General features: G+C 32.8%; 10 protein-coding genes and 3 long non-coding RNA genes across 24 annotated transcripts; 7 read left to right on the top strand and 6 right to left on the bottom strand.

Moving 5' to 3' along the window:
• Nucleotides 1-9,541: 9,541 nt before the first annotated feature.
• On the bottom strand, nucleotides 9,542-11,840 carry LOC121225717 (L-type lectin-domain containing receptor kinase IX.1). The gene has a single exon (XM_041110137.1). The coding sequence runs from the start codon at nucleotides 11,682-11,684 to the stop codon at nucleotides 9,639-9,641; it is 2,046 nt and encodes a 681-aa protein (XP_040966071.1). The 5' UTR covers nucleotides 11,685-11,840; the 3' UTR covers nucleotides 9,542-9,638.
• Nucleotides 11,841-23,890: 12,050 nt separating this feature from the next.
• Nucleotides 23,891-26,282, bottom strand: LOC107919433 (L-type lectin-domain containing receptor kinase IX.1). The gene has a single exon (XM_016848896.2). The coding sequence runs from the start codon at nucleotides 25,890-25,892 to the stop codon at nucleotides 24,075-24,077; it is 1,818 nt and encodes a 605-aa protein (XP_016704385.2). The 5' UTR covers nucleotides 25,893-26,282; the 3' UTR covers nucleotides 23,891-24,074.
• A 4,721-nt stretch (nucleotides 26,283-31,003) lies between these two features.
• Nucleotides 31,004-35,430, bottom strand: LOC107918577 (uncharacterized). Of its 3 annotated transcripts, XR_005923584.1 has the most exons (6): nucleotides 35,081-35,331; nucleotides 34,221-34,367; nucleotides 33,989-34,131; nucleotides 32,585-33,348; nucleotides 32,029-32,116; nucleotides 31,004-31,224 (listed from the first exon to the last, which is right to left on the bottom strand). It is a non-coding gene; the product is annotated as an uncharacterized lncRNA (long non-coding RNA). The 3 variants fall into 3 exon arrangements; XR_005923582.1 differs by having other exon boundaries at nucleotides 32,585-34,131; nucleotides 35,081-35,325; XR_005923583.1 differs by lacking the exon at nucleotides 34,221-34,367 and having other exon boundaries at nucleotides 32,585-34,131; nucleotides 35,081-35,430.
• Nucleotides 35,431-47,554: 12,124 nt separating this feature from the next.
• LOC121224927 (pathogenesis-related protein 1-like) lies at nucleotides 47,555-48,235 on the bottom strand. Its single transcript, XM_041108573.1, has one exon. The coding sequence runs from the start codon at nucleotides 48,233-48,235 to the stop codon at nucleotides 47,555-47,557; it is 681 nt and encodes a 226-aa protein (XP_040964507.1).
• A 21-nt stretch (nucleotides 48,236-48,256) lies between these two features.
• On the bottom strand, nucleotides 48,257-48,889 carry LOC121224926 (pathogenesis-related protein 1-like). Its single transcript, XM_041108572.1, has 2 exons — nucleotides 48,729-48,889; nucleotides 48,257-48,641 (listed from the first exon to the last, which is right to left on the bottom strand). The coding sequence occupies exons 1-2, from the start codon at nucleotides 48,887-48,889 to the stop codon at nucleotides 48,257-48,259; spliced, it is 546 nt and encodes a 181-aa protein (XP_040964506.1).
• A 6,295-nt stretch (nucleotides 48,890-55,184) lies between these two features.
• Nucleotides 55,185-64,742, top strand: LOC107918838 (MADS-box transcription factor 23). 6 transcript variants are annotated; one of them, XM_016848421.2, is made up of 9 exons: nucleotides 55,189-55,329; nucleotides 55,476-55,972; nucleotides 60,348-60,429; nucleotides 60,896-60,957; nucleotides 61,366-61,465; nucleotides 61,560-61,601; nucleotides 62,815-62,898; nucleotides 63,074-63,254; nucleotides 63,333-64,742. In XM_016848421.2, exons 2-8 carry the CDS (start codon nucleotides 55,650-55,652, stop codon nucleotides 63,245-63,247), a joined length of 867 nt encoding a protein of 288 aa, XP_016703910.2. In that variant the 5' UTR covers nucleotides 55,189-55,329; nucleotides 55,476-55,649; the 3' UTR covers nucleotides 63,248-63,254; nucleotides 63,333-64,742. The 6 variants fall into 6 exon arrangements, with proteins under 6 accessions (XP_040966069.1, XP_016703910.2, XP_040966070.1 ...); XM_016848420.2 differs by having other exon boundaries at nucleotides 55,190-55,329; nucleotides 63,074-64,742; XM_016848423.2 differs by having other exon boundaries at nucleotides 55,191-55,329; nucleotides 55,703-55,972; nucleotides 63,074-64,742.
• Nucleotides 64,743-70,980: 6,238 nt separating this feature from the next.
• LOC107918321 (uncharacterized) lies at nucleotides 70,981-77,507 on the top strand. Of its 3 annotated transcripts, none has more exons than XM_041110133.1 (9): nucleotides 70,981-71,289; nucleotides 71,374-71,481; nucleotides 71,581-71,713; nucleotides 72,137-72,316; nucleotides 72,566-72,700; nucleotides 73,742-73,824; nucleotides 73,936-74,035; nucleotides 74,140-74,228; nucleotides 77,054-77,507. In XM_041110133.1, the coding sequence occupies exons 1-8, from the start codon at nucleotides 71,036-71,038 to the stop codon at nucleotides 74,215-74,217; spliced, it is 1,071 nt and encodes a 356-aa protein (XP_040966067.1). In that variant the 5' UTR covers nucleotides 70,981-71,035; the 3' UTR covers nucleotides 74,218-74,228; nucleotides 77,054-77,507. The 3 variants fall into 3 exon arrangements, 2 of the variants coding, with proteins under 2 accessions (XP_040966067.1, XP_040966066.1); XM_041110132.1 differs by having other exon boundaries at nucleotides 70,982-71,289; nucleotides 71,581-71,734; XR_005923580.1 differs by lacking the exon at nucleotides 77,054-77,507 and having other exon boundaries at nucleotides 71,581-71,734; nucleotides 72,566-72,717; nucleotides 74,140-74,274.
• Nucleotides 77,508-88,380: 10,873 nt separating this feature from the next.
• LOC107919528 (uncharacterized) lies at nucleotides 88,381-88,786 on the top strand. Its single transcript, XR_001690377.2, has 2 exons — nucleotides 88,381-88,423; nucleotides 88,541-88,786. It is a non-coding gene; the product is annotated as an uncharacterized lncRNA (long non-coding RNA).
• Nucleotides 88,787-91,067: 2,281 nt separating this feature from the next.
• LOC107918979 (uncharacterized) lies at nucleotides 91,068-100,574 on the bottom strand. 3 transcript variants are annotated; one of them, XR_005923579.1, is made up of 7 exons: nucleotides 100,440-100,574; nucleotides 100,209-100,353; nucleotides 97,769-99,561; nucleotides 97,383-97,433; nucleotides 96,358-96,441; nucleotides 91,756-92,753; nucleotides 91,068-91,680 (listed from the first exon to the last, which is right to left on the bottom strand). It is a non-coding gene; the product is annotated as an uncharacterized lncRNA (long non-coding RNA). The 3 variants fall into 3 exon arrangements; XR_005923578.1 differs by having other exon boundaries at nucleotides 100,435-100,560; XR_005923577.1 differs by having other exon boundaries at nucleotides 99,543-99,561; nucleotides 100,435-100,560.
• Nucleotides 100,575-107,861: 7,287 nt separating this feature from the next.
• Nucleotides 107,862-109,331, top strand: LOC121224925 (centrosomal protein of 135 kDa-like). The gene is made up of 3 exons (XM_041108571.1): nucleotides 107,862-108,546; nucleotides 108,742-109,125; nucleotides 109,207-109,331. The coding sequence occupies exons 1-3, from the start codon at nucleotides 107,862-107,864 to the stop codon at nucleotides 109,329-109,331; spliced, it is 1,194 nt and encodes a 397-aa protein (XP_040964505.1).
• Nucleotides 109,332-109,814: 483 nt separating this feature from the next.
• Nucleotides 109,815-111,938, top strand: LOC107952470 (uncharacterized). Its single transcript, XM_041108570.1, has 3 exons — nucleotides 109,815-110,519; nucleotides 110,571-110,687; nucleotides 110,829-111,938. The coding sequence occupies exons 1-3, from the start codon at nucleotides 109,815-109,817 to the stop codon at nucleotides 111,936-111,938; spliced, it is 1,932 nt and encodes a 643-aa protein (XP_040964504.1).
• A 9,771-nt stretch (nucleotides 111,939-121,709) lies between these two features.
• LOC121225714 (MADS-box transcription factor 23) lies at nucleotides 121,710-128,622 on the top strand. Its single transcript, XM_041110131.1, has 7 exons — nucleotides 121,710-121,964; nucleotides 123,675-123,756; nucleotides 124,268-124,329; nucleotides 127,025-127,124; nucleotides 127,227-127,268; nucleotides 127,644-127,727; nucleotides 128,007-128,622. Exons 1-7 carry the CDS (start codon nucleotides 121,783-121,785, stop codon nucleotides 128,172-128,174), a joined length of 720 nt encoding a protein of 239 aa, XP_040966065.1. The 5' UTR covers nucleotides 121,710-121,782; the 3' UTR covers nucleotides 128,175-128,622.
• A 12,607-nt stretch (nucleotides 128,623-141,229) lies between these two features.
• LOC107919058 (uncharacterized) lies at nucleotides 141,230-143,965 on the top strand. The gene is made up of 4 exons (XM_016848587.2): nucleotides 141,230-142,393; nucleotides 142,667-142,746; nucleotides 142,816-143,080; nucleotides 143,232-143,965. Exons 1-4 carry the CDS (start codon nucleotides 141,637-141,639, stop codon nucleotides 143,489-143,491), a joined length of 1,362 nt encoding a protein of 453 aa, XP_016704076.1. The 5' UTR covers nucleotides 141,230-141,636; the 3' UTR covers nucleotides 143,492-143,965.
• Nucleotides 143,966-144,179: the final 214 nt, after the last annotated feature.

Below are 144,179 nucleotides of genomic sequence, written 5' to 3'. Positions count from 1 at the left end.
ATCCCTAGAGGCGTTCTAAACAACTAGACTGTGGAGGTGATTCTTGTGTTTTTTAGGACCAGTTCAGAGTAATATTCAGAACACTCTTATTGCTCTAAGCCTGGGAGCAATAGAAAATCTTTTTTTGTGAAAAAGGCACATATCAACTATTTTTTATTTCAACGAAATGCATCTTTGTGTCTTGTTTTGGCAAACATTCTTTTGTTCCTTCCATTTCATTCATACTTATACCACACAAATAATTCCCCTTTGATTCATTGGTTCTTTGAGTCTTCTTCGTCCTTATAACAGGTCTCCAGATATCAATGATATGAGCGACACTGTTATTGACTCAGAACTTCCTTTTGAGCAAGATATGTGTCTAGAGGAACCTCGGGACTTTGAAGGCGACCGAGACTATAGCTTATCTCTTGATTTGTTAATGATGGGAGAATAAAATGAGAAACAGATCCTACCTTCAAAGAATCAATGGAAGCCATGGACTTTCCCTATGAGGGGCATGGATGTCATTGGGCCGACCTCGCCAAAAGCTTCTAGCGATCATCGATTCATCTTTGTGGTCGTCGATTACTTTACCAAGTGGGTAGAGGTTGTTTCATATGCCAATATCACAAAGTTAACAGTTAGTAAATTCTTGAAAAAAAAATCATATGTCGGCATGGAATGCCAAAAAGGGATTATATCTGACAATGCACTAAATTTGAACAACGGCACGATATCAGAAGTTTGCAGTCTGTTCAAGACTAACACCATGTCGCCCAAAAATGAACGGTACAGTGGAGAAAAAAAACAAAAACAAGAACAAAACAAAAAAATAATAACAAAACAAGAAAATAAAAAATAAAAAAAACCCTCTACCGAGGCAACTCATTTCTCATTGGTATATGGAATAGAGGCAGTTTTACCCATCGAAGTTGATATTCCTTCCCTTCGAGTCTTTTCAGAGCTGAAGTTGGATGAAGTAGAATGGATCCAAGCCCGATATGATCAGTTAAATTTGATTGAAGAGAAAAGGTTGAAAGCTATCCGTCTTGGTCAAATGTACCAAAAGTGAATGATGTGAGCTCACCAAAAAAGGTTCGCCCCAGAGAATTCCATGAGGGGGACCTGATATCGAAGAAGATCCTTCCCATACAAAAGGACTTTAGAAGAAAGTGGATGCAAAACTGAGAAGTACCTTATGTGGAAGGCCTTATCTGGAGAAGCGGTGATTTTGACCGAAAGGGATAATAAGTACTTGTCTAATCCTATGAGTTTAGATTCAATCAAAGAATGTTTCATGAAAAGAAAAGAAAAAGAAAAAAAAGAAGAAAAATAAAAAGAAAAAGGAAAGACCAAGGCGAAAACCTGCAAAGGGCGCCTTTAGACCAAAGGGTTTTGAATTGAAAGCCCAGGAAAAGGGAAATTCAAATTTTGATCAAAGGTGGGGCATGTGGTAGCCTTACTATGCCTGAATTAGCAAAACAGAAGGATGCTACATCTTGGGGCATCAACAAAGTCTTCTAGGACTTTTAAGACATATATCAAGTTCAAAAGGTTCCTCAAGAAGTTTGCGTAGAGAAGCTCATGCTACGATGTTTGCGGCACCTATTCCATTTTATTCATTTTTTTGTATTTTGACAAAATACACCATCTTGATTAATTTATTCTCATTTTGTATTCTAGAAAAATTCGCTATCTTGATTAATTCATTCATTTTGAACTTTGCTCTCAACAAAACTTCATCTTGTCCATTGTGATAATCTTTTTCAAGCATTTTTCATTGAAATAACAATTAATGGACTGACAATATTCAAGCAGAAAGAGTTTTGAATATTACTCTGAAAGCTTCTAAATAGCGCGAGGACCTGAAACATAACCATTATTTAGAACTAACCAAACTTAAGGGTTGGAAGCATTTGAGAAAGAATAGTCTAAATTGCGACTATTTCTTTGGTTTTTCTGTTAAAATACCAGCTAGACAAGAAGGCATAGTAACACGTCAGTGATAGAACCTTGATGAACAACGAGTAATGACAACCTAAGCATTAAAAGAGGATCATTCTCGAAAAATGACATTCTGCATTCATGCAAATATCATTCATACACATCTGGTTATGAGCATTTGATTCATTCTGATTATAACATCCTAATTACTAGGCATAAATAGGTCCATGAAATGGATTCTACAGGTCATGTTCCCCAGAGAACAGGTCATGTTCCCCAGAGAACAGGTCATGTTCCTCAGGGAACAGATCAGCGAAACCACATATCCTATACCCTTGAAGTTGCAGTGGGATGGATTAAAGTCGTTATGGTAGATCTTATATTCCTATATTGGCAGCGAAATAGATCAAAGACACCAACCTCGCCTTTCTGAGTTTGCAGCAGAGCAAGTTGAAGATAACAGATCTTGTCTTCTTGCATTGGCAGCAAAGTAGATCGAAGACACCAGCCTCGCCTCCCTGAGTTTACAGCGGAGCAGGTTGAAGATAACAGATTTTTTCTTCCTATATTGGCAGCAAAATAGATCGAAGACACCAGCCTTATCTCCCTGGGCAGTAGTGGAGTAGGTTAAAGATTGCAGATCTTGTTTTCCTGTACTGGCAGTGAAGCAGATCGAAAACACCAACCTTATCTTCCTGAGCAGCAGTGGAGTAGGTTGAAAATTGCAGATTTTGTCTTCCTATACTGGCAGTGAAGCAGATCGAAAACACCAACCTTATCTTCCAGAGAAGTAATGGAGTAGGTTGAAGATTGCAAATCTTGTCTTCCTGTATTGGCAGTGAAGCAGATCGAAATAACAAGCCTTATCTCCCTGAGCAGCAGTGAAGTAGGTTAAAGATTGCAGGTCTTATCTTCCTGCACTGGTAGTGAAACAGATCGAAAACACAAGCCTTATCTTTCTGAGCAGCAGCGGAGTAAGTTGAAAATTACAGATATTGTCTTCCTGTACTGACAGTGAAGCAAATCGAAAACACAAACCTTATCTCTCTGAAGTTGCAGAAAAGTAGGTTGAAGATACAAGTCTTATCTCCCTAAAGTTGCAGTGGAGCAGACTGAAGCTATTGATCCTGTATTCCTAAGCAGTAGTGGAACAGATCAAAGACAGCAAACATTATTTCCATAACGTTGCAGTAGAACAAATTAAAGCAACAACAGCAAATCTTTTTCCCTGGCGTTGTAGTGAAACAGAGAGGATACCAATCTTATCTCCCTAAAGTTGCAGTGGAGCAGATTGAAGCAATTAATCCTATCTCCCTAAAGTTGCAGTGGAGAGGATTAAAACGATGAATCCTATACCTCTGAAGTTGCAGTAGGTCGGATTAAACCTACCGTAACAAGTCTTATCTCCCTAAAGTTGCTGTGGAGCAGACTGAAGATAACAAACCTTATCTCCTTGAAGTTGCAGTGGAGTAGGTTGAAGTAACAAACATTATCTCCCTGAAGTTACAGTGGAGCGTATTGAAGCTACTAATCTTATCTCCCTAAAGTTTCAGTAGAGCGAATTAAAACGATGAATCTTATACCTCTGAAGTTGCAATAGGTCAGATTAAATCTACCATAACGAGTTTTATCTCCCTAAAGTTGTAGCAAAGCAAACTGTATAATAGCGAATCTTATCATATCAAACCTTATCTCCCTAAAGTTGCAGTGGAGCAAGTTGAAGCAACAAGTCTTATCTCTCTGACGTTATAGTGGAGCAGACTAAAACTACGAATCTCATCTCCCTGAAGTTGCAGCAGAGTGGATTGAAGACATAGATCTTATCTCTCTGAAGTTACAGTGACGTGGATCGAAGCAACAAGACGCAGAGGACTGGAATGAAGCTATCAAAAGAAGTCAAGACGCGGCGAGACTGGGCAAAATTGGTCTTTCTTAAAAGTCTTTACTCCATTCCCGTTACACGACAATGAGCAAAGAGGGGCAGCTGTACAAGCCCATTTTTTCCCGGGGCCCAATATGACCCAAACAAAACCAAACACCAAAATAAAAATAAAACCAAAATATCTCAAAAGTCCATCACCAGCCTAAAACCACAAGCAGCCCAAATACAATTAAACCCTAGCCTAAAAAACCCACAAAACTTAACAAGATTTTAGCCAAAAGAAACTCTAGGTGCGCCACACCTAGGTCCACCCCCAGCCACGCTGCCGCATCCGAACCAGGCTCCCTCAGTCGCCTATCGCCGACCATTTATGCGTCTGACACCTGCAAGAGGAAATGAACACGCAACATCCAACGCCAACAAGCAAAAACAAATGCAAAAAGACAAAAGGAAATAATAACAAATAGCCTTAGTTCAGCTATAAAAGTCGAAAATGAAACCATTGTATTTTTCTTCTGGAGATTGAATACAAAAAAAAAAACAAAAGAAAAGACTTTGAGTTTAAGGTGATATTTTGTTTTTCATGTTTTAGATCTAGGGTATTTTTTTATTTTTAATCTACAAAAATAAAAAGAAAAAAGAAGAAAACCTCACCTGGAATCGCCCCGCAAGCCCCGTTGCCGAAAATCCTTTTTTCTTGTAGTCGAAATCGGACCGAGAGGGGGCGTGGGAGGTCTTTTACCTTCAGCCTTTGGGCCTAGAAGGCTTGGCCTTCAAACGACTTTTAAAATAGTGTTTAAAATGGGTTTTGTGTGGCTTCGACCGCCGCTCACGGTGGAGCCACAGTGGCGCTGCAGCAGTGGCCACGGCCAGACCTTAGACCGGAGGGGGGGAAGAAAAGTTGATAGGGTTTTTCTTTGTTTTTTTAGAAGGAAGTCTGAAAATGAATGTTTTAAAAAAATTTTGGCTTTTAAAGTAGTTTGAAACGGCGCCGTTTTGGGCCAATGCTCCAGGCGCCAAAATAGCGTCATTTTGGCCCTGACCCACGACCCGATCCAACAGCCCACAGGATCCGCGTGTTTTCGCGGTGATTAAGTTATTTGCACGCGGGGTCCTTCCCCTTTTGCGCTGAGATACAATCGGCCCTTTTGTTTCTTTCATTTTGGTCTGATGATTTAATTCGGATTTCATTTTAATCCACGTTTAAACGTCGCGTTTTGTGGTTGGGGAATCTTGCTCGATCAGTCCCTCGTTCCTGGCGCGCGTTCCATTTCAGCCCCGAGTTGCTTCTTTTTATTTTATTTACAGTTTTAAACCCACGAATTTTATTCAAATTTCAATTTAATTCTTAGCCTCCAATTCCAACCTTTTACAAATATTACTTCATTTAAATTTTTATATTTATGATTCCCTTTTTATATTTTATTTATTTCATTTCATTTTTATTATTCATATTAAAATGTTTGATATTAGCTACTTTAAGTTGTTTCATATATTACCTATTTAAATTGCTTTCTATGTTATTTTATTAAATGTTTTACATGTATTATTTATTTTAGATTTTATATCATTTTCTTTAAACTGTTTTGTGCAATGTTCGTTTTAAATTGTTTGAAATTGTTTATTGCAAACTATTATATGTTTTAGTTATGTTAAATTATACATTGTTAATTTTGAATATTTCGCATTATTCATTTTAAATCTTTATTATTTACTCTAATTTGTTGTTACGTTATTTTAGTTCATTCGTTTTGATTATTAGTTAACATTGAAGTAATGTACATCGTGCGATTATTGCTATCATGCGAGTTATGAATTGTTTACTCGTATTCTCATATTGTCGTCATTCATCAATGTAACCCTTTATTCACACATTGTTTTAAACGTTACATTAATTTTTACTCAAACGTGCAAAAAAGAAAATTTTAACATAAGGTAATATTTTTGCGTTTCGGTGATTCGAGATATTGTACCCTACTTTACGAGGTTTTGGTTTTCTCGCTAAAACCAAATAGCAAAATATCCTTTTAAAATTTCAAAAGATAAATGAAGTCCTGATAAGGCAATATTTATGCACTTTGGTGATTCGAGAAATCGTACCCTAACTTACGGGGTCTCGATTTTCTCGTTAAACTCAAATGGCAAAATATCCTCTTTAAACTTCCAAATATAAAATTTCAATAAAAATTAAAGGTAAGCTTATTCTCTATGGTTCCAAAAATCGTGTCCTAACTTACAGGATGTGATGTTTCGTTACTTTGAGACGAGTGGGTCTTTAACTCTCCTTTCGATTTATTCAAGCATTTTTTAATAAAATTAATAAAAATGGATCGTATTTTAAATTTCCTTTCGAATTTTCAAATTTCGACATTAAGACATTAAGTAATCAATTAGGTATCAATTTTGGGCGTTACGAGGGTGCTAATCTTCCTCGTACTTAACCGACTCCCGAACCTGTTTTTCTGAATTTCGTGGACCAAAATCTTTGTTTTAATATAATCAAATCGTTTATTAAAAACAATCACTTTTCAAGGTGATCCGATCACACCTCATCAAAAAGGATTGGTGACGACTCCCATTTTAGTTTTCATTTTCAAAATTCAAGTCAATCCCGTTTTATCAAAAATTGGTTTCGACACATACTAACACTTCCATTGCAATTAATATCTCTATATCATATATTTAGTTAACATGTATTTCATGATTAAGAATTCAATATAACTCATTGACTTATTACCTATCCTTTAAACCATAGAGTTTATATATGTTTATTATATATATTCATTCCGTATATATCATCTAAATATTATGTAATTCATAAACTTTAACGTAAGATAAATAATAATATCTAAGGTACTAATTACCTTTTAGATGTTCTACAACACAAAATTATACTTCCGTACGTGAACTTAAATCTCACCTCCATCAAGCTTAAAATTTCATTTCTCATTATTTCACCATTTACCATATACAAAAATACAAACCAAAAATTAGCATATAACTTTCTAAGCTTTATCAAAGCAATTAAATTCAATTAATAAGCTAGGAGAGGTGGAAATCACCATCAATTATCTTTTTGAAGCTTTCTCCCTCTAGCTTCAATTTTTCTTAATTAAAAATGGAGTTTTTGATGGTGAAAAACTAGTATTAAGGTTGTTTTCTAAGAGATTTTAGCAAAATCTCAAAGTTTGATTGTTGGGTCTTTAGAGAATTTGAAGGGGAAAGAAAAGAAAATTGAAACCAGGCGATAGTGGAAAGAAGGCTAAAGAATCCTTTCTTCCTCTTTAAAATAAAACTCGAGTGTAAAAGCTCATTCTACCAATTTCAAGCCCAAAGTTTAAAAATTGAACCCATTCTTCTTAATTCATGACACAATGGTCCAAATAAATTTCCATATATCAATTGTTTCATCAATATAATTTTTCCATCATAAATGCATTTTTATGGTAAAATTATCATTTTGCTCCTTTTTACTATTTAGCATAATTTCTTCTCAATAGTAGACACTTATCCAAACCAAATATCATGATTCATATGTAACCTCTCTAACTAATCCATGAATAGTGAAAATTATACTTTTACCCATTTCTCGATAAAAATGAAAATTTTACAATTTAGTCTTTATACTTTACAATATTTCTAATTTAGTACCAAAAGTGATTTTCATCTCGTGACTAAATAATCCAACTTATACTTATGCCAATTCATCACTAATAATTCTTTTTTCTCATTTTGGTCAAATTTTCACTTTACTCCTTAAATTTTTCAAAATTCATGATTTGATCCTTTCCTCATGTTTTCACTTCTAAAATTTTTTCATAAATTCTCATATTTAAAATCACTTTATTTTCATAAAAATTCTTTTAATTGGCTCATTTTTTAATTTTCTCAAAAATTTAACATATTCACTAATAGTGCCACATGTCTAATTAGAAAATTTTGAGATAGTACATATCTACTTGATTTTAGTGAGAATTCAAGGTGGGTTGAAGAAATTTGAGGTTGATCGCCAATATACCCTTGGAGCTAGAAAAATGAAGAAATTAGTCCAAAAGTGATTTTCGTTGTACTAGTTCATATTCCAAGTCATTCTCATGTTAAATAATCAAAATTACCTCATATTTCTCAATTTGGTGGAATTACATTTTAGTTCTCTAACTTTTTAAAATTTAAGATTTGGTTCTTTATCCACATTTACACATTGACAATTTCTATATTGATTTTCATTTCCAATATAAATTTAATTCCTTATGAATTCTCTTTATCTTACTCATTTCCATATTTCTTTAAAAATTCACTAGACACGATCACGGAACAATATCAAATGTAGGAAATTTTGGGGCGTTACATGTTTCTCAACCAATAATTGGTTTGTTTCCTACTTCACAACCTGTTAGAGCTACTAGGATTGCAACCTCTAGCAACTCTGGAATCGCGGAGAAAGGAAATGAGGTGTTAGGGTCTATCTTTAGCTCTCATTATCTGTACATGAAGTTTTTCAGCTAGCGAGATAAACTTACCACGGATGATTTTCCATTGAACCCCGAGGAGACCATGTCTCGCTTGATCGCCAGTATACCCGTGGAGCTAAAGGATGTCCGTGCTCCATATCTGCCCATAAATCTAATGGGTTCGTAGCCAACTGTTTGAGAGAAAGTGTGCTAACCTTTATGAAGCTGGCTAAGATCTGGTTGCATTGTCAGACAAAGGCTAAAGACTTGCTGCATGAAAGTAATGCGTTTAAGGCTTGTGGAGGAGTTGAAGCATATTTTGATTCCATGAACACCTCCAGCGAAGCACAGGAGAAATTTAGAGAGCAATTTCACGATAAAGTAATTCTTCCTCCTGCTACTCTGCAAGTTGAATTAGGAGAAGTATCGATGCTGAGGATGAAGGATTTTCATCCAACTAGGGTGTAATTGAGCTAAGCAGAGCCTGAATACTGTCAAGCTCTAACTCGATCGAATATCTATTTTTAAGTTCCAGCTTCACTCGAGATATAATTGAGTTACTTAAGTTTGAGCTTAATTAAGCTCATTTACCACTTTTTGTATTAAAATAGTTAACTAATGGAGTTAATTGTCCGTCAATTGTTTGAACTAACTAGAAACATTATAAAAATAAAGAACCAAGTTACATTAAACTTGAGTCTAATGACTAAATTTTAAATTTAAGTATACTAGAAGGACCAAAACTCCGAGAAAAAGCTATGTTCAAATGTTCTGGTCCCTGCTCTCAATGGATAATTTTTAAATTTCCTTTTAAAATCATAATTATCTCGGAATTATAAATATAATTAAATTGTGTCATATTTGGATGAAAAATAAAATTATGTAACAACTATATTTATAAAAAATTAATATAAAAAATAAATGAGGTTCTAGTTGAAATGGAAAAATAGAGATGTTAAAAGCTATGTGTGTATTTTCTATTTTTATATAAAAGATATAAAGAGATAAAAATATCTTTAAAATTATATGGTACGTTTTGTAAAATAATGATATTTTAATCGTTATTCAATTGAGTTGGTGTTTAATAAATTATAATTAAATAAACTATCAAATTAAGAATGCAATAAACGATAAATACACTAAATTTATATTCGGTGAGACTTAAATTAATAATATCAACGAAATCTTTTATCATTATATTAACAACTTAGTATAACGAAATTGATAATATAAGGGGGGGAAAAAACATTCCAAGAAACTCTTTTTGGGTTTTTTTAGTACATGGATGAAATTTGAGGCATTTATATTGAAAATGTTGCGAAAATGAGTGTCGACCAGCAGAGTTAATGGAGTTATTCATGTCCCATATATATACATATTTAACGTGGGATTGTAATAGTTAAACATGAAAAACACGGCTCACTTGGTCTAACTTCAGAAGTATTTGGTGCATGATATGTCGGTATGGGCCTCGAACTTGGAAGTTCCGGCAACGGTGCCTCAAAGTTAAGAACCTGAATAGCTTGCCTTATTGACGGTCTTGAACTCGGGTCAGGATGAACACACCGCAATCCGACGATCAACAAGAATTCGATCTGTTTATAGTCGAACTCCATGCATAGTTTCTGGTCCACAACATCAAGCAGCCTTTGGTTTCCATATGAATCCCACACCCAGGCCACCAACGATGCCTTGGACTCTTCATATTCAGGCTCTATTGATCGTCTACCACACGCGATTTCCAGTGCCACAATGCCAAAGCTATAGACATCTGATTCCTTACTAACTTTTCCCGAAGAAATGCACTCCGGTGCCATATAACCGATGGTTCCAGCTAATCGAGTAGTTTGCGAACCTTTTGCATGATCAACTAGCCTAGCTAACCCGAAATCCCCGAGTTTAGCATTGAAATTTGAATCCAACATGATGTTGCTGGCTTTGATATCCCTATGTAGCACGCAATGATCGCCTTCTTCGTGTAGATACAATAGAGCCGACGCCAAGTCCTGCACGATTTTGCATCTCACTTCCCAGTTCAGTAAGCTTTTGCCTTTGAAAAGATGGGAATCTAGGCTACCATTAGCCATGAACTCGTAAACGAGTAGGAGCTCGCGTTTTTCGTGACACCAGCCAATAAGCTTGACCAGATTTTTGTGTCTCAATCGGCTAATGATCTTCACTTCGGATGCATATTCCTTGATTCCTTGTTTAGAGGCCTTTGAAATCCTTTTAACAGCAACATGGGTATCCAAGTCCCTCAAGTACCCTCTATAAACTGCACCAAAACCTCCCTCTCCTAGCTTTTCACCTTTGAACATATTTGTCACTTTTGCTAATTCTTCCAGGGAAAATTTCCTCGGCGCCGCTCCATGTCGAAAGTCACTGTTGTGAAAGAACATATCCGATACGTGATCGTGATCGTCTACATTGGTGTCGTCCTCTCGTCTTAATCTCCTTAAAAAGAACCCCAAGAACACACCTAGGCCAAAAATCAAAGCACAAGCTCCAACAATTAACCCCACCACTAACAAACCTAGGCCAAGAATCAAACCAGAAGCTCCAACAATTAACCCCACCACTAATCCTCTAATGTTTTTCCTCCTTTTCGGGTGTTCTGAAGGAAAGGAATGTGGTGCAGGAGCAGCGCTTGGAGAGATTGCTCCGATGATTACATGATTGTCATGGTCTCCATTGGCGTTGTCCTTGTTTCTTTTTCTCCTTGAGCAGAAGCAACATCCCAAACATAGGACAACAATCAAAGCACAAGCTCCGACAATTAACCCCACCACTAGTCCCATCAGGTCATTCGGATCAAAGGAATCTGGTTCAGCAGCAGGGTTTGGCGAGATCGCTCCGATGAGTGACAAATTCTCTGGATGCTTAGCTGGAGGGTCATAGTTACAAACAATAAAAGTTCCCCCGTTATTACATCTCACTTTTGCACATCCGAGACGAATTGAATATTTCCAAATCACTTGAGTATAATAGGCACAGTCATAGCCTGGACTACAGCTATTTGATTCAAAGTCATAGTAGTGCTTCTCATCAATCCACATTTTTACAGCATCGGATCCAGAAAGATCATTCTTGCTCCATGCAAGATTCTCACCGTAAGGCCCTCTAGACTCCACAAGCTCACACTGCGATATCCTCTGTTTGGCATGGTCTGCTGCGTACCTTGCCACCACATCGTCCCAAGTGAGGGGGCGAACACCGACTGCTGCACGAGCTGCGTTGTGTACATTCAAGTAGTCTTGAGGTGATGAACCATCTGCTGTGGAACTAGGGCTCGGTGCAGCTGCCACCGTGACGTTGGATCGGTTCGAACCTGGTTGATTGGCTCCCAGGGAACCATGTGTTTCCATACAGCCCAACAGAGCCAAGACGAACAAACAAATTGTTACCGAATTCTTGCATAATTTCATTTGCAAAAGAGGGATCAATTAAGCTCATCAAATTATCTATCACAAAAGTAAAGTTACAGTAAGACCCAGCAAAAAGTCCACAACACAGCTCAGCCTAACCAGTGGCTTATATTACGAGCAATACCATGGGGCATTCGTTACCTCATCTTTCACGATACCCAACAAAATCGCTAATTACAGCATGATATAATTAATTTTATCATTATATAATTGGTTCAATAATTTATACAAAAGATGTATAAAAAAAACACAAATTATATGAAAGAAATTATAAAAAATCAGCAATTCAATTATTTATACGCAGTAAATTAGTAGATGCTAGAATCAAATCAGATTAGTCGATTAAATCAAGTTGACTAGTGGCAAAAAATTGGATATAGATCAAATCAATAGTGATAAAAAAACCAAAAATTGAGATAAAAAATCAACGGTTGAATCAATTTATAAAATTTATACTAATTTTTAATTGTTTATTTTATTATTATTGAATTGACAATCGAACTAATTAAATTAAGCACGGATCGTCTAATCGATTCCACCACTAATTTTAAAGCTTTATAATTAAGTAAAAGCTAATAGTATATGTTTATTTATGTTTTAAGTTTTAATCCTTTACTTTTTCAGATTGTAAAATTAAAGTATAATCATTAACATAATTAAGATTATTTTATTCATTTGAATTCTATTATGTCCCTTTTTAGTTATATTTTTTTTTAAATGACACACCAATAAATTTAACAACCTTAAGAATTAAAATTAAATTTTGAAATATGAAAAACAAATAGAATAAATTTTAAAATATAAAAATATAAAAAATACACAAAGTTATAACATCTTTTTAACCTAATTTTTTGGGTCTAGAAATTCTGAAATTTCCAAGAAAGGAGGAGGAAGAGTGGAGGAGAGCAAGTCAAGCATCGCGGTCTTTACGCAACTAAGTAATAAATAATGTATGGCCTCTCTTTTGTTTGTTTTTTGAAGAAATGAAATTGGTGGACTAATCGGGCTAAGTTTGAAACACGTCTGATCTGACCCGTAATTGTATTCTACATGCGGAAGTTTCTTGGAAAAAAAGGCTAAATTTTATAAATATGTTGGAAAAAAAATTTATTTGGAAAATATATTGTTTTTTTAAATTTATCGATTTACGCTATTTTTAGAAAAAAAACATATCCTACTTTTCATTAAAAATATATAACTTAGTTTTTTTGTCTAGTGGTTAAATCTTAGTACTTTTATCTTTAAGTCTCAAGTTCAATTCTTCTCTTACTCACATTTATATTTTTTATTTCATGTTGTTTTATGTTTTTAATTAATATTTTTAACACATTAGTTCTTTTAGTTAGATAACTGTGATTTCATTCACAAGTCCTAAGTTTGATTCCATTTATAAGTATTTTAATATGTATTTTTTATTTCATGTTGTTTCAAGCTTTTTTTATTTTTAATTAATGTTTACAATTAATAAATATATTGTTTTCTTTTTTATTTTTAATTAATAACTCTTTTATTTATAAAATCAAATAATTATTGCAAATATCATTATTTTTAGTAAATATAATTTTATATGTCAAATATTTATTTTTTCTACCTATATTATGGGGTATGGTGAATTATAATATTATAAAATCAAATAAATATTACACATATTGTAACACCCCGAACCCGAGACCGTCACCGGAGTCGAACACGAGGTGTTAGCAGACTTTAACCACTTATAAAAAAAAATTTCTCAGACACTACCAATCTGCGTACTAGTTGCTTTAAAAATCATATCTTGAGTTTCACAACTTGAAAATCAGTTTCGTAATTTTTCCCTGAAACTTGACTCATATGCCCATCTACATAATTTTTTTCTAGAATTTTTGGTCAGGCCAATTAGTACAGTTTATTAGTCAAAGTCTCCCATGTTACAGGGATCGACTACACTGACCTTTGCGCATTACGACTTGGATATCTCCCTGCACAAGGCTTCAATACTGATGCCGTTTGTTTCTATAGAAACTAGACTCAGAGAGGAATCCATACATATATGGCATGACTCCTAATTATCTCTGGTTAATTTATAATGAATTTCCAAAGTCGGAACAGGGAATCCAGAAACCGTTCTGGCCCTTTCTCACGAGAACCTGAATATCTCTTAACATACTGTCCATATGATCATTTCGTTACTTTCCTATGAAAATAGATTCATCAAGGTTCGTTTACATAATTTATTCACTATTTAATTCCAATCCTACTATTTTTAGTGATTTTCCAAATCTACATCACTGCTTCTGCCAGCATCTGCCTTTAAGGTAGACTTTACCCATTTCATAGTTTCCATGATTCAACTAGCCCTTTTAGCATAAATAGCACAAATCATGATAGCGATTAACCATTCCATACCAAATGATTATAACATTATGCTCAAACATATATAAGCCATTTTCGCATGGCTATATACATTAACCAAAATATTCTTCCGCCACTAGTCTATTTTATACATGCCATAAGACAATCCGAAACATAGCAGTACCAAACAGTGGATAGTGATAGTGTGACTAGTTGCTGACGATCCCCGAGCCTGTAGCTTCGCAATGAGATCTATAAAACAGAGGAAACAGAGTAAACGGAGTAAGCATTACAATGCTTAGTAAGTTTTAAGCAGTGTCAACAGATAACAATCAAATTATAACATAGTTGTTCGTATTTTTATTTCACTATTCCTTCGGGCATACCATCCCTTTACCGAATCTGCACATCTCATCATATACAATAGGCAGATAAACTTTCACATAAAAGTGAGCTCATGTGACATAGATATATCGTATGATTTCACATCACCTCTCACACTGATCCGATGTCACATAATCATAGGAATAGTCTCATAGATTGCTTTCGTATGCATCACATAACTACCTTATGATTTAGTGCAAATCAAGCTCACATATAAACTTGAAGTACATACCTGTTTAACCTTTCGCATTGAATATATTTATAAGCAATTCTTATTATGAAGTCTTACCCGGACATAATCTCCACACGAAGTTATCGGGTCTTACTCGGACAAAATCCCCACACGTAGTCATCGGGTCTTTAGAGCTCGGATATAGTACAAGCACGAAGCTTAAGGACATTAATCAGTGATAATATTCTCGCATAAAGCCTGCGGGGTTTTAACCCGGATATAGTACTGACACAAATGCCTTTCGGGACTTCTCACATTTATGCACTTTCACATCCATTACGTTGGCCACTCGGCCCTGTCACATATATACACTTTCACATTCATCACATCGGCCATTAGGCCTTATCACATATATACACTTTCACATTCATCGCATCGGCCATTAGGCCGTATCACATATATACACTTTCACATTCATCACATCGGCTATTAGGCCTTATCACACATATACACTTTCACATTCATCACGTCGGCTATTAGGCCTTATCACACATATACACTTTCACATTCATCACGTCGGCTATTAGGCCTTATCACACATATACACTTTCACATTCATCACATCGGCTATTAGGCCTTATCACACATATACACTTTCACATTCATCACATCGGCCATTAGGCCTTATTACATATATACATACACTTTCACATTCATCACATCGGCCATTAGGTCTTATCACATATATACATACACTTTCACATTCATCACATCGGCCATTAGGCCTTATCACATATACATACACTTTCACATTCATCACATCGGCCATTAGGCCTTATTACATACATACACTCTCTTGGCTGAATCTACATCTATCATTTTCCAATATCACAATTTAGAATTCACGTATGGGTTTAATCGATAGCTCATGAGCAACTAGAACAAGTTTATCAAGGTTTACAACACAATCTCAAATTCAGCACAAGCTGTTTTTCCTGAGCAATAGTCACTAAATCATTTATAACTGGAGCTACAAAACTCCAAATCACTTTCCGTTAATTTTTCCTGAATATAAACTCGTATATCTTCCATCCATAAAATTTCCAGAATTTTAGGTTTCGTCAATCAATACCATATTTTTCTTAAAGTTTCCCCTGTTCCACTGTTTGACTAATCTGACCACTCTTCACTACGAATCAAATTTCTCATTTTACAGAATTAAAAATGTGTTGTATTTGATTTTATTTGAAACTAGACTCATTAAGGAGTCTAAGCATATAAATTTTATCTTATAACCATTTTTGTACTATTTATAATGATTTTCTAAAAACAGAACAGGGGATTTCGGAGTCATTCTGACACCATCTCACACAACTTTAAATATCTCATTATCGGAAATTCCTTTGCTTACACGGTTTCTTTTATAAGAAACTAGACTCATTAAGCTTTAATTTCATGTCTCATTCAGCCTCTAATTCAAGTCCATAAATTTATGGTGATTTTCTAAAGTCACGTTACTGCTGCTGCCCGAAGCAGACTATTTCAAATTACCTTTAAATTCCCAAGCTCAAACACTTAAGAACTTACCATTTGAGCTTAGAACATATCATGGCCACATCATATCTTATTAAATCAGCTCATCATGTCCTATTATAATTGAATTTACTCAACGTTTAAACACTTAAAACTTACCTCGGAAGTTGCCGAACGATTACGACGGCTCTTCAATCACTTTTTTCCTTTCCCTTATCCAACTTTGATCCTCTAGGCTCTTGAGCTAAATCAAACAAATTTACTTCTCAATCAAACACATATATATGGCAACCATATACATTTCAAAAACCAATTCGTTCGTATCATTTGTCCATATATTAGCTTTTAGCATATTTGGTCATTAGAGTGACCTATTTAACTTTCAAGCATTCATTTCTAATTTTAATTAAACAATGCCGAATGCCATTAGCTACTAATGCCACACACACACATGTGCATAAAATTCACCCATACATAACCTCTAGCTCATTTGGTCATTCATCTCTCCAACCTATCAAAGTTTCATGTCAAACTTCCCTGGCCGAATACACATATAAGCACATAATGCACATTTAGAATTTTTTTATTTACTTCATGATACATTCGGCCTTGGCAACAATTTCATTAGAAATCCTTATTAGCCACTTCATCAATCAATTATATCATCTACTTAATATTTCATAACTTATCATGCTAGCTGAATATTATTTATTCAAGTTCATCATCTTCATATTCGGCATTAGCATCAAATATAATAGCCCATTTCCTCCCACTTTGAATTTATGCATCCATTTAATCATAGTTTGTTTAAGCACTCATACAACAAGATTCATCCAATTTAACAAGAAACAAAAACTTTATTCCTCCATAGCTACAATGGCCGAAAGATCTAGACATCTCAATACCGAAATTTCTAACATGGGTTGCCTAAAGAATTTGGTAGGGAGTTCAAATTTATCTAGCATTTCAAGTAATTTAACACATCCATATAGCTAACATGCTAGTAGTATCAAGGCATCAACTAAAATTTTGAAGCCTCTTAGCCGAATCCTAACTCTCCAACAACTCTAATTTCATCCATGAGATAAATAGAAGTAGGCTAACCCTCCAAAGGATGTGTAAACCTCCAAAAGCAACATTGAACATACCTTAATCTCAAGAACCACCTTGGCCGAACTTCCCCTCTTCTTCTTCCTTCCATTCGGCCATGTTGAACAACAAAGGAAGAATTTTGTTTTTCCTCCCCTTTCTCTAGTCACGACAATGGGGAGTAAGGGGGAGACAACTTTGGTTTCTCCTCCCACTCCCCTCATATTTTATTATTCTTCCCACACATATTAGCATAAAATGTCTGTTGCGCGGAAGCATGTGAAAGAGTAAAATTATTGTACTGAAAAATCACACTAAGTTCAATTCCCAGGAAAGAGAGGTAGATCACGAAGATCACTTAAATACCAAGTCTTTCCTAGCCAGAATATCCCTCTATCGTAATTTAATAGCACAATAAATCACTACAATCACATTCATAAAATATGCAAAACAAATAATAAAGAACACTAGAATTTTAACGAGGTTCAGCAAATTTTGCCTACGTCCTCGGGCACTACCAAATATATTTCACTCCAAAAATTACAAGTGAAATTTACAAATAGAGAGAGAGAATAATGCCTTAAGTAGAGAATGGCAATTATGGGATGAAGAAAGTAAGAAATGGTTAGGCCTATTTATAGTTGAGGTTCAAGGATCAACTTGCAATGTCCCTATACAATTAGGGACCAAAATTGCAATTATCCCATGCCAACTTTTAACCTAACTTGCCAACCAATTTTACTTTCTACTTTCGGTGCCCACCCTTTTTGACTTTTCAAACAATGGATGGGTTCCAATAATCTCCACCTTGAAGATTTGATTAGGATAATCTTATCTACACACAATTCTTTCTGCCTTTGACAACAATACTTGATAGTGCCTTCTTCAACTGTTAAACTTGCAGGATATTAATCAAGTTCAAACAATGTTCGAACTTGGTTGATGTTACCACCTTGGTCATCATATCTGCGGGATTATCTGCAGTCTTGATCTTCTGAAGACAAATTTTCCCCTCTTCAATAATTTCTCGCACAAAATGGAATCGTACGTCGATATGTTTTGTACGTGCATGATAGACTTGATTCTTTGCTAAATGAATAGCACTTTGACTATCACAATACACGTTAATATGCTCCTGAACCAACCCCAAGGTTTTAGCCATACCTTGTAACCAAATAGCCTCCTTTACAGCCTCTGTTACAGCCATGTACTCGGCTTCTGTGGTTGACAATGCAACTGTAGACTGTAGTGTAGACTTCCAACTTATTGGTCCTCCAGCAAGTGTAAACACATAACCGGTGGTTGATCTTCGCTTGTCCAAATCACCGGCATAGTCAGAATCAACGTACCCAATAACACCTTTACCAAGTGTATTATCCTGCTTGAACAGTAATCCAACATCCACGGTCTTCTGAATATACCGTAGAATCCATTTCACAGCTTGCCAATGTCCTTTTCCAGGATTATGCATATACCTGCTCACTATACTAACTGCCTGTGAAATGTCGGGTCTTGTACACACCATTGCATACATCAAGCTACCCACTGCATTAGAATACGGAACTTGCAACATGTATTCTCGTTCCGTATTCGTCAAAGGAGATAGTTGTGCAGAAAGCTTGAAATGAGAAGCCAACGGGGTACTTACAGGTTTTGTTTGCTCGTTCATGCCAAACTGCTGTAGTACATTCTTTAAATACTGCTTCTGAGACAAGCTAACTCTATCATGAGCTCTATCTCTCCAAATTTCCATGCCGAGAATCTTTTTAGCTTCTCCTAGATCTTTCATCTCAAACTCGAGATTGAGTTGAGTCTTCAATCTTTCAATCTCAACTTTGCTCTTAGATGCTATTAGCATATCATCAACATATAAGAGCAAGTATATGAAAGTTCCTTCTTGTAGCTTCTGAAAATACACGCAATGATCAAATTTACTTCTTGTGTACCTTTGCCCTTTCATGAACTGATCAAATCGCTTGTACCACTGCCTCGGAGATTGCTTCAATCCATAAAGCGACTTTGTCAGTTTGCAAACCCAATTTTCTTTTCCAGCAACCTTGAATCCATCTGGCTGAGTCATATAGATTTCTTCTTCCAAATCACCGTGTAAAAACGCGGTCTTCACATCAAGCTGAACTAGTTCAAGATCATATTGCGCAACCAAGGCTAGCAAAATCCGAATAGACGAATGCTTCACAACTGGAGAAAACACTTCATTGTAGTCTATTCCTTCTTTCTGAACGTAACCCTTTGCTACTAATCTAGCCTTGTATCGAATTTCATTTTTATCAGGAAATCCTTCCTTCTTTGCATATACCCATTTGCATCCAATTGCCTTCTTTCCCTTGGGTAGTGTCACCAACTCCCAGGTCTTATTTTTATGAAGAGACTGCATTTCTTCATTCATTGCTTGCTTCCACTTTACACCATCAGGGTTACTTATTACTTCTGTGTAAGTAGAAGGAACATCATCATCTGTAATTGGAAGTGCATAGGCCACTATATCATCAAAGCGAGCAGGCTTACGAATCTCTCTTCTTGGCCTTCTATATGCAATTAAATCTTGTTGCTGTAGAGGTTCTTGGGTAGGAACCTCTTCATCATTTGTCCCTTCAATATTAGCTGGATCATCGTTAACCTTTTCAAGCTCCACCTGCTGCAAAGTACTACTTGTTTTGTCATCCTTTTGTGAATCCTTGTACTTCAACATGGTTGATTCATCAAAAGTCACATCTCTACTGAAAATAATCTTCCTTGTATCAGGACACCAGAGACGATATCCTTTTACTCCATCAGTTATACCCAAGAATAATGCTTTCTTTGCTCTTGGGTCTAACTTAGATTCTTTTACATGATAATATGTAGTGGAACCAAATACATGCAAAGAATCATAATCAGTAGCAGATTTACCAGTCCACATCTCCATAGGAGTTTTTCCATTTATTGCAGCTGATGGCAAACAGTTAATTAGATGGCACGCATATGTAACTGCCTCAGCCCAAAATTCTTTGCCCAATCCAGCATTGGACAACATACATCGAACTTTCTCCAGTATAGTTCGATTCATTCGTTCTGCCACCCCATTTTGCTGTGGTGTATCCCGAACAGTAAAGTGTTGCACAATGCCCTCATCTTGGCATACTTGTAGAAATGGATCGTTTTTGTACTCAGTACCATTATCTGATCGAAGTCGTTTGACTTTTCGACCAGTCTGAGTCTCCACCATCTTCTTCCATTTCAGAAATACATCCAAAACTTCACTTTTTCTTTTCATTAGATACACCCATACTTTTCTTGAATAATCATCAACAAAAGTAACAAAATAGTGCATACCTCCCAAAGAAGCTACTTTGGTAGGTCCTCACACATCACTGTGAACGTAGTCCAGAATTCCTTTCGTATTGTGAATTGCTGGACCAAATTTTACCCTCTTCTGCTTGCCCAGAACACAATGTTCACAGAATTCTATTTTGCAAGAATTTGCACCTTTCAATAAGCCTTGCTTCACCAATGTCTGCAAAGCTTTTTCACCAGCATGTCCCAATCGCATATGCCATAATCTGGTAGCCTCTGAATCTACATCTTTTGTAGAAACTGTTGATGTTGATCCAATAACTGTACTTCCATTTAAAAAATACAAGTTATTTCTTCTTGTGCCTTTCATCACCGTCAGTTGCCCAGCTACTACTTTTAGTAATCCATCTCTCAAAGTGATTGTGAGCCCTTTAGATTCTAGGGCACCTAATGAGATGAGATTTTTCTTCAGGCTAGGTACGTAGCGAACATCTGTCAAGACTTGGATTGAGCCATCATGATTCTTCAATTGGACTGTACCCGCTCCCATTGTCTTACAAGCACTATCATTGCCCATAAGAACAATTCCACATTCTAGCTCTTTAAGACTAGAAAACCAGTCCTTATTAGGACACATATGGTAAGTACATCCTGAATCCAAAATCCACTCATCCATTTGACATGCCATTGCCATGCCAACCAAGCTAAAGTCTGACTCCTCATCATGCTCCGCTACACATGCATTAGAAATAGCCTTGCCCTTTTGTAACTTAGGACAATTCTTTTTCCAATGCCCTTTTTCACGGCAAAAGGCACATTCATCTTTGGCGGGTCTCCCTTTGGACTTTCCCCTTCTACCAGATTTGCTGCTGTGTGAACGACCTCTTACTGTTAAGACTTTTGCGGTTGTATCTCTGTGATCTCTTTTATCTTTCTTTCGAGTCTCAGATCTATACAACGCACTACAGACTGCATCAAATGTGATCGTGTCCTTCCCATGAAGCAATGTGGTGGTAAGATGATCATATTCATCAAGAAGGGAATTCAACAATAATGCCTTGTCTTCATCTTCAAATTTCTCATCCAAATTTAGCAAGTCTGCTAAAATTTTATTGAATGAGTTCACATGGTCATTCATCGACATACCGGGTGCATACGTGAATCGATAAAGTTTCTTTTTCATATAAAGCCTATTTTCAAGACTTTTCGTTAGAAACTTTTCTTCCAGTGTATCCCATAACTTCTTCGCTGATGTCTCCCTCATGACAGAGTACTTCTGCTCTTTGGCCAAACATAGGCGGATTGTACCACACGCCTGTCTATTGATCTTGGCCCACTCCTTGTCATCCATCTTGTCAGGTTTTTCTTCAAGGGCTATATCTAGCTCTTGCTGACATAAGACATCCAGGATCTCACATTGCCACATACCAAAATTATTGGTACCGTCAAATTTCTCTACTTCAAATTTTGCATTTGTCATAGTAGTCCTTGCTGATGACGATGCTGCTGCCATTTTTCTCCTCAATCCCAACTACTGTATACGTGAACAGTACCGTATACGTGAATAGTGCCGTATACGTGAATAGTACCGTATACGTGAATAGTGCCGTATACGTGAATAGTACTGTAAACGGTCGTATTCCTCAAGTACGAACCTGGCTCTAGTACCAATTGTTGCGCGTAAGCGTGTGAAAGAGTAAAATTATTGTACTGAAAAATCACACTAAGTTCAATTCCCAGGAAAGAGAGGTAGATCACGAAGATCACTTAAATACCAAGTTTTTCCTAGCCAGAATATCCCTCTATCGTAATTTAATAGCACAATAAATCACTACAATCACATTCATAAAATATGCAAAACAAATAATAAAGAACACCAAAATTTTAACGAGGTTCAGCAAATTTTGCCTACGTCCTCGGGCACTACCAAATATATTTCACTCCAAAAATTACAAGTGAAATTTACAAATAGAGAGAGAGAATAATGCCTTAAGTAGAGAATGGCAATTATGGGATGAAGAAAGTAAGAAATGGTTAGGCCTATTTATAGTTGAGGTTCAAGGATCAACTTGCAATGTCCCTATACAATTAGGGACCAAAATTGCAATTATCCCATGCCAACTTTTAACCCAACTTGCCAACCAATTTTACTTTCTACTTTCGGTGCCCACCCTTTTTGACTTTTCAAACAATGGGTGGGTTCCAATAATGTCTTTAATATGTTTTTTTTTAATACTTATTTCCTATTATAAAACCATGTAGTCATTATAATATTAATACAAAATGCATGTGCTTTGTATCCCATACCCTCATGGCCGGCCACTTCCTCTAAAGTGGGGAATTTGACATGCAAACCCATCATTTCACAACATGCATTATTAGGCCACTTTACATTTGCCTAGCACATTTCCAAATTTTCTCACATAAATCCTATTTGATAAAATTCATTTACCATTTACAAAATTCAAACATGAAATTTTCACACATGCATATGTACATATAATGAGCATCAACTATGACGGTTAATTATCTTTATGACTCGGTTTAGTGGTCCCGAAACCACTTTCCGACTAGGGTCACACATATAAAAATTAAATTTACTAAAAATAATGATATTTGCAATAATTATTTGATTTTATAAATAAAAGGGTTATTAATTAAAAAGATTAATTAAAACTAAAAAAACTTGAAAAAAATATATTTATTAATTATAAACGTTAATTAAAAAAAGCTTGAAACAACATAAAACAAAAAATACATATTAAAATGCTTATAAGAGGAATTGAACTTAGGACTAAAGGATGAAATCACAATTATCTAACCATCTAACCAAAACAACTAATATGTTTAAAATATTAATCAAAAACATAAAAAGCTTAAATCAACATTAAATAAAAAATTATATAAGAGATATTAAAATTTTATAGAATTTATTAAATTATTAAATTTTATGAAATAAGTAGTAATTATTATATTTTTATAATTTTAATAATTTATATAACGTTTTTATATTTTGATATATTATAATTCTAAAACTTTTATAATATTTTAATAATATTTAAAAAAATTTCAACACATACATTGTTTTACATCAACTTCAATTCATCTTTTATCAATTTAACTTCACATGACCTCTCTTTAACTAAAATTATTACTCATCACTCGCCTTAAAACATCAAACACTAAACTTATTATCTCTATAGTCCATACTCGACGCTCCTTATAAATTTGATTACAGTCACACTTCAAGCTCCTCATTTCTAGAACATCAACCTTGCCAATTCACCCAATGTATCTTTTAAGATTAAAAGTGTTTGTTTAATGACATAATATTTGACATATTATTAACAAAATGTTTTTTTACAATAAAAATTCAAATTCAAATTATTTTCAGAGGAGGTAAACAAACGACTTTGAGATTTATTACTGATGAAATATTTTAACTCGAGACACTGCCACGTGTTTTTTTACCAAGAAGGAAATATTTTCCTTTAATTAGTATGATAGATAAGGTTTGTGGCATATTTCCATTGAAATATTGCGAGAATAAATTGATCCAGAAAAAATGATTGAAAATATTATATTTAACGAGGGACAGTAATAGTTAAAGATGAAAAACATGGCTCACTTGCTTTAACTCCAGAAGCAATTGGTGCATGATACGTGGGAATGGGCCTGGAACCTGGAAGTTCTGGCAACGGTGCCTCGAAGTTGAGAACTTGAATTGCTTGTCTTATCGACGGTCTCGAACTTGGGTCAGGATGGACACACCACAATCCGACAATCAACAAGCATTCGATTTGTTTATCGTCGAACACCATGCATAGTTTCTGGTCCGCAACATCAAGCAGCCTTTGGTTTCCATATGAATCCCACACCCAAGCTACCAATGATGCCTTGGACTCTTCATATTCAGGCTCTATCGATCGTCTACCGCATGCGATTTCAAGTGCCACGATCCCAAAGCTATAAACGTCCGATTCCTTACTAACTTTTCCTGAAGAAACACACTCCGGTGCCATATAACCCATGGTTCCGGCTAATCGAGTAGTTTGTGAACCTTTTGCATGATCAACTAGCCTAGCTAACCCGAAATCTCCAAGTTTAGCATTGAAATTTGAATTCAACATGATGTTGCTTGTTTTGATATCCCTGTGTAGCACGCAATGATCGCCTTCTTCGTGTAGATACAATAGAGCCGACGCCAAGTCCTGCACGATTTTGTATCTCACTTCCCAGTTCAGTAGGCTTTTGCCTTTGAAAAGATGAGAATCTAGACTGCCGTTAGCCATGAACTCGTAAACGAGTAGGAGCTCGCGTTTTTCGTGGCACCAGCCGATAAGCTTGACCAGATTCTTGTGTCTCAATCGGCTAATGATCTTCACTTCGGATGCATATTCCTTGATTCCTTGTTTAGAGGCCTTTGAAATCCTTTTAACAGCAACATAGGTATCCAAGTCCCTTAAGTGCCCTCTATAAACTGCACCAAAACCTCCCTCTCCTAGTTTTTCACCTTTGAAATTATTCGTCACTTTAGCTAATTCTACTAGGGAAAATTTCCTTGGTGCTATTCCATATCGAAACTCGCCGCCGCTGAAGAACGCATCAGATATGTGATCGTGATTGTCTATGTTGACGTCGTCCTTGTGTCTTTTTGTCCTTGAAAAGAACCAGAGGAATAAACCTAGGCCAAAAATCAAAGCACAAGCTCCAACAATTAACCCCACCACTAATCCTCCCATGTCTTTCCTCTTTGGGTGTTCCGAAGGAAAGAAATATGGTGCAGGAGCAGCGCTTGGCGAGATTGCTCTGCTGATTGATTGATTCACATCGATTGGAAGCTTACCGACAATGTTACTTGGAGGGTCATAGTTACAAATAACAAAAGTTCCACCGTTATTGCATCTCGCTTTTGCACATCCAAGACTAACTGAATTGCGCCAAATCACTTGAGCATAATGCCTACATATGCGGTTTGAATCACATACACCGGATTTCAAATTATAATTTATATTCTCATTAATCCACAATCTCACAGCATCGGATCCAGAAAGATCACCGCTACTCCATGCAAAATTCTCACCATAATGCCCTCCCGAATGCACGAGCTCACAGTCTGATATCCTCTTCTCGGCATAGTCTGCTGCATACCTAGCCACCACAGTGTTCCAAGTGATGGGGCGAACACCAACTGCTGCACGAGCTGCGTTGTGTACATTCAAGAAGTCTTGAGGTGACGAACCATTCTCCGCAGAAGCAGGGTTTGGCGCAGCTGCCACCGTGACATTGGATTGGCCAGTCGAACCTGGTTGAGTGGCTCCAATGGAACCATGTGTTCCCATACGGCTGAACAGAGCCAAGACGACCAAACTAAAGGCTACTGAAATCTTGCATAACTCCATAAGATATCCAAAAGAGGCCCTTTGCTGCCTGCTCAATTAGCTCATCAATTATCGATCACAAATGTCAAGTTACAGGTGGGCCTAACCGGCAACTGCACGATATGTGGCTTAAATTATGGGCAATACAGCGGGGCTGATCATCCCAACTTTCACGTCACCCAACAAAGCGAGACTCTATTGAGAGAGCTAGTCAACAGTTAGGGACAAAAATGAAAGACTGACTAGTGATTATAAGGTCAAAAGATATATAACCTTAAAAGATTGATGGAATAGAACTTGCATGGGAGCTTGGCTATCATAAAAAACAGGTGGAATGCGACGATGTTGTTGTCGTGAAACAATGGGACGTTCGAATGATCTATGTATACCGCGAGGCCAACATGGCAGCAAATTAGATTGGATGGCCAAACTTTCTGTTGAAGCACATCCTGAGCTTACCAAATATCAAATTCCACCTAAAGAGATGTTCACCAGCTGTTGCTTTGTGATCGTTTAGGGGCAGCTCGTACATGAGTCTGTCCAGCTTAGCTATTTATGTCCTAGAGTATAATGGACATGTGCCACTTAAATTACATACACTGGATTTCAAATTATAATAGTCCTTTTTTTTTTAATCCACATTCTCACAGCATCATATTCAAAAAGTTGAAAATCAAATTTTATTTTTATTAAATAATTGAATTTAAATGAGTGAATTTCAGTATTTTTTTTTTCAATCAAGCTTTAAAAGTGTAATTTAAACTTAAATTGCTAATGAGGCTTTTTGGTAGTGTTAGCAAATATAATTTTAACTTAAATTACTAAAATTTATTATTAATTGAAAATTTCAAGTCGTATTTCTGAAATCCAAAATAACATGTATTTAATAAGGTATCGATTTTTAAATCTTATGATGGTGCTATAATCTTCCATGTACACAAATCCAATAATTATCTTTTTTTTAATAATTTTTGTTAAAAGATAATTTTATAGGTATTCGATCACTCTTAATAAGACTTCAATCTTTAAAAATAATATTTTTCCCATAACTGTGCAAATAGCATCCAGCTAATTTCTCGGTAAAAAAAGGTTTCAACAACGAGAAAGGATTGTATGAAATTGTGATCTCACGTCATCCTTATCCTTTTTCCAATAGGAGAATAACAAATCAGATTTTTCCTCCCGATTTTCAGATTTTTCCTCTAAAAAAATTTAAATTGAACTAAAAATACTAAAATTTAGGAGGAATAAATATGATTTGTCATTCTCCTATTAGAAATGATAAAGATGACATGAAATCACAGTTTCATACAATTCATTCTCTTCAACAACATACACGATTAGTTTATGTAATTTTGTATTCAACCATTAATAATGATTACATTTTTTTATAAAAATTAATTACTATTATCTAATTCAAATAACAAATAAATTTATATTAAAAATATTTTTTGAAAGCATTTTTGAATAAGTATTAAAGAAAATCTAATACTTAGCATTACAATATATATTTACTAAAGACATCCTAAGGATTATAATTTTATTCAGAATGATTAAAATATAGGAATATATCAACTTTTTCAAAAACAAATAAACCTTAAACTTTTTTTGTCAATTTATTTTAAAATATCTCATCAATCGGTAAAAAGACTTCTCTAATCTCTTATAATTTTGAAATTAAGAAAATTAGTCTTTTTCAAAAAATTTGAAGCAATTTAATTTCTATCAATTTCGAAAGTGGGCAACTAAGGATAATTAATAACGAAGTTAGTGTCTTCTATCAACTGTGCATAATTTTAATTGGTATAATAACAAATTTAGCATTCAATGTTTACATATTTTGTCATTTTTCCCTTAATTCTAAAAAATTCAACAAATTGAACCTCAACATTCACACACATGTTTCAAGGTCAACTTGTTAAATTAGGATAAAATTGACAAAATGTGTAAATTTGAAGGCTAAATTTATTACTATACTTTAACTTTTTTAGAAAAATCAGTTTACTCAATTTCAAAATTAAAAGAGACAATCTTTTTCCGCATCCACCTTTAAATTATATATATAGATATAACTTAATTTACACTTATTTGTTATATAAAAATAAAAAAATAATTTGTACTTATCAGCTTTATGTATGTGTGTATATATATGCGCGAAAATTTGTACTTATCAGCTATATATGGGACAGTGGTTCAAAATTAAAAAGGAAAAAGTCATATATGCCAAATTTTGCTATCAGTCCCTGTATAGGTAAAATATGAGTTTAGTCTTTATATTTTAATTTGCTCCACTTTAATCTCATTGCTTTTCCAAATCAATCAATTTTAGCACTTGTACTTTTTAATTTTGATATTTTAATCTTGAACCAAACAATACCAGTTAAATCCGTTAGATTAAATTCTGCTATTGGTCTTGTAAGTTTTGTAGATCTAGTCTTGATCCTTCAATTTGATCAGTTTTAATCCTTATGCTTTTCGAATGTTGATATTTCAATATTAACTCGAACAACAACAATTAAGTGATATAATGTGACTTTTTGTGAATATTATGTAAAAATAACAAGCTAACATGATAATACACGTGTGATAATATGTTTGTCTCATAAGATTATTTTAAAATTTTAACTTAACAAATTTCACAACTATCACTCAATTAAAACTGGAGTTTCGAAAATTGTAATTTACATATAGTATAGTGACTACTAGCAATTTGACAAATATATGCATGGGAATGGGAGCAAGAAGTTCTTTTTCTCTCCTTCGTCGGATAAACATTTTTTTATTAAATTTCATGTCCAACTTATAACAATGAACATTAATTAGGAATTTATGATCGTTGATATCACGATTTGTTTGTCTATTTAGAATTTAATTTCTATATTTTTATTTTTAGGAATTTAAATTTTTTTATTTTTCAAATTTAAAAATTTAAGAATATTTGTTAACATTGTTATTTTTTTTTGTTAAATTTGTTGTGCTGCATTTTGAATTTAAAAAAAAAAAAGAACTCACTTGGTCTACATGTAACAAAGAAATAACATTATAATAGACCTGAAATTAGTAAAAAAATTAACGGTGCTAATAATTCTTAAAAATTCACCTTTATCATTTTTATTAGAACAAATGTTTTTTTTTTTATAAACTTTCAAATTGGGCTTTATTTAATATATAAAACGAATTACATAACAAAAGGTCCAAAAGAAAAGAAAAAACAGAAAAACAATGAAATTGGCCGAAAGACTTAAAGTGGCCCAAGGAAAAAATAGCCTAGACTTAAATTCAGAGTAATCTAGAAAAAATAATAATAACACCGAAAAATTGCCCAATCAGAAATCACTGATTACCGTCCTATCTATAAGCCATCATTTATTTTTTTCTTTTTGACGGTTTCAGTTCTCAGGAAAGCTATTCTTTCAAAACTGTTCATCTACTTACTTAGGCCCAATTTTTCAAATGTTTTTAAGAATGTTTTTGAAAAATACGGTAGAAAAGTGATTTTAAAAAGTATTTTTAAAAATTTTGATTGTTTGGTATTGCTGTCAAAAATATTTTTGAAAAATAAAATGTCCATTTTAGACATAATATTATAAAGTAACAAATATGTATTTAAATAATATTCAAATTAGTTAATATTATGATATTTTAACAAAAATATAAAAAATAATTTATTATAACTTATTGTTAATATTTTAATAATATTAATTTTAAATATTTCTAAGTAATTAATATTAATTATTTATTAAATTTAATTAGAATATATAAACTATATTTAAATATAATAATTAAATATTTGTAATTAGATATTGACACAATTGTATTATTATAAAAATTATTTTTTATTTTTAATTAATGCTTTTAACACATTTGTATTATTTTATTTTAAAATGTATTTAAATATATAACTCATATTAGATATTAACATAACATAGAAAACATAAACCTAACAAATTAAAATATTACATATATTTGGATTAAAGTTTTAAAAAGGGATAATATTTATATACCAAATATAAATTCACAATAGACATGTACTAAGCATATACATAGAGCTGCTCTAATCTTGTTCTCAATTATATTATTTCTTTATAATTAATTTAACTTGTTCAAAACTATTAAAAACATATATTATATAAATATGTGGTTTCCAACTAGGAAGCTCTCAAATTTTTAACTGCAATTTCATTGAGCAAATTGAATAAAAATTGCATCCAGAATGGCAACAATGTCATCAATCTCCAAAGTCTAGTTTGCAACTAAATACTTCATATATGTCCGATAAATTTTTCTTATAGAAAGAAAACACTTCAAACCATCTTAAATTAGTAATATGGGAAAAAGACTATTAGATGGACAAATGTTAGACACAGGAAGACTCAAATGAAGTCAATTTCATAATATAAGTGTAACACTCTTACCCGAAACCGTTGCCGAAGTTGAGCATGAGGCATTACTTGACTTAACTTAAAAGTTCGGGGCATAAAAATTTACTTTAAAAAGTTATTTCACTGTTCATAATAAGGCTGTCCATCTGCACAGCAGTTACTAAATTAATTATAACTCGAGCTATGAAACTCAAAATTTAGATCCGTAAATTTTCCCTGAAACTATACTCATATATATTTTTACTATAAATTTTTCATAATTTTTGGTTTAGCAAATTAGTACATTTTAATAGTTAAAGTCTCCCATGTTTCACTGATAGACTGTTCTGATCTCTCGTTACTAAAATTCAATTATCTCATTGTATAGACTTCATATAGTGCTCTCACTTGTTTCTACAGAAAAAAGACTCAATAATAAATCTATACATATAAATTACAACTCATAACTATTTTTTTACAATTTTTAATGACTTTCCAAATTCAGAACAGGGGATTCTGAAAACCACTTGGACCTTGTCTAACTAAAATGCAAATATCTCAGGATATATAATTCCTTTGTCTACACCATTATTTTTCTATGAAAATAGACTTAATAAGCTTTAATTTTATATCTCATCCACCCTCTAATTAATTTTCTACTATCCTTGGTGATTTTTTAAATTCACATCACTACTGCTGTCTCAAAACTGATTTACTACCAATTTTTACTTTTTCATGATTTCTATGCATAATTTATCACCTAGACATTTATAACAACAAACACCTTCATACTTAGCCATTTTAATAACTATTCGTCATCAAATATTTACATATCATCTTTTGGTCATATCTTAAGAATATACAATCGAAATGACCAAGTCCCTATACATGCCATAGCACAAAACATTTTTCGTCTTAAAATACTGAGTTGTGGTGGTTGATAGTGTGAACGCTCTCCGACGTCTTTAAGATCCCGACTATGCTTGATAATACTATATAAAAGAAAAAGAAATAAAAGAAGTAAGCATAAAGCTTAGTAAGTTTACAAGTAAATAAACGACATCATTTAACTTAAATAAGGATATGCAAGTATCATGTTCTTAAGTTTTCTCTTTACTTACTCTCATTTACTTGTTTACTTACTTACCTACTTAGATAGCTTAAGATTTCAACTTACTCTTCTCTTGCTGAAATATTGGTTCTCACTGATAACATAATATATATTCTTAACTCTTATAACTTACCTGAAGTTGCTAATTATGCTTTTACTCAAACTTCCATAGAAAATAATCTGTTTTCTAGCCCGTTGAGCCGCATTGGAATAATAAGGATACTTGGGTCTCATATCTGATAATAACATGCCAAAGCCATGTCCCAGACATGGTCTTACATGGGATGTTTCCTGTACTGCCAATGCCATATCCCAGATATGGTCTTACATGGGAGTTCTCATATCGGTGCCTATGCCATGTCCCAGACATGGTCTTACAGAGGACCTCTCATCTCGGTGCCAATGCCATGTCCCAGACATAGTCTTACATGGGACCTCTCATGATCTCAATGATGCCAATGTCATGTCTCATACATGGTCTTACATGGGATCTCTTTACCCAAATGTCATGACATTTGTATCCAATACATTCCTAATGTTTCAACGGGGCTTGTATCACTAATTCTCTGTCATCTCATACTTGAGTCAACATTAAATATTTTCATGAAATAAATACATAATTGCTGAAAAATAACAACATTAATAATAATTATTGAAATATTTCATTTATTTACCGTAAACTTACCTTGGTACAAAAATGTGATCAAATCTAACACTTTAGTCCTCAACTTTTTTCTTTCCCCGATCTAGCTCCAAATTTCATTCTTCTCGATCTATAATAGAAAATTTAGCTTATTTAATACTCACATTCATCAAAACAATCCTTGACTCAATTTTGGCAAAATTACAGTTTTGCCCCTAAACTTTTACATATTTACACTTTTGCCCCAAAGCTCGGAAATTAAACTTCATCTCTTATTCTTATGTTTTATAACATGCTGAAAATTTTTCCCTTCTATGACAACATCAAATTCTTACTCTAACACTTACTTATGAACATTAGGTATTTTTGCCGATTATGTCAATATACTCGTTTTCACTTCAAATCGACTAGAAAAAGTTGTTTAACATAATTTATAGCTTCATATTCTACCATAAAACATCAAAATAAAAATATTTAACCTATGGGTATTTTTCCAAATATGAACCCTAGGTTAAATTATTGCTAAAATAAGCTAAATTAAGCTACCGGGATTCCAAAAACGTAAAGAACATTAAAAACGAGGGTTGGAATCACTTACTATGAGCTTGAGAAAGTGAATAAACCCTAGCTATGGCTTCCTTCAAGTTTCACCTGAATAGTCCTGGAAAATTGCTAGTCAAAGATGTAACAACCTAATTTTCAGTGGTGTCAGAAACGGTGATTCGAGATCACTAAATCTGACAAGTGAGTCTTAAAATTTAATAACTTAATAATTATGGGTCAAGTGTGAATTTAGAAGAATTTTTGAATTAGTGAATTTTGTGATTTATTGAATTTTGTGATTTAAAAATAATTTAATAGGTAAATTGGGTCTAAAACGAGGTATCGAGACCTCGAGCTCATAAGCCGAACCATAAATATTTTTATAAATATTTATGGAGTGTCATTGAGTTAGTATAAAAGTTTCGTTAGAAAATTTTAACGTTTGGATAGTCAATTAATTGAAAAGGACTAAATTGGAAATAGTGCAAAATTTGTTATATTGTGATTAAGGAATAATATGTTTAAATTGTTATTTAAGTGGATATTAGATAAGGGATAATAATATTAAATTGTGATGTGAATGTTAAATAATCTTATAATGTTTGAGATTTCTGACTGTTTGATCCGATATGTCTGGTAATGCTCCATAACCCTGTTCCGATGACGGTTTGGAGTTAGGGGGTGTTACAAAAGACTAATCCACTAACCCAATACAACTTCCAATGAAAAATGGTAGAGAAATCCACGAGGGATGGCTAATTCCCACAACTAGCTGAATAGTAGGTAGAAGCAAACAGGAAGCAACTTTAAGATGGGAACCTTTCATGAAATAAACAACACGATCATTTCAGTTGGCTAACCAACGAAATAGCAAACTACCAGGCATACACATTATATGTTATTAATGTAGTCTGTGCATACATTGGATATTACTAAGTTGGCAAGGATACAACTCAATACTGCATGAAACACAAAGCATTTATTCGTAGAGAAAACTTGTTTGTTCTGTTACCACATGAAAACCCTTGACTAGATTGACAAGAACTCTAAATTGAATATAAGGCAAAATAATGCTTTAGAAGTTCTAGTAGCTAACTTATAAGCTTTAAGTAGGTTACAAAGATCAATAATTTCACCTCCAATCCACAAGGCCCCAAAGATCATAAGAGAAATATTCCATTGGTAAAACATGTGCTATCATTGACACAAAATGAGAAGAGAATAATAAGGCTTCACTACTGCTTTAGAATAGGGACAATTAGGGGAAGAGTGTTGAACTTAATTTAATTCATTTAACAAAGTGAATAAAATCAGTTATAGTTCACATCCTCTGCATGCAATGAGTTAATCCTAAAACATGCATATAGGATTGCTAAATGGATCCTGTTTTGGGTGGGGAGAGTATATAGTGCAACAATATCACTACATAAAAAAAATAGAAAAATAAGGAAATACTTACAAATCTAATTGTTCAACAACTGTTAAGACCGCCATGGAACAAGACCGAATCTGTTCCCATGTATATCAAGCAATTCAACTACTAGCAGTAGAAGTTATGTAACCAAAAAATAGATCACAGAGGGAGATCTCCAAGACTAGATTCTGCAAAAGCATAGCCAATGGGACAAACTGTCAAAATATGCAGAGACTGAAGGAACAGAAGAATTAGAGAAAACAAAATATATCCTCACATCATAAAACCAATTAGCTTGAACCACCAAGCATCTCCTACACTCTATTTATAGCCTCCAACAGCCCATATAACAAGATATGCAACTTGTGAAAGAAAAACAAGTAGGGAAAAGATGATGACAGGTCATAGTAACAAATATTTCCTCCTGAAATGAAATCAAACAATTAATTTTAAGGAGAAAGAATTTCTGTAAAATAAGTCAATTAATTTTTGTAAAATTTCTGTAAAAATCAAACAATCAAAAAACAACTAAAAACTAAAGATGAATAATTAAATAGAAGAATAAGAAGAAGAAAAGAAACTCATCGACGGAAGAGGAACAAAAAACCAGAGGAAAGAACTTTGAAAGAGAAAATATGAAAAAAATGGGTATAGCCAAAGAACCAAAGGAAAGAACGTTTTCTAGGGAGAATACAAGTTAAAAATAGAAATTATCAGCCAAAAGCACTTTTGGCTGAAGAACAGTTAAAATTTTCAACTTCTCCATCTGCCAAGAAGCTCTTTTTTTAAGCTGAAAATTATTCTAAAATGGTGTTTGTTATTCATTGCTTTTAAAGAAAAAAGACTATTTCTTGCAAAAGTCCATCTCAGATGGACTGGAGAACGGAGCCTTAAGGATTTCCTTTCTTTTTTTCTCTTCTCCAACCATTTCCAATCCGGTTCCCACACCCAATCAGTTTCCTTGTAGTTTTCGGCGTACCCAGAGATGCTCTTTACCAGGTACACCTCCTCCTTCTTTTTCAAAGATCCTGTTGCTAGTATATGTGCTAAAGCATTTACTGATCTCGGTGTATATTTGAACACGATATTTCTAGATCTAGCTGTTCTCTATTGAATATTGTGTATATACACTCCTACCTGTGATCGATCTTGACTTTATGCTTTACATTTCTTGATTATTGCTAATGAGTTGCCTTCGATAATGATCTCCGACCACTGCATTTTGATTCCTATTTAGACTGCTTTTCGACACACAAGCGCTTCAGCAGTGAAGGCGGAGGCCACCTCTTGATGGATTTCTGAGCAAGATAAGAGGACGGTCCCTTCATCGTTTCTGGCCACAATACCTAAAGTCAATTGGTAATTATGCCCATCGTATGCACCGTCAAAATTAATTTTGACGAACTCACTAGGTGGGTAACTCTATTTTCTAAACTCCTTTGAAATTACATGATTTCTTTTTTCAATACCTTTTAGTTCGGTAATATAATTATTAACAAAACTCGTTATTTCCTGCCAGTGCTACTTTTCTTTTCATGCACTCTAGCATTTTTTTCTCCCCAAATGGCCCATAACGCACAACAAAAAAGTCGACAGTGAAAAAGGGGATACTGATAAAAAACCATGTAAGCCACTGTAAAAAATCCATATTAGTATCCATTAAAATATTTGGGATTGATAATGCTGTCCAGACTTCAACTGAAATATGGCATTCGCGGAATAAATGATCGATTGTTTCAGCTCCTCCTCCACATCAGGGGCAAATTGTATTATTAACTAGCTTCATGTGATGCATATTGACCCGTATAGGCAAGTAGTTCCATGATATTCTCCAGATTGTAATTTTGATTTTAGTAGAGAGATTTTAGAGCCAAAGTTTTTTGTAAAAATTCTAATAGTCGGTTTGTAAAGCATAAGCTCTAGGACTTTCACCAGTATTTTGTAATAGTTTATAGGCACTATGGACCGAGAACTCGCCCAAAGATTCACCACTCCAAACAAGAAAATCATCATGGGGTTCTTGTGCCAATGGGATACAAATGATCTTTTCAGCATCTCCTTCCGAAAAGGTATTGACAATCAACTCCCGTTTCCATATTCTTTCATTACTATCTATTCACTCAGCAACTTTAGAATCTCACATATTATGAACAAACGAAGATATTCTGAGGTTTTCTACATCTGGAATCTAAGCATCATTATTAATTGAAACATCCATACCCGTACCCAACCTCCAACAAAGTCGTTTCGCCAAAATAGCCTTCGTCGCCCAGATATTTCTCCATATATAAGAACTTGTATTTCCCAACCGTGAATTTAAAAAATCATCATTCGAAAAATACTTTGCTTTGAGCACTCACACAACAAGAGAGTTCTAGTTATTTATAATTCTCCACCCTTGCTTCGCTAGTAGGGAAATATTAAACTAAGTCATACTTCTGAAACCCATTCCCCCCTTCTCTTCTGAACAACACATATGCTTGCACTAGCACCAATGTATTCCTTTTTTCCCATACCTTTTTGCCACCATAACTTAGCGAAAATGTTTTCTAATTCCCCACATAAATATTTCGGTAAAAGAAAGCATGACATAGCATAAGTTGGTATTGCCTGAAGCACAAATTTTATGAAGACCTCCTTGCCCCCTTGTGATAGTAGTTTTTTACTTCATCCTTCAATTCGCAAGTAAATCATATCCTTGAGATTTTGAAAGGATTCTTTCTTACGTCTACCGACCACATTAGGAAGTCCTAAATATTTTTCCAGATTTATTGAGCTTCTCACACCTAATAAAGTCGAGATTTCTTCTTTTTCCCCCTCTATTGTGTTTGAGCTATAGAAGATCGTTGATTTGTTAAAATTCACGCATTGGCCTGAGCATCATTCGTATTCCTTCAAAATTTCTTTCAATATCAACGCTCCTCTATTTGCTGCTTCACCCAACAAAATACAATCATCTGCGAAAAGTAAGTGTGATATCTCTGATCCCCTTCTGCTAGCTTTTACTCCTTTTAACAAGCCCTCTCTTATTGCCAGTCTCATCAAAGATGAAAATCCCTCACTGCATATCAAAAAAAGGAAAGGGCTGAGTGGGTTACCTTGTCAGAGCCCTTTAGTAGGTTTGAAAATGTTTCCTCTTCTCCTATTAATGTTTACTGCATAAGAAAATGTGGAGATACATTTCATAATTAGTGCCACCCATTCCCTTGCAAAGCCCATTCAGAGCATTACTTCCTTTAGAAAACCTTATTCAACTCTATCGTAAGCTTTGCTCATATCTAACTTCACTGCCATATATCTTTTTTTTTGGTACGCTTTTAGTGAAAAGTGTGCAAAATTTCATAGGCTAATAGCACATTGGCAAAGATTAATCTTCCAAGGATGGAAGCACTTTGGACACTATCAATACATCTCCCAATGATTTCTTGAAGGCGATTTGCTATTGTTTTCGCCACAATTTTGTAAATAACCGTGCATAAACTAATAGGTCTAAAATTAAAAAGACTTGTGGGGTTCAGGATTTTTGGAATAAGCACAATATCCATCAGATTTAAAGAGTCAAAATCCTTACCATCTTCAAAATTCTCAAACAGAAAGTTTCAACATCTTTACCTACAATGTGCTAGAATCTCTAAAAAAATAATACCAAAAAATCATTAGAGCCTAGTGCTTTAGTAGGCCTTATTCCTTTCAAAGCCAAATGAACCTCTTCTGCCGTATATTCTGATATTAATGTCAATGCCCATTAGTAGGTGGGATAAATTCCCAATTCTATTAGTTGAAAATAACTTCTGAAAAAATATAGTAGCAACCTCATTAATCTCTGATTTGTCAGAGATTTCCCCTCCTTCGTCTGATTCCATCCTAGTTATTGTGTTTATTCGTCTACGAACTAGGGCATACTTATGAAAAAATGCAGAATTCTTATCCCTTAATTGAAGCCAATTGGCCCGTGCCCTTTGTTCCCAATACCTTTCATCTTTATCAATCTCCATATTAAGTTGAATTTTGGCATCAATTAGCTTTGCCATCATATCTTCATCCCTCTCCATCGCCATTAGCTTTTCTAGTTCTTTTGTGAGCTTTCTCTTTAAACCGTCTCGACCTTTCTTAATTGTGCTTGCCCATCTTTTCAATCTGATCTGTAACCTTTCAAGTTTTTTAGTAAGCGAACTAGTTGATGACTACCAAGATTCCTTAATTTCTTGTTCAATAGACTTCTCCATGGTCCACCATGCCTCAAATTTAAAACTTGGGGTCCCCTTACAAATTTATTTCATTATTTGTATTAAGAAAGAGAGGACAGTGATTCGATATCGAATGTGTCAAGTGCTGAATATTACCCTTTGGAAAAAGATGCATCCATTTTTCATTCGCAACGCCCCTATCAAGTCTCTCATTGATGTTTATTTTCGGTAGATTCCTTCTCTCCCATGTAAACCATTCCACCGTATACCCTACATCCACTAATTGGAATTCCTCTAAAACCTCACGAAAGGCCTCAATTCTTCTCTCTTCCCTCGGTATACCTCCGCTCTTTTCAAAGGAATACATGATTTCATTAAAATCACCACTTACTAACCAATGATGATTTTGTTCTTGACCTAGTTTCCTTAACAAATTCCACGAGACATTATTGTTGCTTACATAAGGTGAACCATAAAACCCCGTAAATCTCTATTCTTCATTTAAATTGTCCTCCTTAATCATCACATCAATATGGCTTTTTGAGAAACTTCTTAACCTAACCATAATTTCCCATTTCCATGCCAAACATAGCCCACCTCGGGAGCCTTTTGCTCCGACATCAATTCCATTCACAAAAGCACATCTCCTTTTGACCATTTCCATACGCTTCTCATCAATTTTTGTCTCCATAATGAAGACAATTTGGGGGTTGTGTTGCTTCAGCAAATACTAAAACCTCCGTACTGCCTATGGACTCCCTAATCCACAAACATTCCAACTTATAGTTTTCATTGCATCCGGTCGGGTTGCCTTTTGGCAGTTATCGATCTATATTGGTTGGAAACACAAATTTGTTCTGAGTTTTCTATCGACAAAACTGAGACAGCTTCGACATATATATCTTCTCTTTCATGTTTCATTCTTTTTGCTCCGTCTTCACGAGACTTTTCTATACTGCATTCTTCGGTTTTTATTTCTAAAGATTTCCTCTTCCTCATTATGCTATCTTCACTATTTTAACTTATCAAGATCGTTGGACCAATTCTTTTCCAACTTTTCTTCTTGACTGGATTGGACTTATCTTCCAACATTGATGCGGTCGTTGAAAGCACCAAAATATCATATCCCTAATAAATAATAAAAAAGAATAGTAAAAAGGAAGTACGGTCAAATCCTCAGGGACTAGATTTGCACAATATCTTGTTTCGTGCCCAAGAAAACCTGCGTTCCTCAAAAAATAAGAAAATAACAAAATTAAAGGTTTGGATCTAGAAACGAAAAATAAAATAAAAACAGAATTAAGAATATTGAATCGAAAATTTGAGAAATTAAAAATAGAGTTGAGAGAAAGGAAATTCTTATGGGAGATTCCAGCCTCCAATTGTCTCGTTCCGCCTTAGGTTCAATCCTCGGCTTTTAGATGATCCTTCCCAAACTGAATAAGCCAGTTATAGTGGAAGAGGACACCTACAACCACCAGTTCCAAGGATTTAGACTTACGATTTGGTGAAACCTGACTCTAGCCAACAATCGTTTCTGTGGGATCATCTTATGCTAGATCAACGTTTCTGTGGGATCATCTTATGGCGAATCCCGCGCCATTTTATCTGTTTGGCTTGCCAACCTCTGACGCAGTAAGCTAACGAACCAACTGTGCAACCTTCCCAAAATATACAAAGCGACTGCCTTTGCATACGTTGAAAAGCTTACTTCTTAAGGGACATGGACGGAAGTGTCAGCCTCGTAGTACGGAGAAACGATGAATACTCGTTGAGAAGGCTAAGTACGGATTCTAAGCCTCATGAACCCTTTTGGGGATTTTCGACAACCTTTGGCTTATGGGTTTAGTGGCTCATGGTTGTGGTAGAAAAGAAACTAAATAAAATAAAAATAGAGATTTTATTGAAAGGAAATATGAGAAGAACAAAAGCCTAGACTTTTGGGGAGAGAGTGTTTACAGAAAAGATGCATCCTCTTTTGAGTCACTTCACCCCCTATTTATAGTGCTAGGGGAGATAGTCTAATCCTACTTAAATTCCCGAAAGATAAATACATTTAATTAAAGATAAATAAAGATAAATAAAATAAAATCCTAAAATTAAATAATCCTTAATAATTATATTAATATTAATTATCCTAATATAATTAAAATAGAGTCTAATAGAATAAAACTTCTTTTTTTTTTTTGCATTTCAACCCTTGTGTCCTCCATGCTTGCACTTTTGACACCAACTTTTCCTTATGTCGCACATTGGCCCATTTTATCTCTAAATTCACACTTTTGGCCCTTAATTTTGCTTTTGCCCCAAATTTAGTCCCTATGAGATAAAAGATCATAAATAGCTCAAATTAGCAGGATCATACTCAGAATAAATACATAATTAATACATAAAAAACGTTATTCTAGAGTGTTATCAAATTCCTCCTACTTAGCCCATGCTTGCCCTCAAGTATGGTTCTTATCTACTGTGAAAGTTAGATTCTGCCATAAAAGAAATACCACTCCAAAATTTTATAAAAATCAATCAAAAATGCATATGAAAAATAAAGAAAACCCTAAGCTTGCTTTAAGTAAAACAGAAAAAGTTTTCCAATTAATACACACAAAAATTAGAATCGACTTTAATTATTTAATGAAAATTAGGTAAATTACCAAACCTACCAAGACACCTTATTTGTTTCCTCCTTTAGTCCCCAAATTATTTTTTTATGCTTTAGAAATATACTGAACCTTTTGACGCGAAGAGAGATAACAGCCAAGCACCCTACCCCGGTTATTCAGCCCAACATGTTCTTAAAAATTAATTCCGGTTAGCGGAGTTTTACCTAACACGTCACACAACCTTTTGACGCGAAATAGGATGACAACCCAAGCACCTACCCCGGTTACTCAGTCAGTCACGTTTTTAAACTGCACTCATAACCACGGAAATATTAAACGATATTTTAATAATAACTTTTTTATGAGGACTTCAGAGAAAAAATAATCAAGTGTCAAAAATAAGTTTTAGTAATTACCTTAATAGTCATCAACATATTTTAGCATGTAAACATATTAAGTGTCCACTTTGTATTAAACTTGATCAATTTTACGAAAAGCAAGATAAAGTTAACTCTATGAATCACAATTATTTTTAGTCTAATAAGAACAAAACAGTGGAGATGGCATCAATTATGGAAAATCTGTAATTTCCTTAGAAAACAAGAATCATACTTGTTGGTCAAACAGTGGGCAATTCTTGGTAAAAATCTTGGGCATTAAAAGAAACAGGAGATCCTAAAAAAATAAATATGGACAAAATGGAGCCTCAAGCAGTAACACCAGCCAAAAATAATCACAGCAACAGCAACAATAACCAAAATTACAGTAGAAAATGATAGTAATAACGAAGAGTACCTCCCCCTACTGAAAGCACATTGTACTCAATGTGGACGAAAAGAAATAAATAGGTACAAAAGTTTAGAAAAATTCCCCGTGTTAGTACTGTCGATCGCATATGATGGCAATGAGCTCGGTCAGTTGCTGGCCAAAGGTTTCAAGTCGGGCCTCAATGCGCTCTAAGCGTTGCTCAACGGTTTTCTTCGTATTTTCGCTCTACTTTATCTAAGCAAAAGAAGAAAAATTTATTAATATCCAAATAAGTAAAATAAAATAAATAAAGTAAAGAAAAAAATAAATAATAAAAATAAAAATTGGGTTACCTCCCAACAAGTGCTTGTTTAACGTCGTTAGCTCGATGCCGTTATTGGTTCTATGGTGGTTCCAAATGGATTTTCTCAACCGTGTGGGCTTGAAAATTCTCATAAAACGGCTTCAACCACTGGCCATTGACTATGAACCGCTTTCCAAATTCTTCACTCTCTATTTCAACCGCTCCATGTGTGAACACTTTAGTAACAATAAAAGGTCCTTACCATCGTGATCGAAGCTTACCTGGGAATAACTTTAACACCGAGTTATAAAGTAAAACTTTTTGTCCTACCAAAAAATGCTTCTAAGCTAGTCTCTTATCGTGAAACAATTTTGTCTTGTCTTTATAAATGTGAGCATTCTCGTAGGCATCATTGCGAATTTCTTCTAACTCTTCGATGTCTAATTTCCTTGCCTGTCCTGCGGGTTCTAGCTCCAGCTCTGATGCCTATATAACAGAAGGTAACAGTTTAGTATTTGGAGATAATAACTCATTAACAAATTCAAATTCATCAAGTTCAGAATTATCTCCATAAATTGACTCAAAATTCTCTTCCACCAAAGAGTCAATTATGTCGATACGATTTATGCTCAAGATTTTGCTTGGATGGCTAATGGCATCGTAGACATTAAACTTTACGATCTCCCCATCAAACTCTATCGTGAGAGTTCCACTTCGAATGTTGATTTTAGTACTAGCTGTACTAAGGAACAGTCGACCCAACAAGAGATCTGAAGATCCAGGAGTGCTATCCTCCTCCATTTTGATCACATAAAAACATGTAGGGAAAATAAACTCGTCAACTTTTACCAGAACATCCTCAAGGACTCCTTCTGGATGCATAACAGACCTGTCCGCTAATTGAATGATAACACCTGTTTTTGTCAAAAAACCCGCGTTAAGTGATTCATAAATAGAATATGGAATTACATTTATAGAAGCCTCTAAATCACACATAGCCTTCTTAATTCTCAAATGGCCTATTTTGCATGGTATTGCAAACATGCCCCTATCCTTGCATTTTGCCGGCATTTTTTACTGTAACACTGCAGATACATTCTCATCAACATTCACCCTTTCATTACCTATTAATTTTTGTTTGTTGGTGCAAAGCTCTTTAAGAAATTTAGCATACTACGGTATTTTCTTGATGGCGTCCAATAGCAGAATGTTGATCTCGACATTCCTAAATGTTTTGAGGATTTCTTTATCCTCTTTACCTCGTCGACACTGGTTGAATCGTTCTGGAAATGGAGGTTAAATTTTAGGCAATGGAGGCTTCGGTTGGACTTGTTCGTCTTTATTAGATTTTTCCTAGGCAATTTCTTGGCCAAGATTCCTGTCAGGAATTGGTTATTGTACATTTCCGCTTCGTAACGTCAGTGCATTTGCATTTTATCTAAGGTTTGGTTCTGTTTGTGATGGCAGCTTCCCTTGAGAGGTCAATTTCTCGATCGATGTGGTCAACTCTCTGATGGACGCCTCAATTTTCTGTTGGAAATCCTTCATCTCTTTTTGGAAATTAAGAGTTTGCTGTTGAAAATTAAGAACATTAGCTGCTAACTTATTGACCATGGTTTCTAGAAAATTACCTAAACCTTGCGGCTGTTGCGAAAACCGATTTTGGTATGGTTGGTTATTTCATGGATTGGCCCCATAACTTAAGTTAGGATGGTCCCTCCACCTTAGGTCGTGGGTATTAGCATAGGGTTCGTACTGCCTTTGTGGCGGCCCAGGGAAATTTCCCACAGCATTTAGATGGGTTGTGGTATCATCATAAAAACTGGGACATGCATCAGTTGCATGATTAGGTGTAGCACATATTCCACATAACCGAGCTGTCTTCGCTTTTTCTGCAATAAGAGAATTTATCATATTAGTAAGTCTATCAACTTTATCCTCTAAGGTTGAATTACTTAGCTAGTGAACCTTTCTAGGGGGTTCAGTATTGGCTCGGAACTGTTGAGAATTTGCAGCCATCATGGAGATCAAGTCTCTCGCTTGTTGGGGAGTCATGTTGACCAATGCTCCTCTACTAACAGCGTCTACAATATTCATCTCCATGGGCTTCAAACCTTTGTAAAAGTATTGGAGGAGAGATTGCTCCGTTATACCATGTTGTGGGCAGCTTGCACACAACTTCTTAAACCACTCCCAATAATCGTAAAGGGACTCAGCTTCTTTTTGCCTTATTCCAACGATCTCTCTTCTTAGCTCAGCTGCTCGAGACGCTGGAAAAAACCTGTTCAGAAACAAACAAAATAGATCAGCCCAAGTTGTAATAGATCCAAGGGGTAAATAAAATAACCATTCCTTAGCAGAATCTGCTAGGGAGAAAGGGAAAGCACTCAATTTAATCTGATCCTCAGTTACCCCCTGAGGTTTCATGCTAAGATAAACCATATAAAATTCCTTCAGATGCTTGTGGGGATTTTCATTTTGTAACCCACGAAAAGCTGGCAGTAACTGGATTAAATCTGACTTCAACTCAAAGTCAGTATTCATAGTAAGATACACGATGCACAATGGCAGTTGTTCTGTCGGAGCATCGGCCAATTGCCGAATCGTTTGAGCCATTGGTTGGTGTGCTAGATTTGGGTTTTTGTTAACCCTAGCATTAAGCACTTCTTCTGGTGAATCGACTTCTACTTTTTCGCTTTCAAGTGTTCGAGTAAGGTTTTTGTTAACCCTAGACTTAGCTTCATCGTCGACTTCGATTTTTGGCGGTGGGTTACTTTGAGTTCCAACCACCACTGACTATTTTTTTCGTAACTTTGTCTCCTTGCGATTGGCTCTAGCAGTCTTCTCAATTTTTGAACCAAATGTAAGAGTACCTAGAGCAGATCTGGTCATAAGAAAAAAAATAAGATTAGTACTTTGCCAGTCCCCGGCAACGGCGCGAAAATTTGATGTGGTCGTTGAAAGCACAAAAAATATCCTATCCCTAATAAATACTGAAAAAGAATAGTAAAAGGGAAGGAGGGTCAAATCCTCAGGGACTGGACTTGCAAAATATCTTGTTCCGTGAAATCCCAGGCAGAATCTTACCCAAGAAAACTTGCGTTCTTGAAAAAAATAAAATAAAAAAATAACAGAATTAAATGTTTGGATCTAAAAACAAAAAATAAAATAAAAACAGATTTAAGAATATTGAAATAAAAAATTAAAGAAATTAAAAATAGAGTTGAGAGAAAGGAAATTCTTATGGGAGATTCCAACCTCTAGTTGTCTCGTTCCGCCTTGGGTTCAATCCTCGGCTTTTAGATGATCCTTCCCAAACTGAATAAGCCAGTTATAGTGGAAGAGGACTCCTACGACTACCAGCTCCAAGGATTTAGACTTACAATTTGGTGGAACCTGACTCTAGCCAACAATCGCTTCTGTAGGATCGTCTTATACTAGATCAACGCTTCTCAATGGCGAATCCCATACCATTTTGTCTCTTGGGCTCGCCAACCTCTGACGCAGTAAGCTAACAAACCGACCTTGCAACCTTCCCAAAACATACAAAGTGGCCGCCTTTGCATACGATAAATACTCGTTGAGAAGGATAAGTACAGATTCTAAGCCTCATGAACCCTTTTGGGGATTTTTGACAACCTTTGGCTAGATGGGTTTAGTAGCTCATGGTTGTGGTAGAAAAAAATAAAATAAAAATAGAGATTTTATTGAAAGGAAATATGAGAAGAACAAAAGCCTTGACTTTTGGGGAGAGAGTGTTTACAGAAAAGATGGATCCTCTTTTGAGTCACTTCACCCCCTATTTATAGTACTAGGGGAGATAGTCTAATCCTACTTAAATTCCCAAAAGATAAATAAAATAAAACCCTAAAATTAAGTAATTCTTAATAATTATCTTAATATTAATTATCCTAATATAATTAAAATAGAGTCTGATAGAATAAAATCTCTATTTTTTTGCACTTCAACCCTTGTGTCCTCCATGCTTACACTTTTGGCACCGACTTTTCCTTGTGTCACACATTGGCCCATTTTATCTCTAAATTCACACTTTTGGCCCTTAATTTTACTTTTGCCTCAAATTTAGTCCCTATGAGCTAAAAGATCATAAATAGTTCAAATTAGTAGGATCATACTCAGAATAAATACATAATTAATACATAAAAATACGTTATTCTAGAGTGTTATCAAACATACTATTTCTTTCATTCAACCTTTTAGTTTTCTTCACTGCAGACCTTTTTTCCTGCATTTTCTCTGCCTTCTCTATTCCTGTTGGTTGTAATTTATCCTGCAAGCTTCAGACCATAGCATTCCCATCCTCTTGTTGTTTATTCATCTCAGGAAACCTCTCTGTGACACCTATGTAAGAGCATTGAGGCATCATCTTCTTTGAGAGGGCACTAAATTTCAAACTCTTCTTCCCAATTAAGTTTAGTTCAGCTTTTAATACTAAAGAATATGGTGGATCGTCTCTAATTTTATTTTTTTCTGCAGGTATTAGTTCAAGACAGTCTTTGAAACCACGGCCCATTCTTCCACATCCAAAGCAAAAAATCAGTAACTTCTCATATTAAAAGGAGATCCACGATTTTCGTTGAGTATCGATTGAGACGAAAATACCTCTACGAAGGGGTTTCTGCACATCCAATTGAATTCTAAGACAACAAAAATCTCCATTGATTTCAAATCTAATTACTCCTCCAAAAGTAACCCCAATGGCGTGCAATAGATCTTTTGTCGAATTTTGGTAAGCATGGTCCAATCTTGATCCAAAACGGGGAAGAATTAAGCCGGAACTGACTTCTTTCCATCAATTTAACCAACCGATCAAAAAGTACAAGATTTTATCGAAACAGCCATAGTTGCCCCTCCATAACTATCTCTAGATTTTGCCCTGCCAATTGAATCTCGAATTTTTTCCTTGTCTTCCAGATGCTTTTCATCTGTGCCCTAAAGCTATCCAGATTGTAGGATTTTTCTATCCATATCGTATAGAGCAGAGTTGATTTCTCGTTTGGTTCCACCACCTAACTTTTAACCGATAATTGGATGAGTTCTTCTGCCAAAAGGGATATCTCATCGCCTCCAAACCTATCGTCACCACCACTTTCCTCCATTTCAAGCCGCAATAGTTACTGTTTTTGCTAGGATACTAAGCAAAGCACTCATTGCCATACATTTAGAACAAAATTTTTAGATTGACTAATGAGATTATAAAAGTTAAGGTACCAAATTATATCAAAATTAAAATATATAAATTAAATTTCAAAATTAAACAAAATATAGAGATCAAATTGAAATTTAATCATTCTTATAATCTAAAATAAAAGAGGATTATAATTAAAATTTACCCATTATGCCTTCATGTATATATATATAAAAAATAGACAGGTATCCCTGTGTAGCACACAATGATCGCCTTCTTCGTGTAGATATAATAGAGCCGACGCCAATTCCTGTACAATTTTGTATCTCACTTCCCAGTTCAGTAAGCTTTTGCCTTTGAAAAGATGAGAATCTAGATTGCCGTTAGCCATGAACTCGTAAATGAGTAGGAGCTCGAGTTTTTCGTGGCACTAGCTGATAAGCTTGACTAGATTCTCGTGTCTCAATCGGTTAATGATCTTTACTTCAAATGCATATTCCTTGATTCATTTTTTGAAGGCATTTGAAATCCTTTTAACAGCAACATATGTATCCAAGCCCCTTAAGTACCCTCTATAAACTGCACCAAAACCCCATCTCTCATAGTTTTTCACATTTAAAATTATTTCACTTTAGCTAATTCTACTAGGAAAAATTTCCTTGGTGCCATTCCGTATCGAAACTCACCGCCGCTAAAGAACACATCAGATATGTAATGGTGATTGTCTATGTTGATGTCGTCCTTGTGTCTTTTTGTTCTTGAAAAGAACCAGAAGAATAAACCTAAGCCAGAAATTAAACCACAAGCTCCAACAATTAACCCCGCCACTAATCCTCCCATGTTCCTCTTTGGGTGTTCCGAAGGAAAGAAGTATGGTGCAGAAGCAGCGCTTGGTGAGATTACTTTGCTGATTGATTGATTCACATCGATTGGAAGCTTACCGACAATTTTACCTAGAGGGTCATAGTTATAAACAATAAAAGTTCCCCCGTTATTGCATCTCACTTTTGCACATCTGAGATGAACTGAATTGTGCCAAATCACTTGAGTATAATGGCTACATATGTGGCTCGAATTACATGCACCGGATTTCAAATTATAATTTCTCTTTTCATTAATCCACATTATCACAGCATCAGATCCAGAAAGGTCATCCTTGCTCCCCGCAAGATTCTCACCGTAAGGTTCTTTTGAAGGCATAAGCTCACAATCCGATATCCTCTTATTGGCATAGTTTACTGCAAATATTGCCACCACGTTGTCCCAAGTGATGGGCCGAACACCAACTGCAGCACGAGCCATGTTGTGTACATTCAAGTAGTCTTAAGGTAACAAACCTTCTGTAGCAGAACTAGGGTTTGGCACAGTTGCTACCATGATGTTGGATTGGTTCTTACCTATAGGATCGTTACTTGGAGGGTCATAGTTACAAATAACAAAAGTTCCACCGTTATTGGACCCAATCACTTTTGCACATCCAAGACGACTTGAGTTGCGCCCAATCACTTGAGTATATTGCCTACATACGTGGCTTGAATCACATACACCAGATTTAAAATTATAATAGTCTTTCTCATCAATCCACAATCTCATAGCATCGGGTCCAGAAAGATCAGTGCTACTCCATGCAAGATTCTCACCATAAGGCCCTCCTGAATGCACGAGGTCACAATCTGATATCCTCTTTTCGGCATAGTCTGCCGCGTACCTAACCACCACATTGTTCCAAATGATCGGGCAAACACCAACCACCGCACGAGCTACGTTGTGTACATTCTAGAAGTCTTGAGGTGACGAACCATTCTTCATTGAAGCAGGGTTTGGCGCAGCTGCCACCGTGACATTGGATTGGGTTGAACTTGGTTGAGTGGCTCCTATGGAACCGTGTGTTCTCATACGGCTGAACAGAGCCAAGACGACCAAACTAAAGGCTATTGAAATCTTGCATAACTCCATATGATATCTAAAAGAGGCCCTTTACTGCCTGCCTAATTAGCTCATCAATTATCGATCACGAATGTCAAGTTATAGGTGGGCCTAATCGGCAACTGCACGATATGTGGCTTAAATTATGTGCAATACAGCGAGGCTGATTACCCCAACTTTCATGTCATCCAACAAAGCGAGACTCTATTGAGAGAGCTAGTCAACAGTTAGGGACAAAAATGAAAGACTGTCTAGTGATTATAAGGTCAAAAGATATATACCATTAAAAGATTGATGGAATAGAACTTGCATGGGAGCTTGGCTATCATAAAATACAGGTGGAATGCGACGATATTGTTGTTGTGAAACAATGGGACGTTTGAATGATCTATGTATACGGCGAGGCCAACATGACAGCAAATCAGATTGGATGGCCAAACTTTCTATTGAAGCACGTACTGAGCTTACCCAATATCAAATTCCACTCCAAGAGATGTTCACCAGCTATTACTTTGTGATCGTTTAGGTGCAACTCGTACATGAGTCTATCCAACTTAGCTATATATGTCCTAGAGTATAATGGACATATGTCACTTAAATTACATACATTGGAATTCAAATTATAATAGTCCCTTTTATTAATCCACATTCTCACAGCATCATATTCAAAAAGTTGAAAATCAAATTATATTTTTATTAGATAATTGAATTAAAATGAGTGAATTTCAAAAAAAAAATTTCAATCAAGCTTTAAAAGTGTAATTTAAACTTAAATTTGCTAATGAGGCTTTTTGATAGTGTTAGCAAATATAATTTGAACTTAAATTACTAAAATTCATAATTAAATGAAAATTTGAAGTCGTATTTCTAAAATCCGAAATAACATGTATTTAAGAAGGTATCGATTTTTAAATCTTACGATGGTGCTATAATCTTCCATGTACGCAAATCCAATAATTATCTTTTTTTAATTACTTTTTTAAAAGATAATTTTAAAGGTATTCGATCACACTCTTAATAAGACTTTAATCTTTAAAAATAGTATTTTTCCCATAACTTTGCAAATATCATCCAGCTAATTTCTCGGTAAAAAAAGGTTTCAACAACGAGAAAGGATTGTATGAAACTGTGATTCTACGTCATCCTTATCCCTTTCCAATAGGAGAAAGGCAAATCAAACTTTTCCTCTTGATTTTTAGCATTTTTAGTTGAATTTGAATTTTTTTCATAGGAAATTGCTGAAAATCAGGAGAAAAAATCTTATTTGTCATCCTCTTACATGGAATCACAGTTTCATATAATCCCTTCTTTTCAACAACATACACGGTAAGTTTATGTAATTTTGTATTTAACCATTCATAATTATTACCATTTTTTATGAAAATTAATTACTATTATTTAATTCAAATAAAAAATAAATTTATGTTAAAAAGATATTTTGAAAGCATTTTTGAGGAAGTATTATTGAATGTCTAATACTTAGCATTACAATATTTACGAAAGACATCCGGAGGATGACAATTTTATACAGAATTATTCAAATGCAGGAATATATCAACTTTTCAAAAAAAAATTATTTTTCAGAATTCATTTTTTATAAAATATTTTACACTAAACAAATAGACCTTAAATTTTTTTTTCTGTCAAATTTTTTCGAATATCTCATCAATTGGTAAAAAGATAAAAAGACCTCTCTAATCTCTCTCGATTTTGAAATTAAGAAAATTAGTCTCTCCCAAAAAAATTCGAAGCAATTTAAGTTCTATCAATTTTTAAAGTGAGCAACTAAGGATAATTAATCACGAAGTTAGTGTCTTCTATCAACTGTGCATAATTTTGATTTGTATAATAATAAATTTAGCATTTAATGTTTACATATTTTGTCATTTTTTCTTTAATTCTAAAAAATTCAACAAATTCTGCCTCAACATTTACACAAATGTTGTAAGGTAAACTTGTTAAATTAATACCAAATTGACAGAATGTGTAAACTTTGAAGGCTAAATTTGTTATTACACCAATAAAAATCATGTACAATTGACAGAAGATAATAACATCATGATTAGTTATCCTTAGTTGCTCACTTTTAAAATTGATAAAGATTAAATTACTTTGATTTTTTTAGAGAAACCAGTTTACTCAATTTCGAAATTAAAGAGACAGGAAAATCTTTTTCTGCATCAACCTTTAAACTTAAATTATATATATAGATATAACTTAAATAGAATACTTAAACCTTGGACGGATAATATATATACTAAATTACAAAAAAAAAAGTCACTTTAAAAAAAATTATGGAAATAGGCCCATTTTTTGAAAATTTACAGGAATGAGCCAATTTAAAGAAGCAATCTCACATTGTCTATGAATAAACTGTAAACTTATTCATAAATCTATATATATACATATCACATATTCTACATTACTTAAGAAAATAAGAGAAATGAGGCTTTAGGTTTATATAAAGATTTTGTTTTGTAAGTTTTATTTCCACATTAATTGGTGGCACAAAAAAAAATTTGGTGCTTCCATTTTTAGTGTTGATGTGGCAAAAATGCTTTCTGACTGAAAACGTTTTAACAAAATTGGCTCATTTCTGTAAATTTTTAAAAGATTGACTTATTTTCGTAATTTTTTTTATAAAATGGTTTTTTTTAAATTTAGTCATATATATATATATGAATTGGCACTTATCTCTTCTTAAAAAAAACTTTATTTATTCTTATCTGTTATATAAAAAATAATAATTTGTACTTATCAGTTATCAGCTCCATGTATGTGTGTGTGTATATGCGCGAAAAATTGTACTTATCAGCTATATATAGGACAGTCGTTCAAAATTAAAAAAGAAAAAGTCATATATGCCAAATTTTGCTATCAGTCCCTGTACTATAGGTAAAATATGAGTTTAGTCTTTATACTCTAATTTGCTCCATTTTAATCTCATTGTTTTTCCAAATCAAACAATTTTAGCACTTATACTTTTTAATTTTGATATTTCAATCTTGAACCAAATAATACCAATTAAATCCGTTAGATTAAATTCTGCTATTGGTCTTGTAAGTTTTGTAGATTTAGTCTTGATCCTCCAATTTTATCAATTTTAATCCTTATGTTTTTGAATTTTTATATTTTAATATTAACTCGAACAACATCAATTAAGTAATATAATGTGGTTTTTTTGTGAATATTATGTAAAAGTAGCAAGCTAACATAGTGATACACGTGTGATAAAATGTTTGATTATTTTAAAATTTTAACTTAAAAAATTTCATAATTATCACTTAATTAAAACTGAAGTTTAAAAAATTGAAAATACAGGGAATAAAAAATGAATAAATTAAAGTATAACAACTAAATTTGTAATTTACATATAGTATAATGATTACTAGCAAATTTGACATATATATGTATGGGAATGGGAGCAAGAAGCTCTTTTTCTCTCTTTTGTCGGATAAACATTTTTATAGATAATTGTAGTTTATTCGTACATTTTTTACACTTTTTTTATTAAATCCCAAAACTATACTTCAACTATGATTTAATATGCAATTGTATATATGAACTTTGATTTTTTGTAATTTTATACATGAAATTTTGATTTGATCCAAATCTTGTAAATTATTAACACAATTATTGATATAACATCATTTTATGTTTATATATTGCATATAATAATTATATTAATCCAATATAAAAATAAATTGATGTATTTATTTCTTAAAATGTGTATGATTAAATCAAAATTAAAGTTTCAAGTATACATTTGAACTACAATTAGAGTTTCACATGTATAATTGCACTAAATTAAAATTCATATATACAATTGCACATTAAATCAAAGTTCATGTATAATTTTGAGATTTATCCCTTAAATTTCATGTCGAATTTAAAACAGTCAACATTAATTAGGAATTTATGTTAGACGCTACTTACTATATAATATCACTAATATGGTTTCCAATCACGTTTCGCATTGAGTTATTTATTTATTGACTAAAGGTGAGTTTGGATGGGCGGTGCGTTTACTTGCGGTTAGTGTAAAAACAGCGGTGGCGGTGAGATTAGACACTGTAGCGATACTGTAGCGTGAGACAAAAAGTAAACTAAACGTACCGCACAGCACCCACTCGCCCATCCAAACCCACCCTAAATTATAGTCTAAATAATTTATAATTTATAATTTGCTCAAAGTTCTTGTTCTCTTCGTGTATTTAGAATTTAATCTCTATACTTTTATTTTTAGGAATCTAGTTCCTCTACTTTTTGAATTTAAAAATTTAGGTCCATTTATTAATACTGTTAAAATTCTTTTGTTAATTTTGCTGGTGTGAAATTTTGAAATAAAAAAAAACTCACTTGATATCCGTATAACAAAAAAATATAATTTTGTAACAGATCTGAATTTAATAAAGAATTTTAATGGTGCTAATAATTCTTAAAAAATCGCATTTATCATTTTAATTAGAATAAAATATAAAAGTTGAGGTACCAAATCATATCAAAATTAAAGTATATAAATTAAATTTCAAAATTAAACAAAATATAGAGATCAAATTGAAATTTAATCATTCTTATAATCTAAAAAAATAGAGGATTAGAATTAAAATTTACCCATTATGTCCTCATGTACAAAAAAAAAAAAGAAAGAAAGAAAGAAAAAAGAAAACCAACAATAGACAGGTATTCCTGTGAAAAGACTCAGGCTTTCCTTTATATATAATAGTATAGATTTACCATCGCACTTATTAGACAAGATATAAAACATTAAAACGAATATATAAGAGTATTTGATACAACTCTTTTAACTTTACACGTAAGTGTTTTTTTCTCTATATTTTACTTTTTAAAGTAAAATTTAAAAACTTAATTTGTAGAGTTAAAAAATTAGATGTGATCGTGTGTCTTATGATAATTTTATTTAAAAATCTATAAAATAAATCTATATATAATTTTGTCAATTCTAATTTAAACTCGAAAATCTAACTTGATCAAATTAAACTTAAATTTAACTTAATGATTTGATCATAAAAAATTAATAATTTAATGAATTTGATATTAACTTGAATTGATCGAATTTGAATTTATGATTTGATCATAAAAAATTAATAATTTAATGAATTTGATATTAACTTGAATTGATCGAATTTGAATTAATTTAAGCCTAAAATAATATAAACTCGAAATATTCTTAATAAATAAGAACACATAGATTTTATGTGAAAACTCTTTCGGGAAGAAATCATGGGCAGAGGAAAAGAAATTCACTAATATTGAAAAACGAATAATATAAGAGAAGTTTCGACTATATCTATTTAAGTGTTGAAAAACCCTATTCTAATCAAAATCAAATAGAAGAAGTATAGTTCTATGCGAACTCGCATTGTGCAGTATGGTTCGTACTCTAGTCTAGTTTTGTGTTTAATAGGGATTTATTATTTTTTCAACAAGTGATGGGATTTAGGTCACACAATCTCTAACAAAAATAACTTCAACTTGGGGTACTCGAAAGTAAATTAACCTAAAATTTGTAAAAATTATATTGACTTCATGTGAAACTAGACCTGTCCATGGGCCGGGCCCGAAAAAAAATTCGACCCGACTCTTAGGCCAGGGCCCAGCCTGGCCCGAAATATGGACCTGAAATTTTTCCCAGGCCCAGCCCGGGAAAAAATAATAAGCCCGAGCCCGGCCCGGCCCAGCTCGGTTTTTAATAAACACAAAAAATATATATTTTAAAAATAAAAAAATAAAAATATTTTTAAAGTATTTTAAAATTAAAAAATTAAAAAATATATATTTATTATATTCGGGACTGGACGGGCCGGGCCGAGCTCGGGCCAAAAAACTTGAGCCCGACCTATTTTTTAAACGGGCCTCATTTTTTTTCCAAGCTCATATTTTGAGCCTATATTTTTACTCGAACCCTCCCATATTTCGGAAGGGCCGTCGGGCCAGGCCGGGCCGCCCGGCCATGGACAGGTCTATGTGAAACCAACTCCACCCGTCCAATTTGTTAATTGTACTAATGCATATAGATATAAAATATGTTAAATACAAGTACGGATATGATAAAAAAAATTTAATTAACAAAATTGTTTTCACTCTCAAAGTCAGTCCGAGGATTCTTCTATCTAACTCTCTCGAATACCAATTTCATTCTACTCGCTTTGTTTAGCCGACTCTTGTCCAGTTCTGTACCAACTTTGTTACGTTGACGGACGCAGAAGTCTGTTCAACAAAGCGAGTAGTGAATTATTTAACAACTCTAGGGAATAGGGGCACAGTGACCTATAATGTGGAAAACCGCTAAGCGGATTTCGGCTCCATGTTTTTGGGTTAGAAAACCACTTCTGGGTTTCCATTTAGAGTATAAATCAAGATTTTCCCCTTTCACTTGCAAAGGAAAAAGAAGATTTGAGTCTCTGTATATCATCCACCTTTCATCCATCATTATTAGCTTCAAACAAGTAAGCTTTTTTATCTTCTTTTTTTTTTAATTCCTACTGCAAATCATATATGTTACCTGTTTACGCATCTTTGGTGATGGATGGAGTGAGAGATGCTAAATTCCAGAAACATAAAACAAGGTTAAATTTTTGAATATGGTTGCTAGAAGGGTGACGATACAGCTTGTTGCTTACTTAAAAGCATCGGAAAGGAGTATAAGCTCCGACATCTCGAATTCACGTCTGTCTTGCAACAACTTGAGAACCTCCAAACAATCTCTCAGCTCGATCCATGCGTAAACAACCTCTAAACAGGATGGCACCCATTCTTACTACTTAATATGTGTATATATTTTATGACTTTGCTGAGAATTTCTTTTCTTGATCGATGCAGGCAAAGAGAAGCAAAAAGGGGGAAAACCCTAATTTTCTTTTCTTTTTTTTATTTTTTATTTAAAGGGGAGAAAATTAAGGGGGTTATAATGGGAAGAGGGAAAATAGAGATAAAAAAGATAGAGAAATCATCAAGCAGGCAAGTGACCTTCTCAAAGAGAAGAAATGGATTATTGAAGAAAGCTAAAGAGTTAGCCATCCTTTGCGATGCTGAAGTTGGGTTGATTATCTTCTCCAGCAGTTCCAAGCTTCATCATTTTGCCAGCTCTAGGTCAGTTCTCTTTTTTTTTTTTCAGTCTTTTGTTAATTTTAATGAATTATTTTGGTATCATTTTTCTGAGATATGGGCAGTGGCGAACAGGGGTGAGCAAAACTTAATTCGACTTAAAAAAATTTAAATTTCGAGTTAAACGAATTGAGTTATTTGAATTAATCGAGTTATTCGAGTCACCTCGATTTTTTTTTAGAATTTCGAATAACTCTCCCCCATTTACTTTCCCCAAAAAATTTTACTCCCAACCCCTAAAACTTTTTATTTTCCTCTAAACTTTTACTTCTCACATTTTACCTCCAAATTAAAAATTAAAATCATCCAAAAAAATCCCTAAACCTAAATAGTAATAATTTTATTTATATCTACTATTTATATTATTAAATTAAATTTCACATTTTTTTACTATTTATATTTTTTTAATCATATTGAATCTTTATATTTTTTTGTTAAAATTGATTTATTGATGATGCTATAAAATATTCGTGTTAAAATTTTATATTGGTATCAATTTCACAATATTTTATCTTTAAGATAACTTTTATTAAAAAACCATATTTTTACATTTAATATATTTTTTAATTTCAAAATATATAGTGACAAGAATTAGAAGATAATTGAGGCAATTAAGCAAGCAAATAAGTTAACTCGTATATAAAAGATTAATAAATAAATTATGAGGGGATGAAAGTTAATAACAAAATTGATTACGGTAGGTGATAGTGATTATAAAGACCCAAAATCATTTTTTAATTTAACTCGAACAAATATATTTGATTCGATTCAAATTCCATCTCACTTGACTCGATTCGAGAAAATTTCAAATTGAGTTAGGATGATAAAATACGATTCATCAACTCGATTAACTCGAAATTTTTTCATTTGATTCGATCGAACGCTCACCCCTAGTGGTGAATCCCGGAGAATGTCTTAGTAATGATAAAATTGTACTTTTTTTGTCTCCCTAAAAATGATAAAAATTTGATTTAATCATTTAAAAATTATAAAGATATAAGCTATTAAAATGATAAAAGCGCATTTTTACTATCATAAAAATATACAATTTAATTTCGACCCCTCAAAAAAATTATCTAGGTTCGCCTCTGGATATGAGGGTTGTTTATAATTACATATATAGAGAATGGTTTAGTTACTTTCATTCACTTGTCATGTGTGTAAAAAATTAACAATTTAACTATTACAATTTATATCAATATAATCAAACTTGTCATGTATGTGAAAGTATTTAATCAATCTGATATCTTAATAGAAACATTAAATATAACAGTTGAATTATCAAATTATTTATCCTATAAAAAGTTATAAAATTAATTTAAGACATTGAATTTATATATAGTATAAGTAAATAATGTTAATAATAGTGAGGATGACTCCGTACATTATTAATAAGGGAATAACTTATATTAGGGAATAACTAAGGTGTTAATAATATAGTACGAAGTTAACATTAATTAATATTTTTTTTGTTGAATAACAGTATAAGATTTTAAAAATCCTTAAAATGAAATAAGAATATATTTATTTATTAAGGTAAACTTTATTAATTAATAAATTAATAAATTATTTTTCAATTATTATCATTATAAATAATTAATAAATTTTATTCAAACATAATATTTTATTATTCTGAGCAGATATAATTTATTTTGGCTTAAGTAAGAAAATAAACAAATTATTTAAAGGTATGAATTTAATTTATCATGATAAATGCTTCAAATAGTGACCTAATTGCATAATCAACAAAATGTGAGGGACCGAATCTTGAATTAGCCCATGATGCAAATACACCGATGGACATTTCTTTTATATTTAGTTATATATATATAATGGGAAGCGATCCGCTTATATCGTGTAAAAACTAAAGTAGTTTTATACACTTCTATAACTTTAATGATCCAACAGTTGAATTTATCAATATAATTGTATTTACATCAAATTTAACATGCATGAGTTATATTAATAGAGCATGAAATATAATGGTTAAGTCGTTAAATATTAATCATATAAATAATTATAAAAGTATGTAAAACTACTTTAAAAAATGAATTCCAACTATATATATAATCATGCACTACCAGATCAATATAGCAACAATCATAAATAAATAAATCAAAACTTTAAACTCAAATTTTTTCTATGAAATTAATAAATAAGCAATTTTCTATAAAAATATTCACTTAAATTTATTTTTCTATGAAAATGTAATATATAAAATATAAGATGAGCATCAACGAAAAAAATTTAATTAAATAGCTAGATTTTATCTAGGAATATTTATATGATTTTTTAAAAAATTAGATTATTATTAGTTATATGAATAATTGAGATAAAAGCTTAAATACTCATTATAATATGTATTATGAATTATAAAAAGTTTTCATGTGAATTTAGATGGGCGGTGCATTTATCTGTGGTTAGTGTAAAAACAACGGTGGCGGTAAAATTAGATATTGTAGCGATATTGTAGTATAAGACAAAAAGTAAGCTAAATGCACCGCACCGCCCCGCCCATCCAAACTCACCCTTAATTAGGTTGTAGGTATTTTCTCCAAATTTTCAGATGTATATATAAATGATTTAAATAATATTTGAATTCAAATGTTATAATTATTATTGACAATCAATTTTTTGAAATTAGATCAATGGTTAAATCGATCACATCATCGATTCTTGATTCAATCGATCTGTCCAGTTCAAATTAAATAGAATATTAAAATTTTTATAAAAAATTTAAAAATTAGTGATAATTATGTTGCACTCTGAATAAGTTTGTCAAGTAACATATTTCAATTAATATGAAGTTGCATAATAAATCATTTTACATAAGTAAAATGAAAATAAATTAAGAGTACATAAATAGTTAAGAAATAGATACATATCTAATTCCACATATTTCATTAGGTTTGAGAGCCTATGACAAAAGGAGTAATTTTTTAGCAATCATTACCAGATATGTCATTCCACACATCTCATTCACAATTAGCTATGAAAAAAATTTCTCATTCCTGCATTTTTTGTTTTGGAGTTTTTAGCTCTACAGCTCTTGCAAACTTCCATTCACCAAACACTACAATTAGAGGGTTTGACTACCCAATTTTTCATTTGTGCCCAAATTAGCTAAAAAGGCTCAAAACTTTATTTACCAAACACCCCCTAAAAAATATTATCTATTTATGAAGTAATATTATTAGATGCACCATTTATGAATAACAACATAATCATTATTAGGGAAAACAGAAAATAGAAGAAGATTTATAAATAAATACTAAAATTTTTATTTAAACATAATTAAATATTAATTATAATTATTGCATTTTTTATTTTAGGTTTAGAGTTTATGATTTATAAATTAAGCTTTACTTTCGAGTTTACATTTAAATCAAGTTGTGTACTAAAAAAATAAGGTTATTAATATTTATTTATAAGTTTTCGATTATCTTTTTTTTCCATCAATAATGACATGTCGTGTTGTTGTTCACTGACGACACACAAGATTAATATACTAATGGTGCATCGAATATTCACCGTTTATGTTACCTTTTTTAACACTTTTTCATAAGACACGTATTTATCAACCAAGCTATTGGTGTAATGATAAAAGATTTCATAAACACAAAATCGAGGGTTCCAACTAGATGCTAGATGTGTCCATGGGTCAGGACGGACCCAACCAAAATTTTAGGCTCGTTTGTCTGACTCGGCCCAAAAAATAGGTCTAAATTTTGTTGAAGCTCGGCCCGGATAAAAATGCTAACACTCGAGCCCGGTCCGCCCATATTAATTTTTTTATATAAATTTTTTTAAAAAATATAATACATAAAAAATAATAAAACATTAAAATAAATGTTTCCCAACAAATTGAAAATAAATTTAAAAAATATATGTATACTTGAATAATACTAAAAAAGATGCAACTTAACAAGAAAATGCTTCTAAAATAAGGACAAAATTAACAATAAAGCAAGAGTTATACAATATCCAAATAATAACAACAAAATAGTAACAACATAATTGTGAAATAATAGTAAAATTGTGAAAAAAATAGAAACAAAATAATTAAAAGAGAAGCAAAAAAAAAGAGAGAGTAAAAACAGTAATTTTTTTTGCATATTTGGACCAGGCTAAGGCCAAAAAAGCTTTACCCAAGGCCTGACTCATTTTTTAAAAGGGTCTTATTTTTGTTGCCCAAACGCATTTTTCGAACCTATATATTTACCCAAAACCCTCTCACTTTTTGGACAAGTCTTCAGATCAGACTAAATAGTCCAACCCATAGACAGTTCTAGTTCCAACCTCGAAATCCCTTCTTTTTGCCTGATATAAAAAAATAGTCATTAATGCATGTTTTATATAGCATGAAATCTGTCATAGAACGTTACAACAAGTATAGAGAGGAATATCATCATCAACTACTTGATCCTGCTTCTGAATTGAAGGTAATTATTTCTCAACCATTTGCTTTTATTTCATAAATTTTGCTGCATTTTTTGCTACTTTTTCCCTTTCGGTTGGTTTTCCATAGTTACAAAACACCTAAATTATCTTAAATGCTAGATTAAGCTTTCAAATGAGGTTTAGATATTAATTAAATTTGATTTGATGATAAAATGTTAAAGGATGAGAGATAATCTTTCTTTCGGAAGACAATAATTAAGATTGTTGAGAACTAATTGATTATTAGACGAATGGTATTTTGAAAATTTCTTTCAAAAGAGTTAATCCTCAACAAATTTGAACATATAACTTAAAATAAAGTATTTTAATCAGAAAAACATGAATCCAAATCGAATCTAAAAAATTAAAATTCGAATTAATCTGATCTAAAACCAATTTACAATAAAATACTCCACATTCAAGAATATAATTTTTTTTATGTAATATCTGATTTTGTGGTTGATATAGTTTTGGGAAAAGGAGGTAGCAAGCTTGAGGCAACAACTAAATGACTTGCAAGAATACCACAGGTACCCAATCTCCCATTATTCATACATAAAAATCAAAATATTTAAAGTTGTGTTTGAATGAAAAATTTGTGTAATTTTGAGACGGGATTTTAATAACTTAATTTTATTTTTTAAATTTCATTTAGAATTTTATTCAATTTAATATACATAATTCCATCATAAGATAAAAAAAAGCTTAAACTTCAAAAAAACATTTTATTTAAATATATATTTTGGAATTTCGAACAATTTTGCCAACTGAGCCACGGTCTCATTGACATTTAAAAGAACTTAAAATGCAATGTAAAAGATAACTAGTCAACTTAATCTACCATAATAATCAACTTGATCCAACGGACTTAACCTATTCGACAAACTTGACCGATTTAGAATATCTTACACGACATTTTCCACTGTGATGAATTGCAGGCAGCTGATGGGGGAAGAACTATCTGGTTTAAGCATCAAAGATCTACGGAATCTAGAAAACCAACTTGAAATGAGCTTGAAAAGTGTTCGCATGAGAAAGGTAAAATTAACTTTAAAACCTTGGGGAAATTTGCATTTACAACATTCAAGGATTCAACAATGCAATTTTCTCTCTGTTATTGTTTTGTTTTTAGGACCAAATTCTTACAAATCAAATCAAAGAGCTAAGTGTTAAGGTTAGAAAAAATTTTGCTGCACTTTCATGTTTTTTCGCTGATTTTCATCTATAGAGATTTTCTCTGGTTTGATTTTGGTTTTAGTCCATTTACTGAAATCACTCTAATTTGGGGTAATTTGATCACTTTATTTTTAATGATGTTATTAATAGATTCAAATTGAAAACACCATTAATTGTTGTTATTAAAGTCAGGTTTATGTTTGTTCCAAATTGAAAACGAATTAATATCGAGTTATTTTATTGACTGAATTGCATACACAACTCATTCTAGTTAATTTTATTCTTTTTACTATACTAAATTTTAGGGTTTGCTCTTTTTACTTTAAATTAACATAACGTTGTCGGCAATGCAAAGTAGATAATTCCATATTGGTTGAAGAAAATCTTATAAGAGGGTTTAAATATAACTTTGCCTCTTACCTTTATTGAGTAATTGGGAGCTAAGACCTAACACACATGCCTTGCTACTTGGTTTGTGTTCGTGTTTTTGAATAATTTTTGTTTCTTTTATCATTTTTTTTTGTTTTCAGAATATTTTTTCGGTTGAGGAAAATCCTTTGTTATTTTTGAAAATTGACACTGCTATTTTACTATTTTTTCCTTCCAAAAAACAATAGAAATACAGGCCATTCTTCTCATCTTTCACAACAATAAAAACAACAATCTCTTTCCTGCCTTTCTTAGCTCGCATATTTTCTGTTCCGAAAACTTTTCCGGTCAAATTTCCAACCAAGTTTTTAACTTTAATTTCTAGTCTACTGTTCTGAATATTTTTGAGAAGAGCAATATCATTTGTGTTCTACCTTCTTTATTCGGGTATACAAATATTTAAACACTGTGTTAACCTTGGGGAGCGACGTCCACTACACACGTTTATACCGATCAAGGCAAATTTACTTCTAAGGCAATAGTTATTTCACGGCACAGTGATTATTTTATTTACATACATTCAATTTATTTATACTATTAGTGCTAACTATTTTATTTTGCAGTATTATATTTTTAACATAAATGTCAAAATTGAAAATGATGTTTAATTGCTTGTTCAGGTAATTTGGAAATTTAATTAATCATGTTCAACCAATAATCAAAATATAATGGAATACTTAAGAAAAAAAGGATTCCATCTCTTTATCCGTTACTATCAATAATATTATAAGTAAAACACTAAATTTATAATTAAACATATTTTCTTGTTTATTGAATTTCAGGGACACCACATTCATAAAGAGAATCTAGAACTACAGAAGAAGCTAGACCTTATTTGCCAAGAAAATACTGAACTTCAAAGGAAGGTATTCGCTAAATATTTGAAGCAGTGGTTAGAGCTCGCGTTAGATACTTAAATATCATCCCTTGTTCTCCCAGCCCAATACTATATTGATAAAAGAAAATTCTTGTAACTGCTGGCAAATGAATAATTTTCCTACTGATAATACTAAGCAACACAAATTTTTGGGGGTGACACAGGTTGATGGAAATGGAACAGTAGAAGCAAATGAAGGCAGCAAAAGCTCATCCCACAGTTATGGTTTCAACAATGGATATGATGAGTTGCAGGCACCTGTTGTCGATCTCCGGTTAAGCCTGCCTCAACAACTTCCCGACGCTGATACATCGTATAGAAACCTAAGACTGTTTTGAAAACCAGGTAAAATTTTATAGAATGTCCCTGTACTATTCATTTTTAGCATATCTAATCCCTCTACTATAATTTGATTGTTTTTAGTCCCTCTACAATTTGGAAAGCGTATTTTCAATCTTGAGGTCAAATCTTTTGTGAACTCCGTCAGATAATTTAATATGGCTTTAAAAATATATATATATATATGTGATAGATGTAACATATACACTTTTGGCATTTTTGTACATTTGGACAAATGCCATGTGATCATATATTTTACGTCATGATTTGGCTCCTGAATTATACCTTGGTATTTATATTTTTTTTTGGTCTCATTTTGGTATATGAACTATTATTTTTGTCTTATTTTACCCAAAAAAATTTATCCGGGTACAATATAAGAACGTGACACTTTTTTATGTTGGAAGTAAACTGGAACGAAACTGATAGTTCATATACTAAAACGAGACAAAAAAAAGTTTAAGTACCAAAATAAGAATATGAGTTCAAGGGTTAAATCGTGACTTAAGCAAGAAATATATGTTATATCAAATTATTTGACATAATTAACGAAAACAAAATAGAGAGACCAGAATTGATCGAATTATAGGAGAGAGATTAAGTCCGCATAGCAAAGGGACTTCATATAGAATTTGACCATAAATAACTAGAGCATATAGAAAACAAGAAAGCAAAGCATTTCAACATCCAACCCTAAGGATAAACTTTGGGTGGACATATCATCAATGCTCCAATGACGACTTGCCCATGCATGGCTAAAATTAAGCTTCATTGGGTGAGCTTTTTCATATTCCAGATACTATATAAAGTATGTTCCAAGTTATAAATTACTGTAAAAATAAGAGGGAAACAAGTCTAATAGGATATAAATTTAGGTAATAAAGAGAATATAACTGATGTTGCTTAGCTCTACCTAAATTGACTAGCTGCAAATAGCAGTTGCATGCTTTATTTTTTGTTATCCAATTTACACTTCCGTGGGTGATTGAAAAAAGGGCAAATAGAAAAGGTAAATGAATGAACATTTGTGTCGATACCAAATATGAATGGAGGAGAAGAAAAGTGGTTCGCACGGTGGTGCTGAGAGGCGAGAGAGGTGGTTTTGGAGTTGTGAGGTTAATTTGGCAAAATTTCGATATGTGAAGGGATCTCTTCGTGGTGAGTATGATAATGATGAGGTATATGTATCCTAGATATGTCCCCTTGATATAGGTCTCAAGTTACGAAAAGCAACTAGCTAAGTTAGGGAAGCTACTCCTTGCTATCTCTTTAGGCGAAGTAGCTCCTTTGGACGAGTTAGTTTCCCGGCCCCTAACAAATTGTGTTAACTATATTGGTGAAAATTTCAACAATTGCTCGAAATCATATAGTTCTCACTGATAAATGACACGATGCATGAGGATGAGAGGAGGTGTGTAATAGAGATATTTATGTATTGGAGTTGAGTTTGTGCATGCTATTAATATTATATTTAATTGTTTAAGTATGGTCTAATTCGGAATATGAACTTTAAATTTTGCTCAAGTTTATCCATTTTTGTAAACGGCTAATCTAAGTCTATTTAAGCCCACTCATTTTTTTAAAATATAATTATTTTTAATTAATATTTAATAATATTATATATATCTTCTCCTACAATTATATATATTTTTATTAAATATAAACATACACAACTTAACATGTCTTTTTATATTTACATTATAATTAGTTTATTTAATTCTTCATATAATATAATTATATAATATATAAATAAATATATATCACAAACTTGAAAACGGATCATGTAACACCTTACACTCCAAGAATGCGCACAAGTGTTATATATAATCGCACACAAACATCAAATACAAATCTCCCGGGTGCTAAAAGCAAATTTGCTTATACAAAAATTTTAAGAGCTCTTTTATTTTGTGGAATGTCAATTATACCTTAATATTTTTTCCAAATCGTTTAATGAAGCTCTTAAATAATATCGAGAAAAAATCAAAAATTCAAGTTGTCCCTTCTACATGGGTTGATGTGAAATGAATAAATGGAGAAGGAAGCGATAAAATCAAGTTTTTAAAAATTGAAACAAAGAAGAAATGTTCACAAATTATACTTAACAAGTCAAAAATAGATGAGATTGAACCATGAAACTGAAGAAAAGTTTGAAGGGAGTTTGAGAGAGAAATGGAGAGAATTTTGTTTGAGCAATTTTGCTTCTTTAATGAATGGGGAATTGGACTAATCGGTCCTTCCAATTGAAATTGGTAATGGTCTATTTGCTGTAGTACCCTTCGTCAAAATACCCATTTAACCCCTCACACGTTTCTAAATCACATCAAAACTCTTTAAGACATTTGAACATCAAATTTTAGTTCTCTTACAAAATAGTTCATACATAAATTTCTAATGTCTAAATTCTGACTAATTTTATGCTATTAAATAATGAAAATTAAATTATAACTAATTTTTTTAATTAAATCTAATATTAGTTAAGTGATAATTAAGATACTTAGAATTCTAATTAAGTGATAACTCTATTTTAATTTAATAAACAATTCTCATTAATAAACTCTAATTTAATAATTTGATGAGAATAGTTTATTAAATTAAAATAGAGTTATTAAGTAATTTGATTAAAAAATTAATAGAAATACCATGCATGCCTTATTGAAAAACCAGAAGTAATAATAAAACTGATCACCCATAAATGTAACCCAAATAGAAAAAATAAATTATAATTATAAACTAGTCTCATCAAATTTAGTAAATTTTTTAAATAAACTATTCTCATCAAATTACCAAAATAATACATAAAATGCGAATTAGTTTATACTTTTTTAAATAGCTTTACTTTAGGTAAAATATATTTACTTTAATAATAAAATAAAGGGCTTTTATGAGTAAAAATCACAGATTAAGAGCTTATTTAACTACAAAAATAGGTTGAGGGCTTGTTTATTAAATAAAAAAGTGAGTTGAAGAGGAATAAAAAGAAAATAATAAATAATGAGCGCTTAGAAGGCAATTAGCTACATTTCAATTTTAGTGCGTCCCACGCACATAGCGACAGCAAATCACTTTCAAAATCTAAAATGATAAATTTTCTTGTCAGGTTCTTAAAACTGCAGATAGTTACATTTTAGTCTCGTCAATCTCTTTGGCACCTTTGGTGCCGCCACATGTTTTTTTTTGCAGGTTTTTATTTTTTTTAATATATTTGGTAAATAAAAAAATTATAATATTTTGGTAAATAAAAAAAAGTTATAATATTTTGATTATTTTTTATTTTTTATAATAATTTAGTAAAAAAACCCGTAAAAACTCCATATCTGCAAAATTGTTTCCTTCATCTTTTATAAGAAAAGAAAAAAAGGTGAAATATTTTTCAAAGATAAAAAGAAGAAAGGTTGATAAAAATATAGAATAGTACAGGGCGCCGGAGGCTTTTAAAACTTTTAAATTAAAAGTTGTTTCTTTTTTCTTTCATCAAAAAATTAAAAATAGTTTCGGTTCACTAAGAGACGAGGAGTAGACCTGTCCATGGGACGGGCGGCCCGGCCCAACCCGACAGCCCGCCCGAAATATGGGAGGGTTTGGATAAAAATATAGGCCCGAAATATGGGCTTGGGCAAAAATTTAGGCCCGTTTAAAAAATGGGCCTAGCCTCGGGCAAGATTTTTTTGGCCCGGACCAGCCCGAAAAATATTAAATATATATTTTTTATTTTTAAAATATAATAGTTTTTTATTTTAAGTTTATTTACTTTCATTTCCTTGACTAGTGTTACAAAATAATAATAATAAAACATCAAGTTTGTTTTACTAATCAAATATTAGATTTTGTTAGAACAATTAATACAATTAATAATTTGATAAATTTACTAATCAAATGTTAGATTTTATTACAACAATTAATACAATTAACAATTAATAATTTGATAATTTTACTAACAATTAATTTTAATAACAATTAGTTTTAATTTTATTAAAAAAATAATTTTAATTTTAATTAAAAACGGGCCGGGTCGGGCCGAGATTGGGCCCCATATTTTTTCTCCGGCCCGGGCCTGGGCAAAATCTTAGGCCCATATTTCAGGCCGGGCCTAGTAAATGGGCTGAATTTTTTTGTGGGCCCGGCCCATGGATAGGTCTAACGAGGAGTCAATTAATTTGAAGTTGCCTTAGGAATAAACGATGAATATGGTTTTTAAGTTTTGCTAGGTTTAATTAAAAATTTTCAAATATTTTAGAAAATTTAATTAAATTTTTTGAAAAATTGAGGTTTAATGAAAAAATTCAAAAAGTATAATTAAAAATTTTAAATATTGAAAAAATTAATGACAACTTTTAAAAATTATAAAGGATTTAATTAAAATTTTCAAAAAATTTAAAGGATTTAGATAAAATTTTGAAAATATTGAAAGCTTAATGACAATTTCGAAAAAATTTGAAAACCTTAATAACAATTTTGAATTTTTGAAGGGGCCAAGACCCCCTCTTAGTTTTCGCCCTTGAAAGGTAGCCATATGTACACCTCTCTTTAGCTTTTTGTACTTTCAAACTTTTTACATTAAGATTTTGGATTTTTCTTTCAAAGATATTAAGGATAAGTTTGGATAGATAGTTAGATGCAGTGCATTACCTTGCATTTAATTTACCTTTTTGTCTTATATTATAATATTTAATCTTATCGTTACCGTTGTTACAGGCCATTTTGCCCGAGGCCCAATTAAACACAAAATAAAAGTCCAAATTACAGTCCATAAAGTCCAAAACAACAAGCTCAGAACCACTAGCCCAATAACCCAATAGCCTACCCTCAGCCCAAAACCCAAAACAAAAAAAACCTAGCAGAAAACAGAGGAGCCCTAGGCGCCGCTCCTAGGGTCTTCTGACCTTTGGTCTTCTGCTCACCTGCTCTACCAGCAACCATCGCCAACTGCCACCGTCACCTCCATCCACGTGCGTTGATCCCTGTAAACAAATCAAGGCAAGCAAGACAGGCATAGGCATAGACTAGGAATTTCATGTAAATCGGCTATAAAAGCCGAAACTAAGATACATGTAAGGGGTTCTGATTTTTTTTAAGAAAAAGATCGAAGAAATAAAAAAAATCAGTTGAAAGGTGATATTTTTAGTCTTTTTTCCTCTTCGATTCCATTCGGTTTTGCTTTTCTTTTCTTTTACGGTTAATATAAGTCTAAAGGTTAATAAACGAAACTTACCTGATTCGTCGCGGTTGTAGCGTCGCCGGAGTCCGAGTCGTTGAGAACGGACGAGGAAGGCGTTTCATTTTTGAGATTCCCTCTCTCGGCCTTAGGGCTTTAAGGACTTGATTTTGAAAGGTTTTCGAAATGGGGTTTTAAAAGACTGACTTTTCGACTTCCGACCGCCGCTCACGGCGGCGCCGGCGCCGATAATCGGCGACCGGCACGGTGGTCCACAACTGACCCCTTGGCCGGAGGAGGGCAGAAGAATAGAGAGATTCTCTGTTTTTTTTTAAGAAAGAAGAAAATTGATTTTTTTTAAGATTTTTAGGCTTATATAGCCTTCTGGTACGGCGTCGTTTTGGCTAGCAGCAATAGTCAAAAAACGGCGTCGTTTTGGCATGGATCAGGTCGACCCAACCCGACCCGAGGAAGGTCCGCGTGTTTCCATACCTGAGGGTCTATTTGCAACTTTGGTCCTTCTGTATTTATTTGATTTTAAATTAATTCCTTTTGTTCAATATTATTGCCTTTTTAATTCGGCCCTGAACTTTCGCCTGTCTTTCGATTTTGTCCCCAACCCTTTGGCGCACTGAGCAATATACACGTGTCCTTATAAGGGTTTTATTACTCTATTGGTCCCTGATATTTGCGCGCATTTCCATTTTGGTCTTTCTTGTTTGTTTTATTGTAGTTTTACCCTGTAATTTCATTTTGCTCTCGATTTCATCCTATATTTTGTTTATTGGTTAATTTAATTTTTTTTAAGACTCTTATTATTAAACTAACTATTATTATTATATTTGTTATCTTTTATTACTATTTTTATTATATACACTTTTTTAATTTATACACTTGTACCCATTTATATATATGTTTTATACTTTATAATTTATATATATACATATAGGTCCGTATGTATTTCTCTTACGAATACATATATACTAATATATCTTCTTTTATCCTTTTTATACACGCATACATACATATATGTATATACCTATACAAGCTTTTATATTTAATAGCTTTAAATCATACTTATACATATATATGTTTTCATATTTTTTATAATTATACATATATAGAAATGTTTTCCTTATATGCGCATGAATATTTTATATATATTTTATAATTTGGATCAATCTTTTTGTTATTATTTGTTAATTTCAATGTTCATTTATTTATTTATTCATATGTTTATTCTTTAAAATGTTTTAGTTTTTTTTATTTACTTGTATATCGATGATTGATTATTTATTTATTTATTTCATTCTTTACGCATATCATTTTGTGCTCAATATCATATTTATAATTCTATTATGCATATAAATGCCATATTTCAAAAAAAGGGGAAAACATTTTCGATTGAGGCAATATTTAGCGTTTGGAAATTCGAGAAAACGTGCCCTAAGGTACTGGGTGTCGATTTTTCTCGTTCAACCAAATGGCTAAATATCATTTTAAAAATTTCAAAATAAGGCAATATTTTGTGTTTGGAAATTCGAGAAAACATGCCCTAAGGTACTGGGTATAGATTTTTCTCATTCAACCAAATAGCTAAATATCCTTTCAAAAATTTCAAAATAAGGCAATGTTTTGCGTTTGGAAATTCGAGGAACGTGCCCTAAGGTACTGGGTTTCGATTTCTCGTTTAACCAAATTGCCAAATATCCTATTGAATTTAAACCCATGCCATTCGAGTTTTTTTTAAGGATCGTATTTTAAATTTCTTTAAAGTTTTCAATTTTCGACATTAAGACATTAAGTAATCAACTAAGGTACCAATTTTGGGCGTATCGAGGGTGCTAATCCTGCCTCGTGCGTAACCGACTCCCGAACCCGTTTTCTAGATTTCGTGGACCGAAACCGTTGTTTTAATAAAATCAAATCATTTATTAAAAACAACCTTTTTCGAGGTGATCCAATCACACCTCATAAAAAAGATTGGTGGCGACTCCCATTTCATTTTTAAAAACCCAAGTCGACCCCGTTTTCCATCCAAAAAATGGTGTCAACAACCGTTATTTTTACGCTAATCATAGATAAACGCACATCCATTCAAATTCACACTAATTTTAAGTATTAAAAAATATTTTAAAATAAGGTATTGATACTTTTTAGCTCACCCTTACTTTTCTAGAATCCACCTCAACCAAACCTTATCAGTCATCTCAAGGAAGCACCTATCCATTCCCCCATACGTAAAACTCGAAATTTTATCATTTAAAAGATAAAATTATGATTATTAAAAAAAATATTTTCTACCAATTTGTCATTTAGAAAATATTCTAACCTAATCTCATAATTTGGATTTTTATTTTTCTTTTTTCATCAGCCAACTAATGAAATTATTTAATAATGCTACTGATCTGTACTAAAACATAATATTAATAATAGTAGAAAGAGTGAATCATGCCATATTAAAATATAAGGGCTAAATCCTTAAGTTGACTATATTACAGGGACACAATAAAAATTTGACCAATAATATTTTTACTCCAAAATGAGAATTGGGGACCCTAGCCCCTAAGATTAAAACATATTAAAATTTAGAGCCCACGAAAATCTGTAAAGTTCAGTTCCCTCACCAAACATGGCTCGCTGGATTGGCGGAAAATGTAGGCCGATTTCACTGCGAACTCCGTATCCATGGCGGCCTCGGACCTTCCGATCAAACGCCGCGCTAGAAGCCATAGCCACAGCAGCCGAAGAGAAAGTCCGAACCGTGGCGCTATACAATTATCCCTCATTTTCCGGCGCGATCTCCGCTCTCTTCGCTCACCTCTACCACTCCCGCCTTAATCTCCCTTGCCTCATCTTGCCTTCCTCCTCCGTTGAACCGCTCAGGTTCTTTAACCAAAAAAAATTTCAAACTCCAAGGTCTAAATTATTCAAATTTCAGTTTACTTATCGTTTCTTTCATTTTCACAGGGTCGAAGATTTTTGTGTTGAAGGAGAGGGACTAGACACGTGTTATCTCCTCGACTTCATCGGTCCCAAGGGATTTGCATCAAAGCTTTCACAGCAAGCAATGTGCGAGTAAGTGGAATTCGGAAAATTTTTTTATTTACTTTCGTAATCGTTTCGTTTTAGAAACTGCCAAGTTGGATGACACTACGATTATTTGAAAATTTGTAGGGTGATAGCATTTGATCATCGGAAACCGGCACTTACACAAATTGACTGTTGTGGAGATCCGAGAGTTACATTCAATGTTAATCTTGCGAAGAGTAGCTCTGCTGCTGTATATGAGTATTTTTCTAATAAGCTTGTCAGTATGATGTTTCCTGATGTAAGTGTGTGTGTGTGTGTGTGTGTATTGTCAATCCCTGTATTTTGGTAAAGGTTTAGTCTATGTACTTTTAAAAATTAAATCATCTTGACACCGATAGTATTCTGTCAAAGTTTCCGTATGTTCATCATGATTTGCTTTTGAAGTTGGTATGATTACCTAGGTGTATTGATGGAAAATACTAACGGTGTCAATGATTGGACTAGGATTTCTAAACCAAAGTAGTAAGAGGATTTAATTTTTTAAATATAGAGACTAAATCTCGAGGCTTGGACTAGAGGCATATTTTGACCTTTGTTTGCTATGCTTTACTAGAGTGATTTGATTTTGTGCATTTATGTGTGTGTATATGTATAACCAAGAGATTAAATGATTTTTCTTTGTTTTCCTAATTTGAATTAGGTGGGGGATGCAAATTTGTTGAACTCAGAAGACCAAGTTCGCCTGGAAAAAGTTCTGAAGTATATTGAAGATGCAGATCTTCGTAGATGGAGCTTACCAGAAATTAAAGCTTTTACAATTGGACTCAGTGAATGGCGCTCCAAGTTGAATTGCATCACTAATCCATACATGTATGAGCAGGTTAATTGTTCAGAAATTGATCCTTTTCCTTTGAGATTTCTTGGGCTATGGTTCATGAGATGAATTCAAACCTTGAAGTTATCTTACTATGCTTTTCTAGATGAAGAAATGGTGTTAAAATCTTCTAAAATTTCCCTAATTGTTTACCCTGTAGCTTACAATTTCTTAGTTGCTAAAACATGGACTCACATGTTGCATCATCTTCATGGTTTTTCTTTTTAATGCTGAAGGCCTTTGTTTCTGTCGCAGTTACTTGGGATCTGTTCTAGTGATTTGATTGCCAAGGGAAATCTGGATATTTCCTCTCGCCAAATAGCTGCAAACAAGTTTCTGGATAAGACATTTAAAGTTCTCTTGGGCCGAGGATTGTATGGGGAGTGCCTGGTAATGACATATCAAAGGTTTCAGATAAATCATCCCCGAAATAGATATCCTTTCTTTGTCATGAGTGGTTCACTTTTGAGATTAGGATCCCATTCATTACTTTCTGAATTTCGGATATGATCATATGAATCACATGGAGTCCTTTTATCCATTTGACTTATATGTTGCGTCTCTCTTCCCCAAATCTTTTGTCAGGAGTAGTTTACCTTTTAGATTTAGGATCCCAATGATCACTCTGAGTTACAGATATGATCATACAAATTGCATGGAGTTTGTTTTTTTCCTTTTGGTTTATTGTGGTGTCTCTCTTCCCTAAATCTTTGTCTTGAGTGGTTTATCTTTTAGATTTAGGATCCACCCAATGATCACTCTTTGAGTTACAGATATGACAGACGAACTCATGGAGTCTGCTTTTTTCCATTTGGCTTATATGGTGTCTCTTTTCCCTAAATCTTTGTCTTGAGTGGTTTATCTTTTAGATTTAGGATCCATTCATTGCTTTCTGAATTATGGATACAATCATATGAATGGCATGGAGTCCATTTTATCCATTTGACTTATATGTTGTGTCTCTCTTCCCCAAATCTTTTGTCACGAGTGGTTTACCTTTTAGATTTAGGATCCCAATGGTCACTCTCTGAGTTACAGATATGATCATATGAATCGCGAGGAGTCCGCTTTTTTCCATTTGGCTTATATGGTGTCTCTCTTCCCTAAATCTTTGTCTCGAGTGGTTTATCTTTTAGATTTAGGATCCATTCATTACTTTCTGAATTATGGATACAATCACACAAATAGCATAGAGTCCATTTTATCCATTTGACTTAAATCTCTCTTCCCCAAATCTTTGTCACGAGTGGTTTACCTTTTAGATTTAGGATACCATTGATTGCTTTCTGAGTTATGGATACAATCTTACAAATCGCATGGAGTTTGTTTTTATCCATTTGATATCCTTTGGCCTTACTCTTTGTCCCTTCCATTTTCTCTTTTCATTTTCGTAATGTTCTTCAATTAAGTTGTCTTTTACTCTGGTTTTAGGGAGTCAGAGCCGATGGAAACTCTGATTTAAGCGATGAAATCGGCAAGCAACTAAGTCTAAAAAGTGCCAAAGCCGGGCTGAGGTAAACACATTTGTATGAGATCTTTAAATGTGGTATCATTCTCTTTTCCAAGCAAGATGTGATCATTGTAATTGGCTATTTGTCTTACAATGTATGCATTTCTGATGTTAGGCCCATAGGAGCTGTTATATGCTATAACAGCAGAAGGAAAAATCTTAAGATGTGCCTAAGAAGCACGGATACTGCAACCGATACATCTGAAGTTGCAAAGGTTGGCATCATAAATTAATGCATTCATAACTTCATATTTTATTGTAGAATGAAATATTTTGTGATAAACCTTGAAAATGATTCTTTCCCTTTGTGAACTTGAAGGCATACGGTGGTGGCGGCTGTCCGAGTTCCAGCTCTTTTATAATAAGAATGGATGAGTATAACCAGTGGCGATCCTGAAACGTTTGAAGGTATTAAGTATTTCACTCAGGCTCTAACTTGACAATTACACAATTACTAAAATTCACTAGGTAAATCAGCGCCTATTGGGTCGAGTGATAAAGAATTCGATACCTCTTAAGATAGGTTTCGGGTTTGTGTCTTATAGATGGAGAAAACAGAAAACAGTGCTGTGAGAGATTTATCTCTCATTTAAGGGTCTAATTCAGCTCGACTTTGGACTTAGCCGAGCTTGAAGTGGTTACCGAATACCGAATGGTCATGGACCAAAAAATTCAATAGGTAAACCATATGATCTATGGCTTGTTCAGCATTGTTTTTGTCTCTTTAAAAGTGCTTTTTGGCGGTTAAAATATTGCTAAAGTACTTTTTGAACCACAAACAAAAGCAGATTTAAAGTGCTTTTGTGGTTGCAAAATCACTTCTGAGTGTATGATTACTTATGATTACTTTAATATTCATTAAGTAATCACATATTTGCATAGTATGTATAAAATTATATTTTAGATTTTATTTTAAATATAAAACATTATTCACTTGTAATATATTCACAAATTTTAAAATCATTAAAATAAAAGTATTTGTAGGATGTAATAAATTTTTTTTTGAATAAAATTTAAAAATTAGTTTTATATAAATTTCCAAAGCTAATTTTCATATTTATGTATTTTTTTAATATTATTTATTTTCTTTGTAAACATTACAAATAAGAATAACCTAATAATACCATATTTTAACATGATATGCTTTTTATACATGTTATACATTATATATTCTTACAAAATTTCTTTACAGTAATATTAAATAGCATTTCTAAAACACTTTCTTACTGGACTACTTTTTCGAATAGAATTTTTTTTCCAATTACAACGCGATGCTAAAGTAAATAATTAATATAGTTGACATGAACAATTTAATTTTTTTTCATGAATTGTGATTAGTTAAAAAAATAATTTTTGGTGAAAAATTATTTTACCTTTTATTATTATTATTATTATTTTTATGTTTTTTAGTTTAAAAAGCTTTGATGAACATCCCATTATCTTATTTTCTTAAAAAAATATTATGCCATTTATCCTCAATAGATTTTTTTAATTTACAAATAAATTAGTAAAATAAAAAAAAATACATAGATACATTTTAAGAAATTAAAAATAATAATTTTAATCTCACAAAACACTCCCGTAACTTGCATTTATCTTATAAATAAGTATAAAATGAGTATTTAGAGTTTTATGTTTGAAGAAATTCATGAGGGGATTTATATTTTAAAGTTATTTATATATTATTAACATATGATATATATTATGAAAGAGTGAAATAATAATCTTTTTTATTAGTTCGGAAATAAATCGAAATATTACTAACCTTTGCAAATAAGTAACTCACCATGGTGGTGAAATGGAATAAAATGGTGATTTTAATACTGTACTAAGATTTTGCAACCAATATAGTATTGCAATATTAAAATTTTCGGTATTACGATTTTGCAAATGAATGTTAATTCTAATAAAATTATCATAATAATTTCAATATAGTACTAAGATTTTGTAATTGCAATTGCAAATGAATGGGGATTTCAATACAATATTAAAATTTTGTAGCCAATGCAACTGTTATGGTAATTTCAGTACAGTATTAAGATTTTGCAATACAGTGCAAACTAAGATTTTGGTGAGGTGGTGATTCCAATACAATATTAAGATTTTACAACCAATTAAGTATTAAATTTTTGCAAATGAATGGTGATTTCATTACAATACCAAGATTTTGCAACCAATATAGTTACAATAGTGATTTTAATACAATATTAACCATAATGATTCTAATACAATATTAAGATTTTGTAAACGAATGATAATTCTAATATAGTGTAAATTAATATTTTGTAAATTAATGGTGATTCTAATACAATGTACTTAGCCACTAAAATGTTAAGATTGTAGTGACTCACTATGGTGATGATTTCAATACAATAAATTTTATAAATGAATGGTGATTTCAATATAATACACTCAACCAACTAAAAGTTGTAACCTTTCTGAAATAACACTTACGTTATGTTTGGCTTGCCTGCATAGTTAAACCATTCTAGGTATATTTAGTTTTCAACATTATTTCAAACATTTAGTTGATTGAATGTGATTCCGCAGAATTTCCTAACATGGGACTAAACAACAAAGTCCTGTAATAACTAATCAGTACACTAATATCTAAATGGTTATTTTGCAAATGCTCGAAATGAGGGAAATTTTCTTTTACCATATTACCCATGAAAAAATAAATCATCTAAAACCCAAAATTTAAAGGAAAAAACTCAATCAAAACTCCCCAACAGATGAGTCAACTTAAAAACACATAATGTTAGAGTTGTGTGACCAAAATTCTAAGAGTTTGCTTGCAAGTCAAGTTAAACAAAATATATTTTTTTTCTAGAATATTTAGTATTTATTAGTATAATGTATTTAACATTTATTAGCATAGTTTATTTGACCTACTAATTTAGCTTATAAATAGGTTCTTTTGCAATATTAGAAAATACACCCATTAGAGATTATAACTCATAACACATTTAGAGGATTTTGTATTTATGTTTTGAGGGTTTTTTGTTTTCGGGGTTTAGTTTTTATCTCTATATTTTGTACTCTTCGTTCTTTTGTCATTATAGTAAAATTATTTTTGCCCATGATTTTTTATCCTCTTTGAAGGGTTTTTTCACGTAATTTGTGTGTTCAATTTTTCAATTTATTTCGCTATTTTTTGTTACTTGTTGCTTAATCGGGTCGATCTTAACACATAAAAATAGAGAAAAATGAAAGATTCTCTATCTCCTTAGGTCTTAGGTGAGGTTTCATATTCCAAATGAAGAGAAGAGAGAGACTAGGAGAGGATGAATGTTGGTGTTCTTTATTCATGGCCAGCAATGGATAGTGATGAAGGCAACAGATGAAGCCTGGCTTTGGATTTTTTTATTTTCTGAGCTTTTGCACATGGGTGAGATAGAAAGAGGAGTGAATGGGTGAGACTAAGCAAGAGAAGAGAAGAATCATTATCAATTCATGACCAGCAATGGACAAAGATGAAGGCAAGTCGACGGATGAAGGCTGATTTTGGGTTTTTTATTTTCTAGGTTTTTGCACATGGGTAAGATTGAAGAAGAATGAATAGAATAAGAGAAGAGAAATTATTATGAATCTGAGAATGAAAAGAAATGTTTTAGTACCCTAAAAGTAAATTAGTATAGATAATATTTTTATAAAAATAAAAATAAAATTATATTAAAAATGTTATTAAATTAAATTTTATTTTTATTTTTATTAAATCATATTTAATAGTAATCCTATTAAAATTTAATAACAATAATGACTTACTTAACAAAATTCTGTTAAGGGTGCTCTTGTCATTTTAGCTTTTTTGATATGTTATTACAATCTCTATTCCATTCAACCAAACAGAGAATACTATTACAGTTTTATTCCATTTCACTCAATCAAACAATTGGATTACTTATTATAACTCTATTCCATTACAACTCTATTTCATTACAGTCCTATTTCATTCTATTGAACCAAACATAATGTTAGTGTTATGATCTTTTTGAGGTTATGACATGTTTTAAACGACACTTAGTCACCTTTTCATGGTGATTACCTTTTTGAAACAAAACTTAGTGTTTGATCTTTCTAAAACGACACTTAATCACATTTCCATGGTGTTTATGTGTTTTAGAATCAAGTACAAAATATATACAATACTTACAATCTTTCTTCTCTTTTTTTTTTCTCTTTTAAGTGATTTTTGGTCTTATTCAATTTTAAATGTGCAATTATTAAATTCAAAATTTGATTGCAAAAATAACCATAAAAAAATTTGATTTCTGACATTATTTAATTCAAATGTACAATTGTTCCATTCTATAGTATAAGAAGAATTGCTTCGTTCAAGAAAAATACATTATATTATATCTTGGGAATAATATTTCTTTATCGCAATTAGACCTGTCCAAAGGCTAGTAGCCCGCTTGGCCATAGTGGCTTGGATAAGGATTTCGCATTTTGGGTCGACCCGACCTGAATTCAATTTAAATAATAAAAAAATATTTTTAAAATTTAAATTTAATTATAAAAATATATAAAATATCAATTAAAAATATAATTTCTAATAATTTATTATTTTTAATTTATTATTTGCATTACATTACATCATATGTATTAAACAACATTAAATGATTCTAATTAATTAAAATCATTACTCAGTTAACCTGGAAACCAACCAACCAACCAAACACCGTTACGGCACTCGAACAAAGACCAAAGATATGGATCAGAGATTGGAAAAGCTCGAACAGTACCAAAAGGAGATGCAAGACTAGGCCGGTGCTTCAAACTTCCAGGTTGGGTCGGGCTCTAACCCCGGAAACCACCCTGCTAACTCTGCCATTCCTGACTTTGATGAAGTGGCTGAAAAAGAAAAAAAATAAAGGAAGAGTTACCAAAGCAGTTAGAAGAAAGGTGCAAATGGCTTGAAGAGAAGTTCAAGGCGATGGAGTTCACTGAAAACAATCGTGGGATCGACGCTAAAGAACTGAGTTTAGTCTTAGATTTGGTACTCCCTCATAAGTTTAAGATGCCAGAATTCGAGAAGTATAATGGGACCAGTTGCCCTGAAGCCCACATTACCATGTTTTGTAGGCGAATGACTTGGTATGTCAATAATGGTCAACTATTAATACATTGCTTCCAAGATGGCCTCACAGGGGCAGCATCTAAATGGTATAATCAATTAAGCCGTACCAAGATTAGTTCTTGGAGGGATTTGACAAAGGCTTTTATGAGGCAGTATAGTCATGTATCAGAAATGATTCCTGATAGAATCACCCTACAAAACATGGAAAAGAAATCGAATGAAAGCTTTAGGCAGTACACACAGAGGTGGAGGGAGGTTGCCGTCCAAGTTCAGCCACCGCTCTTGGAAAGGGAAATGACAATGCTCTTTATAAATACATTGAAAGCCCCGTTCATCACACATATGTTAGGAAGTGCTACAAAAAGCTTTTCTGACATAGTTATGAATGGTGAAATGATCGAAAATGCTATAAAGAGCGGGAAAATCGATACAGAGGAGAGTAAAAAGAGGTCAGTCTCAAGGAGAAGAGAAAATGAGGTGAACAACACGGGTTACTCTAAATCAGTTACTGTGAGTCAGCCAAGAAAGGTGGTTGGTAATCGACAAAATTCATCAAGGCAAGATTCTGGCATAAATACTGAGAAGTTCCAGTTTACACCAATCCCAATATCGTATAAGGAATTGTATCGAAATTTGTTTGATGCACATGTAGTTTCTCCTTTTCATGTGAAGCCTCTACAACCCCCGTATCCCAAATGGTATGATGCGAACGCACAATGTGACTACCATGTGGGAATTACGGGACACTCAATAGAGAATTGCATTGCCTTCAAGAAACTAATTGAAAGACTCATCAACATGGGTGTTGTCAAGTTTGGTGACTCATCTAGTGCAGAAAATCCGCTTCCCAATCATGATTGATAATGGAGTGAATGCAATGTATGAAGAAGTTGTGAGAAATTTTCGCATCGATGCCATATATGAAGACACAATTTAAAGGGTCCTTGTTAGATATTCGTCTTAAAGGTGTTCTAAATAATTGGACTGCAGAAGAAACCCCTATAGCATTTAGAGTTTGTTAGAGTAATGTTCAGAACACACTTATTGTTTTTAGCCTAGAAGCAATAAGAACTTCTTTGTGAAATAGGCTCATGTCTGAACATTATTATTTTAATAAAATACATTATTGCAATCATCTTTGAGCAAATGTTCTTTCATTCTTTACATTCCTTTGGATTTTTTCTGCTAAACCATTCTTTCATTCATTCATAATCATATTATCTATAAATTCATACATTCTTTGTGTATTATTTAAACACCTACAATTGGTCCCTGGATATCAATGACATGAGTGACGCTGCTACAGACTCAAAATTCCTTTTGAGTGAGACATGTGTTTAGAGGGATCTCACAACTTTGAAGATGACATGGATTGTAGCTTATCTCCAGACTTGTTGAGGATGGTAGAATAAGAGGATAGACAGATCCTACCTCACAAAGAATCATTAAAAGTTGTGAGCTTGGTGAAGATTGGAATTGATATGACCTCAAAGACAAAGCAAGGCATTGTTGAGTTACTTCAAGAATTCAAAGATGTCTGCGCATGGTCATACCAGGATATGCTCAGGTTAAGCACTGTCATTGCAATCTGAACAACAACACGATATCAGAAATTTGCAGTATGTTCAAGATTAATATCATGAATGATGCAGTGAAAACTCTACCGGAGCAGTGTCTCTCTCTTTAGTTCATCACGATTTTTTCTATTGAAGTTGAAATTCTTTCTCTCCGGGTATTGGCTGAGCAAGTTGGATGAAGCAGAACAGATCCAATCGCAATGTGATCAATTGAACTTGATAGAAGGAAGAAGACTAAAAGCTATTCATCACGGTCAGATGTACCAGAAATGAATGATGCCTATAACAAAAGGTTCATCCTAGAGAATTCCACGAGGGTGACCAAATGTTGAAGATCCTCACTCTACAAAAAATATTTTGGAGGGAAACGGATGCCAAATTGGGAGAAACCTTATGATTATAGAAAAGGTTTTTTTTTCCAAAGGAGCTTTGATTTTGAGCGAGATGGATGATAAACCTGCAAAGTCCTGTAAACTCAGATTCAGTCAGGAAATACTCCGCTTAAAGAAGGAGATGACCAAGGTAAAAACCTGCAAATGGCAGTTTGAGTCCCAAAAAAAAGAAAAAAAAAGTGATGTGAAAAAATGAAAAGATGAAAATGAAAAATGAAAAATGAAAAAGTAAAAATGGAGAGGCTAAGGTGAAAACTCGCAAATGGCGCCTTAAACCAAAGGGGATTTGAGTTGAAAACCCGAAAAAGGCGGCTCAAATATTGATCAGAATGGGGCATGAGGTAATTAGAGTAGCTCAAATACTGATCAGAATGGGATATCCAGTGGTCTTGCTATACTTGACTCAACTGGAAAGGGTAGGTGACATCTTGGGGCATCAGCAAAATACTATAGATCTCTTAAACACATGTTAAACTCATAATGATCTTCAGAAAGTTTGTACAGAGAAGTTCAAGCTGTGATATCTGGGGCACCTAATCGTTATACCATTTTTGTTATCCTTGGAACACTTTATTCATTTCTAAGATACGCGTTCCTAAATCAATTTCTTTGTTATCCATCTTTATTTTCTTTGATAATTTATTCATTTCGAGCTATGCTCAGAACCAACTCTATTTTTGTTATGATCTCTTGCAAGCATGTTGCATTAGAATAATGATTAATAGATTAATAAAACTTTCACAATGGAAGTTTTGCATATTACTCTAGAAGTTTCTAAATAATATAGGAACCTCAAATAGGACTATGGCTTAGAATGCACCAGGTTAAAGGTTAGAAATCTAATAAGGAAAAGTCTAAATTAAGACTATCCTTTTGAATTTTATTGTCAAAACATCGATTAAACAAAATGGCAAGATGTCGTGTTGGTGACAAAGCTTAAATGAATAAGCAAGCAATGATCACCGAATAATAAGAAGAAGTTGTTCTTGGAGAGGAAAATTCTTCATTTTTGCATGAGCATTTGGTAGGACACCCTGGGAATGGTGTAAGAGACCAAAGAGTTTCACATCCTGTATCTTTGAATTGTGATAGTAGAGGATTGAGAAAAGGCCAAATCTTTTTTCTCGTGGGTTACAACGGGAGAAAGATGGTACAAATTTTGCATCCCAGTGGATCAAACTTGGAGGTTTACAGTAGGGGGCAATCTGGTCAAGTGCTTCTTTGGAGACGCCAGCCGAGCAAAAGGTGCTATAACACATTAGTGATGAAACCTTAATAAACTTGGAGTAATAATAACTCAAGCGTTAAAATATCATTTTCATGACATTCTACATTCATTCAAATGTCATTCATACATGTCTAGTTAGGAGCATTTGATTCATTATGATCATGACATCCTAATCACTAGGCATAATTAGGTTCATAAAGTGAATTATACAGGTCATGTTCCCTAGAGAACAGATCGGTGAAATTATAAAGCCTATCTCCCTGAGTAACAGTGGAGCAGGTTGAAAAGCAACAGATCTTGTCTTCATGTATTGACATGAAGTAGATCGAAGATAGCAGATCTTGTCTTCCCATATTGGTGGTGAAGTAGATCGAAGATAATGGATCTTGTCTTCATGTATTGACATGAAGTAGATCAGAGATAGTGGATCTTGTCTTTATGTATTGACATGAAGTAGATCGAAGATAGCATATCTTGTTTTCCCATACTGGTGGTGAAGTAGATCGAAGATAATAGATCTTGTCTTCATCTATTGACATGAAGTAGATCAGAGATAATGGATCTTGTCTTCATGTATTGACATGAAGTAGATCAGAGATAGTGGATCTTGTCTTCATGTGTTGACATGAAGTAAATCAGAGATAGTGGATCTTGTCTTTATGTATTGACATGAAGTAGATCAGAGATAGTGGATCTTGTCTTCATGTATTGACATGAAGTAGATCGAAGATAATGGATCTTGTTTTCATGTATTGACATGAAGTATATCAGAGATAGCAGATCTTGTCTTCCTGTATTAGCAGTGAAATAGATCGAAGATACAAGCCTTATCTCCCTGATGTAGCAATGGAGCAGACAGAAAGCAATCAATCTTATCTCCTTGAAGTTGCAATGGATTGGATTAAAACCGCAGATCTCATTTCTCTAAAGTTGCAGTAGAGCAGATCGCGTCAAGATTTAGCTTTTGGTTGTAGCAGAACAAGTTGAAGTTATAAGTCTTATCTCTCTGGAGTTGCAGTGGAGCAGATTAAAGATAGCAAATTTTGTTCTTTTGAGAAACTACAACGTATGAATCCTATCTCCCCAACATTCCAGTAGAGTAGATAGAAGCACTAATTCCTGTACATCTGAAGATGCAGCAGGAAGGAACGAGACTACTTGAAGAAGAGAAGCATTGAAGAAGTTGAGGCTCAGTAAGACCGGGCACAATTGGGCCTTATAGTCTTTGCTCTGTTCCCGTTATACGACAATGAACAAAGAGGGGCAGATGTACAAGCCCAAATTGCCCGGCCCACTTAAAACAGGCCCAATTAACATCCCAATACCAACTTAAGCCTAATTACCCAAACAATTAGCCCAAACCCCCAAAATAGAAACCCTAGCAGCAGCCTCCGCCTCCAGCAGCCTCTCCAAGCGCCGCACGTCTCGGGGCCGACCCCTCTCCACGCACGCCGTACTCCCAAACACCTACAAACATGGACTCAAAGAGTCCAAAAGAGAAGAAAACAGCAAAGAAATAGCAAATTATTTTCGATTTCTTTTTGGTTTTCGGGCTATAAAAAGCCATTTGTAATCTGTAAAAATGGGGGGAGATTTTTTTTTATGAAAAGAGAGACCGAAAGAAATACAAACACAAATAGGAAATTTTTTTTTGAATTACAAAGGTTTTCTTTTTTTTCTCTCTCTCTGTTTTACTTCATTGTGGATTATCAATCTTTTATTTTTCATTTATACATATATATATTTGATTCTTTTTATATAGTTTCTCTTTTTTTTTTGCTTAATATATAAAGAAAAGAGAAAAGGGATCTTACCTCTTTCGTCGAAGACGCCGGATTGTTGCCATCTCTGTCACAATTGGAACGTTGGTGCAAGCGAACGGCGACGCAAAAGGGGTAAAGAAAAACCCTAGCAGAGGATTCTTGTTTTTTATTTTTTTATTTTTTTCCTTCTTACTGCTGCAAAATAGGATTGGTAAAACAAATTTTTTGTGTTAAATCATGTTTTAAACGCACCATTTGGGGAGAGGGATTATTTCCATTTTGGCCCCCATGTAATGCGCGTGTGGCAGATTAGTCCTTCGTTTTATTTTAATTTCATTTATTGATTATTTTGTGTTTTTTTTTGCAATTCGATTTTTTAATTTTTTTTTACTTTTATCATTATTATTATATTATTTATTATCACTTATTATTTCTATATTTATACGCATATATAGTATATATACATTTTTTAAAAAACTTTTATAAATACATACATATATTTTTGTACATACAAACATATTTTTTATAATATAGATATGCTTTTATATTTTAGTTTCTTTTCTACTTTTGTAAATATGAATTCACGCATATTTCCATATATATTTTATATATTATTCTTCACATTTTTTTTACAAATGTATATTTATACATATATAAATATACATGTACATTCTAGAATATTCATATATTTCCTATATATTATAATTTAAAATATACATTCATTTTTATAGTATATATATTTACTTTTTTTTCCTGAAACATTTTTCATTATTCTACATATATTCCGTTACTTGTATACATATTGTACATATATAAATATTTTAATATACATATACGTATTTTCATGATTTACCAATACATACACTTATACATTTTTTATTTTCACGATTTTCAAATACATATACATGCATTTTTTATTAGTTTTTTTTATTGGAATATTTTTCATTCCTTCTTTTTATATGTATACTTGTATATGTGTTAAATATATGCACACACATATTTTCAAATTTACTTGTATGTTGTGCTTGAATTTATATATTTTGTAAATACTTATATAAATATATTTTTTAAATCAAAGTATTTGTTTTATGTTATACATTAACTTTTTAGCATGCCTTTTAGAAAATATACATTCTGGTTGCGTCAAAGCATTAAAATATCATATTTTATAAATTTCCAAAATATTTGGCATTCATGATTCTCGAGAAAGATTGTGTCCTAACTTACTGGATTGCGATTATTTTTTGATGGATTTAGAAAGCCAAGTATTTGTTTTGCAATAAATCCACAAATTTCAAATAAAAGCTTATTCTCGGGAATTCAAAAATGTTGGGTTCTAACTTACTGGTCATGACATTTTATTATCTCGAAATAAGGATTTCAAAAACAAAAGGCAATATTCGGTATTTTGAAGTATTAAAAATATTGTGCCCTAACTTACTGGGTGTGATGTTTTATTTATTTGAAATAAGAATATTGGCTTGAGCTTGAAAAAAATTTTGGAATTAGACCTCAGCCCGACCTATGAACACTTTTAATTGCAATATATCATGGGAATATTATTATTTTTATTGTCCTGCAAATAACAATCCTTAGAAAAATTGTGTGGAGTAACTGTCAAATTTTCTTTTGGATCCAAAATTTTTTATATAAGAATAATAAATTGAAAAGAACTATTTATATATAGGCTTAATTTACGATTTAGCTCTTAAAGTATACTTGTTTTTTCATTTTGATATTATACTTATATCTAAACTTTTTTGTCCCAATTTGGTACTTAAAGTATGATTTCGTTATATTTTTAGTCTATTTTTACATATGTTAAAAAATTATTATAGCCAATCACAAAGTGCCATTTAGCATCTTTATGTAAAAAAAATAAATATTTTTTATTAAATGTATATACATATTAAAAATATAAAAATGAAAATAAATATATAGAAAATTCAAATATATATATAAAAAATCTAGAAAAAATATCTAAATTATAAAAATAAAATTTACAAAAATATGATAATTGAAAATAAATTAGTTGAATTAATAATATTATTACAAAAAATGTAAAAAATTGTAAAAATTCTAAAAATATTTGTAAAAAGTTTTAAAAATAATTTTTTATAAAGTTCTAAAATATATAATTATAAAATTCTAATAAGGTATTTAAATTTTATTTTGTTTTTCAATTACCTGAAATTTAAATACCTTTTTAAAATTTTATAACAGCTGTCAATTTTTATATATTATTTTGACTTTTTAAAATTTATAATTATATATTTTAGAGTTTTATAAAAAATATTTTTTAACTTTTAAAATATATATTATATGATTATTTTAAATTTTAAATCAATATAATATATATAATACTAAAAAAAGGGCACGTGACATGTTCTAATATTTAAATTTAGAATAAGTAGTCAATGTCGGCCAACGATCGGTCAAACTCGAAAGCATTTTTTAATATTTATATATTTAATATATTTACTTTTTAATTTAAATTTAATGTTTTTATTTTAAATAAACCTAATTGCCATGTGACAATTTTTTTTAGTCAAAATATATCACGTGGTACTTTTTCATTAACCAGAGTTGTCTAACTGGTTTTTTAATGTCCATTACAAAATGGACCAAAAATAGAAAAAATTGATACTTTACTACTAAATTGGGTCAAAAAAAGTATTATATGAGAGAGCAAAATAATAATCTTTAAAAAAAATAGTTGGTTTCGAACCAACCACAACTTTACATACCTTTGCACATTCGCATCCAACTAAGATATTGGCATTCGTACTAAGACTTTGACATCTTTGCAATTTACGTCAGCATTCGTACTAAGGGTGGATTTGGATGAGTGGTGCGTTTATTTGCAATTAGTGTAAAAACAGTGGTGGTGGTGAGATTAGATACTATACTGTGAGACAAAAAGTAAGTTAAACGCGCCGCACCCCACCGCTCATCCAAACTTCCTCTAAAACTTTAACACCTTTGCAACTTTAATAACAATCAACTTAGCAAGTGATGCTTAAAAAGTGTTTGTCCTTTTGTTGATGTGTTGAGTTGGCAGTGATCTCTTAAGTTGGAGAATTGGGTTTATGATATTGCTGCTTCATGTATACACAAGTGAATTAAGGGGATTAGAGGTGATTATGGGTTGCGTCAGGTCGAGTTTAAGTCAGGTCGTAATAAAATTTTAAGTCTATTTATAGGCTCGAGCTCGGCTCGACCCGAAAAATAGGTCTAAAAATTTTTGCTCAAGTTTAATCAGGATAAAAAAGCTAAAACCTGAGCTCAGCCCGGTTTGCCCGTATTAACTTAAAACATTAAAATAAATGTTTCCCAACAAATTGAAAATAAATTAAAAAATTTTTTATACTTAAATAACACTAAAATAAGACAAGCAAATGCCTCTAAAATAGTAGTAAAGTTAGCAATAAAATAAGAGTTATACAATATCCAAATAATAACAACAATAGTAGCAATACAATAGTGAAATGACAACAAAATAGTGAAAAAGCAACAACAATTTTTTTCTTTTTGCAAATTCAGGCTAGGCCCGAGCAAAAAAAAAGCTTACCGAAGGTCCGACTCATTTTCTAAACGGGCCTTTTTTTTGTCCAAGCTTATTTTTCGGACCTATATTTTTGCCCAAACCCTCCCACTATTCAGATGGACACTCGACCCGACCCACGATCAGGTCTAATTAGGACCCGACCCATGATCAGGTCTAACCAAGATTTTGATATTGAAATGTTTTTTTATACTTAGATTAGTAAGAAAAGCTTTACAAGAGAGAAACAAGAGCTTAACTAAGGAAGGAAGTACGATAGATTCTAGAGATTAAGGACCTATTTAGTAAAGTGTTGAAAAAAACAATATTTTTAGTAACTTAATTTTTTTAAACTTTGTTTGATAACCCACAATGAAAGTTACTGGATAGAATATTTTCTACAAAAAAAGTGTAGAGAATGATAAATAAATAAGGACTTACTTATCACTTAATAGAGAATAAATTCAATTGTTTTTATTTTATTTTATTCTTTTTCATTTAAGGCTATATTATAATTTATCAAACAATTTAATTATAATCAATATTTAATTTTAAGTATTACACTAAACATATTTTATAATTTAAGTCCAACACTTAATTTTTCGATACTTTTTTTTAGCACTTATTATTTTTAGTTTATAAAAAATATTGTAAAGAGAGCTTGAGTTTATACTTAGTGGCCCACACAATAATGATTGGTTAATCGTTTGTCTTCAAGGGCGTAGCTAAGAGGGGGCTAGTAGGAGTCCCGGTCCCCCAAAAGTAGAAAAATTTTTATTGAGGCCCTTTAAAGTTTTTAAAATTTAAAATTAGTAAAAGTAAAATTGCACTTTGGCTCCCTAAAAATGATAAAAAAAATTGATTTACTGCTTTAAAAATTATAAAGATATAAACTATTAAATTGGTGAAATTATATTTTTACTATCGTAAAAATTACAATTTAATTTCAACCCTCCTAAAAAAAGTTTCTGACTTCTTATGTTGATAGGTTCAAGCTTATGTTGGCTAAGATCAAGGTCAGTTTCCGATACACCCCCTATTGTGTCTACCCGTTTTATACCAGAGTTCTTTTCTTGAGAGCACTTCCTCAAAACATCAATCGAAGTTTGACGAGCTGTAATACGGTTTTGCAGAGGTCTGGAGTCATCAAGCAAGAACTTGCTAAGCTGAAAAAGGAGAATGCATCTTGAATTTGATATTGAATCATGGATTTTTGTTAGTTTTTGTCATCAAACATTCTGCAGGTTGTTCTTTTTTGTAATTTTTTCTTTTATTTACAAATGATTAAAAAGATTAAAGATCAGTTGAGAGATCTTTGTTTGCTATATTACATATTTTATAGTGAGTTTAATAGCAGGATATTGCTTTGCTTGCTGCAATTTTTCTTATCAAAATTCTGGTATTTATTTATATTCCCTTTATAGCATAATGAAAAATAAGACACTTAAGCTGTTTAAGTTTATAAGCTTCAAAATAAAAAGTTTTGATGTATTGTTTAGACAAACTCGAGCTGCTCAAGCTAGATATCGAGTTAATTATCTTACCTTAATTTATGTGTGTATATACTAAGTTTTGCTGAATAAATATTAACCATTCATTCAGATAATTTTCCTATACATATGTATTTGTGTATATAAAATTATGCATTTATAAAGTAATAAAACACTGTCCAATACAACCAAGCATTTGGTTTAAATGATTGATACATGATCAAAACAAAAAGAATAAGAAACAAAGAATGAGTAACAAACAGTTACATGTTAATTTTAATATTAATTATTTCAAATTATCTTTTATAGTATCATATATTATGATTTGAGTAAATTCATATAAAAATATTAATTATTAAGAATTTTATTAAATTATGATTTGAGTAAATTCATATAAGAATATTGATTATTAAGAATTTTATTAAATTATATATTTTAATTATAATATATTTAATAATAATTATGTTAATTTATATTTTATAGTATCATATATTATGATTTGAGTAAATTCATATAAGAATATTGATTATTAAGAATTTTATTAAATTATATATTTTAATTATAATATATTTAATAATAATTATGTTTAAATATGATTAAATTATTTATTATTGATATTAATAATCTTATTAAAACAATAATCATTTACCAAAATAAATTTATGCTAAGGGTATTCTAGTCATTTTAGTTTTTTCCATTATGCTATTACACCTCTATTCCATTCAACCAAACACAAAATTACTATTACGCCTCTATTCCATTACATTCAACCAAACAGTTGATTTGCTATTACATCTCTATTCTAATACACCTCTATTCCAATACACCTCTAATCCAATACAGCGAACCAAACGCACTCTTATTATTTTTAGTTTATAAAAAATATTGTAAAGAGAGCTTGAGTTTATACTTAGTGGCCCACACAATAATGATTGGTTAATCATTTGTCTTCAAGGGCGTAGCTAAGAGGGGGCTAGTAGGAGTCCCGGTCCCCCAAAAGTAGAAAAATTTTTATTGAGGCCCTTTAAAGTTTTTAAAATTTAAAATTAGTAAAAGTAAAATTGCACTTTGGCTCCCTAAAAATGATAAAAAAAATTGATTTACTGCTTTAAAAATTATAAAGATATAAACTATTAAATTGGTGAAATTATATTTTTACTATCGTAAAAATTACAATTTAATTTCAACCCTCCTAAAAAAAGTTTCTGACTTCTCCGCTGCTTGTGTCTATATAACATCTATGTCTAGTGATTGTATTGTTGGATTTTCAATCCCTAAAAGTTGCATTTTATGCTAAGTGCCTCACTTTTCAATTGTTAGATGGTAATGCAAGAAGTTCAGATCTTGCAAGCTTTGTGCTTCTTTTAGGTTATAATCTAAATTCTATTGAGCTATGCCTAATTTGTGTATAGGAACATCACATATATGAAATCACAATTAAAGCTTTCATTTAACACTTAGATAACACTTAGGGCACGTTTGGTTCACTGTAATGGAATAGAGCTGTAATTGAATAGAGTTGTAATGGAATAAAGATGTAATCAGTAATTCAATTGTTTGGTTGAATGGAATGGAATAGAACTGTAATAGTATTCTTGTGTTTGGTTGAATGGAATGATGTTGTAATAGCATAAGGAAAAAAACTAAAATGACTAGAATACCCTTAACAGAATTTTTTTAGGTAGATGATTATATTAAATTTTAATAAGATTATTATTAAAAATAATTTAATAAAAATAATAAATAATTTTACCATATTTTAACATAATTATTTTTAAATATAATTTAATAAAATAATATATAATTTAATAAAATTCTTAATATAATTATTATTATATGAATTAAAAAATCATAATATATAATACTATAAAAATAATATATAATCTACATTATTATTTTTAAACTGCAATACATATTTAATGTGCTAGAATATCTTTAGTGAAACAAATAATTTAATTATTCTATAATAAAAAACAAAATATTAGAAGTAACAAATAACTTGAAGATTATATTTCACATCCAAACATAATATTCATATATTGACAAAAAGTTGCATGATTTCATTAGTTTATAAGTCATAATCTATATGTTATAAAATTTTACAACATCAAAAAGTTACAACATTGTAATGACATTCTATCATGTCATTATACCATCCAAATATTACAAACACAAAAAGTTACCAAAATATCATCAACACAACCATGATTTTTAATGGTCAGCAAGAAATCTCCTGACCCATTCCAATCGCACAAAAGAAGGTAAAGTAAAGAAAATGAGCATTTGCGTTGGATGATCTGAAATTTTGCTCAATGCGCGATAATGTTAGATATAATGTTAGAGCTCTTTCTTGAATGGTCATTTCTGACTTTTGTTGAATTAGCACTTCGGAGGCAATACTCCTACTAATTTCAACGCCAATGGTTCGTATATTTTCTGCCAATAAAGTGGCAGCATCATGAAATGAAGTAGAAGAAATATGGTCACTTGCATTAGAAATCTTTTTTTTTCTTCTTTGAAAATGTGGAATCACCTCAGTTTCTAGCTGGTTGTGGTTGTGTAGCTAAAAGATCCATGTCATCCAAAGAAACATCAGCTTTGCATCCATAGAAATTGTTTTTTCATGAGTATTTGTAGTAGCTACATCGTCAACATCTATTTCTTCAATAATATCAGCGGCTGTTTGAGCATCTTTCCCAGTGGCTCGATCTTTTGCATAAATGCCAGTAAGTTGGTCATAATAAGGGAAACTGCGATGTTTGAATTGACCGGCTCCTTTATGACTATAAAAATGAGGAATTCATATTAGATATAAGTTTGGTCAAAATAAGATAATAAAGACTTGAAATAATTCTTACATTTATATATGACTTCCACACCGCATCTTCAACAACAACAAGCTGCCTATGCTCATCCCAACCAAAACCGCTATTGTTTTTTCCACTAAGCATGTCATAAACGATTGACCAATCCCTTTTCAATGTTCTAATCCTCGATTCAATATTAGGTTTAGCCTTCAACATGGCATTGGGTAAAACTTTTTCTAACAGTTTTTACAACTCATTTAAATAATTGGCTTTGAATCCCATATCAGCATTGAAGGTTTCAACATTGTGCAAGTTGACCATACAGGCAACCAAAACAGCATCTTCTTCTGGAACCCATTTCCTTTTGGTTCCTCGAGAATTTTTGGAAGAAACACTTGATTGTGAAAAACATGACATAAGAAAAAAAACAAATTAAAATTAAGTTTAATATTATGAATCAAAAGGTCAACACTTTATAAAATTATAACACATGATGAATCAAAAGAAAATAAATTATAATTCAACAACTCTAGTACAATACAAAAAACAATTCAAACACCACCAAAGTTTCATAAACTAGAAATGTAACACCCCAAACCCAGCCTAGACGTTATGGTCGAATTTGGCTTGTCACATTGAAGTGTCTTTCGAATATTGAACTCGTTGGTAAAAATTTGTTTCTAAGTTTATAAAACCTCTTTATTAATAGTAACAAATCAACTAGTCAAAATGTTTATCTTGTTATCTTGTTATCTGATATTGTTTTAATAAGTTGGTCTAAAATTGCGGAAGCTTTTTAAAGTCTATTGTTAGATTTCATGTTTTTGAAAACAATAATTATTTTAAAAAAATTCCTCTTTCCCTAAACTAGCAGTTTAAAATAAGTAAGCAAAACCGAATTAAAAATTAAAACCAACTTAAAGGCCTTATTACACAAAAAAAACCTAACATATAAATTAAGGTAAAATAACAGCCAATGTAAACCGCAGTAGTCGTGTGGCCACCTCCGAGTCCTTCGCAGTTCCGAATCGTCTATGGGTGAGGATTACCTGCACAGTTAAAACGAGTGGGTGAGTCTACGAAACTCAGTGTATAACCCCCTAACAGTCAATCAGTATACGACATGCAGTGACAGTCTAGGTCTGAGCCCTATACAGTAACAGTGTAGGCTTTAGCCCAGTACAGTGCAATAATGCAAACCATCCCAATCCAGCCAACACACCACTCTGTACCAACACACCATGTGGGGATAAAATCGACCCACCCAGCCAACACACCAATATCGCAGTAAAGCTACCAGTAATAGCATCGCAGCAGAGCTGCCAGTATCAGTATCGTAGCAAAGCTGCCGGAAACAGTATACTTCCTCTATAACAGAATCCTAACCCCATGCAATATGTCATGTCATTAATCATACGTACATACGAAATATTATATGTAATCATAGTCATACATACATAAGGTCGTAACAGTCATTCCAACTCCTAGGGGTATAACAGTCATTTTACCCTACAGGGGTATTTCAGTCATTTTACCTTACGAGGGTATTTCGATCATTTTACCCTTCGAGGGTATTTTAGTTATTTTACCATTCAAGGGTATTTCAGTCATTTTACCCTTTGAGGGTATTTTAGTCATTTTACCCTTTGAATCTCAAGTTGGGCTTACCACTTGAGCGATTGCACGCCCGTGTGGTCTCAAACGCTGTGTTTACAGATTTTTGGCTTTTCACCGATCTACGGTTGCGGTGGGGTGATTACACACCTGATTTGTGAAAACGCACTAAGATCCACAAGCATCCAAAATATACATTCATACAAGTTTTCCATTGTCGCTAAAAAAAGGGTTGATCTCCTCCTTTTTACACCCTTAACCAAAACATTTACCTCGATCGACAAAAGTGGCTTAGCCCACTTATACCACTGACGAATGTTGACTATAATCCTTTAGACGGGTATCTGCATCACAACCAGATTATTAACCAAAATTGTTTAGTCAAGTGGTTTAAATCCCCTTCATGAAAACATACAAAAACGCAACAAACATTCGACCTACACCTAGAAAGTTAGCCCACATATCTGCCTTAAATCAAGAGAAAAGAAAAAGGTTTCGACGATTTGGTATTACTTGATATTCCTTCAACCCCCTAGGAGTTTGAACCAACAGAGAGGAGTGATAAACGGCTAAACCACAAACAATAAAGGAAAATAACTCTCAATAAAAAAAGGAAATAAAATGAAGTGAAAATCAAGGATAGAAAGAGAAAAATATTCGGCCAAAGAAGAAAAAGAGAAAAGAAAGAAGGTTCGGCCAGTAGAGAAAAGAAAAGGGAAAGAAAGAGAAGGAAGGATTCGGCAAAGAGGAGAGGCGAAAGAGGAAAGAAAAGAGCAGAATAGGACAAAACCGAAAGGTACTTCCCAAAACTTGGCAAAAGTCAACACCAAAAGCTAACAGAAGAACAAAAAATTGACCCAAAATCGAGTATATTTAGAACCTAAACACCAAATTCAGCAGATGCTACCCCAATAAGTTCTTCCAAATGCCGAAAATACCAATCTATTCCCCCTAGCTGAAATCTTAAGACTTCAATTACCCCAAACGGCACACATACCCCCTAATCAAATCACTCAATTCTTTCCTAAAATCTTTCCCCTTATCCCTTCTTGATTTTCTCCACCAATTCCTCATCAACTCCCCCAACCACTCCATTCAAAATCCATTCAAACTCCCCCTTAGTTGTGTTTCAGTCCAACTCCACTACCTACACAGCTCAAGCAGCAAAATAAATATCCAATTGCGCAACCCAAGACTTGAACCTTAAACCTCACAATTACACAACACGCCACCTTACCACTAGACCACAAGCTCTTTTTGTATCATGAAACAAACTCTAATATTTATAAATCCTATATACCAAAGTCCAGATTCAATTAAGAGCAAAATTAAAAATTCTGCCAAGGCCAAAACTTGAACCCAGGCTTCTTAAACACTCCCAAACACACCCAAATCACTTAGCCATTAAAGTAAACAAGAAATTTGTGTCAAAACATACAAAAATTAAAGACATAGATTTTTAGGGCGTTACAAGAAACATGAAATAACATAAAGAAATTAATGTTTATTATTTTTACCCTAAACCTAACTAATTTCTAGATGTTTGCCATTCATTGAACATTTGGTTAGCTAGTTCCATCCTTCAAGTGGCCCATGCATCCGATGGATTAATATTTACGATATTCGGTTCATCGTCATCTATCATATTACTAGGTAATCCTTCTTCTAACACCGCTTCAATAGGATCAAAACTAATATAGGTTCAAATAAAATTATGGAGCAAATAACATGCAATAATGATTCTATTGTGCACCCTCATAGGATAGAATGATGGACTCCTAAGTATTCCCCATCTAAGTTTTAATAACCCAAAGCATCTTTCAATAACATTACGTGCTGAAGCATGTTTCATATTGAAAAATTCTTCCGGAGTACTTGGCTGGTAACCCTGACGCCACTCATTCAAATGATATCTTTGTCCTCTAAAAGGTGCAAGAAATCCCTCACAATTTGTGTATCCAGCATCAACTAGATAATAACAACCTATAAAAAAATTATTTGTCATGGTTAATTTCCCAAAAAAGTATAATCTTAAGATTAATTCAAAGTCCTCTAATTTTGCATTTTACCACGAGGAACTTTTAGTCCATGTCTCCTACTAATGGCATCTCGAAGAACCCGTCCATCAGTAGCAGAACCTTTCCAACCAAGAAGAACATAAACAAAATGCATATCAGGTGTACAAACACCTAACATATTTGTTGCTATGTCACCTTTTCGCGTTCGATATCTAAGTTTATCAACTGTTGAAACCCTAATCTTAATGTGTGTTCCATTTAAAGCACCTAAGCAATTCTACATCACATGTATAAAACCTTGAGTTAGGATACTATATTTAAATCTAAATCAACTAAATTATGTACAAGCTATATATAGAACTCACTCCAATACCTTGAACCATTTCCACCTTGGGTCTGTAGAATTAGATATAATTGGCTCTGCCTTTTTAAATAACACATCTTGTAAGCGTATGACATCATTTAAAACATTGTGAAATGATCTGCTAACGGTTTCCTCGGACCTATTAAAGTGATGCTTGATAACTCAATTTTTAAGGTGATGAGAAATGATGTGTAAAAACATTTTCACTTGCTCATCAACAAGCATGTTCCTTGACGACTTCAATTCCCCTCAAGTTTGTAACATCTCACATAGTTTAAAAAAGGTAATTCTATTCATCCTAACTTGTTCAATACAGGTCTCGTCACTAGCATATACAAGTCTTTTCACATAATCTTATTTTACATAAAAATCTAAAATATAGGATCTAATTATTGGTCTATAAGTATGTAGGCTATAGATGGCACCCAATGTAACTAAGAACCAACTCGCAACTGTACACGTTTGCAACCACATTGTCAATGCAATGCCGATTCTTTTACGCCTCACACTTTGTAGTATTAAAGGCAGACGAGCCATTACTGTAAGATATTAAAGTGATATATATCTTCAAATCGTAGTAAAAGGGTCGCATTTCTCCAATACTAATTTCAATAACAGTAAAATAAAATCAAAAAATTTAATTGCTAAAGAACTTACAGTGATTTAGTGAATACAAGGCGCTCAACTGTGGGTGGAGGAAGCAATCAAACAAGCCAAAGAAGAAGAGGAAGCAATAACACACTATCAAAGAAAAATTAACAATACATATTAAGAATCTTTAGAAAGCACAAAATAGAAATTACAACTATCTTTGCAAATAAAAAACTTGAAATTCATTTCTTTATCAATCACCCAAAAAAGAAAGAAAGAAAAGAAAAGAATGTTTTTTTTGTGGATTTGATTAATTGATGACTGACGTTTAATAAAAAAAATCCATTTGATTAATATGAATTTAATAATTTTTATGAGAAAAGAAAATAAGGTCTTAATTTCTTTTATTTTGTATTAACTCAATTCGATTATAGGTATATAGTGTGTTAAATATCTTAAAAATTATGTATTTTAAAATATTCAATTATTATTTTTATTTAAATAAAATCTAAAACTCCATATACATTACATTCTTACCATAACATGATTTGTTTGTAGCATTTTACTTTTTTTTTTTGTTTCGTTTGTTGAGATAATTTTTTTAGTGTTAATTATAATTTTTAATCAAACAATATAAGTAATATAAAACATTGTTTGAAGACCAAAATTAAATATAACATAAATTAAAGACATCGAAAATAAAAATAGTTTAATAATATATTCAAAGATTAAAATAGTTTTAAATGAAACATATCAAAAATAAAAACATAATGAAAATTAAATATAACCAAAATGTTCTTGTTTAAAGTAAAAAGATCAAATCCAAATTGTAAATGTAGTTTAACATGTATATATTGTCTTTCCCGTATTACTAAAAAAGAGTAATGGTATTATCATTCCAGTGGAGATATTTGTTTATGCCCCTTTTCCTTGTTCATTTTTTTTTGTTGTTGTTGACTATTGGCATTTGGTAGCCTACGAGGTTTGCTGCTCTTTACCTTGGCAGCCTCCTTTTCCATTAACAAATTTCATCTTTCCAAAGTTGAACACATAACTAATTTACAACAAAGACATTGGAAGGGTATTGTTACCTTAGCACACCCTTGAGTGATATTTTTCCCCTTCTTGTTGCTACCTTTAACCTACAATAAGGACCAACAAATTAATTTCCTTTAGGAGTTACAGAGGATGATCAAATAGGTTCACAGATCCCTTACTTTGATGATGAATGACTCGATGTGCATAAACAAATGACTCAGCATTCTACCACTTAAAAGATGATTTGTTCAAGGAGTGGATAGATTTGCTTTAAAGTTAGTTTCTATTGTTGAAAGATGCATAGAACACGGGCATAAATCACTTTGAAGTTCTTACTTATAAATACATGCAATGAATCTCATCATAGCATAGGCTGCAAGGAAAATTTTCGAAGTATATTCAAGGATAACATGAATTACATGTGAGACATGAAACTTACCAATCTGCTTATTTGCAAAAATAAGAAAAATAAGAACTGCTACTCCTCTCAGCTCATCTTCTTGTAAAAGATTCACTAGTGAAACTTGTCCAGAAGAAGCATTAATGAAATACATAAAACAAACATTGACAAATGAAGTAGGATATTGTAAACACCAAGTAAGCGTTGTTGGTTACAGACATATAAACAAGTCATCATCACATTCTAGGGAGCAGAAAGAAGGTTTTCATGTAGCATTCTTTCTTTTTATCAAAATTCTAAAATACAAATGTTACTATAGTGGACCATGAGATCAATGTTACTGCATGCAAAGTAATCTATATATCATCTTTAATGCATGGAATATTTATAAGGTATACCACAGCAAGGTTTTAGGAAGTTTTTAAGAAAGAGGGTGATTAATATTTCTAAGATATACCATAGCAATGTAACCTATATATCATCTTCAATGCATGGAATGTTGCTACAGAGGCTGGTTTATACTAGAAGCACTGTTTTATTGAATATGTGAACAAAATATGAACCATATACTAAAATTGAATAGGATGATTAATCTTTTCTTCTGTCATGAACACACGAAAGCATAGATGTAAACTTTTATTTTATTTCAACACTTTTAGACATTGAGATAACCTGGAATAGCGCTAATAAATTAAATCCCAAGTCCTAATTATAAAAGTGGTACAAATAGTGGCATCCCATGAATACAATATTGAAATGCTATGACAGACTCAAAGTTAGTTTGTTCTAAAGGTAAAAAGAAAATCGAAATTCACTTATTAGCCATGGGATTGTTAATAACAATTAGGGGTGTACATTTGGTTAACCGACTAGTTAACCGACCCGAAATAGCTATAACCGAATTAATCGACCTTCCAAAATTTTTAACCGTTAACCAAACCGATTTAAAAAAAAAACATTAACCGAATCGAATTTTTTTGGTTAATTAGGTCGGTTAACCGAATTAACCGAAAATTGTATGGTTTTTATTTTTGGTTAAAAATTAATCGAATTAACCGAATTAACTGAATTAATCGAATTACCCGAATTGAATCACCACATAATTAAAAATATTACATAAGTCTTTGAATCACTACATAATTAAAAACATTACATAAGTCTCGAAATTAACACATAATTGAAATGTAAGTCTTTAATATTCTCCATTTATATCCATTTCTTCTCTCCAAAATATCTCCATGTGCATTAAACCTAAAAAAAAACATGTGTAATTGGGTAGAGACTTAGAGTTAGACTTTAGTTTTATTTTTATTGGGTTGGTAATTGGGTAGACTTTAGTTTTAGTTTTATTGGGTTGGGTTGGTAATTGGGTTGGGTAATTGGGTTGGATTGGATAATTTTATTTATTAATTTTTTCGGTTTAACCGAAAAATTCGGTTAACCGACCGGTTTCAAATCGAATTAACCGTTAACCGAAAAATCATAAAAAATTAACCGACCCCCGATCGAAAAAATTCAGTTAACCAACTGATTAACCGAATTCGGTCAGTTAACTGAATTTTTTCAGTTTTACCCGAATTATGCACACCATAATAACAATAGTTATAAAATAACTTACGAGATGTCATATAAGTTTTAGAGCAAAAACAATTAGCTTAATTAAATTTCTAAGCGGCCAGATGCAAACTCATAAAGACAAACTTTACATAGAGCTTCTAGAAACCAAACATCTTATTTCAAAGTTGCCACTAGCCAGCATAATATTAGTAAATAATGAAGGGATATAAAAACAATGTATGTTTGTGAAAGTTACCTGATACTTGTCTGTCCACCTGAATAATAATAAAGATGTTATCAAGACAAGAAATTGACATCACTAGTGTTAAAATATTAAAGCTCCAAATGATAAAAGAAAGCAAAATTGTAGAACAAGGTATTAAATGAATACATTTCAGTCTAAACTAAAGCATTAAAATTCCACAACTTAATACTATTAGTTTTGACGAAGTTCAGTGGCTTTGAATAACAACAAACTTGGAATCAGAAAAGAAGAACCTTAAGTTTGTAGAAATAGCTTTTGGATTGGTAGCTAGAGATAGAATATCCCACATAATATCATATTTCATCCAGTATCAGAAAAGTAAAGCTTTGATGATAAAGAGTGATGAGTGTTGTAAATTTGCTTAAAGCTACTACTATGATGGTTTTACGGAAGAAATAACAAGAACATATATATAAAGATATAGATAAGAGGCAAAAGAATCATGCAAGTTATGGATTAAAGCTACTTTATGCAGTTGAGATTTACAATAACAAGCATTATCTCAAGCCTTTGATATAAGAAATTATGAACTTCGACATCTCTTTACCTTCAAACAATAAAATCGATAAGAAAATATTATCAAAATTTCAGGACAGTACTATAAAAAATCTACTATACATGTTAAAGATCCAGATCAAGAAGTAGTGATCGACATACCTAAATCCTACTCTTGCAATTTGATGTTATTGTACTACACTGTTTCGGCATACCTCCCTCTCATATGAGCCAGCAAGGGCCCACTCAGCCCCTTCCCAAGCCGACTGGTTGTTCAATTCTCTCTCGTCTCAAGCCACCTTAATGCCTACACTCGGTACGCAACTTGGGTAAGAAAAAAAAGACAGACAGGAAAATGAAAGGAACAACAAAAAGGAAAAATGTTTACTTGACCTTAGATGAAGGGGAGGAATCCCGGAGTCGAAGGAAGTAAGAAATGGCTGCTGTTTGAGTGTTTTTGAGGTGAGAAGTTGTGAGGGTAAAATAGGGTTCATATGGCAACGAATGGGTAAACGGTGAAGAGGGAAGGAAATAGAAATCCCCAAATATCTCTGCTTAAGCCCGGAATAGAATATATCCATAATAGGGTATTCCCTTGAACCAAACATCTGTTTAAGTGGGCCTACAGAATAGGCTTGTAATAGGCAAGTAATGGAAACATCCCCTTAGATTCAACCCTGTTATGTCTCTTTCCTTTTCCTTTAGTAATGATTAAAAGAAGGTAAGTGGATATTTTTTTGTCCTTTTCACAAACAAATAGGAATTAATGTAATACTTAGTTTTTAAGTCTAATTTGGTCAAAAATAGAAATTTAATATTTTGTTCAATTTTGCAAATAGTTAACTCAAATTTGTTTAAGTTTATTCATTTTATCTTTTTATTTTTAATATACGCTATTTTTAGTTTAATATTTAATAATTATATTTATTTTATTTAAATCTAAATATAAACATTTTATTAATTTGGACTGCCGCGTAAGGCATCCAAATTGGCATTTAAAACCCATTTGGACTGTCACGTAGGACTGCCGTTATGAAGGTAATGGAGTTTAATGGTAGAGTGATCACTTCGTAACAAAACGATAACGTAAGTGACAAAAATGTAACATTTCAAATATAAGTGACTAAAATGTAATCTGAGGCAAACAAAAGTGACTATTTTTGTAATTTACCCTTTATAAAATTTTAATGTTAGTTATAATAATTTTTTTTAAATAATCTTATTATAGGATCTGATCATATATAATCTTTTTGACAAAATGTCTAGAATTATCCATAGTCCCTTCCCAGCTCATAATAGGAGGATAATACGTTTTAGTGCACTCGAACATATCCTCCTACATTGAAAATAATACCCATGCCAATACAAAAATTACGCAATGTAAAATTTAGATGTTGATATATGATAATTATACTGGTAAAATTTAAAGTTAAGTAAAGACCAAACCTCAGCATTTGCTAAAAATGGTAGGTTTTTTTTTCACTATGAAAATAGTTTGAAATTGGAAAATTGGTCTATTTTTCCTCTCTAAACTTGGAGCAGTTAGGTCCGAGTTTTGGCATGCATACATATGATATGTGCATTCTCTTTTAAATTATTTTAGATTTAAATTTTCTTATTTGTGAGTTTTGTCAGGAATCATTTTGATCCTAAATCGACAATATATTAATTTTTAGTCCGTTATATTTGTAATAAAGCCCAATCGGCCCAAAACAGTTCCTAGCCCAACATTACAAAATTAAACAGACGGCCCAAAACAGTCCCTAGCCCAACACTACAAAGTTAAGCAGAAAAACCCTAAGCAATAAGGAGCGCCGCATCTGCCCCAGCAGCCTCACGTCGCGCCCAACACCTTCAGCAAGTGTCCGGTCGCCGCAGGACTCGGAGATCGGCCTCCCCACGCGCGCCGTACACACCACAATACTTGCAAAAATGGACTCAAAGAGTCTAAAGGAAAAACAAGCAAAATAATTGTATTTCTGTTTCTTTTTTTGGCCTATAAAAGGCCATTTTTAACATGTAAATAAGGGGGAGGGATTAAAAAGAAATACAGAGAGAATACGCAATATTCATTTTTCATGACATAGCATTCAAATGTCATTCATACATGCCATTCAAATGTCATTCATACATGCCTAGTTAGGAGCATTTGGTTCATTTGATCATGACATCCTAATCACTAGGCATAATTAGGCTCACAAAGTGAGTCATACAGGTCATGTTCCACAGAGAGCAGATCGGTGAAATCATAAAGCCTTGTCTCCCTGAGTAACAATGGAGCGGGTTGAAAAGTAAAAAGATTGAAGCCACAACGGCGGATCTTACTTCCTTAGCAGTACAGCGGAACAGGTTGAAGCTATGATGGCGAATCTGGTTTCCCTGATATTGCAATTAAAAAGATTGAAGCCACAACGGCGGATCTTACTTCCTTAAGCAGTGCAGCGGAACAGATTGAAGATACGACGGCGGATCTAGTTTCCCTGATATTGAAATTAAAAAGATTGAAGCCACAACGGCGGATCTTACTTCCTTAGCGGTGCAGCGGAACAGATTGAAGCTACGACGGCGGATTTAGTTTCCCTGATATTGCAATTAAAAGATTGAAGCCACAACGGCGGATCTTACTTCCTTAGCGGTGCAGCGGAACAGGTTGAAGCTACGACGGCGAATATGGTTTCCCTGATATTTCAACTAAAAATATTGAAGCCACAACGACGGATCTTACTTCCCTGACGGTGCGGTGGAACAGATTGAAGCTACGACGGTGGATCTGGTTTCCCCGACATTGCAATTGAACAGATCAAATATATCAGATCTTGCCTTCCCATACTGGTGGCGAAGCCGATCAAAGAAAGTAGATCTTGTCTTCATGTACTGGCGTGAAGCAGATCAAATGTAACAGATCTTGCCTTCCCATACTGGTGGCGAAGTAGATCGAGGAAAACAGATCTTATCTCCCTAAGCAGTAGTGGAGCAGATCAAAGATGGCAGATTTTACCTCCCTGAGGTTGCAGTGGAGTATATTAAAGCCAGTAATTCTATCTCCCCATACTGGTGGTGGAGTAGATCGAAGAAAGCAGATCTTGTCTTCATGTACTAGCGTGAAGTAGATCAAAGAAAGCAGATCTTGTCTTCGTGTACTGGCGTGAAGTAGATCAAAGATATAAGTCTTATCTCCCTGAAGTTGCAGTGGAGCAGACAAAAGTAACCAATCCTATCTCCTTGAAGTTACAATGGAGTGGATTAAAACCGCAGATCGCATCTCTCTGAGGTTGCAGTAGAGCAGATCACATCAGATTTACCCTTAAGTTGTAACAGAACAAGTTGAAGCTATAAGTCTTATCTCCCTGAAGTTGCAGTGGAGCAGATTAAAGATAGCAGATTTTGTTCTTTTGAAAAGCTACAACATAGGAATCATATCTCCCCGACATTCCAGTGGAGTATATTAGAGCACCAGTTCCTACACCTCTGAGGATGCAATAGGAAGGAACGAGGTTACCTAAAGAAGAGAAGCATTAAAGCAGCTGAGGCTCAATACGACTGGGCACAATTGGGCCTTGTAGTCTTTGCTCTATTCCCGTTACACGACAATGAGCAAAGAGGGGCAGCTGTAATAAGGCCCAATCGGCCCAAAACAGTTCCTAGCCCAACATTACAAAATTAAACAGACGGCCCAAAACAGTCCCTAGCCCAACACTACAAAGTTAAGCAGAAAAACCCTAAGCAATAATGAGCGCCGTATCTGCCCCAGCAGCCTCATGTCGCGCCCAACACCTTCAGCAAGTGTCCGGTCGCCGCAGGACTCGGAGAACGGCCTCCCCACGCGCGCCGTACACACCACGATACCTGCAAAAACGGACTCAAAGAGTCCAAAGGAAAAACAAGCAAAATAATTGTATTTCTGTTTCTTTTTTTCGGCCTATAAAAGGCCATTTTTAACATGTAAATAAGGGGGAGGGATTAAAAAGAAATACAGAGAGAATACGCAAGAAATAGAAAAAACTTTGGAAAATTCAGATTGTTTTTGATTCAAGGTGAATGAGGTTCTTGCATTTTTATTTTATTTTATTTTTTTATATATTTTTTTATTTTCTTTTGCGTTTTTGTTTTTTAAAAAAAAGAAATAACAAAAAAACTTACCTCATTCGCCGAGGACGCCGGACATCTCCGTCGTGGTCGGAGCACCGGCGTGGGCCGAGGGATGGCGCGATGACGCTAGGGGCGAAACCCTAGCAGAGCACCAGAGGACCTTTGAGTGTTTTTTTATTTTTTTTTCTTTTACTCTGTTTCAAATGTTTTTTTAAGGGAAAATTTTGTTTTAAATAACATTCAAAATGGCGCCGTTTTCCCAGGCCTGACCCGCGCGGTGACCCGACCCGAAGGGAAGGATCCTCGCGCTCTGACGTCAGGTGGGATACTTGCGGGTCCAGTCCTTCCTCCTTTGTTTTGATTTTAAATGCGGTATTGGGCGCATTTGCAATTTTGCCACAGAAATTTAGCGCCTATTTCGATTTGGTCCACCATCCAGGACTGCGGATTGCGTTGAAACGGCCCGTGGGATCAATGGGCATATTGCCTTTTTGATCCTCCACTGTTACGCGCGTATTCAAGTGGCCCCTTTTTTAAAAAAAATTATTTTAAATTCATCCCTTAAGATTTTTTTAATCATTTATTAGTCATTTTGTTTTAGTTTTGCTATTATTCTTATAGATATACATTTTTTACTTTTTATATACTTATTATATATATGTTTCATTATTATTTGGTTTTCATTGTTTTTTATTTTATAAATATATATACATACATTTTTAAAAAAAAATTTCATAAAATACAAATATATATATATGCATATATTTATACATACATTTTCCTTATATCCTTATTTTATTTTCTTTTTTTTATACCTTATATTATATATATATGCACTTATACATGTTATTCTGTAAATATATATACATATGCATTTTTTTATTTTGAATACATATTTGCTGTTTGTTTTATTGGATATATTTTATTCCTTCTATTTGCATGTATACTGGTATATGTGTTAGATATGTGTAAACACATGTTTGCAGCTTTATTGTTATATTGTATTTGTATATATATTTGTAAATATTTATGTATATATGCTTTAAATTAAAGGACCTGTATCATATTGTATATTAACTTTTAACATACTCTTTTGAAAATATATTTTGGTTTTTAACTATGCATCAAAGTTATTTTCTTGACTTAAAGGTTTTTTTTGAATAAAAATATTATTTGAGGTTTGGGATTTTCGAGGGAAATTAAGCCCTAACGTATTGTGTTCTGATTTTCTTTGTCAATCCTAGATGATCGAGAATATTTTCATTCAAAATGCATAAAAATCATTTTTGGGAACTTAACTTGTTGTGCCCTAACGTATTGGGTGTGGCATGTTACTTTCTTGAAATGAAGATTTTCGTATAAAATAAAAGTGATATTCAGAGTTCGGGGATTATGAGGAATTGTACCCTAACGTATTGGGACTCGATTTCTTTACATGACTTGAACAATTGATTATCCTTTTGCAAATTTCATCATTCAAACTTATTTTAAAATCTTTTTTTAAACTTTCGACACTAAGACATCTAATAATCAATTTGGTACCGATTTTGGGCGTTACGAGGGTGCTAACCCTTCCTCGTGCGTAACTGACTCCCGAACCTATTTTCTTAAAATTCGCAGACCAAAATAATTTTTAAGGTGGGCCGGTCACACCTTAATAAAGGATCGGTGGCGACTCCAGTTTTATTTTTAAAAGTCGACAACCAAATTTTTGTTTTCAAAAAACGGTTTCGACAGCTTGGCAACTCCGCTGGGGACACTTGAGAGTCGAGCAATAAACTGATTATATTTGTCTTTGTGTCGAAAATCAAAAGTTTTAAAAAATTCATGAGTTCCCTTCGCATTCATCGTTTTTTTCATCTTGGTATGTTGGTAACCTTGCATTTGCATTTTGCATTTTACCCCTAAGTGAGAGCGAGAAACTAGTCCTTCGTGAGGTTTTCACCTCCGTGCAGGGTAGTGGACCGCTTCCGGGATACATCCGTACCTATGTCTTCGTGAGATTTTCATCTCCGTGCAGCCATAGGGAAATGTGTCCCCCTGAACCGAACTCGATCCACATGAGCCTATAATGGGTGAGAATCAAGGAATCTACTGGTTTGGGTACCCTTACTCTAGAAACTAAACCTCATATAGTGACCTTTAGGAACTTGACCTAGGTAGAACTATCCCAAAACCCTAGGGGATTCCTGTTTAGGTGTTTCTAGCTATTTTATGTTTATTTATATCTTTATATGTGATACTGACTTGGGTTTCTTTTGTTTTATTTGCATGACATCATGATAGCATAACATTTCATCCTAAAAGGGTGTTAGTTCAAATTTGGTTGCTAGACAGAAAGCTTATCATAGAAAAAGGGTTTCTTGATAAGGTGGAAGATAATGCGGCTGTCCAAAATTGGTCTGAGACAACACAGCATGAGAAAGGTGATAGTTTGGCCGAAGGATATGTGTCAGAGTTGTGGGACTTCACTCGTGTTAGTGTGACTCAGAAAAACCTAAAGGAACTAAAGGAAATCTGGGACCGGTGGAATGATGAGATTAAGCAGCTCTTCTATTCTAGCTATGGTGACTTACCTTACTTGCTCGATTTAAAGGTGGATAAGCACTTATTTCGTGCTTTGGCCCAATTTTGGAATCCTGCCTATAGTTTCTTTACTTTTGGAAAAGTTGATTTAGTGCCTATGGTGGAGGAATATACGGCGTTGCTACGTTGTTCAAAAATTCAACTGGACAAAGCCTATTCAAGAGCTGCTAATGTTCCAACCTTTTTGAAGAAATTGATGAATATTACGGGGATGAGTGAGCAATGGGTCGCAGCACGAATCAAACAAAAGGGAGATAGTAAGTGCATTCCTTGGAGGAACTTGAAAAACTTAATTCTAGCGCACCCGGATACGAGGAAGAGGGTTGATGTCTTTGCCTTGGGTATTTACGGTTTGGTTGTCTTTCCTAAAGCTTTGGGACATATCGATGAAGCAGTCACTGACCTTTTTGACCGTCTTGACAAGGGGGTTACACCGGTTCCAGCAATTCCGACAGAAACCTTCAGATCTCTGAATGAATGTCGAAGAGTAGGTGAGGGTAGATTCATTGGGTGCACGCAGCTCCTTTTAGCATGGTTTCACAGTCACTTTTGGAGGGTGGATAAGGTTTCCTATCGGGTTTTTTCTGAAAATTATTCGCCCTTGAAGGAAATAGTGGCATTACCCAGGCAGGATGGTATTTCAGAGGAAAAATGGATGGCAACTCTTCAGAATCTTCAAGAGGGGGATATTGAATGGAGAGCTCCTTGGATGCTGTCAGATGAGATCTTATATAGGTGTGGAGATTTTAACTGGGTCCCTTTACTTGGGATTTGGGGGCTATTGGCTATGCACCGTTATTGGTACTGAGACAGTATAGGTCAAGGCAGTTCGTACCAACAACCCATGGATTAGCTCAGTGTGAATTCTCATATAAGTGTGATGGTTACAAGAAGAAGAAACGAGAAATGACTAATGCTTGGAGGTAGACTCGACGATTGAAGAGATTGGCAGTTGGTCCATCAACGACTCTCGAATATATCAGTTGGCTAGGTAGGAGGGTCAATGATAACATACATGTACCAGGTCAAGGAGACAGTCAATTTGTGGAAAAGCATGTACATATGGTCCCTTCAAAGCTAGAAATTATAAAGTAAGATTTTGAAAGAAGAAATTCTGAGCTTGAGAAGAAGATAGAGCACATGGAAGAGGAGAAGATGAATCTAAGGCTGGACATAGATGCTCAGAAGCTGGAAACCGAAGGCCTAAGAAAAGGGAAGCACAAAGTCGAGGAAGACCTGAACAGCTTGAAGAAGGATTATAAGAGATTACGTTTGTCAGTGAGAACTGCTGGGTTGGGAAAAACCTCAGAGCTGTGGTGTCAAGAGGTTCAAGAAGAAAAGGCCAAGGCTGATAGGTGGGAAAAGAGATTTCAGGAGGCTCAAAAGCAAAATAAGTCATTTGAGAGGAGTTTGTCAGAAAGCCAGAATGAAAGAGATAAACTAAAGGCTAGAGTGGCCAAGCTTGAGAAGATTGTTTATCAATACCGAAATCGAAATTCAGTGGCAGAACTGCAAGCAAGTTTAAGAAGGATCGAGCAAATGAAGAAAACTATAGAGGAATTAGAGATAGCGTCGCAGAACTATGAAGCCAGGATTGAGCATCTGGAAGCAAACGAAGATCATCAAAGTGAGCAGCTTCACCATCTCCAGGATCAAGTTGCAAGAAGGGATCACATTATGGGAGAAGCTGTGGTTCAGATTCAAGGGGTAGCTGAGCACCTGCAGACTTTGGCAATACAAGCTGATGTACTAAGTGTGAAATACGAATCGGAATCAGATCAGGGGCAGAAGTTGGCATCATTACTTAGGGAGATTAAAGTTTTAAGTATTAGGGCAATGCCTTATTTATAGCCATTTTATGTAAAGAAATTTTTTCTCTAGTAAAGTTTTCTGAGTGGAATTGAATTATAATTAACGCCTTTTTTGCATTCACCTCATGCATCGCATCATATGCATTAGCATCGCATCATATGCATTAAAGACCTTTATTAAATCCTAATAAGTTAAAATCCTTGCTCAGTTAACCTGGAAACCAACCAACCAACCCGACACCGATACGGCACTCGAGCAAAGACAAAAGATATGGATCAGAGATTAGAAAAGCTCGAACAGTACCAGAAAAAGATGCAAGACCGGCTTCAGCTACAAATGCAGGAGCGGTTAGACAAGATGAAACAGGAGATGTCTGAGAAGATGCGGGAATCTCAAGAGGATATAGTGGCAAAGTTAACCCGACTGATAACTAATGGAGGTGACAAAGGAAAGGGCCCTATGGCAGATGTCGACGAGGGAAATGATGATGAACTTTTCTATCCTCCAGGTTTCACCCCTCCACATGAGCGAACTCAAGCTGAATACCCGCGCAAATCTACTGTCACCATCATGCCTCAACAATTTCGAGCTGGTATAACGAACCTCTAAACTGGGCCGGGTTTTAATCCCGAAAATAATCCTATTAACTCTGCCATTCCTGACTTTGATGAAGTGGTTGAGAAGGAAAGAATGAAGGAAGAGTTACCGAAACAGTTGGAAGAAAGATGCAGGTGGCTCGAAGAGAAGTTCAAGGCGATGGAAGTTACTGAAAGTTATCGAGGCATTGACGCAAAATAGCTGAGTTTAGTGCCAGGTCTAGTTCTCCCTCATAAGTTTAAGATGCTTGAATTCGAGAAGTACAATGGGACGACTTTCCCAGAGGCTCATATCGCCATGTTCTGCAGGCGAATGGCTGGATACGTTAATAATGACCAGCTATTAATACATTGCTTCGAAGACAGCCTTACAAGGGCAGCATCCAAGTGGTACAATCAGTTGAGTCGTGCCACGATTGGTTCATGGAGGGACTTGGCGCAAGCATTCATGAAACAATATCGTCATGTGTCAGACATGGCTCCTGATAGAATTACCCTTCAAAATATGGGGAAGAGGCCGAGCGAAAGCTTTAGGCAGTACGGGCAGAGATGGAGGGAGGTCGCAGTCCAAGTTCAGCCACCACTCCTAGAAAAGGAAATGACCATGTTGTTCATTAGCACCCTGAAGGCACCGTTCATTACACATATGTTAGGAAGTGCCACAAAAATCTTTCCTGACATAGTCATGAATGGCGAGATGATTAAGAACGCCATCAGAAGTGGGAAGATCGACGCAGAAGAGAGCAATAGAAGATCGGCCTCGAAGAGGAAGGAGAGCGAGGTGAACAACACGAGCATGTACAACAAGGGTTACTCGAAGTCAGTAACAGTGAGTCAGCCAGGGAAGGTGGCTGCCAGCCAACAAAGCTCGTTGAGACAGGAGGTCGGTACAAGACGAAATGTTGAGAGGCCCCAATTCACGCTAATTTCTATGTCATACAGGGAACTATACCGAAACTTATTCGACGCACACATGGTTTCCCCTTTCTATCTGAAGCCCTTGCAACCCCCGTATCTCAAATGGTACGACGCGAATGCACAGTGCGACTATCATACGGGAATAACAGGGCATTCCATAGAAAACTGTACGGCCTTTAAGAAGTTGGTTGAAAGGCTCATTGGTATGGGTGTCGTTAAATTTGATGACTCGACCAAGGTAGAAAATCCATTATCAAACCACACTGATGGTGGGGTAAATATGATTGGCGAAAAAAAAAGAATCAAGGCAGACATTGCGGATGTGAAAACTCCTTTGAGATGGGTCTGGAAGGAGATGGTGAAAAGGGGACTAATTGCTTCAGAAGAAAGCTGTGAGAAGAGGAGGAACTACTGTGAGTTCCACTGTGAAATGGGGCATGAAATCCAAGAGTGTACGGAGTTCAGAGCCGTGGTATAGGGTATGATGGATAATAAGGAGATGGAATTTTGTGAATGAGTTCAGAAGGAGAGTTATGTATGTACGTCAGAGTTGGCATTAGGAGTTCCAAAGGCTAACCATCCTGTGGTCATCATCTCACGACCTAAGAATAGTGAGGCTGGAGCACGAGTAGCACCAAAGGTTATCATTCAAAAACCGACCGTGTTTACTTACAAGGATAACAGGAGGGTTTCTTGGAATTACAATTGTAATGTGACAATCCCGGGAAAGGAGGACGTAATTAATAAAGAGGACCACGATGAAGGAGGGCATGACGAATAGGTGAAGGCTCGAGTAAAGCCAATAAGAGAAGAAACTTCGATTGGAAAGAAGAAGAATGTGGTCGAACCTGAATTGGTGGTCAATGAACGAATCAAAGAAGAGGAAGCTAGAGAGTTCTTGAAGTTCATAAAGCATAGCGAGTATAGCGTTGTGGAACAGCTGCACAAACAACCAGCTCGCATATCTGTGCTAGCTTTACTCATGAACTCGGAGGGACATCGAAATGCACTACTGAAGGTGCTAAATGAAACTTATGTGGCCGACGATATCTCTGTTAACAAGTTGGATCGGCTGGTCGGCAATATAAGCGCTGATAACTTCATCTCTTTCAGCGATGACGAAATACCACCTGGGGGTATGGGAACAACTAGAGCTTTACACATCACTGCAAGGTGTAAAGGGTGCATATTACCGGGAGTTCTGGTAGACAATGGATCGGCATTAAATGTATTGCCCCTATCCACGCTCAACATGCTACCGGTGGATAATTCGCATATGAAATCGTGTCAGAATGTGGTGAGAGCATTTGATGGCACCAAGAGGAAAGTCATGGGAAGAATTGACATACCCTTGTTAATCGGCCCAACTATCTATAAGGTAGACTTCTTGGTTATGGACATCAAGCCTTCTTACAGTTGCCTATTAGGAAGGCCTTGGATCCATTCAGCAGGTGCGGTACCGTCATCATTACATCAAAAACTGAAGCTGGTGTCAGAAGGTCAGGTAGTGACGATAGATGCTGAAGAGGATATCATTGCATCTGTGACTAACGATGCACCTTATTTGGAGATGAGTGATGATGCAATCGAGTGCTCTTTCCATTCCTTAGAGTTCGTAAATGCAACATTCATCTTTGAGGGAAACAAGATCCCGATGCCGAGAATATCAAAGACCACAAAGATGGGGCTACAATTGACAGTTGGAAAAGGAGCTCTGCCAGGGAAAGGATTGGGGAGATATCTTCAGGGCCGAGTTGAGATTCCAGGGTTGAAAGACAAGCGGGACCGTTTTGGCTTAGGATACAAGCCAGATGCTAGGCAGAAGAGGATAGAGCAGGAAAAGAAGCGAGAGAGAAGAAGGGCTCGTTTGACAGGTGATGAAGTCAAATAGGAACCCATGACCTTTCCTCAACTATCCAAGACTTTTGTATCAGGAGGATTCGTCTATCAAGGAATGCTAGGGGTCAGAAGTATTAACACGGAGTTAGAAAGTATTCACGCCGTGTATGAAGAAGCGACGGGAGGAAGAACTTTGCTGGATATTCGTCCTTATGAGTCGAAAAGGGAGCTAAACAACTGGACTGCAGAAGAAATACCTGTAGTTTTTAGGATTTCCTCAGAGTAATGTCCAGAACACCCTTATTGCTTTTTAGCCTAGAAGTGATAAGGATTCTTTTGTGAAATAGGCTTATGTCCAGAAAATCGTTATTTTAATAAAGTTCATGTTTGCAGTCATTTTTGGAGCAAATCTTTCTTTCCATAAGAGCAGTTACTTTGAATTTTTCCAAACTACACTTGCATTTCATTCATGTCCATATTGCATCGAACAAATTCTTGAATCCATATTTTTTGTATAACAGGTCCTACGATATTAATGATACGAATGTCACTCTTACGAATTTAGAGTCTCCTTTTGAACGAAATATGTGTTTAGAGGGATCGCATGATTTTGAGGATGACGAAGATTGTGGTTTGTCTCCTGACTTGTTGAAGATGGTAGAAAGGGCCGAGAAACAAATCCTACCCCACAGGGAATCAATAGAAATTGTGAGCTTGGAGGAAGGTAAAGAGGTGAAAATCGGGTCGGATATCTCTGCAAAGACAAGACAAGACCTCATCGAATTACTCCGAGAGTTTAAAGACGTGTTTGCATGGTCATACCAGGATATGCCGGGGTTGAGTACCAACATCGTAGTCCATCATCTTCCTATAAGAGAAGATTGCAAGCCAGTGCAGTAAAAGCTCAGAAGGATGAGGCCTGATATCGTGTTGAAGATAAAGGAGGAGGTTTGATGCCGAATTTCTGCAAGAAGTCAAGTATCCTGAGTGGGTGGCTAACATCGTACCAGTTCCAAAGAAAGATGGAAAAGTATGAATATGTGTGGATTATCGGGATTTGAACAAGGCTTGTCCGAATGATAACTTCCCATTGCCCCACATCGACACATTGGTAGACAATACTGCAGACTTTTCATTGTTTTCCTTCATGGATGGTTTTTCTGGGTATAATCAGATAAAGATGCATCCCGAGGACATGAGAAAGACTACGTTCATTACGTTATGGGGGAGGTTTTGTTATAAAGTGATGTCGTTTGGATTAAAGAATGCAGGAACGACATACCAAAGAGCCATGGTAGCCTTGTTCCATGACATGATGCACAGGGAAATCGAGGTTTACGTTGATGATATGATCGCGAAATCTAGAACGGAGGGCGAACATGTGTGGGTCCTGAGAAAATTATTCTTAAGATTAAGGAAGTTCTAGCTCAAGCTTAATCCAGCGAAATGCACTTTCGGGGCCTGGTCAGGAAAGTTACTAGGCTTCATAGTTAGTGAGAAGGGAATTGAAATTGACCCAGACAAAGTCAAGGCAATACGAGATTTACCTCCACCTCGCACTCAGAAAGAAGTTCGAGGTTTCCTCGGAAGACTGAATTACATCGCTAGGTTCATTTCACAACCGACTGAGAAATGTGACCCTATATTTCGTCTTCTGAAGAAACATAATCCTGGTTCTTGGAGTGAAGAATGCGAAGAAGCCTTTAACAATGTGAAGCAGTATTTGTCTAATACTCCAGTGCTGTCACCGCCTAGCCCGGATAGGCCCCTGATATTGTATCTGACAGTGTTTGATAATTCCATGGGGTGTGTGCTAGGTCAACATGATGAAACAGGGAGAAAAGAAAGGGCGATATACTATCTCAGCAAGAAATTCACTGACTGTGAAATGAGATATTCGCCTATCGAGAAATTATGCTGTGCCTTGATTTGGACAACTCGGAGATTAAGGCAGTATATGTTATACCACACGACCTGGCTAATCTCAAAGTTAGACCCGTTAAAATATATGATGGAGTCAACTGCTTTGAATGGGAGGATGGCCCGATGGCAGATTTTACTATCTGAATTTGATATTGTCTATGTGAGCCAAAAAGCTGTAAAAGGAAGCGCAATAGCTGACTTTTTGGCTAGCAGGGCTTTGGAAGATTATGAACCGTTAAGTTTTGATTTTCCGAATGAAGACTTGTTGTATGTAGCCGCTACTGAAGAAAGTCCCCAAGAAGGTCACAGTTGGAAGCTAAACTTTGATGGAGCCTCAAACGCTGTGGGCAATAAAATTGGGGCAGTCTTAGTATCCCCGAATGGTGATCATTATCCTTTCACTTGCAAATTGGATTTTGATTGTACAAACAACATGACAGAATACGAAGCGTGCATCATGGGTATTCGTGCAGCTATAGAGTGAAGAATCAAAGTGTTAGAGGTCTATGGAGATTCAGCATTGGTGATATATCAGCTCAGGGGTGAATGGGAAACAAGGGATCCCAAATTAATCAGTTATCGAAAGTTGGTCCTCGAATTGATTAAGGAGTTTGAGGATATCACTTTTTGTTATCTCCCACGATATGAGAATCAGATGGCTGATGCGCTAACTACTTTAGCCTCTATGATCAAAGTGAACAGACATGAGGATATGAAGCCTATCCAAATGAGTATCTATGAAGACCCGGCTCATTGTTACAATATCGAAGAAGGGGAAATTGATGATAATCCTTGGTATCAAGATATACTACGATATGTAAAAAACCGTGAGTATCCTGGCCAGGCAACGGAGAATGAAAAGAGAACTCTGAGAAGACTAGCCATTGATTACGTCTTAGATGGGGAGATCTTATACAAGGAGAGAAAAGATCAGGTACTGTTAAGATGTGTGGATGCCGTGGAAGTAAAGAAAATCCTGGAGGAAGTCCATGAGGGCATCTGTGGAACGCATGCTAGTGGATTCACAGTGGCTAGACAGATTATGAGATTCGGATATTACTGGTCCACCATGGAAGGGGATTGCATCAATTATTCCAAAAAGTACCATAAATGTCAGATCTATGGTGATAAAATGCATGCACCTCCTTCGCCTCTCTATGTCATGACTTCTCTATGGCCTTTCTCCATGTGGGGTATGGATGTCATCGGACCAATATCGCCGAAGGCTTCAAATGGGCATCGTTTCATATTTGTGGTTATTGACTACTTCATCAAATGGGTAGAAGCCGCTTCGTATGCCAACGTTACAAAGTCATCAGTCAGTAAATTCTTGAAAAGGGAGATCATATGTCGATATGGAATGCCTGAAAGAATCATATCCGATAACGCGCTGAACTTGAACAACAACTCAATAGCAGAAGTCTGCAGTCAATTCAAGATCAGACATCATAATTCGTCGTCGTATCGCCCAAAATTGAATGGTTCAGTAAAAGCGGCCAATAAAAATATAAAAAAGATTGTGGGGAAGATGACTGAGACTTACAGAGACTGGCACGAGAAGTTACCGTTTGCCCTCATTGCTTATCGAACGTCAATCAGGACCTCCACTGGGGCAACTCCTTTCTCCTTAGTTTATGGCATGGAGGCAGTCTTGCCTATCGAAGTTGAAATCCCTTCTCTCCGGGTTTTGACTGAGCTTCAATTGGATGAAGCAGAATGGGTTCAATCTCGATATGATCAGTTAAACTTGATAGAGGGAAAAAGGCTAAAGGCTATTCAGCATGGTCAGATGTACCAGAAAAGAATGATGCGAGCCTACAACAAGAAGGTCCGACCTAGAGAATTTTACGAGGGGGACCTGGTGTTGAGAAAAATTCTTCCTCTACAAAAAGATTTTAGGGGGAAATGGATGCCGAATTGGGAAGGTCCTTATGTTGTAAAAAAGGCCTTTTCTGGAGGAGCCCTGATTCTGGCTGAAATGGATGGAAGAAACTTGCCCAATCCAGTAAATTCAGACTCGGTCAAGAGATACTTTACTTGAAGAAGGGAAGGAACCAAGGCGAATACCTGCAAAGGGTGCTTTGATTCCAAAAAAAAAAGGAGAGGCTAAGGTGAAAACCCGCAAAGGGCACCTTAAGACCAAAGGGGATTTGAGTTGAAAACGTGAAAAGGGCGGCTCAAATTTGATTGTCACGTGGTGGTCTTGTTGTACCTAAATCAGCAGAAAGGAATAGACAACGTCTTGGGGCATCAACAAAGTACTGTGAACCTTCTAAACACATGTTGAATTCAGAAGGGTCTTCAAAAAGTTGTATAGAGAAATTCAAAGCAGAGATATCTGGGGCACCTATTCATAGTATTTGTATTGAATTCGTTGTTTTAAATATTTCATTCTTTTCCAATATAAACGTCCCCAGACAATTCCTCTATCATTGACAAACCATTGCGAGCTATACTCCCAAACTCATTTTATTTTATTCATCGTTATGATCTTTTCGCAAGCATGTTGCATTAGAATGACGATTAATGGACTAGTAAAACTTTCACAAGGGAAGTTTTTCCTATTACTCTAGAAATCTTTAAACAGCTCAGGAACCTGAAACAGGACTATTGTTTAGACATTTACAGGGTTAAAAGGTCGGAGATATTTAAGAGTCAGGAGTCAAGATTAAAATTTTCAAGTTTCGACGAAGCATTGTTGCCACAAAGGAAGCCTTAATGAGCAATAATGATTTTAAACATTCAATATTCATTTTTCATGACATAGCATTCAAATGTCATTCATACATGCCATTCAAATGTCATTCATACATGCCTAGTTAGGAGCATTTGGTTCATTTGATCATGACATCCTAATCACTAGGCATAATTAGGCTCACAAAGTGAGTCATACTGGTCATGTTCCACAGAGAGCAGATCGGTGAAATCATAAAGCCTTGTCTCCCTGAGTAACAATGGAGCGGGTTGAAAAGTAAAAAGATTGAAGCCACAACGACGGATCTTACTTCCTTAGCAATACAGCGGAACAGGTTGAAGCTACGACGGCGGATCTGGTTTCCCTGATATTGTAATTAAAAAGATTGAAGCCACAACGGCAGATCTTACTTCCTTAAGTAGTGCAGCGTAACAGATTGAAGCTACGACGGCGGATCTAGTTTCCCTAATATTGCAATTAAAAATATTGAAGCCACAACGGTGGATCTTACTTCCTTAGCGGTGCAGCGGAACAGATTGAAGCTACGACGGTAGATTTAGTTTCCCTGATATTGCAATTAAAAGATTGAAGCCACAACGGCGGATCTTACTTCCTTAGCGGTGCAGCGGAACAGGTTGAAGCTACGACGGCGGATCTGGTTTCCCTGATATTGCAACTAAAAAGATTGAAGCCACAACGGCAGATCTTACTTCCCTGACGGTGCGGTGGAACAGATTGAAGCTACGACGGCAGATCTGGTTTCCCCGACATTGCAATTGAACATATCAAATATATCAGATCTTGCCTTCCCATACTGGTGGCGAAGCCGATCAAAGAAAGTAGATCTTGTCTTCATGTACTGGCGTGAAGCAGATCAAATGTAACAGATCTTGCCTTCCCATACTGGTGGCGAAGTAGATCGAGGAAAACAGATCTTATTTCCCTAAGCAGTAGTGGAGCAGATCAAAGATGGCAAATTTTACCTCCCTGAGGTTGCAGTGGAGTATATTGAAGCCAGTAATTCTATCTCCCCATACTGGTGGTGGAGTAGATCGAAGAAAGCAGATCTTGTCTTTATGTACTAACGTGAAGTAGATCAAAGAAAGTAGATCTTGTCTTCGTGTACTGGCGTGGAGTAGATCAAAGATATAAGTCTTATCTCCCTGAAGTTGCAGTGGAGCAGACAAAAGTAACCAATCCTATCTCCTTGAAGTTACAATGGAGTGGATTAAAACCGCAGATCGCATCTCTCTGAGGTTGCAGTAGAGCAGATCACATCAGATTTACCCTTAAGTTGTAACAGAACAAGTTGAAGCTATAAGTCTTATCTCCCTGAAGTTGCAGTTGAGCAGATTAAAGATAGCAGATTTTGTTCTTTTGAGAAGCTACAACATAGGAATCATATCTCCCCGACATTCCAGTGGAGTAGATTGGAGCACCAGTTCCTACACCTCTGAGGATGCAGTAGGAAGGAACGAGGTTACCTAAAGAAGAGAAGCATTAAAGCAGCTGAGGCTCAATACGACTGGGCACAATTGGGCCTTGTAGTCTTTGCTCTATTCCTGTTACACGACAATGAGCAAAGAGGGGCAGCTGTAATAAGGCCCAATCGGCCCAAAACAGTTCCTAGCCCAACATTACAAAATTAAACAGACGGCCCAAAACAGTCCCTAGCCCAACACTACAAAGTTAAGCAGAAAAACCCTAAGCAATAAGGAGCGCCGCATCTGCCCCAGCAGCCTCACGTCGCGCCCAACACCTTCAGCAAGTGTCCGGTCGCCGCAGGACTCGGAGATCGGCCTCCCCACGCGCGCCGTACACACCACGATACCTACAAAAACGGACTCAAAGAGTCCAAAGGAAAAACAAGCAAAATAATTGTATTTCTGTTTCTTTTTTTCGGCCTATAAAAGGCCATTTTTAACATGTAAATAAGGGGGAGGGATTAAAAAGAAATACAGAGAGAATACGCAAGAAATAGAAAAAACTTTGGAAAATTCAGATTGTTTTTGATTCAAGGTGAATCGGGTTCTTGCATTTTTATTTTATTTTATTTATATATATTTTATTTTCTTTTGCGTTTTTATTTTTTTAAAAAAGAAATAACAAAAAAACTTACCTCATTCGCCGAGGACGCCGGACCGGTGGCCATCTCCGTCGTGGTCGGAGCGCCGGCGTGGGCCGAGGGATGGCGCGATGACGCTAGGGGCGAAACCCTAGCAGAGCACCAGAGGACCTTTGAGTGTTTTTTTTTCTTTTACTCTGTTTCAAATGTTTTTTTAAGGGAAAATATTGTGTTAAATAACATTCAAAACGGCGCTGTTTTCCCAGGCCTGACCCGCGCGGTGACCCGACTCGAACGGAAGGATCCGCGCGCTCTGACGTCAGGTGGGATATTTGCGGGTCCAGTCCTTCCTCCTTTGTTTTGATTTTAAATGCGGTATTGCGCGCATTTGCAATTTTGCCACAGAAATTTAGCGCCTGTTTCGATTTGGTCCACCATCCAGGACTGCGGATTGCGTTGAAACGGCGCCGTGGGATCAATGGGCATATTGCCTTTTTGATCCTCCACTGTTACGCGCGTATTCAAGTGGCCCCTTTTTAAAAAAAAATTATTTTAAATTCATCCCTTAAAATTTTTTTAATCATTTATTAGTCATTTTGTTTTAGTTTTGCTATTATTCTTATACATATACATTTTTTACTTTTTATATACTTATTATATATATGTTTCATTATTATTTGGTTTTCATTTTTTTATTTTATAAATATATATACATACATTTTTAAAAAAAAAATTCATAAAATACAAATATATATATGCATATATTTATACATACATTTTCCTTATATCCTTATTTTATTTTCTTTTTTATATACCTTATATTATATATATATATGCACTTATACATGTTATTCTGTAAATATATATACATATGCATTTTTTTATTTTGAATACATATTTGCTGTTTGTTTTATTGGATATATTTTATTCCTTCTATTTGCATGTATATTGGTATATGTGTTAGATATGTGTAAACACATGTTTGCAGCTTTATTGTTATATTGTATTTGTATATATATTTGTAAATATTTATGTATATATGCTTTAAATTAAAGGACCTGTATCATATTGTATATTAACTTTTAACATACTCTTTTGAAAATATATTTTGGTTTTTAACTATGCATCAAAGTTATTTTCTTGACTTAAAGGTTTTTTTTGAATAAAAATATTATTTGAGGTTTGGGATTTTCGAGGGAAATTGAGCCCTAACGTATTGTGTTCTGATTTTCTTTGTCAATCCTAGATGATCGAGAATATTTTCATTCAAAATGCATAAAAATCATTTTTGGGAACTTAACTTGTTGTGCCCTAACGTATTGGGTGTGGCATGTTACTTTCTTGAAATGAAGATTTTCGTATAAAATAAAAGTGATATTCAGAGTTCGGGGATTATGAGGAATTGTACCCTAACGTATTGGGACTCGATTTCTTTACATGACTTGAACAATTGATTATCCTTTTGCAAATTTCATCATTCAAACTTATTTTAAAATCTTTTTTTAAACTTTCGACACTAAGACATCTAATAATCAATTTGGTACCGATTTTGGGCGTTACGAGGGTGCTAACCCTTCCTCGTGCGTAACTGACTCCCGAACCTGTTTTCTTAAAATTCGCAGACCAAAATAATTTTTAAGGTGGGCCGGTCACACCTTAATAAAGGATCGGTGGCGACTCCAGTTTTATTTTTAAAAGTCGACAACCAAATTTTTGTTTTCAAAAAACGGTTTCGACAATATTTATATCGAGTTGATTATAATTTTAATTTATTTAGTAATTTGCGGTTACAATTGTACTTATAAACTCCTAAAAAATGTTGATTTTCTTTTTTTTTTCTAATATGTAATTGAAGGCATTGATGAAAATAAAATCGATTTGTTACTAATATAACCTCAACTGCATCAAATAAAAATATAATAAACATAAATAATTGAAAGAAGATGATATTTTTTTTGCATTGACCAACACAAATTCAAACATTAGACAAAAATTAAAATTAAAATAAGATATAACACATTAAAACGAATATATAAAAGATTATTTGATGCAAAATATTACTATTAATTTTTTTCAATAAGTGTACGAAAAGTTAAGTACTAAATTTAAGTTATAAAATATACAATTTTAAACTAGTAACTGAATATAATTAATTTTTTTTATAAAAACTAATATAGTTTTAAATGAAATAAAAATAAAATAAAATTTAAGTTATAAGTATTTTTAATTTGTGTTTAAAAATTTAAGTTGCTAAAAATATTAAATTGGAAAAGATGCACGGATATGACAAGAACAATTAAAAAATTAAATTAAATTAAATTAGAAAATCCCGTTATAAAATATGTACGATACGAAAAAAAACGATTTTATTAACAAACGTTGTTTTCACTCTCAAAGTCAGTCTGAGGATACATCTAATTTAACTCTCTCGATTACTAATTCCGTTCTACTCGCTTTGTTTAGCCGACGTTTGTCCATTTCTGCACCTTTCGAGGTCAACACAACTTTGTTACATTTGACGGACACAGATGTCTGTTAATTAAAGCGAGTAGTGAATTATTTAACAGACATCACTTACAGTACTAACATACTTCGGCTCCATGTTTTTGGGTTAGAAAACCACTTCTGGGTTTCCATTTAGAGTATAAATACAAGATTTTCCTCTTTCACTTGCAAAGGAAAAAGAAGATTTGAGTCTCTGGATATCATTCACCTTTCATCCATCATTATTAGCTTCAAACAAGTAAGCTTTTTTATCTTCTTTTCTCTTTCTTTTTAATTTCTATTGCAAATCATGTATGTTATCTGTTTACGCATCTTTGGTGATGGATGGAGTGAGAGAGATGGTAAATTCGAGAAACATAAAACAAGATTAAATGTTTGAATACGGTTGCTAGAAGGGTGACGATACAGCTTGTTGCTTACTTAAAAGCATCGGAAAGGAGTATAAGCTCCGGCATCTCAAATTCACGTCTGTCTTGCAACAACTTGAGAACCTCCAAACAATCTCTCAGCTCGATCCATGCGTAAACAACCTCAAAACAGGATGGCACCCATGCTTACCACTTAATATGTGTATATATTTTATGAATTTGCTGAGAATTTCTCTTCTTGATCGATGCAGGCAAAGAGAAGCAAAAAGGGGGAAAACCCTAATTTTCTTTTTTTTCTTTTTATATTTTATTTAAAGGGAAGAAAATTAAGGGGGTTATAATGGGAAGAGGGAAAATAGAGATAAAAAAGATAGAGAAATCATCAAGCAGGCAAGTGACCTTCTCAAAGAGAAGAAATGGACTATTGAAGAAAGCTAAAGAGTTAGCCATCCTTTGCGATGCTGAAGTTGGGTTGATTATCTTCTCCAGCACCTCCAAGCTTCATCATTTTGCCAGCTCTAGGTCAGTTCCTTCTCTTTTTCTTTTTTAATTAGGAAGAAATCACTTACAGAATTAACATACTCTCATTAACTTTATTTATGATAAAAATAATCAATTATTTTTAATTTACTTAAAATTTGACACAAATAAAACATGAAATAGTATCCTTAAATTTTCATTGCTCGTGTAAGATCAATTCTAGACTATTACTGTAAGTGAATCCTTCTATATATCAGTGAGGACGACTCCGTACATTATTAATAAATGGTACGAAGTTGACATTAATAAATAATATAACTTTGTAAATCTCCTTAAAAATGAAATAAGAATAACTTTATTTATAGGTGATTATATAAATGTGTATGTATGTATTTGTCAAGATTTATACATATTCAAGATGATGCCTTCATTATAATATATATATATATAATTATACTCACAATGATACATTAAATATGAAAACACAGAACAGGTTTTTAGTGACGCTTTTTTTTAGAGTCAAAATTTGGATTATAGCACAAAATTTATTATTATTTGTTTCTTAAAAACATTTAATATATTTTTTAAAAATATTTAAATGATCTCTTTTAATATTATATTAATAGTTATACGATTAATTGCGTTAAAAAATAATAAGGCGAATTACACTTCCTTTGAATGAATGGTGTGTTTCTCTTTATTGAAATTAAAAATAACAATGGTGATAAGATTGGATATTATAGTAGTGATATTAAAAATAGCGATGGGGCATGTGTTTGGATTTAAACTCAGTTTTAGCAGTGAAGCGAAAATAGAAAATAGTTATTAAGGACATTAGATTAGAAATTATATATGATAGATTTTTTAAATTATTTTATTTTATAAAATTTAATTATATGAATTTGTGATTTTATTTAGTAAACTATTAATATGTATCACAATGTTTTTATATTACTTAAATTATTTATTATTTTAAATGATAAACAATTTTAATGAGTAAGAAATTATACAAATTCACGATAAATAAAAAAGATAATTATATTAACTTAATAAACAAATTTAATAATAATAATTAAAAATTATTGGTTGAAAACACTTTCCAGTTTCCACCTACACCAAACAAATAATAACGATTCCTTTTTTTTTTCTTTAACCTTCATCATATATGTTTTCTGTTTCATGTAAAATAATAATAATAACATTAGAATATTATATTACTTCATTATTAATTAAAATGATCTTTCATATCTTTCCAGTGTTATTGTCGTTCAAATATGAGTCGATATTTTATCTTCAGTCCCTGATCTAACCGGTTCAAAGTCATTCTTTGGATTAGTACCCCTATCAATTTTCAGTCTAACTGGTCGATTCATTCTGATTCAAACATTATTTTTTTTATACAATATTAAAGTAGGGGATTGAGATCACACAATTTGAACTAATATCTTATTTATTTATGAAATAATATCTAATGCGCTATCAATACATGAATTTCATGCATATTAGTAAATAACAACATATCACATTATACTTAGGTAAAACAAAAAATAACAGAAGACTTATAAATAAATATTAATAACTTTATTTAAACATAATTAATTATTAATTATAATTATTACAATAATTCTTATTTTGGATTTAGAATTTATGGTTTGTATCAAATTTATGATTTCAAATTTATATTTAAATAAATTTATTAGTATTTATCTGCCACTTATTAGAAAAAAAGTATTAAAGCATGTCTTATATCAGCATGAACTCTGTCATAGAACGTTACAACAAGTATAAAGAGGAAAATCATCATCAACTACTTGATCCTGCTTCTGAATTAAAGGTAATTATTTCTCCACCACCTGCTTATGTATTTTCTCCATAAATTTTCCTTCATTTTCCCCCTTTTTTGTTCAAAATGTATGTATGGCATTTGTTGCTATCTTTTTCCCCTGTCGGTTGGTTTTCCATAGTTACAAGACATGCAAATTAACTTAATGCTATATATTAAAGCTCTCAAATGAAGTCTAAATTTCAGATCTGTCAATTCTAAATCGAACTTAAAAATTCAATTTGATTAATTCAAATTTAAATTTGATTTAATTATAAAAATTCAATAATTCGAATTCGAAAGAACTTAAACAGATAACTTAGAAATTAAAATAATCCCATCTAAAAAATTTAAACCCGAAATCAACATAAAAATTTAAAACCTGAATTAGTTAACCAATTCAAATAGAGATTGATGTCCCAACTTTTGTGAGACATACTTCCAATTTTTCGTCTTTTTGTGATGTTAGTTTACTATAAAATGCTTCACATTCTTATTTAATATATGACTTTGTGCTTGATAGTTTTGGAAGAAGGAGGTAGCAAGCTTGAGGCAACAACTAAATGACTTGCAAGAATGCCAAAGGTACTCAACATCCCATTATTCATACATAACTTTTGCAGTGCATTGGACGGAAAATTTTAAAGAAATTTATTGTGTCATAGGTAACATTTTCTGCATAATCCGTAGGTCAATATGTAGTTTAGTCTTTGAGTTTGTCTAAATTCTTTTCTTTTTTTTTACTTAGTATCTAAACTTATATTCCGTCCCACATTGTCCACAATTAGTTAATCTTGTTAAAATTTTAATGGTTAACATGTAGTTTACCCCCTGAACTTGTCTAAAGTACCTAGTTGTTACTTGAACTTTTCAAAAATTTATATTTTTAAAAATTTATATTTAAATTTTTTTTTAAATTTATTTTTAATTTATGTCCACCACATGTCATACTGAGAGGTTGTCATGTGTCACTATAATATTAGTTATCAGTGCCACATCAGCAAAAAGTAACAGTGTTAGTGTAGAGGTATCAACTTGAGTGACGAAATAAAAGTTCAAATATCAACTAAATTCAAATACTAACTAAATACTTTTAAATAAGTTTAAGGGATAAACTACATATTAATATTCCTAAATAAGTTCATGAAATAAACTACATATTAGTCCTAAATTGAACTCACCATGTGTAAAACTTGAGCATATTTATATATTTTTTATCACTTAATTTAGCATCAGTTTTACTGTTAGGTCACAAAACTTCAATTCCATTGAATTACATCACCAAAAATTAAGTCATTTATGCTACCCTCAATAAGTTCGCTTGTGAATATTAACAAGTTTTAGGTATAGTGATAAAATATTTTGTATTTTCAAGAAAAAATATAAGTTTAAATTTTAGAGATAACATTGTTATGAGAAGCAACTACAAACCCGAACATGAATTGAGAATTTTTTTTTTTTAAAATTGTAAATTAACATGAAATATGTTTAAAAAGTAAGTTATGCATGTTGAGACAAATTTATATTAAAATTATGTAAAAGGATTAGCATATGTAATCTAATTTATTAATAATAGTTCAGTTATTTAATTTGATAAAATTAAAATATGGGTAAACATGTCACTAAACTATTGGTAAGTTTACATTTTGTTCACTTAATTTAAAAAAGTTACAAAATGGTCACTAAATTACTCGCAAGTTTTCATTCAAGTCATCAAACTATTCGAAAGTTTTTATTTAAGTAACTGGATTGTTAAGTTTCTTTTCTTTTCTTTTTTAAATTTGGCTATCAAGATCCAAGCAACGATTCGACGATTGGTACGGTGAATCAATACCAACATAATTTAGATCCAAGTCGATTTGATAGTTAATGTCGAAGATTGAAGAAGAAAGTTATTTGAATTTTGGTTCACTGATTTATGACATTCAAAGTTGTTCCATGAAAAAAAAAGAACTATAAAAGAGGAGAGGTTTTGATTGGTGTAAGCAATGTGGATAGAAAATGTCATACAACAACAGTTTTAACATCTCAATAACTTAAATGAAAACTTTTGAATAGTTTAGTGCCTATTTTGTAACTTTTTTTTTAGTGACCAAAATGTAAATTTATCAATAATTTAGTAACCTTGGGTGCAATTAACCCCTAAAATACTAGCTAGGCCTTACATTAAAATTAATTTTAAATTCAGTAAGCTAATAAACACACCATTAAGACAAGGAAGTTAAGGCTGGAAAGCATATAAAAGAATATTCTTAATATGTACACCTTTAATCTTTACAAAAAATTGTGATTTAGTTTTTATATCTTAATTTAACATAATTTGTTACTTCTTTTATAATTTTAAGTATCTGACGTGTATATCCGATCAATTTAGTTAAAATAATTGAAATTTTGAATTAACTGAACTAACCTCATACTTTAACCGATTTACTGATTAATTGTCTAATTCACCTAATAAAACCAAGTTAACATCTATTAATTTAGTTGGTTAAATCGTTTTTTCCTCTTATTTTCTTCCAAGTATTAAAAATATAAGATGAAATTTTAATTTTGGTTAAAATTTTATAATATTATATATTGTAAGTATATATATTTTATAAAAATAAAAATAAAAAGATATAGATCATATGAAAATTCATAACTAGAGGTGTTCATGGGTCAGGCCTAAATATGATATTAATATATTTTATGCTTGTCTAAGCTTAGTTCGGCCCAAAATATGAGCTTAAAATTTTCTCCAAACTCGCCCATATTTATAAAAGATTAACCCAAACCCATCTTATACCCGCTCATATTATTTTTTTATATTTTAAAAATATTTATATTATATATTATATTAATATTTAATAATTTTATATATTTTTTATTTATTGAAATTTTTATATACTCATCTTAACATTATTTTAATGTTTACATTAGAATAGTATTATATATTTTGTATAGGTTAATTTTTTTCATGTGTTCTAAATTACACAATATAAAGTATTATAAACTTAAAAATGGGTCGAGTTAGACTCGGGCCTTGAATGTTCAAACCCGAGACCAACCCATATTTTAAACGGACCTAATTTTTTATCCAAGCTTATTTTTCGGGCTTAATATTTTAACCCAAATCCTCTTAAATTTTGAACTGACGTTCGAGTCTAAACGAGTAGCTCAATCCATGAACAGGTCTATTCATAACAAATGACTACTCTATTTTAACCACCTATAGAATCAAATCAACTGTCATAACTGACTTCATCGAATCGATTAACTTAACCTATTTTGAATACTGTAGGCAGTTGATGGGGAAAGAGCTATCCGGTTTAAGCTTCAAAGATCTACAGGGCCTAGAAAACCAACTTCAAATGAGTTTGAAAAGGGTTCGCATGAGAAAGGTAAAATTAGCTTTAAAACCAAGATGAAATTTGCATTTACAACTTTCAAGGATTCAATATTAATTTTTCTTTGCAATTTGCTATATTATTGTTGTGTCATAGGACCAAATTCTGACAAATCAAATCGATGAACTAAACCGCAAGGTTAGAAAAGGTTTTGCTGCATTTTCTTTTCTGTTGATTTTCACATGTAGTGATTTTCTTGGGTCCAGTTATGATTTTAGTCTTTTTATTATACTGCAATTCTGGATTTAATCATGACATGATTCGGTCATTTTATTTTTATATAATGTTATTAGTAAGTTCAGATTCAAAACAACATTTGTTGATGACTTAAAATTTTCTTTTGTTATCAGATCAGAATGGCGTGAAAATTCAGTCAAACATAATTATCAATTCGAACTTGCTAATAATATTATAAGAGTTTCAACTATTACATGACAAAACCACTTTTAAACAGGGTGTGTTTTTGTTTTTGTTTTTGTTGAGTTTAACAACTTTCATTTATTGAAATTGCAGGGACACCACATTCATCAAGAGAATCTAGAAGTACACAAGAAGCTAGACCTTATTTGCCATGAAAATACTGAACTTCAAAAGAAGGTACTCACTATATATATATATATATGATAAATATGGATTGGTCCGCTTAAATTTATATTTTTCAACTAATTTGATGGGGTTAGGTTTACTGTTTATAAATAATTAAAAAATATATTTTCATGAATTTATAAATAATAAAATAACTTTTTAGGTGAATTTAGATGAGTAGAGATCGAGTTCAGATCTAAAAAATATTTGGAACTCGTTGATCGTGTTCGACCCACGAATACCTCTATTGAGAAATGTACTAAGCAACACAAATATTTGGGGGTGACACAGGTTAATGGAAATGGAACAGAAGAAGCAAATGAAGGCAGCAAAAGCTTATCCCACAGTTATGGTTTCAACAATGGATATGATTATTTGCAAGCACCTGTTGTTGATCTCCGGTTAAGCCAGCCTCAACAACTTCCCGACGCTGATACATCAAATTTGAAAACTAGGTAAACTTTTATGGAATGAGCTTCAATTACTCGTTTATAATAGATTTACTCTCTTTCACTTATAATTTGATTGCTTTTAGTCTCTCATTATTTAAAATATAATTTTCAAGCACATACCTCTATCAAATAATTTGACATGACTTTTTTTAAAAGGAGAGATAAATATGCGATGGTGTAACATATACATCTTGGCATTTTTATACAATTAGAAAAATATTTCATGTCATTATATATTTTAAAAAAAAAATTAATTTATGATTTAACCTTCCAACTATATATATTTTATTATTTTGGTATTTAAGTTTTCCTTTTCATATTTTGGTAGTTGTACTATCATTTTCATCTTATTTTACCCCAAAAAATTTACCTAGATACAATAATAATGTGCTACATGCCACATTTTTATTGACAACTTTTTTGTTTTGGGATAAATTGAAACTGAAAATGATAATTCATTTATCAAAATGGAACTAAAAAAAAGTTTAAGTATCAAAGTGGAAATATGAGTATAATTCAAAGGTTATATATATATATATATATATATATATATATTAGACGGAAATTAATTAAAACAATTGATCTCAAGACAAAAATAAAATAGAGAGACTGAAAGTTATCTAATTATAGTAGATAGATTAAATCCACCGAAAATGTATGGTACAAAGACTTCATCATATACAGATCGACCTAAGAACTAAGCAAGAAAGCAAAGCATTTCAACATCCAACCCTAAGAACAGCAAACTTAGGGTGGACATCCCATGGCTGTAAGCTTCAGTACGTATGGGTGAACTTCTTCATATTCCAAGTTATGAATTACTGTTTTATAATATGCAAATTTAGGTAATAATGAGAACGACTGATGTTACTCAGCTCTGCCATGGAGACGAAATTGGTATTCACTGCAAATAGCATTTGCTTTACTGTTGAGGGTGATGAAAATAATGTCAAATACGAAGGGTTTATGACTAAATATTTCATTTTCATTGGCATTAATTTGTGTTGATACCAAATATGGATTGAGGAGAAACGCAGTTGGCTCATATAATTGTGTTGTACTACAAGACTACATTAAGTTTAATTCTCGGAAAAGAATCTCTTTACAATGTAATTTAATAGTACAATATATATCACTACAATTGTACCCTATAAAATATTAAAAGAAAAATAAAATGATAATAAAATTCCAGGAATTCAGCGAGGTTTGACAAATTACTCCTCCGTCACTATCAAATATATTTCACTGCAAAAGATACAAGTGAAAACTAACAAATCACATGGACTGTTCTTTTGGGCCCAATATTTTTTACTTCAAAATCATCATGTTGAAGCCCAAATGGATTGGGTCCATAAAATCTGCGATCCAAACTTACATCATCGGCCAACAAATAAAAAAACTCCAGCCCCTTTATGCCTCTATACATGCTCCCCATTCCTTTATTCTAAAGAATTTATTCATTTCTATTTCTCGATTTTAAAAATTTGAGTATAATTGTTGATATCGATTAAATTATTTTGTTATGTTCATTATTATGATATTTTAATTTTTTTTAAAATGTTCATTTGATAGTTTGTAACAAAAATATAACATTGTAATGGACTTAAATTTAACTAAGAATTTTAACAGTATTAATAATTTTTAAAATTCCGAGTAAAATATCTAAAATAACTAAAGATATTATATAAATTAAAGTATTATATTATGTCAAAAACTAAAATATAAAAATTAAATCAAGTATATTGTAAAGAAAAAAAACTAAAATTTTATCATTATTATATAATTTTTTAAGAAAAAGTAAAAAGGTTGGACATATGTCATGTAAGGAATGCTTATGCATTTATATATATATATATATAGTAGTATAGATTTTATATTTTATTTTTATATGTTGCATTTTTAGGGGATGTGATTGCTATAATAATTCATAATTTGATTTAACATTTATATTTAATGTAGATTAAAAGAACATTTCATTAATTCTTTTCATTTTTTGAAATACGTATTTAAAGTTGTCCACAACTTACAAATTGATTTATTATTTGTTTTCAAACTACTTAAGAAAATATATTAAAATAGAAAATATTATTTTTTAGTTTTTTATTTCTAAATATTATATACTTGCGTGAAAAATGTATCTTATTAATTTATATTTTATTTTAAATGATGTATTTAAATAATTAATTCTATGCGAAGTGTGGATCAAAAACTATACTAGTTATTATAAATAAATATTACATGTGAAAATATAAAACTATCATATTTATATATTTTGTTAGTTATTATTCCATAGATTATAATTTATGTATCCCGCTATATATACTCTATCACTAAAAAAGAAGGGTTAACATATAGTTTGTCTCTTGAACTTGTCGAAAACTATTTAATTGGTACATTAACTTATTTTAGACCTAGTTGGCACCTGAGCTTGTATTTCACCGCTCAGGTTAGTACCTCAATGCTAACAGCATTAGTTTTTGTTGACATGGCACTGATAGCTAATCTGATTGTAGTACATGACAACCTCTCTATATGCCATGTGGCGAACATAAATTAAAAAACTTTAAATATATATATAAATTAATAAAAAGTATACTTTTTTCACATCAAGAATGAATTTGTGTAACACACCAAAATATAGAGGTTTAATTGTAAAGAATGACCAAATAAATGATTAGGCTTGATGGTTAAGTGTTTAGTGTATTCTTTAGAGATCCTAGGTTTAAGTTGCACTTCTCTCAATTCTTTTCTTTATTTTTCAGCAACCTATGATCAAAATCATACTTGAATATATATATATATATATTAAATGGAGTATAAAACAATTAAAAGTGAGAAGTAACTCAAATGATTAAGCCTGTACATTTTCCCCTTGCTTTCCCAAGTTCAAGTCACGCCACCCTCATTTTTTTTCCCTTTTAATTTCGGCAATATGGGTAATTTACCATGCAACCCCTCCAAAACATGTTAAATCTATCTATTTAATCCCTTTTCCTAGTCATAATAGAATTTTGTTTCCCTTTCCAACCTACAGAGAATTGTTTCCCCCTAATCTTTATATTTCCTTCTATTTTCTTTTCTTCCCTTTACTTTCCATAATAATTTTCTCCATTGCTTATAATTATTTCGTTTCTCAAATCAAATCACCCTCATTCCGTCGTGTTTTTATCAATTTAGCAAATCGCCCTCAATTTCTGTAACAACCCGATTTAGACCCTAGTCGGACAGTGATTTCGGGACCACAAATCCTAGTCAGAAAAATATTTTAATATTATTTTCCGTGCTTATAGTATGTGAAGTGATATGTGTAAATTTTTTGTGATTTAATCCATTTGCGTGCTTAATTCGTGAAAAGGGCTAAATCACATAAAAAGTAAAAGTGGCATTTTCATTGTTAATATGCTAATTTGTTATGATTTAATTTATGAGGTTAGTGGACATTTATATCCATGATTTAAGTAATTTATATTAATATATCCTTAAGGTTAAAGTAGTAATTCATTAAATCAAAATGAATAAAGTAAATAAAACCAAAATGCTCATCATTTCCAAGTGTTCTTCCATCGAAACTAGAAAGAAAATAAGGGTTTTAAAGCTTTCATTCATTCGGCCTTATTCAAGCTTAATCAGGGCATGTTTTTGTTTCGGTTTTTGATAATTTCTACGTTTTTGTGATCGTTGCTTTGTGTTTTAGCTAACCCATGCTTTAATTTTTGAAAGTGTTGATCATTTTGAAAGTTTCCATTGATGAACGCATGTGTTTTTGGATATTTGATGATGAACTATGAAAGCTTAGTGATAGATATCTAAGTTTTGTAAAGTGATTTTTGATGAAAATATTAGTTAGGGATTAAATTGAGAAAATGTGAAATGTGGTGGTTAAAAGTGTGAAATAAATGAAAATATGGGCTGCTAGGAAGCTATAAAAAATTCGGCTAGCATGGGTTGTCTCTAAATTTCATGAATTTATAATTTTATGAAATAAAGACTAAATTGTGAAAAATGTGAATTTTAGGGGCTAAAGTGTAAATTTCCCTAATTATGTGTTTATAGCTTGAATTGAATAAAATTTGATATTAAATAGCTAAATTTGAATTATTTAGATCAAGAACAAAAGAAAACGAAATTAGAACGGGGAAAGTCGAAAGTGGTCGAGTAGTCGATTCCATCCGTTTGTCTTCGTCCGAGGTAAGTTCATAGTAATTAATTGTTGTTAAATCCATATATAAATGTATTTAATTGTGCCAAATTGAATTATTATAATTATATATGTGTATGTCAATTTGATTTAAGTGTGGGAGAAGTGATTATGAGCTTGAATCGATGGATTTACGATGCCCGAAAGCCCTGTATGAACCATAGGAATAATGGGGATATATATATGTCATGACATAAAATTTTGATATGATTTATCGTGTAAGACCACGTCTGGGACGTTAGCATGGATTTGAGATTTACGTGTAAGACCCTGTTTGGGATAGTGGCATCAATGTTTGATTACATGTAAGACCACGTCTGGGACGTTGGCATTGTACGAGCTTTCCAAGTTATTCTAATATCCTTATTGACTCCGAATGGTTCAACGGGCAATATTAAGAAATGAATGATTATGCAATAAATGTATCCGATTCAGGTACGTTAGGTTTGTTAATATAATTCGGAAATGAAAAGTGAGTATAATTTAAATGACTATATTGAATTACATGACAATGTATGATGCCTATGTAGTAAGTGAATATATATATTTGAAATGGTTGGTATTCGGCTTATTTGAATTGAATTGTTAACAATCTCAAAATGATTTATTTTCTATGACTTACTAAGCTTTTTAAGCTTACTTTGTGTGTTCACTCAGTGTTTTATAAATTTTGGAAGCTAGTTACGAGCTCGAGGATTGTCGAGGAAATCCATCACACTACCGAACACTATTTTGGTATTTTGAAAGCTTGAAACTTAGAATATATGGCATGTATAGGCTAACACTTGTTTTGGTTGGTCTTGTATATATTTAGCCATGCGAAAATGGCTCAATCTTTATCCTAATGATCTAATGCTTAAGTAATTTTGGTCATGATATATGCGTGTGGTAATCTTGATATATAAATGTGTTTTGAATGTTAATGATGTTCATGTTAATGCATTTTCGGTCATGGTATAGATTATGTGGCTTATGATTTGTTCACTTTAGTATTTGCTTATTACTTGAGCTTATTATGGAAAAAAAATGTCCTATTGTATATATGCTTGTGATGTTTTGAAATATAATTCGGTATTAGACAATGAATAGCTTGGCCTATATTCGGCTATGAAAATAGCTCACTTTAAAGGTGTGTTTATGGTACATGAAACATAGGTTAAATTATGGTTATGTTATTTGGTAGTTTGGTTTGGTCTTATGAGTTTGAATTCAAGAACCGAATATATAAATAATGAAATGGTTGAACATATGTTATTTGGTTGATTTTAGTTTATGTGAATTTGGGATACTATTGATATGTTCATTGTGGCTTAGTTATTTGGATTCGGTTTGTGGTGTCAAATATATACAAATATTATATTTGAATGTTTAGTCATGTAAGTTCGGATGTTAAATGATAAGTATTGAATATGTTTCATGATTGTTTTAGTAATTATTTTGGTACAGATCTAAATGGTAAGTGATGATTATGATTTAAGTATGTTTTGGGTAGCTTAAATGGATAGATTGAAAGTATCAAGTTAATGTGAAATTTTAAAAAAATGGGCATGCGCATATGTGTACTTGTAAATTCCGTTTTGATATGTGGTTTTTGCTTTTAGGGAAAGATGCGTATTATACATATACATATACATCCATAATATGTTCGGCCAGGTTGCATTGTTACTAAAGTTGCATATGAGATTGCATAATAATTATAGTAATTTAGTTCGAATGAATTTAGTGTTTGCGTGTACAGAGGTTATGCAAGGTTATGTTGATATTTAACTAATGAAATAAACGAAGGCCATTAATATTAAGGTTATGTGGTTTGGACATTAAACTGTATTAAATACATGAAATTTGGTTTTGTTGCATATTAGTTAAATTCGAATATGTGGTTATATAGATTATACTAATAAGGTTGAAATTTGAAGCATAGTTTGTATATGTGTCATAAGTAATAAATTATGACAAGTTTTATCTGGTTACGTGTTCCATGTGTATAAAAATGATAAATGACTACTGATCTGTATTTTGTCTGGTAATGCCTTGTAACCCTAATTCGGCGACGGATACGGGTTAGAGGTGTTACAATTTCATCCCTAATTTTGGCCAAGATTCAGTAAGTTTAAATCAAATATCGATAATCAATTCTAAATTCTCATAGAATTTGCATCCGATATTAATCTTTCATTCGAATAAATGGATCTTTTATGAATCTTGCTAGAATTCCCGGTAATCTTGATAAATCTTTAAAATCGTTATTAATTCTAGCATAAATGTTGTTTGAAGGACTCGATTTAGGCACCCCAGACCAGATTCGAACGCGAGGATCATCGCTCGAGATCCTGGTGACAGGTGTGTGTTCTTTTACAAGCTAATCGGGACAAACCGTGCCAGCCACACAGGCATGTGGACCACCCGGCCCCTCACATGGTCATGTTCCCCCTAAACCCCTAAAAATTCAATTTTCACACGGCCTCAGTCTGTTACACGACCCAACCACACGACTGTGTACCCCTCCTCCACACAGTCCAAGGCTTTCCACATGGTCTGGTCATATGGCCGCATGTCAACCTATTTTTTAGATTTTACAAGTTTTCCCCTATTTTTCAAAATTTACATTTTTGTCTAGGATTTTATGATTTGTTCAATTTAGCCCCTGAATGATTTCTGAACTATTTTTAGTGTTTTATTTTTTATTCAATTAAACCCCTAATAATACGAATAATACTAGAATCCATGATCTAATTGACTAAACTAATGTTATGTGAATATTTATATGAAATACACGTCTATTATATCTGTATTTGTGATTGTGCGTACAACATGTCTTATGATACCGATAAACCAAACACTTAATAAGCATGACTTTTGGCTACTAAGTTGATTTATTATAAGCATATTATTTGTTATTGTATTGAAATGTTATAAGCATATTGATTGCTACCGTATTGTTCTGTTGAAAGCATAATTAAATGCTACTGTATTGATCTGTTTGAGCTTGCCATATTGCATTGCATGGGGTGGGATGATGCGAACGGAGGAAGTTGAGTGGTTTATCTGCACTGTTGAGTGGTTTATCCACACCGTATTAGCAGCTTTAATCTGCAAACATGTTGTGCATCCACAACCTTGTGACAACTTGTCTGCAAAAACTTTTTATCAAAAAATCTGGTGGTTCCTCCACCTTTTTTACTAGTGGTTTATCTACAATGAGTGGTTCGTCTACAACGATGAGTGGTGTTATCCACAACGTGGTGTAAAGGTAGAGGAGTTCTGGGGAACTCCTATTGTGGTATGTAGCGGTGGGGTAGGACCCTTTTTTGATAAATTAAAATTGCATTGCATTTATAAGCATTTGCATGGCAGTGAATACCGAGAAATTATGATAATGAGTTAATCTGAAACACTGAAATTTTGAGTTGCTATTCAATTTATGTTTATCTTTTGAGTTAATATTCTGTATGTTTTGTCTATTGTTTCCACTGATTTTTTTGTGATGAAACTCACATTGAGCTTCATAGCTCACTCCCTTTTTATTTCTATATTTACAAATAGCCCACCAAGTTACGACGTGGACTTGGCATACAGAGGGCTCGACTCGGATTGACCGTTCTATCATAAGAAAAATTTGAAATTACTATTTGACATTTTTATTATTCCAAGACTATATCGTTTTATTTTGAACTGTAACTTGGGACTTAGGTTGGTTTTAATTAGCATGCATATCTTTTAAATTGTTTTTAAAAAATATATTGAATTATGGATTATAATCAAATATGCATGAAATATAGATTTTATTAAAACTAAGTTAAAAATCACTTTTCCGCTGCAAGATTATAAATAAATTTTGCCTAATAAATAAACTAGAAATTAGCTAAGTTTTTCAATGATAATCATTCTTTACAAGAAAGATGTTAAACTAATTGTTTTTTTAACTCATGGATTTTTCTGAAAATAAATTAAGTTTTTTTCTAAAATAAATAAAATTTTAAATTGACTATTTTATAAACCTCGATCGCTACTAGGCCATTTCAGTGGTCGATGTAATCTCCTGAATTCGGGTCTAACGTTTAGGCCGGATTAGAGAGGTTACAATTTGGACAAATGGATTTAGACAAATAGTTGTCCAGATCCATTCTCTTTTTTAATAAGTTTACTTATTTTTAATTTTTATAAATATTAATTTTTTGGTTATTATTATTTTAAAATATATAAAATATAAATCCATAAATATATACATATATACATATGCAAATAAAAATGGGTTAGTATTTGATATATTAGCAGTATGCTTTTTTTATTCCATAAACAACCTTAAAAAATTGTCATGTGTTTCTTTTTTTTTTTAAACATTTATCTTTTAATATTTTACTATACCCTTATTGGACACTTGTCAACCCCTTAGCCCTATTTGTGGAGATACCAAATATTTTTCCATTAGAAATATATAAAAATTTATAGGATGAGTATTTAGTACACTAACAGTGTACTTTTTTTATTCCACAAATAGCCTTAAAAACTTGACATGTATTTATTTTTTTAAATGTTTATTTTTAAGGTGCTCACTGCCCCAGGTGTGGCCTGGGTTTGAGTCGCGGTAGTCGCGTTATTGTTAGAGCTTTGCTCGCCTATTATAATTCATCAAAAAATACTTATTTTTAATATTTTACTATATCTCTATAGGACACTTATCAACTCCTGGCCCTGTTTAAGGAATTTAAAAACTCCACTGATAGTGTATCAAATAATTTCCCAAATTTATAATATATAATATATAAATTAATAAAAACTATAAATTTATAAAAATATATAAACATATACAAGAACTAAAAAACAATCTACAATGAAAGGACATATGGTTGTCCAATTACATTTGTATCTAAATAACCTTCTATTTAGGTTTCATTCTTGACCTAAAAACTTTAGGTTTTTATTAATTTATATATCTTATGATTTTAAAATTTTATATATTTTTTATTTCAAAATAATAATATAAATAAATTAATATTTTATAAAAAAGCATATAAATTTACTAAAAATACATCTAGAATGAATCTAGACAAATGAGTGTTTAGATTCAGATGTATCCGAACAATTATTTGTCCAGGTTAATTCTTGATGTGAAGAAAATATACTTTTTTATTAGGCTTATATGTAAAATAAGCCTTTAATAATGCAAATAAAAAAAATCAATTAAGCCCATATTGTTAACTAAAATAATAAATTAAATCTTCCATTAATGATTTTCATCATTGACGATGTTGACCGTTAAAATAAATTGACGGACGAATCAAATGGTGAGACATGGCAACTTCAGGTTTAATATAATAATTTCCTATAAAAATGATTAAAAATCAAGAAAAATTTAAAAAATATTATAAAAACTAAAAGTATTAAAAATATTAATATTGCTATAAAATTATAAAAACTTATAAATATTATAAAAATATAGAAATCTAATAAATTGAAATAAATTACAAAAAAATTATAAAATTAAAAAAACATATTTAAAATTAAAAAAACATATTATAATTCTTAAAAATAATAAAAAAATATTAAAATTGATAAAAACGTATAAATATTTAAAAATCATAAAAACTTGAATTGGACCAGTTAGCCCAAAATCGACAAGGGCATGAGTCCGAGGAAAGCCATTAGACTGGTTGACTTGGGAACTGAAGAAGTGAACCAATTTTTTACTTTTTAATATTTTTTATGAAACCAAAATTTCATTATCCAACTATTAACATATGTCAGAATGAAATATTCTAACCAAGGTTTTCATAACCTGATTGGTCCACCAGGCTGCTAGTTCGATTGATTTGTCTAGTTAAATTGAATAAAATATTTAAAAAAATTGGCTAATGGCTTTTTTGGCTTTTTTTGGACCAATACCCTCGCCAATTTCAATCTACCGATCTGATCCAGTTCAAGTTTTTATGATTTTTATTTTTTATATCAATTTTAATACTTTTTATAAATTTTTATGATTTTTATAGAATTTTAATATGTTTTTATAAAATTTTAAATATTTTTATTAATTTTATAATTTTTTTAGAATTTGTTAGATTTATTATAATATTTATAATTTTTAATAATATTTATAAATTTGTATCAATTTTCATATTTTTAAATATTTTTTATAATTTTATTTTTTATAATATTTTTATGGGGAAAATATTAAATTAAACCAAAAGTAGACATGAGTCACCATTTGATTGGCCCATAATTTATTTTAACGGTCAATATGGTCAATGACGAAAGCCGTTAACAGAGAGGTTTAATTGATTATTTTAGTTAATGACACGGGCTTAATTGGGTGTAAATTTAATATTGGGACTTAATTGATTTTTTTCTTTTACATTTTCTTAAGGGATATTTTTGACTATAAGTCTATTTATTAATTTATATATTTTTAAAGGTTTTTTTTAAAATTTACATTCGTTATATAACATACTAAAAGACTGTCATGTATCTCCATTAGATTGATTATCAATGTCAAATCAATTAACATAAACTAAAAGTGTTAGTGTAGTAGTATCAGATAAATATTGTTGGACAAATTCAAGAAGAAACTACATATTAACTTTAAAAAAAAACCATAAAACCCGTAAAAGAAAAGTTTGTTGCAAATGCAAAATCTTTCGTCTATTTACGATTTTTATCCTTCAACCTTAATAAAATTGAGAAGTTGATCAAAATTTTGTTTTCATAATCTAAAAAAACGAGAGTTTAATCCAATTAAAAAGCAGTGTTAAACCTTTTTATTAAATTATTAATCAAATCAATAATTTATATTATAAAAAATTAACCAAAATCAACATCACAACAATTTATAGAAAACAAATCAATAAAAATTAATAGTTCAAAATATTTAAACCAACAACCATATTAACTTTTCGATTTTTGTAAAATACAATGTTCAAATTTTGATAAAATAAAATAAATGGACTAATTTCTCAATTTTTATAAAGTAAATTGATGAAATTCATGATTAGACCAATATCTTTTGAGTTACAAACTTGGGGAAATTTTTTTCCATTAAAATTTTAAGGGTAAATTATCAAACTAGTTACTTTTGTTTGTCTCAGGTTACATTTTAGTCACTTATGTTTGAAATGTTACGTTTTAGTCACTTATGTTATTGTGTTGTAACATTTTAGTCACTGAGCATTAATTATCGTTAACGGTGTAACGGTAAGCTGACGTGGAATGTTAAATCATAGTTTTAAACGAAAATTTTAGGTTAAATTATACAAATGGTCCCTATATTTTTTGTTTTGAGCAATTTAATTTTTTTCTTTTATGTTCTTTGAACTTTCTTTTTTCTTTATTTTCCATTTCCCTCCTTCTCCCTCTATTTTTCTCCCTTCTCCATTTCTTTTAACATAGTTTTTCTATGTTTTTCATTTGTTAAAACTAGTCCCTATACTTTTATTTTTTGGAACAATTTATTTTTTTCATTTTTTAATTTCCTTCTTCTTTCCCTTTATTTTTCTCTCTTCTCATATTCTTCATTGCGGAAACATAATCTTTGCCCACCAAATAAACCAAGTCCTTGTTTCTTTCACATGATTCCTAAATTGAATTTCACTAAAAACCGAATATCAATCATTCTTAATCAAATCTCGATTTGAATATAACCTAACTTTGAAACTAAAATTGGATCCAACTAATCAATATAAAAAATCATATCATTAATCAAATCTAAACATAAATTGAATTATTTATATTAAAAAAATTGTTTCCAAACTTTTATAGATTCGTGTAGAGCATTCTTTTCCTTTTCTTTTATTCGCTAACGAATAAAATTAAGCAAACGATAAAATTGATCTAAACCTTCTTGGATATTCAAAAGCAAGCTTGATTAAAAGCTGAGCATGGATGAACGGAAGAGAGAAAGGGGGCATGGAACCAAACTGGTTTCGGTAAAGTTGAGGGTATGTTTCGTATGGTGGTCATTTAAGTCATTGAGGGTGTAGAGCTTGTTTGAAGAATCTGTGAAACAATGTAGTTTTGAGAGGGCGAGAATGTTGTAGGTAAGATAGATAAGGTGGTCGTGGAGATTGATTAGGAGGTTAAGGGAACGGGCTCGAGAAACTTTGTTGAGAGTAGACTGCCATAAGTCACGAATGACGAGGTCTTCGAGTGAGGCGAGCGTGTGGACCAGGTTATTGAAAGATCCAAATTGGTTATTTAAAACGATGATGGATAATGAGAGTTTGTAATTGTGGAGTGAGAATATGTGAAGCAAGTTTATTTTGGTTTCAACTTTCGTCTTTTCTTTTTCATAAACATAAAAAAAGTTTTAACAAATGAAAAATATAAAAAAAAACTTATGTTAAAAGAGATGGAGAAAGGGAGGAAAACAAAGAGAGAAGCAGAAAAGAATGGAAAAAAATGAAAATTAAAAGAACATAAAAGAAAAAGATTACTCAAAACGAAAAAAATATGGGACCAATAGTATATTTTAACCTATTTTTTTTGTTTGAAATGATGATTTAACGTGCCACGTCAGCTTACTGTTACACCGTTAACGACAATTAAAGGCTCAGTGACTAAAATTTTACAATATGCTAATATAAGTGACTAAAACGTAACATTTCAAACATAAGTGACTAAAATGTAACATGAGATAAATAGAAGTGACTATTTTGATAGTTTACCCAAATTATAATCTTTGCCAATATTTAGTTTTGTTCATTATTATTTTCTTTTTTTTGGTAAAAATAAATGTACTTCACACATAAAAAGCCTAAAACTAGAAGAAGAAAAATAAAAGCATGATTGAGTTCCCCGTGAATGTAGGTTCTCTCCCCATTTTTGTCTACTTTCACCTCCTAAATTATCTTTATATCTCATGTTCTTTTCTCTTCTTTTTTGGAAGCAATCTTTCTTTTCCTTATAAATCCAGAAAATTTAACCCAGTTTATTATCCAATTTGCCTATACTAATCACCACTTAAGCAGAATTGTGATTAGTATTGGCAGATTTTATTTTTCTCATTTGCTTGGTTTCAACCTATAGAGGTAAGCAACTTATCTTGTAGTTTTTGGCTAATCAGATTGTGGCTTGCAGGGGCAACAACAGTTGAGATTTCTTGCAAAATTTCTTCCTCTGCTATCACCCTTTTTACATTATTGAAACTTGAGAAGTCTACATTTTAGCGAATGATTTGGAACCCCTCATTGGGTTAAATTGAATAGTTGAATTTGAAATTTCCCAAGTTGTGCAATATATCTTTGTGAGCTTCATTGGTGAAGAGGAAGTTGAATTAGAAGTTATGGATTCAGTTGAGGAAGAAGTACCATCCGGAGGAGAGATGGAGGAATTGGTTAGACCGTCCTCCACAAATGCCCCCGCCTCGGTAAATGAACACCCGACGTCACATTTCTCCGGTATGGTGAGGCAAAAAGCATATGTTTTTGACGGTTTCGGGAATTACTTTAATAAGGATTGGGATCTTGGTGAAGGTGAAGGGAAGGAGTTTTGTTGGTACCATGTAGAACTTCCAAAAGTGAGACAAAAATGTTGTCAATCTGCCCAACACCTTATAGATGTCCTTTGTCCACCTTTAAAGCTCCAAGACATTCTCTCACTCGCTAGCAATGGGCCGTTTTGCGGACATGTGGATGGAGCACTGGTCTTTCGGGTCAATTCACCTGGCCCTATCTCCAGTAGCTTTACGTTTAGACTAGCTGCAAGGATTACCGAGAAATCGGTGATCACCGTGTCTTTGGGACGTGTTCCTCGATTAGGTTTCTCGCCGGTCGGTCAATCACTTCTCTCAGAGATCCCTAGTGTCGAAAATCCGTCGAATTACAAAAGAGGAAGTACTAATCGGAGCGGGATTGTTATTAAAGAACATGTTCTGGAGTTTTTATTAACAATGAACCACTCGGAGGAGGCCGATAATCCGGTTCCCAAATCAATCTCAAACCTCGTAGTTCACGTCATCGACACCCACGTCGATCACCTTGAAGATGTCGTTACTAAACTCGAAATGGAGTTGGAAACTGTGGAGCTTGAGTTGGATAGAGGTAAATTTCATATATCAAAATTAATTCACCCCTTTATTTCTTGCATGTTGAATAACATATTACAATATTATATTTAATGCATTAACAATTTATAAATTCATGCTTCCGTCAATAATAAGGCACCATCTATTAAAAAATTTATATTTTTTTTAATGATTTTGAAAGTTACTCTTTAATTTACAATTTATAAAAATTATATTTTATTATCTAATTCCTTCGCGCAACTGTTGAACATATCTATTTTAGAAGTGAAGATAATGTACTTACTCTCAGGTGGATTTGCTTTAAAGAAAGAGATGCTAGACGATAGGCGATTCCCCAAAATGCATCTAAATTTGCAACGTCTCCTTCAGGTAATTTATCTTCGCCACTTGTTTTTTCAGGTTGGAATTTTTCACGTTGTCTGTTTGTCCAAAATTTAGGTGATTGCACATGGAGAGCAAGTATTTCCCCGAGTGAAGGAAAAATGTTTATCTAAATCATGGTTTCTTAGTAAAGACATAAACTCGCTTGACGAGTTGATCGGACGGTTGAGGAGGTTGAAAGAGAACGTGGGGTTTCTAGCGAATCGGGTTACCGCAATTCAGGCGGGTTTGGACAGTTGGCAGTCGGAGCAAATAAACAAAAAGCTCTATTACCTCTCTTTCCTTTCTATAGTATTCCTTCCTTTATCTGTCATCACCGGAGGTAATGACTTACCATATACAATACCCCTCTGAATTTAGTTAGGGATGGTAACAAGGTCGGGTGAGGTGTTTTTTTCTCACCCTTCCCTTTACCTCATTTCAAATATCATTAGCATTCAAGTCTTTGATTTTGGTTGAATATATTGTTTCAGTGTTTGGAATGAATGTGGGTGGAGTTCCATGGACAATGCAAAATAACCCTGAAGTAAAAGATGGTTTCTTCAAGGTTATGGTTCTTTGTGTAGCGATGTTGCTGCTAGTGTTGCTATGCTTTCTTTTCCCGATACTCTATTCACACGTGATGGCCTGGTATAAGAAGCGTTTTCTCAGACGAACTTGGTCTCATAACCGGAGATCCTGTCGGAGAACCATTGGAATCCAAGAAAGAAGTTGTTGCCCGAGGATTGACTGAGTTAACAAACAAAGTCTCATATTCTCACAAAATTTCTAGACCTCACCCCAACTCAAAGCTCATTTTGACAATAAAAAAAACATTAATTTGTATTCAAACTCACTTAAAACCTAAATTCACCCAAAACCAAAATAACCTCAAACCCAAACCTAAATTATCGAAACTCAAAATTATTAAAATTTTCTTTTTAAAAACTAAGATGAACTTACTTAAATTAATCCCTCTCAAAAGCAATTTAACCCATCCAGTTGACAAGGTCTAGGTATTTTGATGAAATCAACCTTATGCAAAGTGTACCGTCTATATCCACACTTGTTCATATTTAAGCTTTAGAGGCAATGAAAGCACTTTCTGTCTCTAAATCCTTTTGTATGCCATATATTTTTGTTTTGAAAGTTTGGTTGTAAATGGGATTTTGTTACAATTTTATTTCTACAAATAAGATTTGATGTCAATGAAAATTCTTTGTTATTACATCACGAATTTAGTAGATATATTTTAAATTTTATTTATTTTTATTAATCTCATTATAGGTTCTAATTATATTTGTGTTTTTTTTACACAATATTTAGAACTACCCATAGCCTCTCATCAACTCATAAATAGGAAAATAATACGTTTCAGCATACTCAAATCTATATCCTCTTACATTAACAATAATATTCATGCCAATTGAACTAAGAATCAA

This window comes from Gossypium hirsutum, chromosome D13, assembly GCF_007990345.1.
Source record: "Gossypium hirsutum isolate 1008001.06 chromosome D13, Gossypium_hirsutum_v2.1, whole genome shotgun sequence".
In the NCBI taxonomy this organism is placed as follows: Eukaryota; Viridiplantae; Streptophyta; class Magnoliopsida; order Malvales; family Malvaceae; genus Gossypium; species Gossypium hirsutum.
This window is presented reverse-complemented; position numbering and strand designations above follow the sequence as displayed.

Coding starts and splice junctions, on each gene's coding strand:
- LOC121225717 (XM_041110137.1), bottom strand. CDS start 11,684: ATGAAATTATGCAAGAATTCGGTAACAATTTGTTTGTTCGTCTTGGCT.
- LOC107919433 (XM_016848896.2), bottom strand. CDS start 25,892: ATGGAGTTATGCAAGATTTCAGTAGCCTTTAGTTTGGTCGTCTTGGCT.
- LOC121224927 (XM_041108573.1), bottom strand. CDS start 48,235: ATGGCTCGTGCTGCAGTTGGTGTTCGGCCCATCACTTGGGACAACGTG.
- LOC121224926 (XM_041108572.1), bottom strand. CDS start 48,889: ATGGAGTTATGCAAGATTTCAATAGCCTTTAGTTTGGTCGTCTTGGCT. Junction 48,642..48,728: donor GCTTCAATGAAGAATGGTTC/GTCACCTCAAGA, acceptor TGTGGTGGTTAG/GTACGCGGCAGACTATGCCG.
- LOC107918838 (XM_016848421.2), top strand. CDS start 55,650: ATGTGTATATATTTTATGACTTTGCTGAGAATTTCTTTTCTTGATCGA. Junction 60,958..61,365: donor GACTTGCAAGAATACCACAG/GTACCCAATCTC, acceptor GATGAATTGCAG/GCAGCTGATGGGGGAAGAAC. Junction 62,899..63,073: donor ATACTGAACTTCAAAGGAAG/GTATTCGCTAAA, acceptor GGGGTGACACAG/GTTGATGGAAATGGAACAGT.
- LOC107918321 (XM_041110132.1), top strand. CDS start 71,036: ATGGCTCGCTGGATTGGCGGAAAATGTAGGCCGATTTCACTGCGAACT. Junction 71,735..72,136: donor TCAGTATGATGTTTCCTGAT/GTAAGTGTGTGT, acceptor AATTTGAATTAG/GTGGGGGATGCAAATTTGTT. Junction 72,317..72,565: donor ATCCATACATGTATGAGCAG/GTTAATTGTTCA, acceptor TTTCTGTCGCAG/TTACTTGGGATCTGTTCTAG.
- LOC121224925 (XM_041108571.1), top strand. CDS start 107,862: ATGGAAGAGGAGAAGATGAATCTAAGGCTGGACATAGATGCTCAGAAG. Junction 108,547..108,741: donor TAGGGAGATTAAAGTTTTAA/GTATTAGGGCAA, acceptor ATCCTTGCTCAG/TTAACCTGGAAACCAACCAA. Junction 109,126..109,206: donor GCCTCAACAATTTCGAGCTG/GTATAACGAACC, acceptor ACTTTGATGAAG/TGGTTGAGAAGGAAAGAATG.
- LOC107952470 (XM_041108570.1), top strand. CDS start 109,815: ATGAATGGCGAGATGATTAAGAACGCCATCAGAAGTGGGAAGATCGAC. Junction 110,520..110,570: donor GTACGGAGTTCAGAGCCGTG/GTATAGGGTATG, acceptor GAATGAGTTCAG/AAGGAGAGTTATGTATGTAC. Junction 110,688..110,828: donor GAGCACGAGTAGCACCAAAG/GTTATCATTCAA, acceptor CATGACGAATAG/GTGAAGGCTCGAGTAAAGCC.
- LOC121225714 (XM_041110131.1), top strand. CDS start 121,783: ATGGGAAGAGGGAAAATAGAGATAAAAAAGATAGAGAAATCATCAAGC. Junction 127,269..127,643: donor TCGATGAACTAAACCGCAAG/GTTAGAAAAGGT, acceptor TTGAAATTGCAG/GGACACCACATTCATCAAGA. Junction 127,728..128,006: donor ATACTGAACTTCAAAAGAAG/GTACTCACTATA, acceptor GGGGTGACACAG/GTTAATGGAAATGGAACAGA.
- LOC107919058 (XM_016848587.2), top strand. CDS start 141,637: ATGGATTCAGTTGAGGAAGAAGTACCATCCGGAGGAGAGATGGAGGAA. Junction 142,394..142,666: donor GGAGCTTGAGTTGGATAGAG/GTAAATTTCATA, acceptor ACTTACTCTCAG/GTGGATTTGCTTTAAAGAAA. Junction 143,081..143,231: donor TTTATCTGTCATCACCGGAG/GTAATGACTTAC, acceptor ATATTGTTTCAG/TGTTTGGAATGAATGTGGGT.